This window comes from Pleurodeles waltl, chromosome 8 (genome assembly GCF_031143425.1).
Source record: "Pleurodeles waltl isolate 20211129_DDA chromosome 8, aPleWal1.hap1.20221129, whole genome shotgun sequence".
Classification (NCBI taxonomy): Eukaryota; Metazoa; Chordata; class Amphibia; order Caudata; family Salamandridae; genus Pleurodeles; species Pleurodeles waltl.
In genome coordinates, this window is record NC_090447.1 from 169617200 (window position 1) to 169761378 (window position 144179).

Consider the following 144179-nt stretch of genomic DNA (forward strand, 5'->3'; position numbering starts at 1 on the left):
AGTTTCTTACCACCCCTAAACCTTTTTCTGTATTCCTCAGGGGAAAAACCATACTTCACAATCAGTGCGTTCTTCACAGCGGAGTACCCCTCCCTGTCACTCTCTTCTAGAGTCAGTAGGGCATCCCTCCCCTCCTCAGGAATAAAACTCCCTAGGCCAGTTCCCCAATCCTTCTCAGGGATCCTGCGCTCTACCAGAGCCCTCTCATATTCCTTTAACCACTGACGTATGTCACCCCCCTCTTGGAACCTAGGTACCAGATCTATGGGTATGTGAGGAACATCTTTGCTACAGCACTGTACATTGCTGCCACCACTGGACTCCACCTGCAGCGCTGGTGAGTCCAGAACCTTCAGACTGCGCTCTAGAGCGAGTCTTTCTCTGGCAAAGGCCCTCTCTGCCTCTGCCATTCTCTCCTGTACTAAGGCCTTCTCTACCTCAGCCCTTCTCTCCTCAACAGCTAGGCGCGCTAACTGCAACTTCAGGTCCCTCTCTTCCCGCCTATCTCTTAGCTCATCAGGCGTCAAGGAATGAGAGGTAGCCCTGCTTCTTACACTGGACCCAGCAAGGGACTCCCTATCACTGGGGCCTTCCCTGTCAACTGGCGTCCCCAACCGGTCATTCTCACCCTCCTGATCAGTCTCTCTACCACTCTCTAGGGATGAGGTCTGGGAGCCCTCCCATTGGGAACCCTCGCTACACTCAGGATCCTCTGGGTACCCCCTACGCACACTCCCTCCCTGGGTAAATGTCACAAACCTTTCAAAGAAATTCAGAGATCTCCTGAGGTCCCCTTCTACAGGCAGCCCTCTCTCTCTACAGAACCCCTGTAATTCCCCCTGCGTGTAAAACGGCAGGTCCTCTAAATCAAAGGTAAGCCCCATCTTGAAAAGGTACAAATAACTCAACTGTGACAACCACAATACCCAAGCGTGAGAACTGAAAACAGGTAAAATGACCAAAGAGAGAAAGTTAAGAGAAGCCAAACATGTGATGGTCTAAACGCAATCCTTGTAGTGAAATAATGAGTCACAATGGTATTGTGCAAGCGCAAGTCCTATCCTCACCGCTGACTTCCAATGTTAGAAATGGGGTTTCTGGTTGGCTAGGGTATGCACCTCAGCCAGGCAGAACTTACCCACTCTAGTCAGGGCAAGGGAGTTACACGTCCAAGATAACCCCTGCTCACCCCCTTGGTAGCTTGGCACGAGCAGTCAGGCTTAACCCGGAGGCAATGCGTAAAGCGTTTGCACAACACACACATACATGTGACGCAATATCCCCACCACAAAGGAAACACAACACCAGATTATATGAAAATACACTGTATTGTACACAACGTAATTATTAGACCAACATCACATAACAGTACTATCCTGCTACCTTAGCAGTTGTCAGAACACGTTACACATTAATTACTCTGCAAACTAGCAGTAGTCACACATAACACACAGGTTACTCAGTATTCTGCAACATAAGCAGTAGTCAGGAAACACGTTATCACATTGGAACACTTGTCATAAGCATATCATAAAACGCCCATAGTAGGAACATTAGAAAACCTATGGCAAGTTAAGCAAACATATTAGCAAGTCATGCCCATAAAAGGAACATGTGCACACATATGTAAACACATCATAGGACAGGCAGGCAATATAACATAATTACAAAGTCTGTAAAAAGAACTTTAAATCAACGTTACATTAGTCCGTTTTAAAGTACCTGAAAAATGATGAAAAGGCACCTCCAGTGCCCAAAACGAATAATGGGGCCCCCGGCGCTCTTCTGCGCAAAACGGGGGCCTCCCTAGACTCCTGGGGTTAGGGGAGGGCGGCACGCACCTCCTCTGTGACAAAAATGGGCCCCTCTGGGGACCGTGAACACTGGGGGCCCTCCCAGGCCTCCACCGGCCCTCTCGAGGGGGGGCCCAGGTCTGGGAAACCTTTAAAGGGGGAGGGGGGTGCCTCGCACCCCCTCCTAATTGAAACACGGGCCCCTCCGGGGACCCGCTAACTCCCTGGGCCTCTGGGGGCCCTGCCACTATGGGAGACCCCGAAATGACATACTCCTGGCCCGCGAGGGGGCCAACAAGAGAGCTGGGGGCCAGGGCGAGCCTCCGGTGAGGCTGCCGCCCGGCCTGGGATAGCAGGAGAGTCCTCCGGGACTCCTGCACGCGAGGGAGAGGCGTCCTCCTCTTCCTCTACTTCCAGATGACGTCGCGGCCCAAGGTGGGGCCTGCTGGTGCCCCGGGGGCGCTCTGAAAAGCGCGCGTCCCCCAGGAGCACGCTAGGAGCGTGCTAGCTCCTTCCTTGACTTCTGAAAGTGCCCCGGGGGCACTAGAGACAGCGCGGACCTCGCGCTGGAATGCAAATGCTCTGCCCGGGCTGCGGCGGTGATTCCAGCAAAGAAAAGGCGCTGTAGAGAGCGCGAGGGCACATTTATGCGCCCGGGTTGCGGCGGTGATCTCCTTTAGTAGAAACGCGCTCCAGGAAGCGCGAGGGCACAATTAAAAGCCCGGGCTGCGGCGGTGATTTCCTTTTTAGTCAAAGAAAAGCGCTTTCAAAGCGCGAGGGCACATCAGCAGCCTCAGCAATTTAAAAGAATGCCTTGTTCCTGGTGGACGCATTCTGTGCAAAGGTCTAAAGGATCGTTACAGGGGTCAGGGGCCACAGCACCCTGCCCCTGGGAACAACTCAACAAGAAGGAGCACAGGGCTGGTGGGCCCAGCTACAGGCCAGCACAAGGGGTGCAGTTGGTGGCAGTTCCTCCTAGTGACCAGGCAGGTCACAGGTCAGCACAGCAGCAGCAGTCCAAGGCGGTTTCCTGGTGAGTCCATTCATCAGCGTTCTGTGTCCAGTTTCAAGTTCCAAGAATGTTCAAATTGTGGGGAAAATTCCCCTGTACTTATAGTCAGTTCTTACAGTGTTTTACAGTGGTAGGGAGAGGAGGTTCCAGCCAGTTACAACTGGTTCTGGGAGTGCCCCCTCTCTCCTTTCAGCACAGGCTCCAAACATCAGTGGGGGGTTAACGACCCTATTGTGTGAGGCCAGGGCACAGCCTTTACAAATGTAGGTGTGCCCCGCCTCTCCCTTCTCTCAGCCCAGGAAGACTATTCAGTATGTAGATGCACCTCAGTGACACCTCCACCCTCCCTGTGTACAGGCTGTCTGAAAAGTATGCACAAAGCCCCAACTGTCACTCTGCCCAGACGTGGATTGGAGTCAAGCTGCAAAACACCAGAATCATAAGCACAGATAAATGCGCACTTTCTAGAAGTGGCATTTCTGTGATAGTAATAAAAAATACACCCACACCAGTAAGCAGTATTTATTATCACCATCACAACCATACCAAACACGCCTACGCTAGCCCTCATAAATCAGACAATACCCCTACACATAAGGCAGGGCATTTCTAATGCAATCCTATGAGAAGGCAGCACTCACAGCAGTGAGACACCAAGTTAGGCTGTTTGTCACTACCAGGACAGGCCATGCAATATGGCACATGTCCTGCCTTTCTACATACATGGCACCCTGCCCACAGGGCGTACTTTAGGGGTGACTTACATGTAGTAAAAGGGGAGTTCTGGGCCTGGCAAGTAAATTTAGATGCCAGGTCCCTGTGGCAGAAAACTGCGCACACAGGCCCTGCGCTAGCAGGCCTGAGACAGGTTTGAAAGTCTACTTCAGTGGGTGGCGCAAGCAGCGCTGCAGGCCCACTAGTAGTATTTAATTTACAGGCCCTGGGTATAGAGATACCACTGTACAAGGGACTTATAGGTAAATTAAATATGCCAATCAGGTATAAGCCAATCATACCAACTTTAGATGGGAGAGCACCTGCACTTTAACACTGGTCAGCAGTGATAAAGTGCTCAGAGTCCTAGAGCCAACAGCGAAAGGTCAGAAAAACCAGGAGGAAGGAGGCAAAAAGACTAGGGATGACCATGCGTATGGCCAAAAGTCCAACACACCCTCATTTGAAAAGAAGTTATTGCAGCAACAGAAGCCCTTGCGACTACAGATTTGGCAGCTTCATCATCTAATGAGTTTCCTACGACATGTATTCTAACACATTGGTGGTCCAATGTGTGTATGATATGAGCCTGTGGCAATTTGTCCTCGAGATTTGCCACTTTCCCCCACAAAAATTTCTGTTTTATGGTGTTTCTTTTGGAATCTCTGAACCCATTGAGGTGCCTGTAGTGTAACTTTTCATTAAAAGAATTAAAACAATAATACATGTCCCACACAATATGTGTAGGGAGTTCAGAATCTGTATGTTCCAGTGCCAAGAGCAATGGTTTAAGCTCAGTACATTGCACTGCACAATTCCCTAGGTGCTCCATGTAGGTTTGTATAGAGTGGAAATTACAGTCCCTCATAACTTCTCTGAGTATTAGTGTTTGGTACCTACAGCTGGTTGAGCTGAACCATCCATGTAATTGATGATTCTGTAATGGTCAAGAGGCATGACATTATTGGGTGTTAGAAATTGGGTCTCTAGTTGGGAGAGGTAAGCACCCAGTCCAATTAGGGACCACAACCCTTGACAGGGTAAGTCAGATACACAACCTAAATTAACCTGTGCTCAATCTCTGATAGCTTGGTATGGAGCAGTCCGATTTAACTTAAGAAGCAAGGTGTAAAGTATTTGTGCAACACTTAAATTACAGTAGCATGTGAAAGACACCACAAAAAACTCCACATCAGTTTACAAAAATAGAGAATATTTATCGGGGCAACGCAAGACCAAAATTACAAAAACCCAATAAGTAGAAGTTAAAATATGAATTTTTAAATACTAAGGGCCTCATTATGAGTTTGGTGGTTGGACAAGCTGACTGCCAAACCCATGGGGAGGATGCCACTGCCATGGCAGTGGTGTCCCCACGGCCATATTGCAATTTTCCTGCCGGGTTGACAGGGGGGAACATTGTATTCCAAAAGCCAAGCTGGACTGCTCGGTGGGAACAGTGCTACTGTATTGGTCTCAGCTCTCTTAAGGGAGCCAAGGCCAATACTGCAGCTCCCCAGTACCATCTGAATATACACTATCTGCAAAGCAGACAGTGTGCATTCTGATGGTGCTGGGCAGGGGGTCCCATGCACTGTCCATGCCATGGCGGTGCAGAGGCATGGGCAGTGTAGAGGCCCTACTGTAGCCCCCAGCACTGGCTTTCTACCAGCCTTTCCACGGCAGGGTGACCACCATGGTCACCCTACAGTGGAAAGAGGGGTTGTAATCAGCATGGCAGCACTGAGTTCAGTGTCGCTATGGCTGAGTACAACTCCAGCCGCCGTCAATATATTGGGCACCATGATCCCACAGAGACAGCGGTTCCCTGACGTGTCTGCCCACCGGGGTTGTATTGTGGTGGTCTGTCCTTCGACCTCCAGCTTAGAAATGAGGCCTTAAATGTGAAAACAGTGCTTAGAAGTCATTAGCATTCAAAAGGTTACTTGAGGTCACGAGGGATCAAAATTCACGCTGACTGTGATGGAGAGAAGGCCAGCTACAGAATCTACACAGGGTCTGCTGAAAAGTTACCTTTGATAGAGCAAAGTGTCAACATTCAGGGCGTGATGCATCATTTTTTTCAGAGATCAGTTGTAGGACCCACTTCTGAGGCCCAAGACTAGAAGTGGCTTCTCAGTGAAGGGTAGGAGTCAGATGGCAGAGTCCAGCAGCACCAGGAGAGTTGCAGGCAGTCTTTGATGTCCCTGTGACTTTGGAGAACAGGGGGCAAGCTAAGAAGCCCTTCGAGAATCTTGTGTTTAAGGATGTAGAGAACATGACCAGTCCTCTTCAGTCCAGGCAACAAGCAGCAGGTAGCAGGCCAACACATCAAAGCAAGTAGCAAAGTAGAAGTTCTCCTAAAAGCACAGCACACACAGCAAGCAGTAGGTCAACACAGCAATGCAGTTGCAGAGTAGCAGTCCTGCCTGACAGCACAGCAGTCTTTCTTCCTGAAAGAGTGTTCTTGTTTCCAATAGAGTTCTGATTTGGTGGGGTCTGTGGTCCAGTACCCAAATGTACTTTTGAAGTGGGGGAGTATTCAAAGAGGCCTTTACAGATCATAAGGTCCCTGTCTTTCCTTTCCTCGCTCCAAACACTATACAGGGTGTCATCCAGCCCTTTGTGTGAGGAAAGGCACAGTGCTATTCAGGTCTAGGTGAGGCAGTGCTAAGCTCCGCCCCATCAAGACAGTTAGTGACCCATTAAGGACCATTAAGTCACACCTAAGCTCCTATTGCATGTGATTGTCTAGAGGGAATTCACGAAGCTCAGCTGTCACCAACCCCAGATGTTTATTCAGAGACAGGCTAAGACACATTATGGTTAAAGTAATAAAGTAAAAAGTGGCATTTTCAGACTTACTATTTAAAATCCAAATTCACCACAAGTTGTGATTTTTTAAACTCTGTTTATGGGTTAAAGGTATGGGTAAAAGGTATACAAGGGTGGCATATAGGGTAGAGTACTTTGCAATTAGGAATTAAGACAGCATCATGCTTACAACATTACATAATAGATAATGATATTCAGAGGAATGATGCTCTGCAAAACACATCTGTAATGGAGCGAGTGACGCCCCTTCGGACTGTATAAGCAATTCAATGTTGCAAGTAAAGCTGTGTCAAATGGGAGAAGAGGGCGGGGAAGGGGCAGGGGGTAGGGCAGTAGAGGGGAGAAGCAATCAGAATAGTAAAACAAAACAGAACAATAACAGTTTTCAGGTGCGTGCAATACACAAGCAGTTCAAATAGGTCATCAATACATATTGGTTCTTCTGTTCAAAACTAGTGAGCTCCTAGAGGGAGGTGTAGAATAGTGCTTTGGGCGGGGTGTTAGGAAGTGGGAGTCAGAGGAAGAGTTCTAGCACTTTCAGTTTTAGTGGGATGAAGCAGATGAATCTCATTCTTACGAGATAGGTAAGAGGAGGCTGCCATATTTTACGTAATTTAGCGTCTGTGCCTGATCATTTGTGGCTGAGTTGCTCCATTACCATGATATGCCAGAGGTGGATGAACCATTGAGCCAGAGAGGAAGGGGCTTGCTGTTTCCACACTTGCGCAATCAGCTGACGCGCTGCATGTAGCATGTAACTGGTAAGTGTCCAGTCTGCTTTGGTCAGGCCTGAGGGCCAGAGAACCAAGATTAATGTGAGCACTATAGCAGGGAGAAGGTATCCCAGTACGTCCTTAATGTGGCTAAGGATCTCTTTCCAGAATATTTAAATGTGGGGGCAAGTCCACCATGTGTGCATAAGGTCACCCACCTCGAGATTGCACCTCCAGCATAGCGGGGATGTACCCCAGTAAATAGTTGACAAGCGAGAGGGAGTGTGATACCATTGGTACATTAGTTTGTAGGCAGTCTCTTGTAGGGATAAGCTGTGATATGTTTTAGGGATATCATGCCAGAGGGCTTCCCACTGTTTGGAAGTGATTTTGTCAGTGATCCCCCTGGACCATTGAGTTTGAAAGGGGTGTGTGGTTAACTCAGTGGAATATTGGAGGGTTCAACGTGTGTTAGAGATGAAATCCTTTGACCCGCCACAAGATCAAACCAATGTTTCAAATGGGGTGTATGGGCATGTGGCCCATGGGGTAGACTGCATGGTGAAGTGGCCAATAGTGAAGCTGAAGGTATTCTAGTCTAGCTGTGTCTCGGAGACAGTATTTCTCCTGACACTGTTCAAAATTATTTAGCTTGGGCCCCTGAAATAGGTACCTTAGCATCATAGGAGTGAAGTCTGGATTTCGGGTGATTAGGGTATTTGGTGAGAGAAAGGTATTCAAATCATGAGATGTTGCCAGTTTGTTCCAGATCTCCAGAACTGTCTTGGTCGGAGTCACTAAAACTGCACTGCGAGGACAAGTATGTCTAGAGAGCCTAGCCAAGTCCCATAAAGACCGGCAGACCACTGCTCTGTCCATATGGAACTAATGACACTTGCTTTCACGTGTCACCCAGGCTGATTCAAAGCACAGGTGTGATGCCCAATAATACTCTAACAGGTCAGGGCATGCTAGTCCTCCCCTTTCTCTGGGTTGTGCTAAAAGCTTTGAGGATATTCGGGGTGCCTTCCTGACCCAGATGAAAGTATGCTGTTCATGCTGGAGCTGTGTGGTATTGTCTTGAGGTCTTGGAGTGGGTAGTGTTTAAAAAAGGTACAAAATACAGGGCAGAATGTTAATTTTGATCACATTGATTCTGCCCAACCATGAGATGGTTGAGTGCTTCCAACACCTAAGGTCTTCCATTATTGCTTGATGTAATGGTGACCAGTTTGCTGCCGACCTGGTTTGCAATGGAGGTACTAGGTGAGGCCCAAATATTTGAGGGCAGTGCGGGGCCAGGTGAAGGGTGCTAATCGTTGCAGTTTAGGCACATCCGGCTCGGGATAGTCAAATTTAGGATGCTAGATTTTGACATATTGACTTTAAAGCTAGAGACTGTCTCAAAGGCCTGAAGGCAAGTCATCACCACCAGGAGCGATGTTACAGGATGTGTAAAAGTAAGGAGCAAGTTGTTGTCAAAGCGGTTGTGCGTTAGACCCCCAAGGGTATTACAACGATCTGCAAGGTGCAGCCTATCATGACAGCAATGGGCTCCACCACCAGCGCAAACAGAAGGGGTGACAGTGGGCATCCCAGTCATTTCCCTCTGCTGATGGCTATAGAGTATGTGGTGCACCCATTGACCCGAATTGATGCATCGGTGCAGCATAAGAGGCCATAATCCTATTGATCATGGTTGGTCCCAGGCTGATTTTTCGCAACACAGAGTGGAGAAAGATCCAATTGACTCTATCAAATGCCTTCTTGGTGTCCAGCGATAGAAGGCATGTGGGAATTTAATGATGATGGGTCTTCTCCATGAGATGGACCACTCTGTGCACATTCTCTGTTCCCTCGTGGTTGAGGATGAACCCCACCTGATCCAGGTCGATAAGGCTCGGCAGGTGGCGCTCTAGTCTAGAGGAGCAGACCCTACTAAAAATTTGTGCATTGGTTTAGAAGGGCTATAGAATGGTACGAGGAAAAGAGATTTGGGCTTTGCCTGGCTTGAGTATTAGTGAAATCGCTGGGGCTGCTATTGTGGGGGTGAGGCCTGCGGTAGATGTGAAGGGGTTGTATAGCTGTAGCAGGTGGTCCCCTATGTCAGGGTGGAAAACCTTGTAAAAGCTGACTGGGAGGCCATCCGGTCCAGGCAATTTGCCCAATGGAAAAGCCTTAAGTGTCGACCAGACTTCCTCTAGTGTAATCAGTGCATCTAGTTCCTCCGCATGTCCCGAATGAAGAGGGGCCCATTTGCAATTAGCTAAGTAGAAGTCAATGAGTTTGGTAGGTAATAAGTTGTGATTTTAAATTTTGAGTCCAGAGACAACAAACTTCAAAGTTTTATCTTTTCTCAATTGTAAATTACACTTAAAAGCTGCTTCAAGGTAATCCCAGTGTTAACCTATGGGAGGGATAGGCCTTGAAGTAGTGAACAACAAATTCAACAGTTTTTCACTACCAGGACATGTTAAACTTAAAATTACATGTCCAAATTTTTATATACACTGGACCCTGCCCTTGGGGCTAAATAGGACCTACCTTAAGGGTGACTTAAATGTAATATAAAGGAAGGTTTGGGCCTGGTAAGTTTAAAATAGCACACACAGGCTCTGTATTGGCAGGCCTGAGATACGTTTGAAAGGCTACTCTAGTGGGTGACACTATCAGTGCTGCAGGCCCACTAACAGCAATTAATTTACAGGCCTTGGGCAGATATAATACACTTTGCTAGGGATTTATAAGTATATTCAGTATACCTATTGTGGACACACCAATGTTGCAATGTTTTATGCAGAGAACACATGCACTTTAGCACTGGTGAGCAAAAGCCAATAAAAACAAGGTCAGAAAATGATGGGGAAGGCAAAAAGTATGGCGGTGACCCTGCAGAAAGGGCCATTTCCAACAGTTGGCATGAGGTACTCAAGCTAATAGTGGAAAATTTCTTGGGTATGTAGTTTTGGATCAAAAACATAATCAACATCAGTGGCAGTCAAGGTAATAGCGCACTGTATCCAACATGGATGTAATGATTTGGCATTTGAAACACTAGCTTTGATAACAGCTTCAAGGGCTGGGATTGGGGTAACAATGATAATGCACTTACCCTGTGCTAGTGCTCTCTCCTTTATGACCGTCAACTGAACTACAGTCTGCATTTTTTTCTGTCGGTGTATAACGCATTTCAGCATTGGAGTATGAGTGTGATTTGTACACTATGGGTACTGTATCACCTTCACTAAATGCAACTTAAGTGAATCCTATGGCATCAGGAATGACCCGGATTACCAAATTTGTTTTGTTTTCACATGTGTGTAAGTGGTTTGCTTCAAGCATGTCAGTCTGTAATGATCTGAGAATTTGTGTATGTTGTGGTGTCCAAGATTTTTTGAGAAATCAGGACAGATCAAATCATAAAGTGTTTTTATGCCCTCAGCATAATCTGGAATACATGCTCTGCCAAAATGAAAGAATCCCAACAAGAATTGCAGTTTTCAATATTGTTGTTTTTTAATATTGTTTGGTGGCAGACTTTTACCCTCATTTGATAGCACATACACCAGAAACAGGACACTGAGGAAAGCAATTTTATAATGTATTTATAGAAGCACTTACATCCTACTATAGAAAGCCTGGGCTGCGATAAGGCAGATGAAACATAGTACGGTAATCATCATTACAATCAGTGTAAAGAGAATTAACAACCCCACCAATTTGTATGATTCTAGAAGGTAGAGATTCCTGCCTACACTCTCTGTCTAGATCTGAGAGCATAGTGATTGTTATCCTTTCGCCTGTCCTGATGTAAGGGAGTAACCCCCAACCCTGTACCTGAATAGGATGAAAAGGGTGTGCCTGTTGTCTGGATGACAATCCTCTGGGAACACTGAAGAATCAGCCCCAGGATCAGCAAAGCTGAATGTGGTATCATGTATGTCCCTGGATGGCCATGATTTTAATGCTCTCTGCCTCCCTCAGGCCTATGTCATGTTGATTTAATAACTCATACAGGGTTCTAGGAACAGGCCTGATGTACTGATGTGTCTAGAAAATAGGGACTAACTCCTGAGCTCCAGGAGAGCCAATATAAGTTAGCATATCATGTACCATACATGACATCCTTGATCAGGTGCAAAGTGCACTGTGTACGAATGGCTGATAAAATGTATGCGTGAACAACTGTCTTCTTGGAAAGAAGCAGCTGATTAAAATATAAAAACAACTAACTAAAAGTTGTCTGTGCTAAAAATACATGAAAATAAATAAAACACATCTGAATGTAAAAGGCACATGCTAATGGCCTAATTGTAAAATAAGGATGGTCACACTAGGTGCTAAAAGGGACATAGAACAACTATAAAGTACCCCAAAGAAATATCACAGGGGCAACTAACCTAATACACCGAGTTGTTACTTATATCATTGTGGTACTGGGCAACAACTCACACTCCAACAGCTCTACCCCATAAAATCAGCAATGCCCCTAGACTGGCCTTCTGCAACAAATAAAGCTTTTCACAATTAGTAAGGTAAGATCTGCAGGCTTTGTCAAGTCATTCACAATGTAGGAAGGGAGGCCTACTGTTTTTCATCATATTTAAAAATCAATGAAAAAGCCTGTTGGCTTTAACATGAACAGTTACTGTGGCCAGAGCTTAAACAGGCCCTATGTTCTAAACCCCTTCTTATTGTATTTGTCTGTGAGTTCAGAATGTAAGACCCTATTCCTTTTGTACTTGCCAAATAGCTCAACAAGTAAAGCCACTTCAAATGATGTTGGTTAATGTGTTCACAATGTACCTTCCGTCCTATTTTATAGAGAGTTCACTGTTAAAACATCACGCTATTGCTTATTTTGCAAAGAGTCCATAATGCAAAACGACATCTTAGTGCATTTGCTGGAGGGTTTACGTTTTAAAACACCTTCCTATTGTGTTTGACAGGGAGCACACAATGTAAAACTCTTCCTAATATATTTATTTAGAAAATTCAAAATCTAAAACTACTATTGTATTTGAAAATTCTAGTTCATGAGGACCCAGGGCAGTCAGAAGTTGCCATCCCCAGCTGTGCCAATGACGGTCTGTTGCCTCTGTTGTCCTGGAGCCACCGAAGCATAGACCCTCAAACAGGGGACCTCCTATCGGACCTAGGCAGACCATTCCAAGGGATTTGCTCACATCAAAGAGATGCTCTACATTGGAAACCCAGTACAAAACTACAAATAAGATTGATACTTAGTAAGGGATGTGCCAGCCAGTGCGTTTCCTTTATACTGGAAAACCATTTAATGCTCACAAAGCTAAATACTATACTCATGAAAACAAATATTTACCGTATTTCAGGTGAAATTACAAATAGGACTACCTCCTAAAGGGTCTTGTAGATTTACCAGGGTGCAAATCATGTATCTTAAAAAAATACAGTTGCAATCAGCACCTCAGAAACCTCTCCTCTCATTATTTGCTAGGTATCATGTGACAATTTGTGCACCAGCAGGTTCAGTTCATAAAAACAAACAATTGTGCAATAAGAAAACACAAGAATTTTCAAAATCGAAAAATGTGGATGCACTGGGGTTCTCATGTTTTTCACAATGCAAAATGAGATAGCTACTGTCTTGGTCACTATGTTTAAAAAGCTTAGGATAAATTGACTTTAATGGGAACATAAACCACATAGCATTCGCTAAAATATATCCATCCAACATTTTCAGCTTGCCCAAAGTACACATTGACATGAGCATTAACCCACCATTTAAATTCCAAGCATTTACTGTTGTTAGACCAAATAAAGGACCTCTGTACTAAACCCCTTCATATTGCCTTTGTTAGAGATTAACAGCCTAAACTTTCTTCCTCTTGTATTTGTCATGTAGTTCAGAACATAAAGCCCCTTTCTATTCTGTTAGTCATGGCATTTACAATGTAAAACCCTTCCTATTGTATTTGATAGACGGTTAACAATGTAAAACCCCTTTACCATTGTATTTGAGAAATCCATTTCTCAATGCAGTTAGGACCTGGAAATTACTAACCTCATTTGTGTCAATGTGGGACTTTCATCCCTGGTGTCCTGGGGCTCCTATATGCCAGACCCTTAACATGGGATGAACACTTGTCTCCGAGGGAACTAGAACAGTCCGAGGCTGACTCAGGGAGGTACGGTAGGCTAGAAACTCAGAACACAGTAATGTAGAGCATTAAACATTCAATAAACACATTACCTGTCAGTACCTTTTTCTTTCAAATGGAAAAGTTTGTTTTGCACACACATCTAAATAATAAAAAGAGAGGCCAACTGCCTTTATCACCACATTTAAAATTCAACAAAATAAGCCAATTGGCTTTAACATTAATATAGCCATTATCATGTGGCCATTGCCTAAAGTGCTATGTCTAACTTTTTAGTCAGGCTCAAAGTTTACATTGACGTCAACATTGAGTCTTTACTTTTACACCAAACTTTTACTCTGGCCAGACCTTAAAAGGGGCCGCTGTAGTCTGTATTACACCCCCTCCTCTTGCATTTGTAAGAGTTCACACTGTAAATCTCTTTACTTTTCTGTTTGCCAATTTTTCAGCTTTTCTCTGTTGTGTTTGTCATGTAGTTCATAATGGAAAACCCCTTGTCAATGCATCTATCAAAGAGTGTACTGTGTAAATCAGTTCTTATTACATTTGTCAGAGAGTTCATAGTGCTAAAACCCCTACATATCTTGTAGGAGGCACAATTTAAAAACACTTTCATAGTGTAGTTGCCAAAGAGCTGACTGTGAAAAAACATTTTGTGTCGTTTTTGTCCAGCAGTTCAATGTAAAACCCTTCCAATAATATTTGTCACAGAATTTACAATGCAAAAATACTTCCTACTGTATTAGTCATGGTATTGCATCATGCAAAATCCCTTCTTAATGGATTGAACCAGGAGTCTGTGCTAACCATGCCCCTCTTGGTTATGAGTAATAGATATTCTTCCTTGTTGGACAACACAATTTGTTTCAATAAAATGCGTTGATAACAGAAGATCACTGTGTGGGGAGAGCCACTGCCCTTCTCCTATTCTTGTTTCCTACAAAAGTATAGCTGGTGATTAAGTAAACACTCCCAGACAGCTGTGCTGTCAAGCCAGGATTGCCGACCAACAAAATTTAAAAAAAAACAGAGTTTGTAAGAAGAGGAAAACAAAACCTTTGCCTAATATAGAAATCTGTGAGAATCCAAATTAGAAGATATTTGCCTATAGATTTTAAATTACATATAATAATAATTCGCCGATAAAGTCCTATTGGCTTTAAAATATGCTTTTCACAATAAATAACTCTGGCATATTGCTTTTGTCGTAACTTTTCATAATAAAACTATAGCCTTGATCACTGGCTTTTCACCATAAGTAATGAAAGCCTACTGTATTGTGCATAACGTATGCTGTATAAATGCTCTTTTTCAGTGAAAACACACAACTTCTGCTCATTCAAATCTAGCAGGGAAGTTCAACATCTGGGTAGAGCAATGGTCCCATTCTCAGTTGTGCTTCTTAAAGTTCTTTTTCTGTTTATCACATAAGGTCAGTGATAGATTCATTGTCAAACAAAGCATACAAATGAGTACCAACACATGCAGTTGTGTGGCATTCTGTACATAGAATCTTCATGGAGAATGTACGTCACAGGAACCTGGTGACAGTAACTAAGGGGATCTGACAGTTGAAAGGAAAGAGCGAGAGAGAAGACATCTGTTGGCTGGGGTGTTTCATGGATTTCATATCTTAAATAAACCAATAAGGAGATTTGAACCTAAGAAGAAAGTATCTCCCACCTTCATTTCATTGGCGAGGAGGAGAAGAATTCACCTTTTTACTTCGAGTAAAGCATGAACACCCCAACACTACTTCTAGAAATCTGAAACTGCGTAATGCCTCACCTGGTTTCAGAGTTTTCAGCGATCAGCTGAGTTTCGGAGCTCCTGAGGTCATCTTTGTTGACAGCACTTCGGTCAGGACGCCGCAACGAAGAGAAGGCCCTTAGTATCCAGGCACGGAGTGTCGAAGCCGCCCTGCCTCGGAGCAGTCACGGCTGTCAGCTGTTTGCCGAAGCGTGTAGCGGCGAACAGAGATATAATCTCAGCTTTCTTGAGAGGGAGCGCCGTGATCGTCCTGAGCCGATCCAGCTCGTCAGCTGTTTACCACAAGGTGTAGCAGTGAACGGCGATCTATTCTCAGCCCTTTCAGCCGAAGTTGGAGCCGCAGTGTTCACCTTGCGGCACGGAACAGCAGAGCCGCACTTCATAGTGGAAATTGAATTTCACAACTGCTCCACCCCTCCGCAGTGCATCAGAGTCGCAGAGCTGTGTTTCTTTTGACGGCCGTTCTGGCTGTAGTGTGTAACGGCGAGCAGTCACTTAATCTTGGATACTGTAACCGCAGTGTTACAGTGCAGTGGAGCAGTGCTCCTATGCTCCTCTGCAATACAACGGAGCCACGGAATCACTCGTGAAGTCCTGAGGAAGTTGTTCCGGGTACCAGATGGTGGCGCTGAGGTGCACAGGAAGCTCTGGGGTCGTAAAAATATGCTTCCTAGAGCTGGAGCTATAATTCTTTAGTTTTGGACCTGTTTTGAACTAGCAGTGATGTACTTTTATGACTGAAAATTGTCTGAAGCAAAGGAAGGCTTTTACAATTTTAAAGTTTTAGTTCTTCCATCACAATTTTCCATAATATTTATATAGATCCTTTGGGTTAAAATACTGTATTGTTTTGAATAGATCTATTTCTCCCCAAAAAAAAGGGTAATACTTTATGCAAGATTCATTATCTGAGGGTATTTTACACGGTAATTAGGAAGTTTTTTTAGACTTTTACAATAGTTGAAAGGAGACCTTAGTATTTTATTTGCTTTTACCATTCGCAATGCAGAACGTAACGTGCCCCCGTTCTTCTTATCTTCTCCTGGTGAGCCACAGATTCCGCGGAAAAAATGGAAGTGCGTATTTTCACATTATGCAAGGGTCTGTGGCACTTCGTTGAGTGCCGAGCGCAAGATGTCACTTTTGTTACACTGCTTAGGGGCTGAAGGTCAGGAGGTTTTCGAGAATCTCCCTGAGCTTTCTGCTGAAGATGCGAGTGAGCTCAATGACTTTGAGATTTGTATCAAGAAACTTGATTTACATTATTTACCTAAAGTTTCCACGGTTTTAGAAAGGTATCACTTTGGGAAAAGGGTTCAACACCCATGTGAATCTGTAAAGGAGCATATCATAGTCCTAAGGAAGTTAGCATCTTCATGTAGCTTTGGAAGTAATAAAGAAGAATGGTTAAGAGATCAGTTCATGTTGGGCTGTAGCATTGAGAAAGCAAGGGAATCCTTTTGGAACAAAGATAACCCTTCTCTTAGTGAAGTAATTGTAATTGCTAAAATGCATGAACACAGTTCAGCCTGCGTTGAAGAAATTAAGAGGACTAATTTAACTGAAAGAGAATATGATGTACATCTTGCTAGTCAGAGGAAGAATAAAGAAGAGAGGGTGAAGATGGTGAAAGAGAATTTGAAAGTCAATAAGGAGAAGGAAAATTTCCAAGGAAGGTGTCATAGGTGTGGAGAGTTTGGTCATTATGCTAACTTCAAAGGCTGTGTTGGATGGAAAGCATCTTGTAAGAAGTGTGGTAAGAAAGGACATGTTACTTCTTGCTGCAGGAGTGCAGACATAAAAAAAAAAAGGTTCAGGAAATAAGTTTAGTGGATGAAGATCCTGCAGATTAATTTGTTTTACAAGCCAAAAATGGTATCAGTGGTCCAATGGAAACTGTACAGGTGGAGGGGGTACATATTCCCATGATGTTTGACTCTGGAGCAAAGATTACACTTATTCCTAGAGTTCTATTTAAAAAACATCTCAGAACTTCGGTGAAACTTTCCAAACCAGACATTTCACTCAAAGGGTATGGTGGAAAACCAATTAAGTTATAAGGTTACTTTGTTGGCTCAATTCAATTCAAAAATAGATTTACAGTTGGGAAAATGTATGTTTCTATGAGAGGAGATTCCCTTATTAGCTGGTTTCACCAGAGAGATTTGAGAGTGTATCTTGACCCTAATGAATATCCATCTGTAAGATTGAAAGATGATGTGTGTGCTGATACTGTGAAAGATCATGAGGGTGTCAAGATTAACAGTCCGAGACCATCATATGAGCAAGAATTCCCAAATCTTTACCAAAACAAACTCGGGTGTATGAAAGGTTATGTGCATAAAATTAAGATGAAGAAAGATGTCATACCTGTGGTCAGTAAAGTAAGAGGTGTACCTTTAATGGTCAAGGAAAAAATGAGGGCAGAATTAGATAAGCTAAAACAGAATGGCATTATTAAAGAAGTAGAACCCACTGAATGGTTGGCCCCAGTGGTAATGGCTGTGAAGGCCAATGGCGAACCAAGGCTTTGTATTGACTTGAGAGAACTAAATAAATGTATAGTAGTGGATCATTATCCTTTGCCCAACATTAATGAAATGTTATCTTTATTAGGAAATGCAAATTGCTTCTCTTCTATAGATTTAATGTCTGCTTACCACCAAATTACTTTACATAAAGACTCTCAAAATTTAACAGCATTAATCACTCCTTTTGGTATCTACAAATGTATCTGTATGCCTTTTGGCCTGACTTCAGCTGCAGCTGTATTTCAACATGCCATGGAGAGACTGCTAGAAGGACTGCAAGGAATCAAGATATATCAGGATGATATTCTTGTATATGGTAGGGATGGAGATGAACACAATGAAAGAGTACGCCGAGTTCTTCAGAAACTGGAAGAGAGTGGTTTGGCCTTAAAGGCAGAAAAATGTAAATTTGATCTTCATGAAATTGACTATCTTGGCCACAAAATTTCTTCCAAGGGTATTGAACCCAAGAAAGAGTTGGTAGATACTATTGTTAATTTTTCTAGTCTTTCTTCAAAAGATGAGTGGTAAAATTTCTTGGTATGGCAGAGTTTTACAGTAAATTTGTGGATCATTTTGCTGACAAAACTATGGGGGTCATTCTGACCCTGGCGCTGTCTTGATACAAACACATAATGGAGTTGAAAGAACAATACTCTTTTTATCCAGGTCCTTGAAGGGGGCAGAATTAAACTATTCTGTTATTGAAAAGGAAGCGTTAGCTGTGTTCTGGGCGGTGAATAAGCTAAGAAAGTTTGTATGGGGTAGCACATTTTTGATAAGAACGGACCATTAAACCGTTAAAAGAGGTCTTTGAAAAAAAAGGTTTGGATGCTGTATCTGGTAGAATCAAAAAATGGGTGGTAGCTTTGCAGGAATTTACATTTGGTGTTCAGTACATACCCGGAGTTGAAAACAATCTCACAGATTGTTGTTCAAGGTTACTATGTGACAGTTTGGAGACTGAAGATGTTTCCATGTATGGTAGTGATGATTTTGATGTTTGTGTGATCAGAGATGGTATAATCAAGGAGAGTGAATGGATGTTGGAGTTATTCGGTGATGAGGTTTTACAGAAAGTTTTTAAAAAAAATCTGAAGTGGATGGGATGGTACTGAAAAGAATGATAAACAATTATGTGGATTCTGGAGAGTTAGAGATGAATTGTCAACTCATGGTGATTTCATATTGAGAGGAACTAGGCTTGTTACTCCAGAGAAGTTGAGAGATGAGCTAATCTCTATTGCTCATGAGAGCCATCCTGGCGTTTCTAAAACAAAAGAAAGGTTGAGACTTATGTATTGGTGGCCAGGTATGGATGTATTAATAGAAGATGTGTTAGGGAGTGTGCGGAATGTTCCAAGGCTGACAAGACTCTAACTTGTAGAACCCAGCCCATGAAAGTGAGGGAGCTACCGAAAGAACCTTGGCAAGAAATTTCATTAGACATTTTGGGTCCGATTAGATACTCCGGCTCTGATAAATATGTAATTGTATTATTGGATATGTATTCAAGGTGGCCTGAATTTAAATCACTACTTCCGTGGAAACATGTGATGTAATAGGTTTTCTCAATTATATTTTTGACAGAGAAGGGTTTCCTTCCTCTATACTCACAGATAATGGTGTACAATTGGTTTCACAGGACATGGAACGCTTCTTGAGTGAAAGGGGCATTGTACATAAGAAAACCTCTCTTTACCATCCTGAAACCAATGGTATGGTGGAGAGGCTAAATAGAGTATTAAAGGAAACTATCCAAATGGCGTTAGATAATAATGTTCGGAAGGAGGAAGTGTCACGTAAGATCAAGATCTATTGGTTGAATCCTCATTCTGTTACGGGCTTTCACCTTTTGAGTTATTCAGAAGGAGAAAACCTAACACGTTGGTGTGTCCCTCATGGGTAAATGACAAGGTTGGTCCAACATCTGAAACTTTATGTAATGATAAGCAGAAGTGTTTGAAAGAACTTAAGAAGGTTTCTGAAAGAAAGATCAGATTTGATAAGCGGAGAGCAGTGAAGAGAGTAGTGATTCGAGTAGATGATTTTGTCAGAGAGTAAAGAATCCTCGCTTTGTCCTTTCAAAAGAATATTCGAAATTCTCTATGCCTCTCAACGTTAAAAAAAGTTCTGGGAAATACTGTAAGAACTGAAGATCACAAAGTGTGGAATATTGGGAGAGTAGTCAAAGTGAAAACTGCTTGTGGGGAAAATAATTCTGAGGGTGATGGCATAGAGGGAAAACATGGTAATGTTGATAATCAATTTTTACCGAGAAAGTCTTCAAGAGTTATCAAACACCCTAAAATTTTAGATGACTTTGTACTTATGTTGTTATTCTTACTTAGATTCCCTTGACTGTTGTTAAGTTACATTTCTTCTTTTGTTTATGAAGGGAGGGAGATGTGTGGCATTCTGTACATAGAATCTTCATGGAGAATGTACGTCACAGGAACCTGGTGACAGTAACTAAAGGGATCTGATAGTTGAAAGGAAAGAGCGAGAGAGAAGACATCTGTTGGCTGGGGTGTTTCATGGATTTCATATCTTAAATAAACCAATAAGGAGATTTGAACCTAAGAAGAAAGTGTCTCCCACCTTCATTTCAAGTCACCTGCACAGATTATGCACTAGGATGAAGTTGACATCAATTAGACATGCACCATACAAGCCTCTGTTGTGTAGGGCAGGAAAGGTTGTGTGGAAAGAACACAGTTACTTTTCATGAATGAGTTTCTGATATAGCAGTCTTTTTCAACTGAGGCAACAGTTACTTATCCATGTAACATTTTGCTAAGTACAACCAGATCACATAAAACAAGCACACAGTGCTTTTTGAATCACTCATCGACATAGCACATCAAAGTTCTAGATCAACGAACATGACTGTGTTTCAACAAATGTATAAGCAAGCGCCTGCCAATTTAGGCAAATCCATTTTCCTAAAGGCAACTTTGGAAATTCTAAGTTAAGCCACCCATGGGCAACAGATCCTCTGCTGTTTTCAGGAGCAACCATGGGCTTCATCTCTCACTGGTTCCAATACTCTACAATGGGCATGCCCATCTCCGATTACGGCAGTCATGGATCCTCTGCCACTGTTAAGTTCTGGGCTCTGTCTCTTTTAGCTACTAATGAAAGTTGTTTTGCATCTTTCGGCCTCAACTTCTTCAAGTATATTCAGAAGTGTAATTTGAGAGATTGTAACTATTGGTTGCTCTAGGACTTCTGATAGGGTTTTAACTACTGTGCCCCAGAAATTCAGAATGTTCCTGAAACCCATCACTTATGGATGAATTCTCCGTCTCCATTCTGACAGAGAAGCCAAAGCAGGGATGGGCCTAATTTTAAGCAATATAATTGTGTTCAGGTGAAATGCACAATACAAAGCAGGTTAATGGGATAAGCCTAATAAATCAAGTAGGTGTTAATGTCTTAGGTGTGATAATTTCCATAATTCTGTGTTCCCTCAATATTTTCCTGTCAGGGAGATCCCCCTCATGGGTTTACCTTCCATTGGGTTACACTAAGTAGCTAGAAGGAGGGTCACCAAACTGAGAGGTGTGCCATCAAAGCAACAGAGAAGCTTCTTATATGCACAGAACTGTGAGGAAAGCAGTCAATATTCTTCCAGCCACATGGGATTTATGAGTTTGTAAAACTAGTGATCCTAGAATCAAGATACTCAATGTGCCTGACCCCTCTAATCACTCCTAAACTATCACCTGGAACTGGCAACTGTTGATCCATAGTGGCGTTTTGCCATTCAGCCTTTCCTGCTGCCTGCCTTCAGGGAATATTTTTGGACCTGGAAAGCTACACCCATAGCAGAGGAGTAGGTTTCTATGCATTTGTCCTTTTATAAGCTGTGGAGGAGTTAACATTCATCCCTGCCCAGAATTGACTTCTGCAGGATGAGTCCTGAACAGCCATTTGTTCAAAACCATTAGCTGCATCTTAAAAGGAGAGCATATCCACCTTCCACATCTGTATATCAAATCTGGATTGTAGCACCTGTTTGCGGTCATACCAGACGACTTCTCGTTCCAAATGAAGAACCATAGCAATGATATTACTGTTCATGGGGATACTATATGGAGAGTTTTGTGTAATATGGAGTGATCTAGTCAATGTAATCATCTTGAACATGGTGACTTGTCCCATTAATAACAACAATGGCAGTCCCCATTTCAACAATTTCTATTTCAGTATTCGGTGCATCTAGCACAAGTTTCATACTACCAGAATAGACTTGCGCTTCAGATCCAGCAACAAACATTTTAAAATAGTGGAACCTGCCTCTCTGTTTAATTAGAGCACACCACAGAATCCTCTTCCTAACTGTCCCAGGCTCTCAAACTGGGACCACATCAGATTTTCTTAATTCATTTGGACATCAGAATAACTTGTGAATATGTTGAATATCTGCTCTGCATGTAAACCAGACTGACTAAGGGAATCTCAGGTATAGAAGGTTGTATCTGCACATAGTACATACAGAACCTCTATTCCAATGGAACATTTATCTTTTAGACTGAGTTAGGCAGTTATACTAGTAATTCCACTGTGGGTGCAAAAAAAGGTCTAGAATCAGTCCAATAGGGAACTCACCAGGTTGAACATTTTGCATATCTGTTTATCTTGCTTTATTTGCCCATCAAAAGGCACCATCTCCAGACAGAAGCCTGCATTTTTTCTTCAATGTTCTTAGCTATGGTGACTTGATTTATGTATATCACTTATTATAACACAAAAAAAACCTTAGTGATCTTCTGCATTTGAGAATTGTGAACTCTATAAACACAATGGCCCTCATTATGACATTGGTGTTAAGTGCTGCTTACCACCATGCTGACTGCTGCCAACATACCGCTACTGTGGCAGTATAGCGCTACACGTATTATGACCCACACATAGAAATCTGCCACTATACAGACACACACACAAGTCCGCCAGACCAAAGGTCAGTGATAAAATGGCAGGACCAAAACCCACACCATTATGCCAACAGAAATGCGCCCACAGCATCATGACCCACGAATCACCGCGGCGGACATTCAACCGCGGTAAACCATTGATGGTACAGACCGCCATGCTCAAAATACACACACACTAACAAAACAACACCACATTGGACAATTAAAACTACACACACTTGACACACATACACACACCACACCGACACCAATATAAAACACACACACACACACTACCCACAACCCTTCACGAAAAAATAAATTGACAACTGAGAGAGAGACAAGCCAGGAGCACCCACTGAATCAGAGCCACAAAACACCCATACACCATCCAGATACCTCACTGCACACACCCCAACACATCACCCCACACACCCTCACACACACTACTCACACTACACCCATGGCACCACAAAGACACCCCAGGTTCTCAGAGGAGGAGCTAAGGGTCATGGTGGAGGAAATCATCCGGGTAGAGCCACAGCTATTCGGATCATAGGTGCAGCAGACGTCCATTGCTAGAAAGATGGAGCTATGGCGGAGAGTCGTGGACAGGGTCAATGCCGTGGGACAGCACCCCAGAACAGGGGATGACATTAGGAAGAGGTGGAACGACCTACGGGGGAAGGTGCGTTCAGTGGTGGCAAGACACCAGATAGGTGTACAGACGACTGTCGGTGAACCCCCACCTCCTCCCCCACCACTAACAACGTGGGAGGAGCAAGTCTTGGTGATCATGCATCCTGAGGGCCTGGCAGAAGTAGCAGGAGGACTAGACTCTGGTAAGTCAAATCTTTACTACTTTCTCCCCCCACTACCTGCATGCCATCACAAACTCCAACCCCTACCCTCAGCCACATCACTCAACTACCTCACATATACCCCACTATCACAACCCACTCATCCCAATACCAAGCCCTGCATGCTGCACCCATGCATGGACCCCCATCACAGACCTGCATGGACACCCATCACCACAGCATGCACACTAGTGACAATCGCTTAGCCAACCAAATCACAACTCACACACGCCAAAGCTGCCTTGATAATAACAACCATAGAGGGGAACATACCCATGCACAAGATGTCACAAGCAGAAACAATGACACTGCATTTACAACCCCACAGGACCCCCACACAACGTCACCGGAGAGGAGGTGCGAGCAATATCCAGTCGTCCCCCCCAGAAGAGGCCCACAGTGATGACAGAAGATCTGCATGCCTGGATCAGGATAACCAACTTGGCCCATCAGGGATCTCTGGACAGTCGGTGACCCAGCTACATTCCAAAACCACCACAGAGCCTCCCCCTCAGAAAACACCACCACAGCACCCACCCAGCGGGCCCATCCCTCTGTCCCCAGGACACGTCAATCAGCAGTGTGTCCACCACTACAGGGACCCCAGGCAACCCCATAAACACAGGACGATCAGGGACCTGGGGTCAGTGGCAATGGGCACATGGTTCAGGGGACAGAGTCACAGGACAACAGGGAAGCTGGGATGACTGCTGTGCGATGGGGGGGACAGGCCCAGGGAACCGACTCTCCAAGAGGCACTCACCAACATCCTGGGAGCATACCACCAGTCCCAGGAGACCATGGGCCAGATACTGGCCAAGCTGCAGGAGACCCAGCGGCTGCAGGAGGGATAGTACCTGGGGATCAGGGAGGACCTGAGAGACATCCACACCACCCTGGTCACCATTGGAGGGGTGCTGGCAGACATGGCCAACACCATGAGGGAGGCAGTGGCACACCAACGGGCCCCTGACACTAGCCACACCGATGAACAGCCCTCCACCTACGCTGACGCTAGTGGACAAGAAGCCCGCCACTGGAACAACAGGCCACCAGCACCCCACCGCTGCAGAAGGAGAACCACCATGCAAAAGGTCCCTGCGATCCAGGAAGAAGCCAGAGAACATTGCCAAGACCCCCACCAGGAAATAACACTCCCCTGATTGTCACCCTTGTGTCCCACTCTGTCACCCTGACCACCTTGAACTGCCATTGCTCCACATCCTATGCCCCCTTGGACAATGCACCTATGATACAAATAGACTGGAACGTTTCCCTGGACATTCCTCCACCAACAACCCAGCCCATTGCAATACCCCGTACTCTTATTATCACAGAAATAAACACCCTTGGAACTAATACAAGTATGGAGTCTGTCAATTGATTGAAATATGTATTAGTTTAACAAGCTGTAAACATTGCAATTCAAATGTACAGTTACACATACAGAGGTATGACCTGTAGTGGGCAGCAGTAAACACGCCAGAGTGCGGCACAGAGATCTGAAAATAGAGATGCCAAAGGGTTCAGTAAGTGGCCATAGAAATCTGAAATTCAGGCTGCCATGTACAATGTCTAACACAAAACTGCAATGAAAGATGAAGTTACAGTGTCTTACCTGTGTGTCACTGGAAGTACTGTTGAATTATAGTAGTTCTGTTGTCCACATCCTCTTCCTCTGCCTCCTCTTCGTCACTGTCCACAGGCTCCACCACTGCCACACGACCATCTCCATCCTCATCCTTTTGCAGAAAAGGCACCTGGTGTCTTAAGGCCAGTTTGTGCAACATGCAACGATGATCTGGCACACCTTCTTGGGTGAATAGTACAGGGATCCACCTGTCAGATGGAGGCACCTGAATCTGACCTTCAGGAGGCCAAAGGTTCGCTCAGTGATCCTCCTTGTTCACCCATGTGCCTCATTGTGATGATCCTCTGCTCTTGTCCTGGCATTCCTCACTGGGGTCAGTAGCCATGAAAGGTTGGGATAACCAGAGTCACATGAAAATATCGAGGGAAACCTGTTACACAGACACTCACCCTTAGGGCCAACCCCAAACCCATATACCTACATCAACTGGGTGGGTGGGGACCATCGGCTCACCTATTGGCCATACCCTGTGCCCCTGGAGTTGAGACATCACATATGGGATGCTGCTATTCCTCAAGATAAAGGCATCATGCACAGAGCCAGGATACTTTGCATTGACATGGGAGATGTACTGGTCCGCCAAACACACCATCTGCACATTCAGAGAGTGAAAGCTCTTTCAATTTCTGAACACCTGTTCATTTCTCCAGGGGGAGACAAAGGCAATATGTGTACCATCAATAGCACCAATGATGTTGGGGATATGTCCCATTGCATAGAAGTCAGCCTTCACTGTGGCCAAACCCACATTGTGTGCATCATCATCATCTGGCGGAGGAGCTGAGGCACCGGCGACTGAGGGAGCTGAATCCACTGACAGTGAGGGCACCAGTGGGACGGAGGGCGAGGGGAGCACCACAACAGAGACAGGAGGGGATAGTACCGACAGCGACTCATCCTCCGATGGAAGCTCCCTGGCGGTGGTGGACACCTCTGTGCCCACCCCAACTACAGGTACAGCCACCCCCTGTACCAGCACTGCCCTCCCAGCAGCCCCTCAGCGTGTTTCCTGTGCCCTCTCACCCAGGGGGGTGGACATCTCCTTTGCCCCAGGCACCTCAGGCCCTGCCCCAGTCAGCCCTGCTGCCCTCAAAGAGGAGGCTATTGACCTCCTGAGATCCCTCTCTGTTGGGCAGTCAACCATACTGAATGCCATCGAGGTTCTAGCTGGTCAACTTCCTCTACCCATTCCCAATCCCCTCAACCCCAGCCTATCCCAGGCACACCTTCAGACCTTCATGCACCCAAATCAACACACAGAAGTGGCTCAAGCAAACACAAGCACCACACTTCATCCCACAGGCACTCACACAAGCACCATCCAGATGCAGACACACCAAAATCCACTGCCTCCATTGTGTCCCCCTCCTTCTCGTCGTCCCCCTCCCTCCCAGTAGCATCTCCACTCACACCTGCATGCACTATATCCTCATCCACTACCTCCATCACCAGCACACCTATCACAACACGCCCCTCACTGGCAGTCATCACCCCCACATCCATGCACTCGTCCACTGTGTCCTCTCCGACTGTGTCTGTGACCCCTCCTCCCAAAGTACACAAACACAAGCACCCAGACACCCAACAGCCATCCACCTCACAACAGCATCCAGCCAATGCACCTGCACCCAAATACAGCAGACAGGCACCTCCTACAACCACCCCCTCTTCCTTCACTCCCAAACCTTCACCCTCTTCCAACCCCAGTGTCCCTAAGAAGCTTTTCCTCGCCACCCTTGACCTATTCCCTGCCCCTCCCTCATCCCATCCTTCACTTCGGGCCAGGGTGGCCAGAACCAAGCCCAGCACCTCAGCCACCCAGTCCACTGCCACTGTAGTTTCTGCAGCTACTGCAGGTGTGAAAGGCTCCAAGGAGGTACCCATCAGCACAGCCAGTGTGTCTGCACAACCTGCCAAGGGCAAGAAGGGGCTGCCACCTAGCAAGGGCAAGAAGGGGACACCAGCCAGCAAAGGGAAGGAGGCACCACCAGCCAGCAAGGTGAAGGAGGCACCACCAGGCAGCAAGGGCAGGAAGGGAACACCAGCTGGCAGGAGCAAAGAGGCACTACCATCTGCCAAGGGCAGGCAGGGGCAAACAACACCAGCCATGACACTTCAGCCATCCGAGGCTGCAGGGGAAGAGATGGCGCTTCCCCCCCACAACTGACAGCACTGCCACCAGCACCGCGGCCATCACTGCCATCTGCACCAGCACCACTGGCAGCAGCCCCAGTGGGCAACCGTCTGAGGCTGTAGAGGAAGGGCTGGAGCTTCCTCCCTCCACTGACAGCACCGCCACCTGCACAGTGGCCAGCACCTCCACCCGCACCGTGGCCAGCACTGCCACCTGCACCCCCACCAGCACCACTGGCAGCAGGCCCAGTGGGCAGCCGTCTGAGGCTGTAGAGGAAGGGCTGGAGCCTCCTCCCATCACTGACAGCACCGCCACCTGCACAGTGGCCAGCACCGCCACCTGCACCGCGGCCAGCACCGCCACCTGCACTGCTGCCAGCACCACCATCTGCACCGCGACCAGCACCACTGGAAGCAGCCCCAGTGGGCAGCCGTCCGAGACTGCAAGGGAAGGTCTGGAGTCTCCCCCCACCACTGACATCACAGCCACCTGCACCACAACTGCCACCCACTGAGCAGCCATCGCAGCCGGCGAGCAGTGTGTAGTCATGACTACATGGGCTGCAGTACGTCCTGGCCCCTGCAACACCTGTAGGTATGACACCCAGGTGAGAGACTGTGACCTTGCACCATCCAGGATGAAGCACATTGGGCACAAATCCCCCTCCAGAACCAGTGGAAGAAGGCATCCACTCACCCACTCCGTGCCAGGATGAAGCACACTGGGCACAAATCCTCCTCCAGATCCAGTGGAAGAAGGCATCCACTCACCCCCTCCTTGCCAGGATGAAGCACACAGGGCACAAAGCCCCCTCCAGAACCAGTGGAAGAAGGCATCCACTAGAGAGACTGTGGCTTTACACTCCCCAGGACCAGGCAGTGGGCAAACACCCACTTGAGAGACTGTGGTTTTGCACTCCCCAGGACTAAGCAGTGGGAAAACCATCCACTTGAGAGACTGTGGCTTTGCACTCCCCAGGACCAAGCAGTGGGCAAACCACCCACTAGAGAGACTGTGGCTTAGCCCTCCCAGGACCAAGCAGTGGGCAAACCACCCACTTGAGAGACTGTGGCTTTGCACTCCCCAGGACATCGCAGTGGACATGTAGCCTCCTCCAGGAGCAGTGGCTTTGTACCATCTTCCGGCTGAGGTGCCCCCCCATTCCCCATCCCCCTGAGGTGCCTGTGTGTTTTCGACCTGATGCCCCTGCAGTGTTCTCTCCGTATTGAGGCAAGAGTCAAGTGTGGCCTTGGCCTATATGTCATGGCCCCGTGGACCACGGACATTTTGGAGTGGGCATTGTCCCTCCATTTGTATATATTGTACATACTGTTTATTGCTACAAGGATGTATTTATCTAAAATTATACTATTACACTCAATGTAATCAATGTGGGTGTGGGGTTCGCTGCGTGTTGCATGTGTGTGTCACTCTCTTTTTCCTCCCCCCTCCCTTGTGTGCTAGGCGCGGTACTCACCGTGGTCGTCTTCACCGCTGTTCACGTTCCTGGTGTATGAGGAGGCAAACCAGCATTGAAAAAATGTGCAGCACAGGCTCCATGGCGTCGTGGTTCTTCCCTGAGTGTCGAGAGGTGAGTCGTTTCCCTTCTGTGTACTGTTTCCGCAGTGCTTTTGATGGCATTAGTACCTCCCCGGAAAAGCTGGCGGATTGGCCTCTCATTGTACTGTGGGCGGTACATTGTCTTCCGCCTTGCTGTTGGCGGTTACCGCTGCGGTGCTTGTTGCTACTGCCGCGGTGGTTGGAGTGTTAAAGTGGCTGTCTGTGTTCGAGGTTTCCGCCATGGTCATAATTCCATGTTTTTTACTGCCAGCCTGTTGCCGCTTTATCACGACTGCCAGGGTTGTAATGAGGGCCAATATCTTTTGTTGACAAGAATAAACCTCATATCTCACTAAGTACACCTGTGTGTGAGATTGCCATTATCCCCCGTTCCAATAAAGAATCATACAGCAGCAATGCATTATGGGTCTGACTTCTTAACCATTCCCCTTACTATAACCATGGCTACAAAAAGTTGCATGCCATCCGCTGGTCAAGTTACCTTCCACTGAAATTGTTAAAGCTACCTTTAAGCATTTTTTTCCATGTTAGTATTTTTACAGCACGATATCTTCTTCCATTATATAAACTTGGGCCCATATTTATACTTTTTTCGCGCTGCATTTGCGTTGTTTTTTTTTACGCAAAATCAGCACAAACTTACAAAATACAGTTGTATTTTGTAAGTTTGTGCTGCTTTTGCATCAAAAAATGACGCAAATGCGGTGCTAAAAAAGTATAAATATGGGCCTAGGTGTTTGCCTTATATTCATTGCTTTTTGAGTTGTTCTAACTTTAAATTCACAGTACATCCTCACAATGAGTTGTGTGCTCCTCTGACAGTACCGAACGGTAAGATAAGAATAGAGTTTTGGGTTTATATCATACAAATGTGTTGTAGGCTTTTAACAAACCTTCTCTGCCTTTCTCCCTCAGCCTCTCAAATAGGCATTTTACAGTCTTAAAACCAGCAACATATTGACATAGGTGGTAAAGAACAGCAGTGTTTGCGATCTATGAGGGAGAAGTAACTGTTTTTGATCCGCCCTTTATTGATAAGGTTTTGAAGACTGCATAGAATAGGTTATTCAGGAGTATAATGGGGCAGTTTTTGAGCCATGTCAATATTGTAGTGGGCAGATGCATTATTTACTGGGACCTGTCAGTTATTAACCTTATTTCACTTCGCTGTGTTGTGTTGCTAACCTGTTGGTTTTCATGCTGCTAGAGCCGGTGCACAATCCTAGAATGAAAGGGCTAATGTGCAGAGATCTGTTCTCACAGATTTATACTTCATAGGTTGGTGAGGACATTCTTAGCAGGGATTCTAGGAAAATAAGCCAGGTGCTCACACCATGGAATATGTATTCACTTTTATCAATTTGCCAAGAATACAGGTATGAAAGTTCATTGTGTGTGTGTGTGTTTTTTTTAATTTTAGCAAGGTTAATGATACCCCTACGATCACTGTGTGTGTTTCAAGTTGGGGATCTTAAATAAAATAGCTGTAAGTGGGAGAAAAATACATTTTGTCATTTCGGGAAATAGAATATCCTTTATGAGGCACCTATTACAAAATCCCAGCACTGTATAGTTTAATATTCTGCTGGTGCATTTATTATCAGATGATAAATGGCTCTCTTAATTAGGGAATCATTTCAAACCTTAAATATTATGATTTCACATCTTTATAAAAATAATTATATGACCCTGGTACTTTACACTCTTATCATTCATTTGCAAGTTTACTAGTTTACAAAGATCACTATATACACTGTCGAAAGTGGTGACAAATTAATTGCATACTTTTTTTACACATGTGAGGAATTCACAAAGGAATTCCTGGCAGGCAAAGGCATATTTAAGTGTAAAGAGATCACTGCCACCAGTGTGGAGTTTACTACTTTCAAGGATTCTCTGAATTTTCTGTGAATCCCGTAAAATAATAAATTTATACTCTCACATAAATCTAGAAATGTAGAATCTCCACTTTCTTTGTGAATCGGGTGCCTGCCACTTTTCTACCGTGGTGAACAGTACACCTTAGCTTCATGAGTAGTGTGACAGGAGACACCTACACATCAATGAGGTTCTGCTTCTCTATAGCCAAACCATCTACACCATAGTGCAACTACCAGCAAGTGTATCATCAGATGACAAGAAGACGAGTGAAGAAGAATGCATGTGCCAGACAGCTTCAGTGCTCTGAAATAGTTCTGCTCCTTGCACAAGTTGTTCATCACAGAGACTAGAAGCCTGATTTAGATATTGGTGGATGAGTTACTCCAGCACAACAGTGGCGTATATTCTGTAAGTCAATATCTAAATCCTGTTATATCTAAATCAGACCCTTAGGCCCAGATTTATGTTAAAGTGGCAGAGCGCAGTGCTTCGCGAAAAAAAGCAGCTCAGCACTGCGCCACTTTAGAAATGCAGAGGTGTGCTGTAATTAGAGGAGTAAGGCGCACCCCTGCATTTCCCCCTGCTATGGCGCTAAATTAAGCTGCCTATTATCAATGCAGGCATCGCTGCACCATAGTGCAAGAGTATCTGCATTGAGGGAATAGATTGTTTATGTGCAGGAAGGTGTCTCTCCCTGCACATGAACAATCTATAATGCGATTTGGCAATTCCATGTGGGCTGCAAAATGCAGCACACATAGAAGTACCAAAGCGTCATTTTGAATGATTGTTTATGTGCCGGAAGGGACACCTTCTTGCATGTAAACAATCATCCATGGCATTTTGCTTCTTCTATGTGTGCTGCAGAATGCAGCACACATAGAAGAAGCAAAAAACGAGGAGAAATAAAAGCATTCCTCCCTGTTTTGCCATGCTAACGCCACTCCTGAAGTGATGTCAGTTTTTGGTGCTGCCTTAGGTTTACAACTACTCGTAAATCTGAGATGCATCAAAATCCATCAGTGTTGTGCTGGAACGCCCACGACAGCACCCAGTGCACGCCCCTCTGACGCAGAAAACCAAGTCATAGGGGTCCGTATTTACAAGGAGGCATAATGCCACAAAAAAGTGGCGTTACACCTCCCTGTAAATATGGTGCAGTGCTTATCCCTACCAGAGCGTCACAAAACGTGATGCTCCGGCGACAGTGGGGGCTCTTAAATATGCCCTGAAATGTGCTCAATTTACAGATGGCATCAGAAAACCAACAAAAGCAGAGCTTTCTAAATGATCAACTACTGTGTGAAACATATGTCAGTCTGTAAATTCACCTATTCCAAGATGCTTGCAGCCAGCAACATGTTCTTGAAGGCAAAATAGCTACAATGCAACATCACATTATTTCACACTAACACCTGTGATAAACACGGTACTTAGATACAATTTTGAGTTTTAAATATTGAGTTACAGAATTATTGGAAAAAACAATTGTGATACAGAAATATCGTTGTCAAGAATATTGTTGTTGTTAATATTGTTTTCAATAATATAGTTGTAAAAATTTGTTTTTTAATGATCTTTACGTGTTTCATTCACATATATTAATTGTATGTGTTTTAATATTTGTAAATAATGTTTTTCAATTTAGTTTTTAAATGTAAGTGATTTATAATGTTTAATTTAATTGCTAATAAGCATTTATTTTGTAGTAGTGGGTATAGGGTGGGAAGTTAATGAAGTATAATCAATTAACAATTAATAATTCATTTATTGTTAATTATTTAATTGATTCATAATTATGTAAATTGTGTAATAAATATATGTTTTAATTACTTGGATTTTTTATAAATATATTAAGTGCAGGCTGCTGGTTTTCTAGGGGTTTACAGTGGTAAGTTAATTAAGTAATATTTAGTTAACAACTAATTATTAATTATGCAATTATTACTAATTATGTCATTGATTATTAATTATATAAAATGTGAATGATTATATTTTTTTATTGTATATGAGTTGAGGGATGCTGGGCATAGGGTGGATATTATTTAAATATTAATTATTAACCTCAGGGATCATACTTGGGGGACAGATATGGGAGGTGGTTGGTCTTGGGTTCGGGAGTGGCAGGCTTCTTCTTGGGGGGTATAGGTATGGGTGCTTTCAATAGGGCCAGGGCTGTCCTTGGAGGCGGAAAGGAGGGGATGGAAGGTGGCTGGGTACCTCTTGGGTTTGGGATAGGGTGGAAGAAACAGCGGAAAGGTTAAGGTCAAACAAAAAAACTTTCTTAGGGACAGGGGGATGTTCACCAGAAGCGGGTGGGGATACGGAGGTCAAGGGAGCAATTGTCTGCTGTGTTGGTGTGGATGTTATACCTGCATGCTTCTGGGAGGTATGCTTGTGTTTGGGTGGTGTCAGTTGGGTGGGTGAGTGAGTGTGTTTGTGTGTCTTGGGTGTGTGGGAGGTGAAGGTGCTGGGGGATGGAGTAGTGTATTTGTATCAGTTGGAGTGGTGACTGTGGGTATGGTAGAAGTGGTATAGGTCTGTGTGTCTGTCCCGGTGGTGTCTGTGGGTATGGTGATTGTGGTGGATGTCTGGGTGTCTGTTGGTGTGGTGTCTGTGGGTATGCTGAGCGTTGTAATTGTGTCAATGACTGTTGTGGTGGTGCCTGCGGGTATGCTAGATGTTGTGTGTGTAATACTGGAGTGGCGGGGTGTCTGGGGAATTGGTGAATATCGTTGTGTCAGTGGGTGTCTGTTGCATGCTTACCTGCCAGCGTGTTTTGTGGTGCTTGTGTCTGTGGGTAGAGCTCTTGCTTGTTTTGGTGGATGTGTGAAGATCTGTCTTTGTACTTGGGTAGGATGGGGGAGGGGGGACCTAGATTGGGAAGAGGAGAGTCTAGGGGGGACAGAAGGTGGGGGGTGACTGGCTGCCATCAGACGGGATGCCAGAGCCTGAAAAGATCTCTGTAGGCCAGCCATTGCACCATGAATGCCTTACAGAAACGCATTTGTTTGTTGTAGTTGGGTTGTCAATCCCTGAATGGCATTCACAATGGCTGACTGACCCACAGAGATACTTCACAGGAAGTCAATATCTTCCTCACTGAGGCCAGCAGGGGTAACAGGAGCTGGGGCAGGGGTGCCTGCAACAAAGGAGACGCCAACCCTCTTGTATGAGTGGACACAGCCATCTGGGTGGGGAGCTACTATGAGGGAGGTGATAGGATAGGGTTGACAGACAAGAATGGCACGTGGGTGTGCCCCAATGGGTCTGTTACCACTACGGAGTATTCACTGGAGGAAGAATCCGATGATGAAGCGGATGTTTCAGTCTCCTTTGTGGCCACCTCCTTGGCCTCTAGGCCACTGGGCCCCCCTGTGTCAGTGGTGTCTTGAACCAAGATCTCATGGCCAGATGCTTCCACACTCAGCTGTGACTTGGCTCCTTTGCTTGCTGGTGCTGATGCTGCAAATGCAAAGAGAAATAGGGTCACCACATGTCCATGATCATACTTGAAAAACAGCTCAGATTAGCAAACATTACATTGATATCAAGTAGGCCCCAGCAACAAATTCTACCTAAGTGGCCCATACATATGACATACCATAAGCATGCATGTCATTGAAACGGTCAAAAGTTACCCACAGGAAAATTAGGATCTCAGACACCTACAATTGCCTGACAGTATTTGTGCAATCACAATACCCATTCAACAAATAGGAAATCTGATCACCCTCAAAGCTTTGCCCCCTGGAGCAGTCAGTTACCTGTTGTTATACAATAGTAGGACAATGCTAACTGCATTCCCACAGATCCCACACAAGGTCATGTACACATCTATTTGCCACATACATGATAACCCAACAATAAGAAATGATGCTCCAAAACCTTGCTGTGTTGCTGACAAAAGTACAATAACCTGGAGAAGGTGACATGGAAGTGCTCATGTCACACTGGAAGCAGTTCCACCATGTACACTTCACCAAGTGATATTTGTCCCAGTAGTGTCACGGAGGTAGTATTAATGTTGCTCAGATAAGCCACACATGTGGCATGTATATGGGCACTGTAGACATCATGTGCAGTATGTCAGGGAGAGATGCCTCTCATTGGTACTAACGTTGTACATGCCAAATGGCATACCCTGACTCATGAGGGAATGTGTCAGCCAATAAACAGTGGTGACCCCTGCGGTCTGTGGCACAACATGAAATGAGTACCCATTGTAAATGTCTCATTCTACACACAGTTTTCCATGCACATATATGTGAGGTAATACAGACATCATCCCATCAACATAGGAAGACCATGCATGAAACAGAAGTGTAACAAATGGGGTCTGTGGTTTGCAGTCAGTTTGTACTCTTTCAAAACAGGGACCCTCACTCTAGCTAGGATAAGGGAGATACACACCTAGGATAACCCCTGCTCACTCCCTTGGTAGCTTGGCACAAGAAGTCAGACATATCTCACAGAAAATGTGTGAAGTATGTGTACAAACACACACAGTAACACAGTGAAAACACCATGAAATCACTCAACACCAGTTTAGAAAATTAGCCAATTTATCTGATTAAAATAAGACCAAAGCGACAAAAATCCAACATACACAAGCAAAGTGATGACTTTTTGAAGATTAAACCTGACTATAGCGCTTAGAAACACCAATGCTGCAATGTGGTGTTATCACAACATGATGGCGGAGTCGTTCCCAACAATACGATGCCAATGCGTCACGGAGTTACACGGACCCCCAGGTATAGTACCTTGTCAAAGTAAGGAAACATGCCGGTGCACAGAGTCAGGGAGCTAGGCTTTGCTGGATCTGGTGTGGCGTTGATTCCAGTGCAGTGGAGCAGAGGAGCAGAGGAGCAGAGGCATTGGCCCTAATTGTAGAGCAGAAGAGATGAGGTGACGTTGGTGCAAAGCGTCGGTTCCTTAAGCTTTAGACAGGGTCAATGTCTGGTGGGTGAAGACGCAGTGGAGCAACCTCACTGGATCGTGGACACACCATGGGGCTACAGATGCCGCAGCGGATGTAGGTGTCACAAATTTCGGTGACACAGCACTCCAGACTCACAAAGTCAAGGGACATCAGCAGCTGCTGTGGCGTCAGGCCTGCGATGTCGGTCAGGGTCACCACACTCCAATGGTGACCACGACTTCAGTTGCAGGCGTCGTCGCAGGGTCAGGCAGCGTGATCAGTCTGGGCATAATCCAAAGTCGGTGCACTTGGTTTTTCTTGATTTTTCAAAATTTTTCACTCACAGGGGCCCAGAAACTGGAGTAGGCACCACCTGACGAGTTAGGGTCCACAGCAAGTAAACCCAGAGGTTCATATGTGAAGTATTTGCAATCCCCAAGACTTCTTAGCAGGACGCAGGCTTAGCCCAAGCCCTTGGAGAAACTTCACAAGCAGGATACACAACAAAGTCCAGTCTGTGCTCTCTGTAAGGGAGAAGTAGCAACTGCAGGCCAACCCAGTAAAGCAAACACAGCAAAGGGGCAGTACACCTCCTCCAACTCTTCAACTCTTCTTCTTGGCAAAGGTTCCTCCAGATCCAGAAGTGTTCTAACATTCTGGGGTTTTGGGTCCACTAGTTATACCTATTTCTGCCTTTGAAGTAGGCAAACTTCAAAGGAAAGTCTCTGTTTGTTTACAAGATCCTGCCTTGCCCAGGCCTGGCCTCAGACACACTAGAGGATACTGCATTGTGTGAGGACAGGTACAGCCCATTTAGGTGCAGCTGTCAGCTCTTCCCTTCCCACTGTAGCCTAGGGCCCGTATTTATACTTTTTTTGCGCCAAATTTGCATCGTTTTTTTACGCAAAAACGGCGCAAACTTGCAAAATGCCATTGTATTTTGTAGGTTTGCGCCATTTTGCGTCAAAAAGCGGCGCAAATGCGGCGCTAAAAAAAGTATAAATACGGGCCTAGAAGACTTATCAGGATATGCAGGACACTCCCCAGCCCCATATTGTGTCACTGTCTAGTAGGAATTCACAAACAGCCCAACTATCAGTCTGACCTAGACATGGAATCCAGAAGTAGGCACAGGCACACAATGGTTAAGCAAGAAAATGCCCACCTTATAAAAGTGTCATTTTGATATTAACAATCTAAAAACCAACTTTAGCAAAATATGTTTTTTTAAATTGTGAGTTCAGAGACCCCAAACTCCAAATCTCGATCTGCTCCCAAAGGGAAACTGCACTACAAAAAGATATTTAAAGACAGTTCCCATGTTAACCTGTGGGAGAAATAGGCCTTGCAACAGTGAAAAACAAATTTAGCAGTATTTCACCTGTCAGGACATGTAAAACACACCAGTACATGTCGTACCTTATAAATACACTGCACTCTCCCCATGGGGCTACCTGGGGCCTACAATAGGGGTGACCTACATGTAGCCAAAGGGAAGATTTGGGTCTGGCAAGTAGGGACATTTGCCAGGTCAAATTGGCAGTTTAAACCTGCACACTCAGACACTGCAGTGGCAGGTTTGAAACATATTTACAAGCTACAGACATTTTTGTGGGTGGCACAATCAATGCTGCAGGCCGTCTAGAAGCATTTGATTTACTGGCCCTGGGCACTTCTATCACACTTTACTAGGGACTTACTAGTAAATCAAATATGTCAATCATGTATAGACCAATCACCAATGCAATTTAGACAGAGAGCATAAGCAATTTAGCACTGGTTAGCAGTGGTAAAATATTCAGAGTCCAAAAACCAACAAAAATTGGTCAGAAAAAATAGGAGGAAGGAGGTGAAACATTTGGGAGTGACCTTGCAAAAAGGGACAGGTTCAGTAAGCAGCTTACAAATGTTTCTCAAAAAGGAAAGGTACACATGCTGACATGTAGGCACAAGGAATGCTGAGAACAGTGATGGCACATAAATCATGTCAGTGTGCATTCCCCACTTATCAAGGAACAGTATTGATCTATGGCTGAACCAAAGAATACTGTAAACCCTGTCACATGTATGTTGGCTATCTTCAAATTACAGACTGCAGAGAGAAACCAGCACTTGTCATACGCTGAAGACATGTGGACTTTGGGTGACAGATGCCTACATACTCATTTACCCAGACACATGGCTGAGGACAGTGATCCATCACTTACTTACCTTGGCCTGTAACATTATAGAGTAGTGGTCTCTTGCATAGAAATTATACTCACTACAACAGCAAACAGTACTTGATTGATCACTGTACACAGACATATGTTGTATTTGGAGACCAAGTGGTTTGTGGAGCCCAGCCAATTGTGTCCTAGGTCCCTGGGCCAATAGGCAAGGCACATCAGAATGCAACACATGACATGTCTACACAAACAATCACTCATCTCCTGTGTGACACATGGCTCGTCCCCAATTGTCAGGGGGAGCTCTCAGAACCTAAACCATCACTTGGGAAATGTGACAGGCAGCACTATGCCCTGTACTCATCTCCTTGTGGCTGCTGTGCTAACCTCAAACCCCCAGCAAGCTCCGGATAGGTCACTTCCAGAATGCGGGCCATTGGGGGAGTCATGGTCCAATGGGGGCCCTCCCACGTTGAGAGGACATCTCCAGCTTGGACCTCAGCGACCTTCTAGGCCCAGCAACTCAGGTCCTCCCATCTTTTCCTGCAGTGGGTGCCTTGCCAGCTGTGGACCCCCAGAGTTTGCACCTTCCGGACGATGGCACTCCATAATCCCTTCTTTTGATGGATGCAAAAGACAAATCAAGAGATCAGGATCACAAGTTTCATCACAAATGGCTGAGCCACATACATGTCAGTACCATCAAGCTAGGACTTTCCTATTTGTCAATACTTCCCAAGTGTGACACACACAGGCTAATTAGTACAGAAACATGACTACAGACATAGATTTTTCCATCTGCAGACTAACCCACTACTCTGCTCATGGCCTACATTGACTAAGCAAGCTTACTGACATCAGGTAGCCCATGCTCTAGCAACCTGTACTGTACTGTGAGCCACTATGAAACACATCAAACATTTGTGGTTTCTAAAGGGAAAACTCCTAAAGCATGGATGGACCAACACATTCATACTCTGTTAGAATGACTCACTGCATGCAGTCGCTACACAGAACTGACAGAGTACAAACTCAAACATTACACCTGAGTAACAATGAAGGGACAGGCATGGTGGTTACAAAAAGTATCATCCCTGTCCATGTGTGGACGTGGGCAATAATAAATGCAGAATCATGCCATTTCAGGGGGTGGGGTTCTATGCCATGCACCTGTATGACTGAACACTCTTTTAAACGTATGTGGCCATTCTACAGAGATGGCATCCAACAAAAAAAAGCATGAGTTGTACAGTTTCTACTATGTGGCCAAGCTACTGAGTCACATATCATGGCCTCCCAGGAATCAACACACTGTCTGCACTGTGGTACTGTCATTAGTGCAATAATCCAGTAAAGGACAAATATGATCCGTGGGAAGGTGACAACAGAACAGTGGGATTAAGGGACCTGCCATGAGTCAAACACACACATAGACAATGATGCTAAATGCACATAGGCCTTAGATTAATGACTTGGCTCTGCACCCATTCCTAATCTACTAAAAGGAACGAGGCTTTCTGGGACGGATTTGCCACCACAGCCTCATATTTGCCACATGACAGGATCTGCTGGGGTACAGCGAGTGGGCACAGTGCCACAGTTGCACAGCCACATTGACTCTACCCCAGCATAGACTAGGTCCCATACTTGGAGATAAATGTGCCGGACCCTGGTCTCTGCAGGCTGAGCTGACAGAACCTACATGACACTCCATTTCTGTCACTTCCATGCATGACAGTGAATCGTGTAGCTAACATCAATTTGACATGTGATGTGTGTGGCAACATGAAGGGCAGGGTGAGTCATGAAATATCTTCCACACAATAGTTTAGCAAATGTGTTCAGAAATCTGTGGCGCCATACACATTGCTCACATTACTCTCAACTGAGTCATACAACATGCATACTCAGCTAATACTGTCATGCCCATACATGTTGTTGGACATTTGGAACAATCATGAGGAAAGAGATTTCAGTGGATGGCAGTAATGTGTTCTTTCCTAGTTATATGCATCCAACACAAGGAGGATATAGTAGCCCAAAAACCACACACAACACAATGTGACTGAACTTAATATATGGCACTGGCCACCAATACCTGCACATTGTCCCTCCCATTGATGCCTCACAGACTACAACAACAGGCACATGTGTAGTCAAACTGGCACACATGGCCACTTTCTAACCTGAGGAGGGAAAGGATGGTTAAGTTCAGGGAGAATTGCGCACATGAGGCACTTACCTGCTCTTCTGGTGAACCATAGAGCTGTCCAAACAGAAGTAGGACCTCATTAACCAGCCTCTCCAGCTCCTCTGGAGAGAAGGCAGAACCCCTATCACCTGCTGGACATGGCATGATAGTTCCCAGAGGTGGTACACAGCAGTTTAGGTCATGGAGGTCTTACTGCCAGCAGTGGCTGGAAGCAAGTGAATTAATCTACAGACTGGCGGTCATGTCTGCCACATATGTGTTCCACACTGCTGGTGGACACAGCTACTGGCCCGTGACCGCAATTGGCAACAACATTAGCTTATGGCTGTGTTGGCTGCGGTTGCAACTGCCTATCACCATGACTTGCACCAGCGGTCACAGGCAATTTCTAATGTCCAGTGGAGTAGGTAAGGCAGTGACCATTTTTGACGGTATGAAACGCTATATTTGGCTTTAAAAACTATGTCACATCCCCGAAAATGTATGTTTGAGCACACAGATGTGCTTATCCTGACTTGTCATGTAGGTCCTATTACTCAAATACCATTGTAGTATGTTGCTGGGCACAAATGGCATTTAACAGTGGGGCTGAGTCCACCACTGCCGACAGTAATTTTGGTTGTAGCGATATAAAGTCACATTTTGAGGGGCAATTGTGTTGCACATCTTTGAGTTTTGTCCACATACATGTTGTGGGCACATGGGTGGAAATCCATGGGGGTTATTTGCAGTTGTGATTTGTACTGTTTGCCATGTCTTACCATTCAGAAGTCCCTTGACACATGATTTCATTGACATGCATCATGAATGGTGCTGTGGACACACTGGCTAATGTTAGAAATCATGTTTTGTCATACATAGGTATCCAGGGAGAGGGAGGATGCAACAACCTCCTGTCTACCATCCACTGACAGACCTTTGGCCCATAGAAGAATGTCACATAATCCTTCTTTTCCATCTGAATAGGCAAACAATAGTGGACTTATGTTGTCAGCTGGAGCCAGATCCGATGCCAGCTATTAGTTTTCCAACCAGCATACCACCCATTGTACAAGACATGTCAGTATTGCACTTTCTGGCCACATGGTCCTTCCAACATACAGTGGTCCTATCAGCCAACATGTCCCAATCAATGTTCAGTCTCGTATTGAAGGATGTCATCTCACCAATGTTGAAACACCTGGACATCTATATCCAGTTTCCCTGATGTTAGGATTTAGCTCATGTGAAGGCTGACTTTTGTGGTTTTGATGGCATACATGTTGGTTTTATCCCACTGCAGGCAAATGAACAAGTATACCACAACAGAAAGAACGTCCATTTCATCAATGTGCAAGCTGTATGTTTGGTGAATTTCTATATTTCACAGGTCTGTGCCTGTTATCTGGGTTCAGTCCCATGAATCTTTCATAATTCAGAACAGCTCCATACCCCAGCTGATGTCACAACTGTGCGGAGAGAGGTCTTGACTGGTCGGTAAGTCATATCTGTCCTGAGTGTGTGTGTTCAATTTCTTGTTGCACATATGTCCCATGCCTTAACAGGAGACTGCACATATCCAAGCCATCCTTGGTTGCTGACAATAATAAGGAATCCAACTACACAAGGGGAAGTCCGCTTCAATGAGGTCCATGGAAGAACAAGGCAGGTAGTGGAGCAGGCTGTTGGGGGCCCTGAAGGCTAGATTCCAGAGTTTTGACTGGACTGGTGGAGCCCTCCTCTACTCACCCAGAAATGTGTTACAGATCCCTGTGGCATTCTGCATGCTCCACAACATTGCCCTCTGGAGGAATATCCTGTACATCCCAGAGGAGGGGCAGCCTGCAGAGCCACAGGGTGAGAATACTGAAATGCCAAGTGAGGATGACAGTGGTAAAGTGGAAGGAGCTGACTTACAGGAAGATCTCATCAATAGCTACTTTTCATGAGGGTATGTCATATGATGTCATGACTGTGACAGTACAATATACTGCAGGTCTGAGAATGTGTGTAGTTGAGTGTTTTGGCAACAACTAGTGAGCTGATACTCTGCAATATACAGCCAAAGGATGCTTGATGAGTTAGCCTTTGACATATCTCCACCCTGGTGATGCTGCTTTGTCTGTGACCGTCTCATTGCAATGTTACTCCATTTCCAGATGCTTGCTATGTGATTTGTGTAATAGGTATGTTTTAGGTATACTCCTTATTCTATCTTTGTACAAGTACCTTCACCATGACATCCTCATATGAGCATTTCGGAGTTGTGATATTGGCAGGTATCTGATGCTGTTCTGACATAGGAAGTGGACATGGATTGCCCAAGGTAATGTAGGTCATAGATTTGGCGTGTATGAGACCTGTGTTAAAGCAGCTTGAACAGTGTTTGGGTGGAAGGTCTGAAGTGCACATTGTACTTGTTTAGTGTGCTGTATTGGGCCAATTGCATCATGTGTCATCATATGGACATGAAATCTGTAGTCATCAATTTCGAGCAAGGCATTCACCATTCACATTGGCTAAACACTCTTCTTGTATGGCCTATATGTAGCTGTAGATGTGTTTCATCATTGCAGGCCACAGTGCCTTTGCCACAACACTGCCAGATGTTGGTGTCATACCACCAGATGCATGGTCATTGTAAAATGACGGGCCTGTGGTCAGGGACTGTCCTACTGCCCTCTGTCTGCATCTTGGTTTAAGAGATGGTGGATTGCTCTGGTGTGGTGTGTAATAAAGCTGAAGCTGCTGACACAATCCACTTTTCTGATTCCCTATTCTACAGGACAATGCCTGACAGGGCCCTTCCTTCCATGGTCTAGGGGCTGTGCGTTGGTATGTGCACCTTAACTCAATATGATTCTGCCATTCTTGACTATGACAGTCCAGACATTTCAACAGCCTATGTGTTGTACAATAGAATAAAACGCTTAGTGTGACCAGACACTTCTAGCAATGTTTTTGTGTATGTTGGTAGTAATCCTTAGCAGGACACTGTACCTGTAACATATCCCTCCCTGCATTAGTATCTTGTGTCTTCTTCATTTGCTTCACATGGTCTTACATCTCTACATAGCAAAATGTGGAACAGAAGCAAGCAGTCAATTACTTTGTAGTAGGTGAATTTATTGGACAATTGTACAGAATGTAAATTGGGGCATGATGGAACAGAAATGTGAAGGGGTCAGTCATGGTGGTTGAAATCAATTGAGTAGATGGCACACTATTGGAAGTCCAAAGTCCAGTGCACTCCACCTATTAGAAATGGAAGGTGGTTTAAGAACAGTCAACAGAGTGAATATGTGGCACACAAAGAAGGTCATTTTGGAAGAGGTCACTTGCTGGCAGTGGAGGGTGTCTTGCCAACCACACCTCCTGGGTTCTTAGCTGGACATCCCTGCTTGTGTGGGGTGAGGGGGATCTGCTGCTACAGACACAGGGGTGTCTGGGGTGTTCGTCCCCTGACAGGGCCTCCTTTCCAGTGGCTGGCACTGTTTGAAAGGCCTGGTGTAGACGTGCCAAAAGAAGGGGTAGGGTGTTGTTGTGGATTCCTGCTCAAGGTGGTGTTAATGTCCCTCAGGACCCCTGTTATGGAGGCTATGTTGGTATTGTGAGCCTCCACTGTTCACGCATTTCCTGATGGAAGTCCCTCTGCAGCTGATTCATTTTCTGGAGTTCAGCAAGTACCTGGCCCATAACGCCTTGGGACTCCTGATAGACCCCCAAGATGTGGCTGATTGTGTACTGGCCAATAGCAGCCCCTGTGGCCTTACAGGCTACCCCACAGCATCCCTCCCACACACCCTACACCCACAGCCCTGTCCCCTTGCCAGAAAGTGTCCTCTCCAACTGGTCCCTGGACCATCATTGTCAGTGGTGTTGTGATGCGGCTCAGGATCCAGGATTATGGGGCTTGAGGTGATTAAGACTGTACTAGCAACACAGATTGGGGGGCACATGGTTGCCCGTTATGTAAAGACAACCAGGCTGGGAGGTGTTGATGTGGCCACAGTGAGGCTCACTGCTGATGTTTGACCAGGTTGCCCAGATGGGCCAGATCCATCCTCTGCAACCAGATGTACAGGAGTGTCTTTATCACTGAGGGCTTCATTCAAGGGGATAGTGGTAGTCTCTTCAGTGGCCTCTGTGTACCCAGTGGCAACTCGACCTGTTGATGTGAAAGATACAATGTCACTGGTTGTATTGTGACATCTTCCTCCAAAACTTTACAGTGACATTTTGCAAAGGCCTTGTACATATGTGATTTGCAGGTAATCCTATTGTGACAGGTACACAGGGTATTGGATTCGTGGCGCATGCCAGATCTCCATACCTGAAACGGCTGCTGAAACGAGAAAAACATTGTCCCTTGGGGGATGGCCTGAGACTGTCACCTTGGCACCAGTGCAGGCTAAACTGTGGCTAGGAAAGCTAGGTTTTTGGCTCATTATGAGGCCTAGTAGAATGTGATGCAGGTGACAGGAGACATTAGGTGGTTACTGCAGTGATAATGTGTTTGCTGCCAATACTATTCTGCTGATGCATCTTGAGGCTTTTGGGATCATTGTTTTGCACACTGTGTAAGCTGTCCTTCCTGTCCACAATAGTTACATCTTGGGTTAGCAGGTCAAGATGGAACTAGGTAGCCAGATACATCTCAGAGAAGGGCATGATCTTTATCCTGGTCACTCCCAGATAAATAAATCTTAAATCTGATTTAGCAGGCACATGTATTTTATCAAGTACTGGTGTGGTGTTTTGAGTTGAGGAACAATGCCTATTGGAGGTTACAGTCAGGTAGCTGTCTCTACTGCACACACACACTTGACATTTTTCCTTCTCCCAGGTCTGTGGAGCTCATTCGGGAGTTCACTAGATGGATTTGAGTAAGTGAAACAGGTTTTGTTGTTGGAGTTAGGTAAGCAGGGCCAATTGGGATTTGCATTCTGATCACTGCCTATTCCCACCATTTTCGATATGGTATCCTTCTAGGGGAGAGAACTTCAATTGGGATTTGACAAAAATGGGTATACGGGCATATGGACCCTGGTTTTGTGTATGGAGTGAGAGATACAGAGCCTCCTGGCCTTAGCAGTCAGGTCACTCCCTCTACTATATACACTTAACAAAAGGTATCCTCATATCTGATTAAACTTACATTGTGATTTGCCAAACTTGGCTCTTTGATTGAATGCACACTATTCTGGTGTTTGGAGTCACAAAATAGTGCTTCCTATAAGTTGCAGTCACATTATTATATCTACTTCACTCATTTGACCATTGTTATCCCCCCTAGGTGACTACAAGTTTGTGAGTTGAGAAGCAGGGGTATTTAGATAAGGGAACAGTATGCTGGTGTTTGGGGTTATGGATATAGTGCCTCCTTGGATTTGCAGTCAGGGCACTCCCTCTACTACACACACTATACAAATGCTATCCCCTTAAGTGAGTAAACTTCATTTAGGAGTTAACAAACCAGGGTATTTTGAGAGGAGAACACTGTACTGGTGGTTGGGATTACATTATCTTAGCCTCCCGGGGTTTGCATTCATGTCAGTCTCTTTACTACACACACTATCCATGTGTTGTCCCCCCGGGTGAGGACAATTCATTTGTGAGTTGGCAAACAAGGGTATATGGGCAAATGGACACTGTGCTGGTGTTTGGAGTTCGGAATACAGTGCCTATTGGACTTTACAGTCATGTCACTTTCTTCACTACACACACTTGACAAATATAATAATCCCAGGTGAGTAAACATCATTTGAGAGTTCACTAACAGGTGTATTTGGACAAGGAAACACTGGGCTGGTGTTTGATTTTGAGGGAATAGGTACTATTGGGCTTTACAGTCATGTCACTCACTTTACTTCCCAATAGTTCGCCCATAGTATCCTCCCATGTGAGTACACTTCTATTGTGAGTTCACAAACAGGAGTAATTGGAGAAAAGGGCACTGTGATGGTAGTTGGAGTCATTATAACAGTGGCTCCTGGGGGTTGTAGTCATGTCAATCCTTTTACTATACACACTTGACAAATGTCATCCTCCCAGGTGAGTACACTTCAATTGGGAGTTAACAAACGAGGGTTTTTGGTGAAGGAAGAACTGGGCTGGTGGTTTAGGTAACAGTAACATTGCGTCCTGGGAGTTGTAGTCATGTAGGTCCCTGTATTACACATACTATACAAATGTTTTCCCCCCACATGAGTACAGTTCAAGTGGGAGTTGCCAAACAGGGGTCTTTGGACAGGTGACCAATAGGCTGGTAAGTGGAATGATAGTAAAAGTGGCAAAAGGTGGGCTATGGGCATTCATGACATAGCATTTTGGTAATATTTTTTATGTTGTGATTTACCAGACCCCACTCCCCCAGGTATTCCTGTCAAACCCTCAGAATGCAGAATGGCCAAGACCATCTCCTCCCAATTAAATAGATGTAAAGGGGAACTGGGAAGGGTACCACCAGTCTTCTTGGCCTGGATCTGGTGCCTGGAGACCAAGGAACGGAGCTTGCCCCTGAGGTCATTCCACCTCTTCCTGATGTCCTCCCTTGTGCCCAAGATGGTGCCTATAGCCTTGAATCTCTCAACTATCCAGTCCCACATTTCCATTTTCCTACTGAGAAGAGTGTTCTGGATTTGTGCTCCAAACAATTGTTTCTCTATTCTTATGATTTCATCCACCATAACTCTCAACTCATCCTCAGAAAAATGTGGATTTAAAGAGTGTGACATTATGGAAAGAAAACAAATGTGGCAGTGACTTAGTAAAGAGGGGAGGTGCAAAAAGGTGTGACTGAAAAAAAAGTGGGTGCTGGGTGTAGAAAGAGTTGGTGAGAAAAAAGTGGTGCCCAGTATCTGTGCTGTATGATAAATGATTTGCTCTGGCTTCAGTGCTTTGCATTGGAGATGCAAAGGATTATGGTATGTGAAGGGTTGATTTTTATACTGTCCTTTGCAGGTGTGTCCAGTGTGGCAACGTGTCAGCTGTGTTGTTTTGAAATCCATCCTATGTGCCGTTGTGTATGACTTTGCTGTCCGCAAACCACTATTGTTCAGACTGCCATTTTCTGACCTCCATGGGTGTCCGCCAGTGTGACTTTGGACTTGTAATATGGTCTGTGGTTAGTCGATGTGTTGTTGGTGCTGGAGGTCAGACCGCCTATTTCCGGGCCACCGCAGAGCTGCCAGTCTGCCTTTTTTGGGGGGCGGTCGGCAGTCCTGCCTGCGTAACTCATAATAGGGCAGTCTGTAAGACCACCAACATGGTGGGTTTTTTTGGACCGCCAACATGGTGGTCTGGTGGTCTGACCGCCAAACTCGTAATGAGGCCCATAGTCTTAATGTCAAACAGATAGTATTTCCTGAAACTGATAAAGCATTCATGATAAGTAAACATCTAACCTGTAATTCAGACTTTTGGGTCTATAGGCTGAGGTGTAGCTTATCAAGTATTATATTGGAAATACTACCCATAAAGCAAAAAAGAGGGTGCAACAACACATTAGAGCAATTGCACACAAAGACAGACAATATCCTGTCACTCTGCATTTTCAACAGTGTCACTCTATTGTTCGCACACAATTACAAATGATGGTCATTGATGCTATGGCACCAAATGTTAGAAGCGGTAACAGAGTTCTAAACCTATGTAAACTGAGTCAAGGTACCTTATTCAACTGAACAACAAGAGCCCAGTTGGCTTAAATTTCGATGAGAAACAAACCATTCATTTGGGATGAACAATTGAATTGGTTAATGGAATATTGTTCTCCTTTTTCTGTATCCACATATATGTGATTGAAATGAATGAGCTGGTTTGGGAAGAAAAGAAGTAGGAACACTTTATGTATTATTCCTATCTGCACATAATTTACTAAGTGATGTTTAAAGAGTAGCAATGAATATGTATTTACTTACAGTGTCAATATTTCATTGATTCAATAAGCATAATTGGGCTCAATCATAAATTTTATGTCACACTAAAATCATTAGTTTTTTACATTTGCATATGACCACCACTTCACTGATTCAATTTCATTGGAGAAATGTGAAAGTCTACTTGGGTATGTCTCTGTTCATCGTGGACTTGGTGACTTTTAAATACTGGGCATTTTACAACAGGAGACCATGAATTATGCCACATCGACATCAGCCAAAGAAGTCAGGTGAATGGCTTCAGGAAACATGTGCTCCATTATTATTTTATTTCAATGTGGACTTTTGTAAATTATATTAACTGATTGAAATTATTAAGATGATATTGGGCCTCATTATGAGTCTAGCGGTCCAAAACCCAGACTGCCCTATTACAAGTTTTCCACTGTGGAAATCTCTGTAATAAGACAGACTGTATAGTACCTTTGACAGACTTTGATCATCATTCTATCAAAACATTTGCAGTATTAGTGTCTACCTTGTTTTTATTTCCTTTGATCCACATACAAACATATCCCCATTGTAAAGGAGGGATGAAACATCTCACCCTGTTAGGTGGATTTGAGGAGGGACAAAGGGATGATGGGTGAAATTGCAAATTATGTGATGACCAATCAGCTGTTGCATCAAAGGCAGGATTGTACCCACCCACTAGGCATTGAAATGGAGTATCATTCTCTAATGTGACACAAAAAGGGAGGAAAGAATTGCAGAAAAAACATCGGGACCTCTGTCATGAGGACCAGATTTGATGGTCTTTGAGCGTTCTGTGTGGATGTGGAGGACAGCCCATTGTTGTGCACATGTCAACTAGTGCCAGACTGGAAAAGCATCTGTGAGATTGTCTGTGGGAATTTCGGGTCTGTGATAGAGTTGTCAACATTGTTATTATTGCAGAATCACTACTACCGAGACCCAAGTGTGTGAAGCATATTTTACCACGGTTATAAATGTTCTTCACTGCCCAGCTGGGGTTAGATAGGCTAATTTTCATGCTCAGCTTGGAGCCCAATATACCCTCTCTGTACCACTGTCCTGGAGAGTAGGTACAGTAGCTGCAAAAGTATAGAACCTCTACTAAGAAATTCTGGGTCCCTCCCTTCAAAATGAAGGACGTGCAGGCATTCAATCTCTGACGGTGGTGGAACTTATAAACCACTCAGAGGTATTATATTAGGGGTGATGAGAATTGGAAAGGAGAGGGTTTTTTCAGTACGATAAACTCAAAGTTTATTGGGTCCTGAGTCCATTAAATCAAAATTTATCAATACGTGCATCAGCTCTCACAATCAATATTTCTTTACTAACAATTATTGATTAATATACATATAGTTCACGCGCAGAATACTAGAAAGTACTATTGTGAAAAGATAAAAATCTGAGTGCAACTATAAATAAAAATGGTCATAAAGTACATTTGCGATAGCCACTCAAATACACGTAAGAATAACCAGGTTAAAATTCTCATTCATGTGGGGAGTCTCCCCTCCTGCTTTTTCCACTTACAGCTGCTAAAAAATCTACCTATTGCACAGGCAACATCTAAAAGTCCGATATTGTACAATATTTGTATAGCTTCTAAGGTCGATCTTATACCTTATTTATTTAAAATAAAACTTGTAAATTGCTGCCTAAAGTTAACAAAATATAGGCAATCTATTAAAACCTGCATACCGAAGTTTTTTATATTTCACCCACAATCACAGACGCATTCCCAGCCCATCATTCTCCCATTATCAAAGGAACAGAAAAACCGATGATTTAGCTCCACCCGCAATATAAACATTTCTGTGCACCAAGTTGGATTCAGAAGTTCAGAGATATAAGAGACGTTTGTGGCTTCCTGCTAAGAATTTCGCAAGCAAAGTGTTGAACTCTTTATGTTAAGGTAGTTTAGATCCTTATCCCTGGACTATATTGATGCCTTTTCCTTTAGATTCTTTTTACTGAAGTTTAATAAAACCTCACTACTAAAATTCTCTAAATGTAATAATAGAGCCAAGCCCTTTAGCAATCGCTTAGTATCTTTTAACCAGCCTAATTCACTGGCAGATTTCTTTTGTACAAAGCAAGGACATTTTGGGTCAGATTTGAAAGGCCTTTGTGCCTCCTTGCACCACATTAGCTTCATTTTTTTATGCTAATGTGGCGCTAGGTAGGCATTTCTGATGTGCCATATTTATAAAGTGGAGCAGTGCTAGCATTGCACCACTGTGTAACCCCTTGCGTCTCATTATGCCTGTGGCAGGCATAATGTATGCAAGGGGGGGGGGCGTTCTTCTGCAGGGAGGCCCCAAAATATGGTGCAGTGAAATCTACAAAATTTCACCGCATCTTTTTTCATCATTTTTAATGCCTGCACATTGCAGGAGTGAGGGTCCATAATAACCTATGGGCCTTCCTAGTGCTTTGCTGGACTAGCACCATAATTAATGGTGCTAATCCAGCAAAGCACCACAATAGCATCATAAATTCTGATGCTATTGTGCAAACGAGTACCATGGTGTGCTGTATTGCAAATACAGAGCTACCATGGTGATGGTAGAGGGACTAAGGGCGGCGCTACAAAAGTGGCGCATCAGGACTGATGCAGCACTTTCTTGTAGATCTGGCCCTTTATCTTTTAAGTATGCTTGCAATCTACGGCACAATCCTATAATTAAATTGGTGGAGCTATTACTCCAAGAGGTTAAGTACATTTTTATACAGATAAATTGTATCATGGAAGACAGGGAAGACTTAAGCGATTTTTTACAATCTGTCCTCCGTTTTTTCCAATCATGTCGAAAAGCTTAGGTTTATGATTTCAGTGCCATGCAGCATTTGAAGACTTAAACCAAAATCACCAGGACTAACAAAGGACAAGCAAATTCTTTTTTTTTTTTTTTAAGTACCCTACAGATGGACAAGCAATTTATCTGAAAATATCATGCCCAAGTACTTGTATGTGATGGATTCCTCCATTGACATATCCCCGATAAGCTGCTTGTGTGATTTAGTTTTCCTCCAAATTGTTAAAACATATTTTTATTTAATCATTTGCCGTACAGTAATTATTAAAAGCTTGCAGTTTTCTTTGCAGACCCATCTGTGTCACAACCAGAATAACAAAGTCATTAGCATATAGTAGACAGGGCATGTGCCGACTGCCCGTCATTGGAGAAAAGGAGCATGATGTATTTAAACAAGTGGGTAGATTTGATCAAATATAGGGCAAACAATGTAAGAGTCAAAACACACCCCTGCCAAAGGCCATTTTATATAGGGATTTTCCAGGAAAGGGTCCCATTGGTATCCAACTCCACCGTTGCCCAATTGTCATGATATAATTATTACAAAACTGCACGGAAGATTTGGGAATATCCATCCTTGCCAATTTTTGCCAAAGGAAGCTCCTATTAGCTAAGTTGAAAGCGGAACGAAAATCAACAAAACAGCAAAGCAAGTTTCCTGTCATTTCTATTGCTTTTTGTCACATAGTCCAGAGACTAAAACAATGGTCTACAGCAGTGCTTAATTTGTAGATAAAAAGGTGTTGGTGCCCAAAGCTCTTTTCTTAAACATGCGGCTGCTGCAATTAAATGTGAGAACACGGAATACTGAGATGACACAATCATGAAGCCATTTCGGGCCTCTTTAACCCACATAAAGCCACCCCCTGCCCCTTCAAGTCATTCTTGCAGCCTTCTGCTTTCTACCTTTGTGACGCTTTTTCATTTTTCCCTTCCTCTGTCTTTCACATATGTGTCCTTTGCTCGCAGCAAATGCTTGAGGCAGAAGAAGAAGCTCCGGCCCTCAGAAATAAGTGCCGGTGCTCAGCACCGGAAACAAGCACAAATTAAGCACTGGTCTACAGTGGAATGTTTGTCCTCAAGTACACCTTGCTCACTTGGAAATAAGCTGTTATCCTCAATTCAATTCTTCAGGTACAAGAGGATTTGTTTGGCAAACACTTAAGCCCAACAGGTCAGACAGGCCCGGGCACCAAAATAAAAGTGACCCATTTTACTGCATCAGATGGCTAAAAGTGGTTAATTAGCAAAATGGTGCAGTTTAGGACTTCTAAAGACACGCTGTAGAAGGGTTTTGCAAGGTATTGAAGTGCATGGATTTAGAGTTGCTGCAGGCAATGTTTGTTTTAATATCAGGGGATTCAACAGTAAAACAAATTGCTCAGCAGATCATAAAACCGGCCCACAAGCAGCCAAAAAACAGGCCCAAATACTGACTTGTCAGATCAGCTCTACGGGCACTGCCTGATTGCCCAATAGGTCAATTTACAGGGGCAGCTCCTTCTCAATGGCGAAGGAGCATCGTCCCACTGGCTGAGCCAGCAGCTGAAAAATAAAACAACAGTAAAATGCAGAAGTGGAGTGCACTAAGTGCACGTCTGTTTGCCCATCCGTCTTTGGCCTGCCAAACTGACATGCACACTTAGGTTTCCCCAACCCAGCTGTGTTGCACAGCCAGGTTGGAGAAACTGCACAGACCACAGTGCACTGTCTGAGAGGCAGACCAAGACGTTCAGACAATCCTGATGATGCTCTCATGCTAGGCATTGCATGAGAGCAGCACCAGGATTGCACGGGGAGATTGTGCTGGTGTCCCAGGGACTGCTGGGACACCAGGAGAGCAGAGGAGCGAGGCGGCAGGCAGCGGGACAGGTGATTTTATCTTTTATGTTTTAATTATTATTTTATTTCCCCCACCAATACCCCCTCCTCACCCCACCCCTCCCCTTGAGATTCCCGGCGACTGATGCAGTCAATTCGATCTTGCTTTGTATGCCTGCAGGCAGCACGTCTATGAGTTCATGTTCTGTTAATTTAAAGGAATCATATATTTACATTCATGCCGACATTTATGAATGCATAGATATAAATTGCTAATTATATTTTTGAGAATTGAGAACTGTGTTGCCATTTCTTGGTCATTAAATTGAAATTCACGCTTGGATCTTCTCTTCGTCATTGTATTCCGTTCTGCAGTATTTTCAATTACTCTGGAGTATACAAGAAGATGTCCATCCAATCGCGACCCTCCGATCCTTGGTATGCCTGCGTTTAAACAAGGTGTATACGTGCACAGAAACTGAAGAAAGGCTAATTGGAAATAAATGGGAAATGTAGCTTATTAGTTTTGAAAGTGTTTATCTAATTTGATTTACTGGCTTTGTACGAACAGGTTTAGCTCATAAGAACAAAGATATCTAACCAGGAATTTTAACAGTCATGACACGAGTTATGATAAGCATTCTTCACATGCACTAGCATCAATGTGGTTTTAAATAAGACTCATTTATTATTCAGCTCTCCGCATGCATATGCTGATTACTTATCTTTTTTAATTAGCCAGAAATATAAGAAGCGATCACTGTCATGCCACTACGTGTATTCACTTCAAATTTGCATTCTCTTTGTTTTTTCTTCAATTCTGTACATTTTTTTTTCTTTTCTGGTAATGTGCAGAAATTAATTTCTTTCACACAGTGGTTGGCAGGTCTTTTGTCTTGCTTAGGTATCGGGAACTTCGGGAAGCCTTTTTGTTGTTTGTAAGAACTGTTTTCTCGAATGCTGGCTGATAAAATGCAGCGCGCCTACCGGAAGCTGCGCTGCCTCATTGCATGCTATTAAAAGCGCCCAGCGCACAAAGCATGCCAGCGGCTTTGCGATAGTCCTTCTATTCGTTTTAGAACATTTAAACGGGATCTAGAAACAGACGTGCGATTTCTAGTGTACTTAAAAAGTTAAGAAAAAAACATGGCGGATAAATACATTAGCGGTCAAATGCTTGATGTTGTAGAGCATACCTCTATCTTTTGTAGCATGTTGGTGGATGAGTCTCTCACTTTCTGTGGGAAATTGTTAGCGGTTTACTTACAAGCCCCGTGGCACAGGGCAGTGAAGCAAGTGACCCTGATGCGTTACCCTGCGCCTCAAGGAAAGGGTAGAAATGCGCCATATCTACAAGATACAGCACATTTCTGTCCTCCCCGTGTGCGATGGCACACAATGGGCTGCCTAGCACCGACGCAGGCACCCTTGAACCAAGGTGCAAGGATGCCTCCATCACTGACAAGATTGTTTCTGTGCAGGAAGGAATGCCTTCCTGCACAAAACAAATCCATGGAGGTTTTTTCCCCTTTCCACCTGTGCTGCAGAATGCAGCACACATAGAGGAAAAAAAGAAGGAGAAATAAAAATATTTTTCTTCTTTTCGCATCCCCTTGGGAGGGGTAAGATTTTGACACATTCCCAGGTTTAGAATGCATTGTAAAACTGGGAATGCACCAAAACCCATGAGTGTTGCGTGGAAAAACCCACTGCAACGCCCATGGAACTCCTCTCTGACTCAGTGTAAGGCAATGCAATGACTTGCGCTACATTACCTCACACAATTTCTGCAAGGTCAAGAAAAGCCATGCAAAGTGGATTTCCATAGCCTTGCAGATATGGGCCTGCACTGTGTGCTGCCAGTGACGCACCGGAGGCTCAGGGGGCTTGTAAATAAGCCTTTGTTTTTATAACCAAGCATGAAATTATTTTACAGTTCAGCTGTATATCTAAATTCATAAGTTGTACACATCCTGGATCAACATTGATTCAAGTGTATCGGCATATTTAATACATACCTCTCAACCCTTGGATAAATCATGCAGAAGGTGCCCTCAAGTTCAAGAGTCAAGTATCCATGTAATTTCCATCTGCCCTGTACTACTTGCTGAGAGAAGATTCCTGCTGTGCCCCCTGTTTAATCAAATGAAGGTGCGCATTAAGCCATCATTGAATGTAGTTGCTGGCTCAACGTTCTCCTTAATATTCAAATCATTACATTTTTGGACAATGCGTTGAAGAAGACTGACAAGCCATACATAGATGCCTTTGTGCCCATAATGTCAGGACACAACAGAATGGTGCATCCCAAAGACTGGTAAAGCCTTACATAGGTTCTCACCATTCTCTTTAAGCCTGGACTCAACAGAACAATGAATCTCAATTTGTCCACCTGCCCTTTGGCACTTCAACACTTTATTTGAAAGATAGAAGTTTTATTGCAAAAAAGTACTTTTTCAACTCTTACGCTGCTGGTATGTTTTTAAATTTCTAGATATTTATTCTTCTTCCCATTGTATTAAAATGACAGGCAAATCCTACAAAGGAGTCTGTTGCAGCCTTTTAGTCAGGGCAAAGCTTCAACATGCATAAAAATGAATTTCTCTTTCAACACATTGGCACAATGGTTTTAGTTAAAAGAGCACTTTATATTCTATGTAGTTGGTATGTTTTTAAATTCTTATTTTGAAGCAGTTTTGCAAAGGTTTTAACCTACTACGCAATAAAATACATTTTACTCAACCCTTTGAAGCAGCTTGGTGGGGGACACTGCTGAATTCTACAGGTGTATTTTAGTCAAAATTGAAAGGGGGGTTGTAACTTTTCACAACAAGAATCGTAGTGTACCCAGCTCAGGGACATGGGAGGGCATGCAACAGGAGTTCATGCTGGAAAAGAGTAGGTTTCAGTATTATTATTGTTGCAACAGGCAACAAGGTAATAGAAGACATATTTGAATTAATCTCAGCCACTGGCATTTGCTCAGGGCACATTTCAGCAAGATGTATCTGTGTGCATGAGTAATGACAAAAACAATAATTAAAAAATCGCCTACTAAGTTACTTTTTATTTAACTCTTTTAAAGTGCTACTCATCCCAGTATAGGGTGTCACAGTGTTTTTCATCACACACAGTAAATCATACAAGTGTCTAAATGAATGCAAAGGAAATGTTACTTAAGAAAATGAGGGTTAAAAAGTGAAATCATTATATATTATTCATAGTTGTAGACAGTATAAGTTAAGAGTGAAAGATCAGGAGAAACACAAAGTCTGGATTTAAAATGTATTGCCGTGATTGGGGTTGTCTGCACTAATACATTTTATTATTTCATAGCGAAGTTCTTCATTGCAAATTTAGAATACAACACATTGAGAAAAAACAACAAGGATCTAAACCCATGACTTACAGTTTGCATGCTGCTCCTTAATGCTGGCAATAATGTTTTTGTTCTATACTAGGATTGCAATTTATGAACTGGAAGTAAAAAAATGTTCTCAGTGCCAAAAGCAGCAGTAGCACACTTACTTATATATAAAAAATAAAAATCTGTGATCTGAATTTCACACAGAGTGCTCTGCAGCAGGCACGTTAACACCCTAAGTTATTTTACAAGTGAAAACTGTGATTGGACACCACTAATCTAAATGACCAATGAGGGAAGAATTGTCATTGGCAGAGTCCCTACACCATTAGTTATAATGTTTTTATTTATGTGTGGATCCTTCCAGTTCAGGCTGAGTGCGGGCACTGGAAGGATACACACATAAATAATATTATAACTAATGGTGTATGGATTTTGCCAATGACAGATCTTCCCTGATTGTGTAATGATGCAAGTGGTCATTTAGTGCAGTTATTTGGAAAAGTGGAAACAAGATGGTAAATAATTTAACAAATATAGTAATATTATCATGTTTTCTCCAAAAATTGGTCTGTTACACTCTAAAGAATGTTTAATGTTGTTTTATCTCATTGTATTTATGTTTAATTTGCTACATGTCCCAGAATGCTTCATTGTTGGCAAGGTGGATAATCAGTATAAATAATGTAAAAGAAGAAGGACTCGCTGACTGTGATCATGACTCACATGAGTTGAAATGCGTTGGTGTTTGCTCGCAAGTAATAAAGTATGGCTGGGCGAAAAACTCCACTCCGCTGACGAAGTTTGTGGAATTCGACAACTCCGCGTTCCGGCGAGAACGCTGAGTACCTGATAGACTCCGCACTCCGCAACGTAGCAGAGATTTTTTCTGATTTTCCCACGTTGGCATGTGCTATCTGTTCTTTTGAGCGTGCAAAATGTGAGACTAAAGACTTCCGCTCTCTCACGATCACATTTACCTGCCAGCGAGAGTTAGCACCACACTAGTGACTTCCGGAGCGTCTCTTTTGACACAAACGAGCACGAGTAAGCATGGTCGACTGCTGCTGCAACCTGACGAAGCTGAAGCAGCTAAAATCTACGACTTCAAGTAAAAAATCTTCTCTAATTGATCGATCCCATTGATGTTGTTGTGCGAGGAGTACCATTTTTTTTTTTTCCCCAACGACAGGATGCGCCCCAGAGACCCCAACTTCCTGTTCCTGTTCAGCAGGCTCCTCCCACTGCTTTGTCCATCTTGTGGTCACTTTTCACTTGGATTTTGAGCTGGAAGGATCACTTTTTTGTCTCCTGGATATATCACTGGATTTAAGGACAGTGTTGTATTTGAGTTTTCACAAGTAAGTTCAGCAACACTTGCATACAGGTGTTGTACAACTTGTTTGTTTGATAGGGGGCATTCCCCAGGATTTCTCTGTACTTTTTTTTTTTTTTAATTTATGTTGGTGGGTGGCCTGCATTTGTGGGCTAGTTATTTTATTTACTTGTAATTTTTGTTCTATGAAGGAAAAATGTTTAACAGTGCACTAAATTTGCTCCATGTTCTGTTTTGTAAATTTGCAATATTCATTACATTGAATGGCTTAGCCTGCTAATGTAATAGGCCTTCCAGCTGTAGGCCCAGTACTAGTCATGGGTGCATGATGAAAAACAATTGTTTGTGGTGTCTATGGAACTGAAACACCATGGACGGCATTGGATTAAGGATAACAAAATATTGTTTGGTGCTATTTCACATTTATTTCTGCAAACAGTGTATGGAGGGGTTATATAGTACTTGATGTCTTTGTATGACATGTGTTGTAAAATTTTGTAGCCCCTTTAATTTAAGTTTTTGGAATTACTAATACTGACTTAATGCTGTTTTTTTTCTGTACCAATGACTTCTTCGTCTGGCCAATGTGTGAGAGTGTTGTTATGGGCCACCATGTGTTTTATTCATCCTGCTTGTTATTTGATGTGGCTGTTGGCCATTTTGTATAGGTAGCCAGTAGCCTGCATGTGTTCTTCTTTGTTGTGGTGACCATGCCTTCTTGCTGGTTGTTGTTTGACCATATGGCTGGTGACCATTTTGTGTAGGCAGTCAGTGTGCTTTAGGCATGCATGTGTTCTTCTTTGTTGTGGTGGCCATGCCTCCTTGCTGGTTGTTTTTGAACATGTGACTGGTGGCCATTTTGTATGTTGTTTATTCAGGCCTAGGAGGTCAATGATGCTTATTACTAAATGTAGTGTATGCACAGTTTTTCATACTCATATACTTGTTTTGATTTTTTCACCTATACCATTCCTTTCCTGTAGTTTTTCATGCTAGTACCCTGTCCCTAGTACATAAACAATTGCAATCTATTTTAAAAAATGTTTACCCTTTTCTTCTATTTTTAATAATATTAGAATTTTTTCTCTATCCTTTTTTATAAACCACAAGACACCCCCTGGGGAAGAGTCAAACTAAAACAAAGATCTCCAGTACTACAGTCCCCTCGGTTTGACCCATCTAATCATGTACCTAGACCCGATTCAGGCCCAACGACTTCCACCACACAACCCATGCAGGTTATGGTCACAACACCAACCCCTGTGCCCTTAGCTCCTCCAGAAAGGTTATTTAGAGATAGTGCCAAGTTCAACATTTTTCGTAACCAGTGCCAGCTACAGTTTTTGTGTCGAGCAGCTGCATTCCCCAACGATGCTGTGAAGGTAGCTTTTATTATCTCTTATTTTGGAGGCAATGCAGCTAATTGGTCTATTCCGCTGGTGGAGCGCAATTACCCTATGTTGTATGATTTCAACCGGTTCAAGGAAGCCTTGGGGAAACTGTTCACCAAACATCTTTTCGTGCAAGCCAGTGACAATGAGTTGCTGAATTTGCGCAAGGGAAACAAGGATCTACTGTCCTATAGCACCTCTTTCAATTGGTTGGTAGCAGAGACTGAGTGGCCCGAGGAGAAGAGGACCTCCCTCTTCTATCGTGGCCTTCGGGATGATGTCAAGGATGTTCTAGCCCAAATTGTGGAAACTCCTACGGAATGTTCCGAGTTCAGTGACCTGGTGGTATGATTGGATCACCGCTTGAGTGAATGTAAGAGAGAAAAATTCTGGGGTGACACACGCTTAGTGGTGCTCAAAACTGAGAAAAAGGAGTCCACCATTCTCACTCATGATACACCTGAGCCCATGCAAATTGGCAGTGTGCGGGCCCACTATCTAAGGAAGAGAAAGAACGTAGGAAAAAAGTGAAACTCTGTTTATACTGTGGTAAGGCAGGGCATTTTGCTCTGGAATGTCCTAATAAGCCTACTGCCCCAAAGAATGCCATCGGAGAGGTAACAGGGCCTGAATTCTCTCTTCCTGACCATGCGGAAAACTAACTGGCTCGATAACTTCTGAGACCATTTTATCGAGCGCTTCTTTCAATATGGTCTCACAACTTCTGGCTAATACCACCAGTCAAGTACCTCGACATCTAACTCTTATTGTGACGTTAATGTTGTCCCCTCAGGTTCGTAAGGTCATTCCCATATTGCGTGACTCTAGGGCTACTGGAAACTTTTTAGACTTGGGTTTGGCTAAAACCCTAAATATTACGACTGTCAGAAAAGACGTCCCGAACCAGTCAGAGCCGTGGATGGCTCCGAATTGTCCTCCGGGCTTATCGGTTATCAAACAACACCCTTGTCCATGCTTTGTGCAAACAACCATACAGAACAAATTCAGTTTGACCTCATAGATACCCCAGTATTTGGAGCAATTTTGGGGATACCCTGGCTTCAGTTACACAATCCCAAAGTTGACTGGGCAGCAAGGACAGTGACATTAGACTCTAAACTTTGCTGTCACTCCTGTTACCAAGACAAACCATTACTAGTGACACCCTTGCATTGTGGGTCCACACATAGTACGGCTATCAAGCCGGATGACACACTGACCATTCCTGCACCATATAAAGACTTCCATGATGTCTTTAGTGAAGAGAAGGTCACTCAGCTGCCGCCACATAGGTCATACGATTGTCGTATAGACTTGATTCCAGGGGCAACGCTATCATGTAGTAGGGTTTATGCTCTTTCTGAGAATCAATACCTGCGAGACTACCCGGATGATCTATTGGCTAAGGGTTTCATTTGTCATTCAACGTCATCAGTATCGTCGTCTTTCTTCTTCGTGCCCAAGAAGCATCACAAGCTGCACACCTATAGAGATTATTGCGCAGTGAACAAAGTGACCATAAAAAATCGGTATCCACTTCCGTTGATCCCGGTACTTTTAGATCAGGTACGTCAGTTGACCATTTATACTAAACTCGACCTCCTGGGTGCCTAACACTTGATCCGAGTGATGAAGGGGGATGAGTGGAAGACGGCATTCCGAACTAAATTCGGACTCCTCGAGTACACAGTGATTCCCTTCGGGTTGTGTAATGCACCTGCAGCGTTTCAATTTTTCATCAATGAAGTGCTGCAGGAGTTTCTGGATATCTATGTAGTGGTATACATAGATGACATTTTGATCTATTCGTCTTCCACTGAGGAACCTATAGGGCATGTAAGAGGGGTTTTACAACGGCTTCGTGAGCATCATCTCTTCGCCAAGCTGGAAAAATTTGTTTTTCACGCTACAACTGTAGAATTCCTGGGACATGTGATCACTCCCGATGGAATTTCCATGGATAGGTCCAAGGTACAGGCCATCCTGGATTGGTTAGCCCCAAGATCCATCCAGGAAGTGCAACAGTTTTTGGGCTTCACAATTTTTTATCGGAGATTTATACCCCACTTTTCTACGTGGTATCTCCCATAATTCGTCTCCTACGAAAGGGGGTTAAGTTCCTCTGGGATGCAGAAGCTGAGAAAGCCTTCCAACATCTTAAAAACACATTCACTGAAGCACCCATTCTTCATCATCCCGACCCGGCTCAGCCATTTTTCGTGGAAGGAGATGCTTCCCAAATGGCAGTGGGTGGTGTCTTGCCCCAATGAGATCCTGAGTCTGGGCATTTTCATCCAATAGCTTACTTCTCAAATAAATTGCTACCCGTAGAGGAAAATTATACGGTGGCGGAGCAGGAACTTCTGGCCATCAAGCTTGCCTTCCAGGAATGGTGTCACCACCTACTAGGAGCTAGACACACCGTAACTATTTACACATATCACCGTAATTTACCGTTTTTTCAAGCGACCAAGGCCCGGACACTTTGTCAATTACTCTGGCTTCTATTCTTAAATGAGTTCAACTTCGTAATCACCTATAGGCCCGGTACTACACAACAAAAGGCAGACACGTTGTCTAGGATAGGTTTGTCCTCTGATGTTGCGCTAGAACAGGTCAGAAGGATTACATCACCAGAAAAAATCGTGGCTGTGTGCACTTCCCAAGTGTTCCTTGAGAAAATACGGGTAGCCCAACACAAGGTTCCCTGTTCAACTGTTGTGTGTGAAAAAGAGGGTTTACTATACCATGCTTATCAGTTGTACGTCCCTACCAAAGAATTACGGGAGACAGTGTTACATTGGGGACATGATTCTGTCCTCGCAGGTCACCCGGGTGAGAAAAAGATGTTAGATCTCTGTCAAAGATGGTTTTGGGGACGCGTCTGGAACTTTGAAATGGACTACATATCCCAGACTGCTTTGTGGCCCCAGGAGGCGGCCATCTTACCAGCACCTGCATCCACTTGACCAGACCAACGATCGCTATATAGTGTGTGGGGGCACTTCCCGGGGCGGGACGCTGGCAGGCCGTGCCCAAGAGAAGCCCGGACCAAGGGCGGGCCCGTCCACACCCATCGTAGCCCGGAGGAGGCTGGGTTGGGCCACCACCCTAACATTTTTTCTAAGCAGGCACCGTTGACTCTTGCCACTATTGTATCTTCTTGTAGGTGTATCATTGAACTAACTTTTTATAGAACACTTATCAATCAATTATAGTTCAATGGGCAAAAGGAAAGCAATAAAGGGTGGGGCAGGGGCGGTGTTAAAAACTAAGCAGAAGAGACATAAGCATGTAGCCAATAACTGTGTTATGGACAGAATCAACAACCTTCTTGACTAATGTGAAGGAATCTTAACTTCCTTCGCGGACAGCGGCCCCAATGGAACTGGGGGAGAGTGCTCCCCTGTCAGGAAGGGCGCTGGTCACAAGAAAATTGCTGACATATTCGAAAAATGCAGCCAACAGGCTATAGCCTCCACAGGGCAGGGGGAGGGTAGGGATGTCATCACCCACGCTCTCCCATTATCAGTGGATAAGCCTCCAACTGATCCCAGCGACCCTATTCGGTGTATCAACCGCTTTACCCCTTTAATAAATATCTCGTACTCACAGGACAACCCTGACCCATGCATCAGGGTGGGGGGGGGTCAGTAGATGTAGATGTAAATGAGCACTCAGCCCAGTCAAATGCACAGCATATGTTATGCATACAAGATTTAAAGAGGGAGGTGTCAGAACTTAAGTCCATAGTTAATTCCTTAATTGCAATAGTCAAGCAGCTAATTTCTCCAGACACAACGACTTCCATAAATCATTACGGCATTCCAATGCCAAACCATTCAGGTATCATGACGAACAAAATTGCCCACAACGCTAGCAAATAGTTGTGCTGACCAATCTCTAGCTGATGCTAATATCAAGAAATCCGTTCAGCCCCCCCACACAATAGCTTAGGTGCAGGGAAGGCATTTGATGCCTGCTATCAAACTACAAAATCCACATGCAATACTGTCCCTAAATGCACTGCACAACCCATCATTGACCGATTCTAATCTACAATGACTGTTCTAATGGTCAATGTTCCTAAGCTACACCCACTGGCACAAAGAGAAGGGGGAGATTCCATTAGAAATAAGGCAATTCATTGGATTCGCCATGTAAGAGACTGTTACTCTGTAATACGTGAGGATATAATTGAGGCAGTAAGAAGGCCCGACGTAGGCACACACTTTGACATTCTACAGTTGACAGTTAGGGATAGGAGTATGGTGGACAACCTGGTGGCCCTAGGTGCAAGGACAAGTGCTCCAGGGCAATCCTGTATCCAGTTCAAATATCCTAGTCCACCTGTATACTGTAGGGCTCATCCCATCCACTGCCCAACAGGTAATCCATCTGCTCTTAGAGAGAATGACTGACTTAAAGCATCATCTGAAATACATGTTGACCCTCCCCCTGACTTACATGATACAACTGTCTCTGATCTGGCTGTAGCCCCCAATATTGCCTCCGCAAGCACTCACGTTTCTTCTCCTTACAGATCCCACCAGACCACCCGTGATCCATTGCATAGCTGTGATAACATTGTACATTCTTTCCCCTGTGAATCTCACTTATTACAGACAGCAAAGCATGAGAATACTGCACCTACGACCAGGTCAGGTCCCCCAGATGGTTATCATTACTCGATACAGGATTCGCTGGACAATAGTGATGACGACCCCTCTCCTCCCAAGCAACCTCACCTGTTAAACCACCCTCTGGTAACCAAACTCTCAAATATGTCAGTGGACAAGGCTGTCCATTCAACCACCGGGGTACGACTTGTCTAATGGAATGTGGCAGGTCTGAGATCTATCCTCCCCCTTCCGTCCTTCACCTCCTTTATTGAGGAACATGACATATGTCTTCTTCAAGAGACATGGTCGACCGACCCACTCTTTCGAACTGGCTATTCCAACTTTTATATTCCTGCTCTGCCCAGTACCAGGGGCAGGCCTTCTGGGGGTCTAGCCATTTGGACTAGAACATTAATAAACTGCTGTATATCACAGCTATCCATTGATTCCCCCGACCTGCTAGGTCTTCGCCTATCATTTGGGGCTGATGCAGTTGTGATTATTTTTAACATCTATACCACAGGAGTTGGGGGGGGTCAGGTTTCCAAAACCCTCTGCACTCTGGAGGCATTTTTGCAAAACTGTCCCCGGCATTACAAAATTATTGTGGCAGGTGACTTTAATGTCACATTTGAACCTCTTGACTGGGATGATCTTCGGTCCACCCACGAGGAGGATCAGGTATGGTCTATCCCTGCCCTGGATATCCTGCCCATTAAAAGGTGGTCACAAGTTGCTGTTCAAGTAAAATCTTTAACTATGGAATTTGGACTTACGGCACTCAATGGCCGGACCAAATCAGACGTAAAGGGTTGTCACACGTATAACAAAGTTAACCACACCAGTAGAATTGATTATTGCAAGTCGACATGAGATTATGGCCTTTAGTAATTGACATGATGGTTATTGAGAGATCTGAAAGTGACTATAATCCTCTCTCAGTCCACTTGTCAGCTTTGAGCAACCACCTGTCTATGATCAACACCTCAGTCAAAGCATCAAAGGGAATCAGTCTGGTGAATGACAAATGCCATCTAAAGTGGAACCAGGTTCTGGCTCAACCTACACTCATCTAAGCTGCTAACAACACCTTGAGGATCACATTGATGGGCTTAAAGGTGGGCTCCGCAATCCCCAACAAGGAAATAACTCACACCTCACGTTTCAAGGGTATTGCAGCCCTCTTCTCAGCTGGCATAGCCTCTGATAGTAAGAGGCTCAAGGGTAGGCATCGCTGGTTTAACAAAGAGCGTAGCTCCTCAAGCAAGTATTTAATCCAAGCTATCAAATCTAAGGATTTAATTGCAATTAGCTCAGCCAGAAAGTCTTACAAATCAGCCAAAGCTAAACGTGAACAAGATGACAAGTGGTGGGCTGCACTTAGTGACGCTGCGCAAGAGAGGAATTGCAGCACATTTTGGTTCCTGGCAGCGCGCGGTCCTGCAAACAGCGAATCGAACATTACAACTAATATTGCACCAAAGGACTGGGTAGACCACTTTAGTGGGTTGTATTCTTAGAACCATGACAGTTCTTCCTCTCGACATAAGGACACTTGCCCAAGTATTACCCTAACAGCTACCCCTCCAGTGTTGCAATATTTTCTCAGGCGGACATAGCATACTCTTTAAGCTCTCTAAAGCGTGGTAGGGCACCTGGTGCAGATGGTGTTCCAGCAGACCTATTTTTAACCGATATAGCAATCTGGTCAAGATATATCACCATCATAGCAAATGCAATAGCATCTGGGGCGCCAATCCCTGAGTCTTGGGAGGGGGCCATTGTTGTATCAATTTTCAAAAAGGGCGACAGAAGCCTCCCCAGTAATTATAGGCCAATTCGCTAAATAGACTGTGTGCAGAAAGTGTTCTGTTATTGCCTTCTGGGCAAGATTCAAGATCGGATGACTTAACGCAACATCCTTAGTCTCCTCCAGGCAGGTTTTTGCAAAAAAAATTCTACCATTGAGCAAGCCCTTAGGTTTCTGCTCTTATACTGGAAAAACGTTTTTATTGGTAACGGGAACCTGTATGTTGCTTTTGTGAACTTGTGAACTTGAAATCCGCATTTGATTTAGTACCCCGAAACAAGCTGTGGGAAGTTCTTTCCCTAATGGGAATCCCCAAGCACATTCTTGTATTACTAACTCGGCTCCATGAGGGTAACTATGCACGTGTCTGGTGGGACGATAGGGCGCAGCTAACTGACAGGATTCAGGTGTCAAGGGGTGTGCGGCAAGGGTGTGTCCTTGCCCCTATCGTGTTCATAAATGATATTGTCCCCTTTTTACTCAGACTGGAGGCTGACGCACCATCGCTAGGTACACAGAAAATTCTGGTCCTGCTCTTTGCAGACGATACACTGCTGATATCCAAGACCCCAAGTGGATTACGTAAACTCCTCGTGTGTTTTGAGGAATTTTGCTCTACACGGGGACTTGAAATCAATGCCTCTAAAATGAAACTGATGACACTTAATCCACACAGATCATTTAGAGGAAAGTTCACTGTTGAGGGAACTTAACTTGAAAAGGTTGGTACTGTTAGTTATCTGGGTATAATATTAACTGAAAAAAGTTCTTGGAAATCACATATTGCAAAGCAAGCACTGAATTTAAAGCAAACAACTGGGGTCTTAATAAAAGACTTTAACCACTCACATACTAAACCAATACGCCCCGAAATCCAGATATATGAAACCAAGGCAGTAAGTTCAGCCCTCTACGGGGCTGAACTTTGGGGCTATGCCAAAGCCCAAGAAATAAAGGTTTCTGAAAATACTTTCTTAAGAAATCTAGTGTACTCCACTGTTTCCCCTTATTAGAGACCTAGGCATGAAACGCATTGACCACAAAGCCCGCCTACGTCCCCTCTTGTGTTGGTGGTGTCTTTGGACCACCCCGGAGCTTGCCTCCTACTACAGCCCTGCAGGTCATCTTAGAAGCTGACCACTCTCATAGTATCCCCTGGTGCAGACACATTAAGGGGCTACTTTACTCTCTTGGGCTTAGAGAACTTTGGGATTTCCCAACCACTACTTCCTTCCCTTCAAAAAGTGATCTTAAAAAATTGTACTGGCATATAGTAGACTTTGAAGACATGAAGGTTGCTCTTCACTCTACACTATCATGTGACTTCACCAACCTAACAGAGATGTGCAAATATGAGGCTTTCAGGGACATAATCACGGTGCTAAGAGAAAGGAAGTTGTACTTCCAATTCCGTATTGGCACCCTGCTATTAAGACTATTTACTAGTCCCTGGTCACATGACGAAACAACCATCTGCCCAGCTTGTAAATCACCCATTGAAAACCTCCCTCACGTCCTTTTTGTCTGCCCTGCATACACTGCCTCACGCAGGAAATAGCTGGCCCGGCTTGGAGGCTGCTGGGAGTTCGAAGGTCTGACTTAGCTCTCTGAATTCTTAGATCAGACACTACCCTATGCTAGTGATTGCTGTTGCCAAATTCCTTGGGGCAAGTTGGATTGTCAGAGAGAAACTTCTATCTGTATAATGGTTTTAGCAGGAATGTATGAACTTACTCTGGGAGTGTATTTAATTTTATTTAATTTTATTATTTTATCTAATCACATGTACTGTATATATTTTATTTAATTCTGTGTAATTATTTATTGTTGCTGTGCTTTTGTGGCTCCTTGTAGCCGAAATAAAGTTCTTTGACTGATGGTTTTGGTGGCCCACACTTATGCAGGATGTCAGAAGCTAAGTTCAGACTTGTTCCACCTGTGTTCGGGCTAAAACCCCACATATTCCAGCCACAGGATTGTTACTTCCCATGCCAATTCTGGTGGCCCCATGGCATACCATAAGTATGGATTTTATTTCTGATCTCCCAGCTTCCAATGGACACACTGTCATATGGGTGGATGTAGATTACCTAACTAAAATGGCTTATTTTGTTCCATTAAAATGCCTCCCTATGGCTTCCAAGCTCTCTGATTTGTTTGTCCAACAAATTGTACGGCTTTGTGGGTCGTGCACCACAATTGTTTCTGATCGTGACCCCCAATTTATTTCACAGTTTTTGCGTAGCTTCTGTTCCTCTGTCGGTATGGACGTCCGCTTGTCCTCTGCATATCATTCACAAACGGATGAGCAGACGGAACGTGCCAACCAATCGTTGGAGCAAATCCTGAGATGTTACATTGACATATGGTCTACTGAGTGGGATAAGGCTATACCTCTTGTTGAATTTGTATATAACAACAGTGTCCACATGGCTACGGGAGTATCCCCATTTTACGATTTGTTTGGTCTGCACCCAAGAATGCTACCTATAACTGGGTCCCAAACATCCACAAGAGTCCCATCAGTACAGAAACACCATAAAGAGTTACAGGAGATTAAAAAACAAGTACAACACCATTTAAAACTCTACCAAGCTCAAGTAAAAAAACAAGCAGACAAAAGAAGGAGGCCTGCTCCCTCTTATCAGATAGGAGATCAGGTGTGGCTCTCATCAAAAAATCTCCATCTTGCAGGATCCAGAAAATTAAACCCCCAGTTTCTAGGCCCCTTTCCTATTGCCAAAATTATCAATCCTGTGGTAGTAGAACTGACATTGCTAGATGATGTCAAGGTACACCCCGGGTTTTATGTGTCGTTACTCCGTCCCTATTCCCCTGATACCCGCGATGCCCCACCACCTCCCCCGGTAAAAGTTAACATGCAATGGGAATTTGAAGTGGCCAAAAGTCTTGACTCCAGGCGCGTCCGTGGTGTTCTACACTATTTATTGGCTTGGAAAGGCTATGGGCCTGAGGACAATTCCTGGGAACCCGCGTCCACAGTTCGTGTTCCACGTCTTACTAAAAAATTCCATCTCCTGCACCCTTCCAAGCCCCGTCCTTTGAGAGGGTCCTCGGAGGGGAGGACTGTCAGGAATACCCAAGGTGCCTCCTGCATTATCTGTCAGCATCCACAGGGATTAGGGTTAAATCGTATCTCTGTTCTTGGTTAAACCTTCATGTTTCCAAGTAAACATAATGTGCTGTGTTACACAATTGGTTTTATCAATGCTTCTTTTACCAATGCTTGTTTGCTAATGTGAGCAGGTGTAGACATGTGCTTCTAATTGGGTGTGGTGTAGACATGTGCTTCTAATTGGGTGTGGTGACTCATCCACATGTGGAAACTCAACTGCTTTCCTGATTGGCTATAAATAGCAGAGTAAAGCATGCCTCCTTGCTTGGCTTTGTTTTGCTTCCTGATCTCAGCATCTGATTTGGCAGTCCAGCCCTTGCTGTCATCTTCGTATTCAGGACTTTTGAGACAATTCTTTCTTTCGTTCCTGTACCAGCTGACACCAGGCATTCCTTCAGCACTCCGGAAAAGACTGCAGCTAAGTGACTAGTATTCTCCAGGGAGTTTGTTCTTTGAGCTCCGTGCTTTCCTAGAACATCTGGTGTATTTCAGACCTTGTATTTTGGCAGAGTGCTTATCTTGAAGAGACCAATGCATTTCTGAACATTCTACATTATTATTGTAGTTACTTGCCTAAATGTGCTTCAGGAAATCTGCCTGAGCTCAAGTGCTACAAAAAGTGACTGTGCAATTTTAAAAGAGCATTTACGTGACTTTTCTTTTTCTAATAGCATAACTCTTGGATCTAAATTGTGTCATTTATGTCTGTGTTTCAGGTTTGAGGAATTTGCTTTTGAAGGGTTTTTCACACACACAGTGAAACCAAACCAGACTGTGCCACCCTAACTGTTGAAACCCAGAGTGGACATTTGTATTTCTTGAATTGTTTTTGTTCCTTTTAGTTTAACCCTATGCATGCAAGAAAGTTATATGTGATAAAATGAATGCCCTTGCTTGTCTTTCTTGTGCATGATAAGTGCAACCACAGTTCTAACTGTAGTGTGCAACAGTAAATCTCTGTGAAGCCAGCCCTAGTGTCGCAGTACTTATTGTTATGGTACTCAGTTTGGGTTTTTGGTTCTGCAGTGTTAGTAATTGTGCCAACAGTTATTATTATCCAAGAAAAGTGCTGGAGCATCCCGGTATTCTTCTACCATTCCCGTGCCCATATCAGAAAGAGAGATTCAGTTTCAAGGAAGTTGAGTGCACTAATTCTACTATCACTCTGTCAACAACGACCTGCCCCCCCCCAAAGATACAGGGTGCCTGGCTGAACCGGCAAGACGTGGCTGTGTTTTGTCTCTTTCTCTTCCACTCTCCCTTTCCTTTTGGGACACCTGCTGGGGTTTCTGTGTCCATCAGGAAGTGCCGAGAGGTGTTCCAGGAGGTCAGGGGGCATGCCTTCGCCCCTGCAGATATACTGCTTTTCAGGTGAGTGGCCCGTCTCAACACTCAGGGCCTGTAAATCAAATGTTACTAGTGGGCCTGCAGCACTGGTTGTGCCACCCACATGAGTAGCCCTGTAAACATGGCTCAGACTTGCCACTGCAGTTTCTGTGTGTGCAGTTTTAAACTGCCAATTCAACTTGGCAAGTATACCCACTTGCCTTGCCTAAACCTTCCCTTTTCTTACATGTAAGGTACTCCTAAGTTAGGCCCTAGGTAGCCCCATGGGCAGGGTGCTGTATATGTTAAAGGTGGACATGTACTGATCTGTGTTACATGTCCTAACAGTGAAATACTGCTAAATTCAGTCTTCACTGTTGCAAGGCCTATCTCTCTCATAGGTTAACATGGGGGATGACTTTAAATGTTATTAAAGTGCAGATTCCCTCAGGGAGCAGGTAAAAATATGGATTTTGAGGTCTTTGAACTCACAATTTAAAAATACATCTTTTAGTGAAATTGTTTTTTAGACTGTTAGTTTGAAAATGCCACTTTTAGAAAGTAGGCATTTTCTTGCATAAACTGTGACTCTGCCTGTTTTGGATTCCCTGTCTGGGTCAGTTTGACAGTTGGGCTCTTTGCACCTCTCCTCTGGACAGTGACACAAAGGGGCATATTTATACTTTAATTGTGTCATTTTTTTATGCAAATTCAGCGCAAACCTAACTCTATATTCGGAGTTTGCACCATTTTTTAGATGTGTGAACCTACGTTGCATCAAGATGCAAGGTAGGCGTTTCCATCTAAAAATTGGTACTAGCTTCATAGCCCCTTATTTATCCCCCTGTGCTAAAATGAAGCACGGGTGGGAGGAGGGGCTTAATAATGGTGCAAAGCTTGCTTTGCACCATTATTTAATGCCTGGGTCAGACCAGGCATTAGGGGACCTGTGGACCCATTTCCATGGTTGAATACCATAGAATGGGTCCACAGGTGCCGTCCTCAAGCCCCAGGAACACCCCCACCCACACCAGAGGGACACCGGAGGATGGGCAACCCCATCTCAGGTAAGTAGAGTAAGTATAGGTAAGTATTTATTTTTAAAAATTAAAGTGCCATCGGGGGCCCAACTTGGGGCCCCCTGAATGGCACAGGGTGTAATGGCCATTCCAAGGGGACAATGGTCTCCTGTGCTGGCCACTGGGATGGTGGGCATGGCTCCTGTCTTTTTTAAGACAGGAGCCATGTGATATGGATGGTTTTGCATCAGGAAATGATGATTGGCTTGTTAGAGACATTTTTCTTTTTCTCTAACCAGCCTAACATAATTTTTTGATGCAAAACCCCTTTCCCCCATACCGCCACCTCCACCCGGCTAACGTCATTTTCCCATACGCCAGCCCACCCTTTGAACCGGTTTGCGGGATTCCATAAATTTGGCACCCGGCTGGCTCCCTGGAATCACGCAAGCCGGTGCTATACATTTTTACGCAAAACTGCGTTTACACAGTTTTGCATCAAAAAGTATAAATATGGGCCAAAGGGAGCTGGGGTGGAGCCTGCATATCCTAATGGGCCATCTGTGCTGGGGAGGGGAGGGAGGAGTGGTCACTTACACGTGAATGGGCCTTGCCTGCCCTCTCACAATGCAGCTTTCAACCCCGTGGTGTGTGTCTGGGGCCTGGCCTTTGCAAGGCAGGGTCTTATGAACAACAGAGACTCTCCTTTGAAGTATGCCTACTTCAAAGGCAGAAATGGGTATAAGTATTGGACCCAAAACCCCTGAAAATTAGACCACTTTTGGATTCAAGAGGAACCTCTGCCTAGGAGAAGAGCTGAGGAGACGTGCTGCCCCTGCCTGTGACTGTGCTTTGTTGGGCTGTCCTGCAGTTGCTGCTTCTGCCTGTGAAAGGAGACAAAGACTGGACTTTGTTGTGTATTCGTGCTTGTGAAGAATCTCCAAGGGCTTGACCTGAGCTTGCCTCCTGTTTTGAAGTCTCAGGGCCATCAAAGACTTCCTCTGCTAACAAATGGACTCTCTGCTGATACTCCTGCCCTGACAAGTGGTGCCCTATCCAGTCCCTGAGCCCTTGAAAGGTGAAGTTGGAAGACAAGAGCTGAAAATCCATGCACAGAATGCAGTGTGGGGAATTTTTTGATGCGCCATCTGCAACGTGGCTGATAAGCAACACGCCGCAAGCTTCACTGCTAAAATCGATGCTCCACCTGCATCACGGCATGGAGATAGACACATAGCAGCTGGAGAAACGATGCACAACACTCGCTTGTGGCAGCTGATAATGATGCAAACCCCACCCAGCGCAGTTTTCTAACACCGTGTGACAGGATTTTCCATGCATCGTCCCTGGGCATCAAAGTCAACCCAACTCTGCGTGGATCTGAGGTGCCCCATCCAGAAATCAATGCATCGCTCTCTTGCGAGGGAGAAAAATGACGAATTGCCAACCCGACCGGAGAAGAAACAATGCACAGCCTCCCTTGTGAGGAAGAAATAGATGCATCACTGCTTCTTCCAATGCACGCTCACCCGTGCAGCTTTTTCTTTACACTAACGAGGTACTTTGTGCAAAATCAATGGTTCCATTGTTTTCTTTGGATTAAAAACTCCTATTCTTTTGAAAATTCATATTTTAACTTGTGTATGTTAGATTTTTTTTGTTTTGGTATTCTTTGATTTCGATAAATATTACCTATTTTCCTAAATTGGTGTGGTGTTCATTTTGTTGTATTTTCACTGTATTACTGTGTGCATTGGTACACATACTTTGCACATTGTTTCTGAGATAAGCCTGACAGCTTGTGCCAAGCTACCAAGGTGGTAAGCAGGGGTAAGTGTGTTTCTCCATTACCTTGACTAGAGTGAGGGTCCTTGCTTGGAAGATGGTAACCTGACTGCCAGCCAAAGACCCCATTTCTAAAACCATCCAAACCTTTGCATCAAACCTTTGCTAAAAAAACATTCTGAGCAAGTAAAGTCGGTGAGCAGAATGCCCCTATCTAGAAGAGCTCCCTTGTTTCTTCATTCCAATAATTTATCTATTCATCATCATTGCAAATGTCTTCTTCTAGTACTCTTATTCTTCGTCACTCTTGGCTTTGATACACACCATTTCAGCTAAGCTTTACATTCTCTCATCCAGTCCTTCGCCATTTTACAAATTCCAAACACGGCTCTCTACTAAACCTTTACCAACATACATTTAGCCAATAACCACCCATTCATCATTTTACCCATACACCTATCCAAGAGATCTAACCCACATGAGGAGTCTGTTCATCCATCCAGACATGGAATCCTTTCACCCATACCCTTTCATCCTCCTGTCCTGTCATCATTCCCCCATATTCCTTTTCATCGATCCTTCACCCACACATGCATCCTATCATCTGCCTCATCACCTACCTACATGATTATTATTATGCACCCTTTCATCCACATACACATCCTTTCACTCATATTATATTTTACCCATCATTCTACTTCCATCCTTTTTTCAATTTTCCAAAACAGAGTTCAAGGTTATTTTTAAACCTTAGTTTGCTGAGTTGCAGATAGAAGAGCCCAATACTTACCTAACTCCCGCTGCATCTGCAGAAGCAGGGTGTTATTGACTAGTGGGTCAACAACCCTAGTAAACCCTTGTAGTGACTATGGGCCAGATGTAGAAAGCATTTTGCATGGCGCAAACTGCGAAAATCGCAGTTTGCGCCATGCAAAATGCCGTTTGCAATGCACATTCATAATTTGCGAGTCGGTACCGACTCGCAAATTGTGAATGCGACACGCAAATAGGGAGGGGTGTTCCCTTCCTATTTGCGACTCGCATCGCTATGCTAAATTGCTTTGTGACCGCGAATGCGGTCGCAAAGCAATTCGCAGTTACCACCAGTGTCACACTGGTGGTAACCCATTTGCAAAAGGGAAGGGGTCCCCATGGGACCCCTTTCCCTTTGTGAATGTTGCCAATAAGGGTCTACTCTGAAAAACCGAAACCAAAAGGTTTCATTATTTTTTTTATTTTGCAACTCGTTTTCCTTTAAGGAAAACAGGATGCAAAAAAAAACAAAAAAAAACTGCTTTATTTAAAAAGCAGTCACAGACATGGAGGCCTGCTGACTTCAGCAGGCCACCATCTCTGTGAGTGCAGGGACTCGCTATGGGGTCGCAAAATGCGACCCACCTCAATAATATTAATGAGGTGGGTCTTTGCGACCCCATAACGACTTGCAGTCGGTTGAGACACCGTACTGCATCCAATTTTGCGAATTGGAAATTGCGAGCCGCACCGACTCGCAATTTCCGATTCGCAAAATCGGAAATTGCTACGTCTGGCCCTATATCTTACTAATTGTCAATAAAGAAGCAATAAGAGTTACCACCGCCGACCACTGCCGCTGCAGAGACTCCCCCATATCTGCTCCCACAGCCGCGTCTGAGCTGGCGCTTCTGTTCCTGGCACTGGTGCTGGGTGTGGCTAGATAAAAAAATTACACAATTTAGATGCCACATACACCTACCCCCATTGGTTTTTTTCTAATAGCATAATACAACCAAAAATACAGTACTATATTTTGGGTCCAGATTCTCTTAGATCAAAATATCAGGTGGGCATTTTGTTGTTTGGAAATTTGTTAAAAGTCGGGGTGTGCGGGAAGCTCCGCTCCTATGGAGGAGCTAACAGAGTTTTTGGAACTCCGCACTCTGCTTGGAGCATGGAGTTGTCCAAAAAACTCTGCTAGCCCTGCCAGTGGAGCAGAGCTCACATAGGTCACACTGCAGCCCAGTACGGGCTGCACAGCATGAGCGCAGACAGTCTGCGCTGGAGCTGTGCAGCCCAAAATGGGCTGCAGCACACTACTGAGCAGAGGAGGGAGGCAGCCAAGCTGAGAGGAGGAATTTTCATAGAGGAGGACCCCCAGGTAAGTCCTCTTCTCCTTTTTTATCCTTGTTTGTGCACACTGGTGCACAAACAAGGACTGAAACAGCAGCTTTCACTGCCTACAGCCCTGGCCTGAATTCAGGCCAGGGCTGTAAGCAGTGAAAGCTGCAGTTTCAGGCCTTTTGTGCACTGGCCTGTCCCGTGTGCAATGCACACAGGGCAGGCTGGGGCATAGCAGGCCTGGCAGCTTTTGCTGCCTACAGCCCTGGCCTGAGTTCAGGCCAGAGCCATAGGCAGTGAAAGAAAGGTGCTGTTTCAGGCCTCTTGTGCACCGGCCTGTCCCGTGTGCGCTGCACAAGAGCCCTGGAAAGGCACCTTTCACTGCCTACGGCCATCCTGAATGCACCCATCTTGGAGGCGTTAAGCAGGGTCGGGCCTAGATGACCACGCCCGACCCTGCTTAGCACTTCCGAGATGGGTGCATTCAGGAGGACTCCGCGGGGCACGGAACTCCGGCTTGGCAGAATCACAGAGAGGTTTTTTTTTCAACTCCGTAGAATTCCGCTAAGCTGGACTCTGTTCTCTCCACCCAGGCCTACTGTTCTCATGAAACATGTGTAATATACCTTACATGGGCATGCAGTCTTCAGTACATTTGTTCTCTGAGCCTTACCACCACTCCATAAAGATAAGATACATAAAGGGAGAGGGAAGCAGAATAAGGAAGCTACAGACAGACTATCATAGCCAGACAGTCTGAAGTAAAGAAACTCAAAGTATGGAAAATAAGTGTTGCAAAATGGAATATTGGTAAGGGCAGGTAAGTACCTAGACTTAGCAATAGGCCACTAACCTCCACTTAGGTCCAGTCAGGTCTCAGTAAATTAAACCTAGCTCAACCCTTGGTAGCTTCGCAACGAGCGACAAGGCGTAAAGCATTCAAATATCACAAAACAGTAATTAAATGAAACACAGGAAACTGTTTAAAAATCCAAAATCTATTTATAAAAATAGGAAATATTTTAGATTTAAATTAACACCAAAACTAATAAAATCTGATAAGGGGAACCTGAGATATGAATTTTTAAAGAATTATTGTTTTCTAGCGCATAAAAACAAAAAGTGCCAATCTGGTCATCTGGTTGCACCTCGACCGGGGCAAAGTCAAAGTTTAAGGCTGACAGCGATGGAGCCAGGCTCGGCTACAGCCCGCAGGAGGCCTCGGTCAAAAGTTTACCTTAGGACTTAGTCGTTTTTCTGAAGATTTTCTTCAGCGGGACGAACCTGCCATTCCAATCCGGCTTCCTGAAACTCTTTCTTGGATATGCGTCGCGGGAGCCCTCATGAAGATTTTTACCTTAGGACTTAGTCATTTTTTCGAGGTTGAAAATCCTTTGACCCTGGCAAACCTGAATCTTCATCCGACGTCCTTGGAGCCTTCCTTGGATACGCTGGCTGGGAGGTTCCGGTCAACTTCCTACGTTCGGACTTAATCTCTTTTTTTGGAGATTTTCTTCACTGGGACAAACCTGCAAGTCAGGCCGGGTCGCAGTTGAGGCAAGCCGGCTAGAGTTGCTGCGGTGAGTCGGTCCCTCTATTGAGCTTTTTTCAAAAAGTGCTTGAAAGTTCTCCAAATTTCTGGATCTTCCTCCAGATGTTCTTTTAAGGTTCTTTTGAGGTCCACAGTTCACCCTAAGGTTAGAGGAGCTCTGTGATGCTCCTTTGTGGTGTGGACTACAACTCCAAGAATGCACCTGGCGCAAACTCCTTTTTGGTCCAGCAGGGCAGTCCTTCTTCTCCTGTAGTCCTTCCTTGTTGGAATCTGATGGAGATCTGAGGTGTGGGTGCAGATCTGCCAGTTTTATTCTTGCTCCTGGGTGAAAAACAGGGGGGTCAATCAATTAATCAATCAAGAAATTTGTAAAGCGCGCTACTCACCCGGAGGGTCTCAAGGCGCTGGGGGAGGGGGAACCGCTACTGCTCGAACAGCCAGGTCTTGAGTTGCTTCCTGAAGGAGAGGTGGTCTTGGGTCAGACGGAGGTGGATGGGGAGGGAGTTCCAAGTCTTGGCTGCCAGGTAGGAGAAGGATCTTCCTCCCATGGTGGCTTTTCTAATGCGTGGCACGGCGGTGAGGGCGTGGCTGGTCGATCGTAGCTGGCGGGTGGGAGTGTAGAAGGTCAGGCGGTTGTTGAGGTACCTGGGGCCCAGGTCGTGGAGGGCCTTGTGTGCGTGGGTGAGGAGACGGAACGTGATTCTCTTGCTGACGGGGAGCCAGTGAAGGTCTCTCAGGTGTCCGGAGATGTGGCTGTGTCGGGGGATGTCAAGGATGAGGCATGCGGAGGCGTTCTGGATGCGTTGGAGTCTTTTCTGTAGTTTGGCCGTGGTTCCGGTGTAGAGGGTGTTACCGTAGTCCAGTCGGCTGGTGACGAGTGCCTGGGTGACCGTCTTCCTGGTTTCGGTGGGGATCCATCGGAATATCTTTCGGAGCATGCGTAAGATGTTGAAGCATGATGATGAGACGGCGTTGACTTGTCTGGTCATCGAGAGGGAGGAGTCCAGGATGAAGCCCAGGTTGCGTGCATGGTCCGTTGGTTTGGGTGCGCTGCCCAGGGCAGGGGGCCACCAGGAGTCCTCCCAGGCAGAGGGTGATAATCCAAGGATGAGGACTTCCGTCTTGTCTGAGTTCAGTTTCAGGCGGCTGTTCATCATCCACTCGGCTACGTCTTTCATCCCTTCGTGCAGGTTGGTTCTGGTGGTGGCTGGGTCGTTGGTGAGGGAGAGGATCAGCTGGGTGTCGTCGGCGTAGGAGATGATGTTGAGGTTGTGTTGGCGTGCAATGGCTGCGAGGGGGCTCATGTAGACGTTGAAGAGGGTGGGGCTGAGTGATGATCCCTGTGGTACGCCGCAGATGACTTCGGTGGCCTCGGATCTGAACGGGGGGAGGCGGACTCTCTGGGTTCTTCCGGCGAGGAACGAGATGATCCACTCTAGTGCCTTCTCTTGGATTCCGATGTTGCTGAGGCGCTGCACTAGGGTGTGATGGCAGACAGTGTTGAACGCTGCGGAGAGGTCCAGGAGGATGAGGGCCGCTGTTTCCCCGTTGTCGAGCAGGGCTCGGATGTCGTCAGTGGCTGTGATGAGGGCGGTCTCTGTGCTGTGGTTGGCTCGGAAGCCGGACTGCGAGTGGTCGAGGGATCCATTAGTCTCGAGGAAGGCGGCTAGCTGTCTGTTGACGTCTTCTCAATGACTTTTGGCCGGAAACGGGAGGAACGAGATGGGGCGGTAGTTCTTGAGGTCGGTGGGGTCTGCTGATGGTTTCTTCAGGAGGGCGCTGAGTTCGGCATGCTTCCAGCTCTCCAGGAAGGTGGCGGTGTTGAAGGAGCAGTTGATGATGTCCCGGAGATGGGGTGCGATGACGGAGTCGGCCTTGTTGAAGACGTGGTGGGGGCATGGGTCGGTTGGTGATCCGGAATGGATGGTGTTCATCGTATGGATGTTGTCTTTGGTGCTGACCGGGGTCCAGGTGCGGAGGGTGGTGTTGGGGGGCGTCGGTTTGGTGGTTGGGTGCATGGTCTGTGCGCCGAAGCTGTTGTGTATGTCGGCGATCTTGCGGTGAAAGAACAAGGCGAGTGAGTCGCAGAGGTCTTGTGAGGGAGTGATGTCGTTGTTTCCGGCGCTGGGGTTGGAGAGCTCTTTAACGATGCTGAAGAGTTCCTTGCTGTTGTGTGCGTTGTTGTCTAGTCGTTCTTTGAATGCTGTCTTCGGCTGAAGTTGGCAACTTTTCAGGTAAAGTTTAAAACTCTCTACCTGAACTGGAAATTGTGGGATTTATTATAACAATTCATTTGATACCAACCTTGTAGTATCTGTTACTTAAGAGGAATTTTAAAATTAAAATAAAGTTTCTCCATTTTAGCCTATGGAGGCCATTCACTACAATGAGGGAAAAACTAATTTGGCTGTTTTATCTCACCAGGGCTTATAAAACTATTTTTATAAGGTCCCTGCTTATAGTTACATGGCACCCAGCCCTAGGGGCACATAGTGCACACCTTAGGGGTGACTTATCTGTAAAAATAAGGTAGTTTCAGACTTTGGAACTACTTTTAATTCCAAAGTAAAATTTGCATGTAACTTTAATTTAAAAGCAGCCAGCAAGACAGGCCTGCCTTTAAAATGACACTGGGCACCTCAGCAGTGCACCTATGGGGGCACTACCTATGCTGGGGTCCCTAAACCTCCATGCCCTACCATATACTAGGGACTTATAGGTGGGTTAATTTTGCCAATTATAAATAGCCTAATTTGCATATCCACTTTACACAGAGCACTGGGACTGGAAAGCAGTACCCAGGGCACATCCAAGTCAGTAGCCACTAGTACCTGTCCAAAATGTTTGGGGGTGACCAGGGCAAAAAGGAGGACTTTTCTACAATAAGTAAATAGGATAATGCAGGGATAAGAAGATTTTACAAAACAGATAAATCAAAGTGGAGCTGAAAAAAGTTGGAGAAAAAATATTAATATTAACAACAACAGGAGAACTTAATTAGGGCCAGCAGACCCATCTTCCCCGGCACTTGTGGATAGGCCACCCTTAGCTGCCTCATCCACCTCAACAGTCCTCATCCTGCCCCTGGATGCTGGATGATGTTAAAAAGATTAGAAAATATTAGTAGTAATGTTAATAAATAATCTCTCGAAGAACATTTTTTTTTTTTTTAGGAAAAGGCAAACGCAGTGACATTTCTACATCAGAGGTTCGGGGGCTTAGATAATATAATATTAGCATCAAGGACCATCCTCCTATTTCATTATTCCTAGCCCTATTCCTAATATCCTAAACTACATTTTGGAATTACTAATAACTTGCAAAGAATGATTTTTACAGTTCTCATCTTATTGTCAATCTCTCAATGCATTAGATTGGATGCACGCAAAACTACTACACATCACTGGGAAATTGCTTGCCAATTGGCACTGTACGAGCTACAAAAAAGAATGGCACAGAGAAGTGAGAGAACATGCAAAATCACTAATACTAATCTATTAACAATGACTATCTTTGACAGGACTCAGGAGGAGTCTCTGCATTACTTCCTAATCAGCCCAAGCAAGCTCCAAAAAGAAGTACAATTAGTTAGTGCTGAGCATTTGTTTAGATGACGATCACACAATATTATATTTGTAACATAAAGTTAACTTACCTGTGTGTTACTGAGAAGCACGCTTGCTATTTTGGAGAAAAACATTCACCATAGAGCACAGCTACTAATAATTGATTTTTACTCACCGAGCCCTGCAACCTCGGTGCCTAGCAGGTTGAGCGGGTCTGCCTCGCGATCCAGGATGTTGTCCCATCAGTGCATCAGCTGTTGCTGGGTGCGCTGCAACCCAGAGCTTCGGCGCACAGCCTGGCGCAACCTCTCCCAGCACTGCTGGCACTCCCAAAGGCAGTACCCAGAACAAGGCCTGCTGCCAAGGTGGAGGTGAGGTGGGACTGCACATAAAAGACCAAGGCAGCCACCTCCAACTCCACCTCCAAAAATATTGCGTGGGGCTGCCCCACCTGCCATCCCCAGCTTTCGTAAACAAGGACGCTGATAGATAAGGCCCTGGTGCTCCCCTGCCATGCAATGGTGCTTGGGACATGCGGGGGAGAGATAAGGAAGAAAGGATTAGGAAAAGGGAAGGAAAAAAGTAAAGAAAAAAAAGAAAAAGTTAAAAAGTCGCAAAAAACAGAAATAAATTAGTAGAAAAGTTGAAATATAAAACGAGAAAGAGAAAAGGTAATACAATAAAAAAGAAAGTAGCTGAAAAAATGTTTTAATAGTGGGGGATGGGAGAGATATAGAGAGGATAAAAGTAGGCCCCAGCACCATAACAAGCAAAAAAACAAGATGGCCGTGCCCATGTGAACCGCATGGTGCAGTTTGCGCACGAATTTCAGCGCGAGATACAACTTCGCATTGCCAGTGACGTTTGAAACTCCATGAAACTCCACCCGCTAGCGGAGCTCCGCATAGCACTGTTACGTGAACTCCACCCAAGCCTATATTAAGAATGCTTGGATAATGAAGGTTAGAGTGTGGCTGTGACATTCTATCTACCTTGAAAATAATATATTGGGGATATCGGTCTTTCCCCTCTACCTGCACCAATAGCAGAGTGCGCTGCAAATATTACTGTGAAGACTGCTTTGTGTGTGTGTGTGTGTGTATATATATATATATGTGTGTGTATACTTCAAAAACAGTATTAACACTTACAAAAATATGACATTTAAACCCATATAGTAATAAAGAATATACTGTATACAATAAATGTGATTACTATAAAAAATAATCTCACATAAAATATATATATATATATATATATATATATATCTTAAAGATAAAAGAAACATTTAAAAAAACGACATTTTTAACAAAAGTTGACATTTAACCCCTAGGGTGCCCGGTACGAGTTGGTCTCGTCCTCGCACACGGTTCCCATGTGCCGGAGATGTGACCAGCTCGTCCTGCACCCCGCCCATGGGGAGAGCGATAGCGCTACCCCCATGAGCCTCCATCCCAAACCCCCCCGGTCGGGGGGAATCATTTCCCCTTCCACCCGACCCCCGTGACGATATTTTTAATTTACTTTATGTTTTTATGTATGGGGAGTGACCCCTTAGACAAGGGTTGCTCCCCTGGGTGGAAAATTGTATTTAGGCCATTTCTGCCCCATTTGGGGGCAGATCGGCCTATTTTTATTAGACCTATCTGTCCCCAAGGGGAGCAGAAACTACTAGACACCAGGATTTTAAAAAAAATGTTTGTACTTATGCATAAGGGGAGTGTCCCCTTGGGCAAGACCCACTCCCCAGGTGGGCAAAATATATGTAGGCCCTTTCTTCCCCCCCTGGGGGCAGATTGGCCTATTACAATTAGGCCAATCTGCCCCCGGGGGGCAGAAACCCATAGACACCAGGGATATTTTTTGTGTGTTTACTTTATGTTTTTATGTATGGGGAGCGACCCCTTTAGGCACAATTCGCACCCCTGGGGGGCAAATTGTATCTAGGCCATTTCTGCCGCCCTTGCGGGCAGAGCGGCCTATTTTTATTAGGCCCATCTGCCCCCAAGGGGGGCAGAAACTACTAGACACCAGGGAATATCTTTTTTTATACTTGTGCAGAAAGGGAGTGGCCCCTTGGACAAGGGCCGCTCCCCAGGGGGACAAAATATGTTTAGGCCTTTTATGCCCTCCCTGGGGGCAGATCGGTCTATTATAATTAGCCCAATCTGCCCCCAAGGGGGGCAGAAACCACAAGACATGAGGGATTTCTTTTTTTTATATTTGCGCATAAGGGGAGCGGCCCCTTGGGCAAGAGCCGCTCCCCAGGGGGGCAAAAGATAGTTAGGCCTTTTCTGCCCCCCATGGGGGCAGATCCGCTGATTGTAATTAGGCCTATCTGCCCCCGTGGGGGCAGAAACCCCTAGACACCAGGAATATTTATTTTTGTTTACTTTATGTTTTTAAGTATGGGGAGCAACCCCTTAGGCAATGGTCTCTCCCGTGGGGGGGGGGGCACATTTATTTTAGACCATTTCTGCTCCCCTTGGGGGCAGATCGACCTATTTTTATTAGGCCAATCTGCCCCTGGGGCGGCAGAAACCACTTAGGCACCAGGGATTGGTGTGTGTGTATGTGTGTGTTTTGTTTGGGGGGGCAGCCCCTTGGGCAAGGCCCGCTCCCCATGCAGGCACATTACTGTTGGCCATATCTGCCCCACTTGGGGGCAGATCAACCTATTTTTGGCAGCCCATCTGCCCCCAAGCCCACCAGAGACTAGGGAAGATTTTTGTTTTCAAAAGAAGAGGGTGGGGGTATGGCCATACCCCCACCCCAAATAAATGGGGCCAAAGTTGTTCTGTCTACCAGTGGGCAGATGGGGCAATTACCCCCGATCCACACCCGGGGGGGCAGAAAGTCTACTAGATGCCAGGAAATTAAAAAAATAAATAAACATAGTGTGGTGGTGGCTATCAACCAGTATGGGCATGGTTATACCCCCAACCCCAACTAAAGTGGGTAACACTAAAACATTTAATCCCACGGCAAACAAGAGGGCATTTGATTATTTTGGGTTTTGGTTTTACATTTGGGCCATGAGAGCTTGACTAACTCTCAAAATCGTCCCACTTGGAATGGTGAGGGCTGCACTTTTTGGACTTTGGGGCGCTGCCATGTAGAAAAATCCACAAGACCTAGACACATCTGAAAACTAAACATCTGGGTGTGTCCAGGGTGATGTGCTTCACATGCATCCCGCACCATTTTCTTACTAACAATGCCCTGCATATCTCTAACTTTGCTGGAAATCACACATTTTTTCCACATTTTACTGACGGAACCTTCCGGAATCTACAGGAATCCACAAAATTCCTTCCAACCAGCATTGTCTCATCCATACCGATAAAAAAAATTCAAAACTTGTCAGCCTAAAAATGTTTTTTATTCAAACTGCCCTTTTGGACCCACTTTGGTTCCCCCTTAATTTCAACATGTTTTTGGCTCTTCCCTGTCGCAGGCACTTGGCCCACCTACACAAGTGAGGTATCATTTTTACCGGGAGACTGAGGGGAACGTTGGGTGGTAGGAAGTTTGTCCCGGTGCAGTGATCCCACACAGAAATGTGGGAAAAATTAGATTTTTGTGCTAAATTTGAGATTTGCTGAGGATTCTGTGAAAGAAAACATTGGGGGATCCACGCAAGTCACACCTCCCTGGATTCCCTCGGGTGTCTAGTTTTCAGAAATGTTTGGGTTTGGTAGATTTCCCTATATGTCTGCTGAGCCAAAAACGCAGGTCCTGCCACCACAAAAACAGGTAGTTTAATATTTGATAATTTGTATGTGTCCACATAGGGGGTGATTACAACTTTGGCGGGCGGCGGAGGCCGCCCGCCAAAGTTCCCCCAACAGAATACTGCTACGCGGTCAGAAGACCGCAGCGTTTATTCTGTGTTTCCCGCTGGGCTGGCGGGCGACCGCCAGAAGGCCGCCCGCCAGCCCAGCGGGAAACCCCTTCCCACGAGGAAGCCGGCTCCGAATGGAGCCGGCGGAGTGGGAAGGGTGCGACGGGTGCAGTTGCACCCATCGCGATTTTCAGTGTCTGCATGGCAGACACTGAAAATCTTTTTGGGGCCCTCTTACGGGGGCCCCTGCAGTGCCCATGCCTCACCGCCATCCTGTTCATGGCGGTCAAAACCGCCAGGAACAGGATGGCGGTGAGGGGGTCGGAATCCCCATGGCGGCGCAGCAAGCTGCGCCGCCATGGAGGATTCCTCAGGGCAGGGCCGTTTCTGACCGCGGCCATACCGCCGCGGTCAGAATGCCCTTGGGAGCACCGCCAGCCTGTTGGCGGTGCTCCCGCGGTCGTTGACCCTGGCGGTCAATGACCGCCAGGGTCAGAATGACCCCCATAGTGTTTTGGGGCATTTCCGTTCACGGGCACTTACCCTACCCACACAAGTGAGGTACCATTTTTATCTGGAGACTTGGGGGAATGCTGTGTGGAAGGAACTTTGTGGCTTCTCTCAGATTCCAGAACTTTCTGGCACTGAAATGTGAGGAAAAATGTTTTTTGGCCAAATGTTGAGGTTTGCAAAGGATTCTGGGTAACAGAACCTGGTACAAGTCACCCTATCCTGGATTCCCCTAGGTGTGTAGTTTTAAAAAATGCACAGGTTTGGTAGGTTTTCCTAGGTGCCGGCTGAGCTAGAGATTAAAATCCACAGCTAGGCACTTTCCAAAAAACACGTCAGTTTTCAATGTAAAAATGTGATGTGTCCATGTTGGGTTTCCTGTCGCGGGCATTAGGGCTACCCATGCAAGTGAGGTACCATTTTTATCGGGAGACTTGGGGGAACACAGAATGGCAGAACAAATGTTATTTCCCCTTGTCTGTCTCTACATTTTTTCCTTCCAAATGTAAGACAGTGTGTAAAAAAGACGTCTATTTGAGAAATGGTCTGTAATTCACTTGCTAGTATGGGCACCCCAGAATTCAGAGATGTCCAAAGGTTTCCTTGATACCTATTTTTCACTCTTTACATTTCAGCAAATGAATTGCTGTATACCCAGTATAGAATGAAAACCCATTGCAAGGTGCAGCTCATTTATTGGCTCTGGGTACCTAGGATTCTTGATGAACCTATAAGCCCTATACAACCCCTCAACCAGAAGAGTCCAGCAGACGTAACAGTATATTGCTTTCAAAAATCTGACATCGCAGTAAAAAGTTACGGAGTAAAAAGTGAAGAAAAATGGCTGGTTTTTTTCACCTCAATTTCTATATTGTTTTATTTCAGCAGGAAAACTTTGTATTATCTGCACAAATGACCCCTTGCTGAATTCAGAATATGGTCTACCTTTCAGAAATGTTTAGCTTTCGGGGATCCAGCATTGGTTTCACACCCATTTCTGTCACTAACTGGAAGGAGGCTAAATGCACAACAAATAGTAAAAATGGGGTATGTCGCAGTAAAATGACAAAATTGTGTTGCAAATGTTTTATCTGATTCAAGTCTGCCTGTTCCTGAAAGCTGGCAAGCTTGTGATTTTAGCCCCGCAAACCCTTTGTTGATGCCATTTTCAGGGAAAAAACCACAAGGCTTCTTCTGCAGCCCCTTTTCCCATTTTTAAAAAAAAATGTTTTTTTTTGCTGTATTTTGGATAATTTCTTGGACTCCTTCAGGGAAACCCAGAAACTCTGGGTACCTCTAGAATCCCTAGGATGTTGTAAAAAAAAAAAAGACGCAAATTTGGTGTGGGTAGCTTATGTGGACGGAAAGTTATGAGGGCCTAAGCACAAAGTGCCCCAAACAGCCAAAAAAAGACCTGGCACCTAAGGGGAAAAGGCCTGGCAGCGAAGGGGTTAAACAACAAAAGGAAAACAACTAATATAATGCCAATAAAGAAAATTAGAAGTGTTACACGTTGCACAGAAAACATTTACTAATATGACACCAACATACACAAAACCAGGGAAAGTGTTGGACCTCAGAGAACTTACATTTACTTTTCTGACTCCAATCTAAACATAAGGAATACATTTACTACTCCTACTCCAATTGGGAAACTGTTGTACTACCGATGAGTTAAAATTACTTTTTTCACTCCAGTTTAAGGAACAGTAGGGGAAGTGTTAGACTTCAGCGGGGTTACATATTCCATTGCAACTGATCATCATTTTGATGAAAACATTTCAACACCTAAAAATGTAAAATCATTAAAACAAATTTTAAAAATATATAAAATAAATTAGAAAATGTGAATCTTAATTACTAAATAAATCCATATCAACTAAATTAATCGTTAAAATTAATTTAATTAAAATTGACTTATTTCTGTACTACCCAAATAAACACCAACATCATATTTTAAATAATTGGTAAAAGAAAATTAAAATAGAACTCAAATAAAATAAATACAATTAAAATGAATGATACATATAAAATATATTTTACATTGTATTATTTAATTTACAATTACAAAATGATTAACAATAAAAATAAATACATTATTATTGTATTAACTTCCCACCCAGTACCACTACAAACCCAACAACCTGCTAATACATTTTAAATTACCAATTATAATACAAATAAATTAGAGTTTTTAAGTTAAAAGACTATGGGGGTTATTCTAACTTTGGAGGAGGTGTTAATCCGTCCCAAAAGTGACGGAAAAGTGACGGATTTACCACCAGCCGTATTACGAGTCCATTATATCCTATGGAACTCGTAACACGGCTGGTGGTATATCCGTCACTTTACCGTCACTTTTGGGATGGATTAACACTCCTCCAAAGTTAGAATAACCCCCTATGTTTAAAATAACCTATTATACTTAGAGCAATAAACTAACATAAAATGTACAAATTAACCAAAATATATTGTTAGTTAAAAATTTATATTTAATAAAGCTATATTATAGTAAACATTATTAAATGCAGTGATATTCTAAAAATCAACATTATATGAAAAAAGTTAGTTTTAATTTCTACATTGTGCTTCACAATACTTTGTAGTGACAATATTCTTGACACCATATTCATGTCACATAATATAATCAAACTGATATTTGTGTTATGCACCCTCTTTCCACACTGACCTCGTCAGTGCACTGCTCTGCCTCCCGTGGCTCCACCCTGTAAGTAGAGCCCTTTCCCCGGCTCCTCTGAACTCCTGACCCCTGTAAGGAGTTCAAGGCCCTCCTCCACCCACAGGCTTCTGCCTGTGCCTCATTCCTGGTGTCTAGTGGGAGAGCTCTGCTTTCCTACTAGGCTACCTTCTGCCTCTCTCCTTTTGCTTTGCTCTCAGCTTTGCTTCACTACTGTCCCTTAGTGGTCCTTTTCCTCATTTCTCTCTCTGCTCTCTCTCTCTCACTTTCACTCTCCCCCTTTCTCTCTCCCCTCCGCTGCTGCCCCCACGGCCCACCCCCTTTTTTCAGCCCCACCCCCTTTTTTGTGCCGTTTTTCATCCCCCTCCCACCTCCCAGCTGTCCTCTCCACCCCACCACCTCCCTACTTAATGGCGGTCTGGCACCCAGTGCCAGAACCCCAGGATCCCGTCCCCGCCACCGCCGCCACGCATGTCTTCACTAGGATGCCACCACCCTCTGTGCCCTCAAAACCGGCCGCTTTCCCACCTGCCTTCAAGCCTCCCCGCAGACCACCCACAGACCCTTCTCCTGCCGGAACTGCACCTTCAGCAGTCTCCACGCCAATGACCTACCCACCAAGGCAGGACGCAACCATCTCAGATGTATCCTCCTCAACACCCGCTCCGTCCACAAGCACGCAGTAGAAAAATCTACTCGACTCAGCCTCCCCAGACATCGTCTTCCTGACCGAGACCCGGATGAACCCCTCCTCAGCTCCTGACATCGCCATAGCCATCCCGGACGGCTGCAAGATCACCCGCAGGGACCGCTCCAACAAACCAGGAGGAGGCATCGCCATCATCCACAAGAACACCCTCAGGATCATGACCAACACCGAAGACACACTGAACACTGCAGAACACCTGCACTTCCAAATCCACACTGACCCAAACACCACCTTCTGAGGGACCCTCGTCTGCAGGCCCCCTGGCCCACGACAGCAGTTCAGCGGCTCTATTACCGACATCATCAGCACTTATGCTCTCGCATCTACTGACTACATACTCCTCGGGGACTTAAACTTCCACCTCGAGAACATCAACAACACTGCCACCCTGCTCGATAACCTCTCAAACCTCGGCCTCAAACAGCTCATCACAACACCAACCCACTCCGCAGGACACACACTCAACCCGATTTTCTCTGCCAGCAATCACGTCTCTTTCAGCCACACCACTTTACTCCAGTGGACAGACCACCACTGCATCCACTTTTCCTTCAAGAAACCCACAACACATCACCACCCACAACAGATCCCCCACTGCAGTTGGAATAAGGTCACCGAAGACCAACTTATCATGACCCTCTCCCAGAACCCACCCATTGACACCACCGACACTGATGCAGCTTCCCTCAACTTCAGGCAGTGGGTTAACACCTGTGCCAATACTCTCGCCCCAATCAAGAATCCCTCCAACAGATGCACCGACAGAAAGGCCTTCTGGTTTACCACCGACCTCCATGAATCTAAGCAAAGCTGCCGAAGACTCAAAAGAAAGTGGCGCCATGATCAGACTCTGGACAACCTCACAGCCTTCAAAAATGCCATCCGGAGGCACCACCAACTCATCTAAGCCGCCAAGAGAACCACCTTTAAAGACCGAATCAACAACAACCCACACAGCCTCAAGGAGCTGTTCAACGTTGTGAAGGAGCTCTCCAACCCCAGCTCCAACGCCAACGACATCCGCCACCCCAAGACCTCTGCGACTCCCTAGCCTCCTACTTCTACCGCAAGATTGCAGACATCCACGACAGCTTCAGCACCCAGATCCCCCCAGGCAAACACTAGCACCACAGATTCACCTCCGACCAACCTCCTGCTCTCCTGGACCCCCATCAATGACAACAACACCATCAAAATCATGAACATCATCCACTCCGGCTCTCCATCTGACCCCTGCCTTCACCACATCCTCAACAAAGCAAGCTCCGTCATCGCATCACAACTACGGAAGATCATCAGCAGCTCCTTCGAGTCTGCCACCTTCCCTGAGGGCTGGAAACACGCTGAGATCAACGCACTCCTCAAAAAACCCAAGGCAGACCCAAAGGACCTCAAGAACTTCTAGCCTATCTCCCTGCTCCCCTTCCCGGCAAAAGTAATCGAGAAAGCTGTCAACAGACAACTAACCCGCTTCCTTGAGGAGAACCTCACCCTGGACGCTTCCCAATCCGGATTCCGCAGCAACCACAGCAACGAAACCGCCCTCATCTCCACCACCGACGACATCAGAACTATACTGGACAGCAGAGAAACCGTGGCCCTCATCCTCCTAGACCTCTCGGCCGTGTTCAGCACTGTCTGCCACCACACCCTACGCTCATGCCTCAGCAATGCTGGAATTTGCAACAGAGCCCTGGACTGGGTCACCTCCTTTCTCACCGGCAAAACCCACAAAGTCCGCCTCCCCCCATTCCGCTCGGAGACCACTGAAATCATCTGCGGCGTACCCCAGGGTTCGTCCCTCAGCACGACCCTCTTCAACGTCTACATGGCCCCGCTCGCTAACATCGCCCGATTCCACAAGCTCAACATCATTTCATACGCCGACTACACCTAGCTGATCCTCTCTATCACCAAGGACTCCGCCAAGACCTACCTCCATGAAGGAATGAAGGCCATCACCGAATGGATGAAGAGCAGCTGCCTCAAACTCAATTCAACGGAATCGAAAAGACGGAATTCCTCATCTTCGGCTCCACCCCCTCTGCATGGGATGACTCCTGGTGGCCTGTCACTCTCGGAACCACTCCGACTACCACTGACCACGCACGCAACCTAGGATACATCTTGGACCCCTCACTATCCATGACCCAGCAAACCAACGCCATCTACTCCTCCTGCTTCAAAACCCTCTGCATGCTCCGAAAGATCAAAAAATGGATACCCACCGAAACCAGAAGAACAGTCACCCAAGCCCTCGTAAGCAGCAAGGTGGACTATGGCAATGCCCTCTACGCAGGAACCATGGCCAAATTCCAGAAGAGGTTGCAACGCATCCAGTACGCCTCTGCACGCCTCATCCTGGACATCCCCCGCCACTGCCACATCACAGACCACCCGAAAAACCTGCACTGGCTCCCAGTCAAGAAGAGAATCACCTTCAAACTCCTCACCAACGCTCACAAAGCACTGCACAACACCGGACCAGAATACCTCAACAGAAGACTCTCCTTCTACACCCTGACCCGGCATCTCCGCTCCACCGCCCTCGCCCTCGCAACCGTCCCACGTGTCCGCAGAACTACAACTGGCGGTAGATCATTCTCGCACCTCGCCGCCAAAACGTGGAGCACTCTTCCCACCCACCTGCGCCAGACCAAAGACCTCCTTACCTTCAGGAAACTTCTCAAGACCTGGTTGTTCGAGCAGTAGCAGCAACTCTCCCCTCTTCTCCTCCTCCCCTCCTCAGTGCCTTGAGACCTTCACGGGTGAGTATTGTGCTTTACAAATCCCTGATTGATTGATTGATTGAAGGGCTTAGACCTAAAGTATCAGAATCAACATCCCATCAGGAAAAATATTATGACAGAACGTTACTGTTTGCCTTCCTTACTGATCACACAAACTCCAATCAGGAACTATGATTGTTTTATTTTCCGTTGACAACAATGCCTATTTTCGAGTAGAACTGTCCAATAGGCCTTCAGAACCAGCACATGAATGTGCTAACCTAAATTTCATAACTAGTTAGTGGAGTAAAGCGTATGGAGACTAGTAAGTAAAACTTCTGGGCTAAAAGTTTAAAAAGTTTGATAAGTGTTAAGCAGCTTCCATTGAGATTTTCTTTATAGTGTTATGTAGACCCGTGAGCCAGGAAGCACCGCCAGCCTGTTGGCGGTGCTTCTGTCATTTTAGCCCTGGCGGTCCCGTACCGCCAGGGTCAAAATGACCCCCATAGTCTCCAGTGACAAATACATGATGTACCATGTCAACAGCCAATGTAATCCAAAATTGATATTACACTGTCTTATTGCAGAAGATGATGGCTTACCTACTGTCAACCTGCCTGTCCTGGACGTTGAAGATGACATGCTAGAGACTAGCCCAGGGTAAAGTGGAAGGAATTTTCTAATAGATGTTGTGGAGGGGTGAGAGGTAAAGTGTTTTGGGGAATTTATGCCAATTGTTTATTGAATTTTATTGGACACTTGTCTACTTTTATTATTTTAGTGGTCTGGGCCTGTGGTCAGTGGCCAGCAAGTTCCAATTTACATTTTTACACCCTCGGGGCCTCCCTGGTTGTTCCTCCATTGGTGAGAGTGGGTGGCTTTATTGGCTTTATTGGTGATGTCAATCAGGCTAACGTGTCTTCCATTTTTTCCCCTAATTGGTGGCAAGTTTTTAGGCCGCAATTTTGGGAGGATGCGGGTCCAGTTGTTCGGCATCAGGATTTTCTTATTGACGGATGATGCAGTCGCGCCTAAGGCAAGCCAGTCTGCGCCCGTCCGTGCCAGACCGGTCCCAGGGGCCACCCCCTAATTCTCTGAGGAATATGGTAGGTTCCTATACCTCGGAGAAGTTGAAGGATCTCAGAAGAGGCTTGACTGACACCTGCCAGGTAGTCAAGACTTAGGGGACATTTTATGGGCCTGTCCTTCATGTAAATAGACACCACAGGACTTAGGATCTTTGGGTCCTATGCACTCCAAGCCTCATTTGGACTTTCAGCTGGTAAATTGTCGTTCTTTACCGGCACATAAGCTTGATATAAATCTCCTATTAAGCGATGCAGCCCCGCCGCCCTTTTTCTCACTGAGACGTGGTTACACAAGGGGTCGGGTCCTGACCTAGCCCTAGCCCTTCCCACAGGGTATGCTATAACAAAGTTAGACAGAGCTACTTCAAGAGGAGGAGGAATTGCGGTGATTTACAAACAGGAACTTCCATTTAGCTCATGTCCGCTTCAGTGGGTGGGATGCGAGGGTATGTGTTTTTCTTTAACTCTGAATCCTACCTTTACATTTTTGTCTCAACACTCTACTTTCCCATAAGATTCTATCAGGGCACTTGAGAAGAGCCAAAGCCCAGTGGTTTACTCCGCACTTGGCAACTCTGAAGAGGAAGTGTAGATGTTTAGAGAGGAAATGAAGGAATTCCCTAAAATCTGGAGCTAGGGATGAGTATAGACCTACGATTAGGCACTCTCATGCTGAAATAAGGCAAGACCAGTCCTTATACTATGCTGACAAGATAGAACAGGCAGCGGGATCCCCCAAGGAGATTTTTCGGGTGCTGAAGGAAGTACTCCATTCTCCCACAGCCCCAGACCAAACGGAAGCTTCGGAAGAGCATAAGAATAATTTGGCTAGGTTCCTCCTACAGAAGATTGACTGCATTTATCTAAATCTCCCTGAGGTTGAGAATGGTTTTCAAGACCAGGCCATACCTCGCACCACAAATCTATTATCTTGCTTCTCCCTTAATTTACACGAACTTACTTTATCTCTCCTTTGCAAGCTTAAATCAGGATCCCTTTGGACTCAGCTCCACCGTACGTACTAGCCCTGGGTGCCCCTGTTACGGTACCTGTCATAATGGAACTCTTAAACTCTTCCTTGCAAAGTGGCTGTGTTCCTGAACAATGGAAGCATGCAGTAGTCAAGCCCCTGTTGAAGAAAAACAATTTAGATGCCAGCGAGTTTAAGAACTACAGGCCCATATCCTTACTCCCGGTCATGGCTAAAATTCTGGACAAACATGTTAATTCCCAAATCTCTACATTCTTGGAAGAGAACAACATTCTTCACCCCACTCAGATGGGCTTTAGACCTTCTCACAGTACGGAACCGGCTATGATAGCGGTCACAGAAGAGGCCATAAAATCTATGGATTAGGGCCAGGTGACCGCAACTATAATGCTGGATTTAAGTGCTGCCTTTGACACTGTGGATCATGGCCTCTTAATCCAAAGAATGGGGACAGCAGGAATTAAAGGTTTAGCACTTAGATGGATGACCTCATTTCTTCAAAACAGAACCTTCCAGGTTCTGGATCGTTCCTTTCTCTCAGAACAGTATAAGCTGCAATGTGGGGTCCCACAGGGCTCATCATTGAGCCCGACTCTTTTTAATATATATATGGCCCCGTTGGCATACCTAGTGGAACCTTTTGGTTTATCCCTGGTTTTGTATGCTGATGATACGCAGCTGGTGGTATCCTTTTCTACGACGGAGGGGTCAGATAGCTCGGTAGTGCTGTTATGTTTACAGGCAGTATCGAGCTGGATGACTAATAGTAGGCTCCAGCTGATTGGGGAAAAGACAGAAATAATGATTCTGGGAGACCATTCCAATCTTGTTAATACATTTCTGCCTGTGCTCCCCTTGGAGTCTCTACCACCACCAATGGACTATATTAAGAGCCTAGGAATTTGGTTAGATACTAATCTGACTCTAGAATACCAGGCCAGGAGGGTCTCAGCAACCTGTTTTGGTTTACTAAGACTCCTAAGAAAAGTACTTGGTCAACTTCCGCCTTTGGCAAGAAGGCTGACAGTACAAGCACTAATTTTGGCCAGACTCGACTACGGCAATAGTCTTTTCTTAGGTTCACCCAAATACATTGTCAATAAACTACAGACAGTACAGAACGCGGCCGCTCGCTTTCTACTTAATATTCCTAGGTACACATCTGCCAAGCGGACGCTGGTTACTCTGCATTGGCTCCCGGTAGAACAGCGAGTGAAGTTTAAATCCCTATGTATCAATCACTGAGCCTTACATAACAGGGGCCCACACCAGTTGAAAATGCTGGCATCTTTCTATGAGTCACCTAGAGCCCTTAGATCGGCTTCCAAAGCCTTAGTAGCTCTCCCTAGAGTTAAGAAAGCAAGATGGGGTGGCTACATGTTGAGGTATCAGGGAGCTAAACTTTGGAATTCCCTTCCACACTACATTTGGTCCTTCAGTCAGGAGTGCAAATTTCGTAAAGCCAATCAAACCTGGCTTTTCTAATATCTCATGATTCGGCTCTGGCTTGTTTGTCTCTGGGTGGTATGTCTCTGTCAGCGCTACGAGGCCTCCGGGTAGTTGGTGCTCTATAAAACCAGATAACATAATATAACATAACATAGCATAACATAACATGGATGACCACCTGGCAAACATCAGTCAACAGACTCTCCAGGAAGTCCTATGATCCCTCCAGACACCACCTCCAGAATCAGGGGGGACAGACAGTGTTGCAGGGCCTCCATGTGATCAGCTTTCAGAGAACAGTGGCGTGAACTGGCAAAGCAGGTTTGGGTGGGTTTGGAGACCATGGAATGCAGCCTAAAGGGAGGGTCAAGGTACCGCAGTCCAAATAAGGACAACTCAGCTGCCATTAGAGGCACCCACTACATGAACTCCAACAGTCCCTGGCAGACATAGCTGATGTGATGAACCAAGTGCTACAACAGATGGCCTTCCAAAATGCCAGCAGCATGCAGAATAACCTGGAGTCCACACTGTGGGAAGTGGCCTCCTTCAGGGAAAACTTGGATTCCTACCACTGTGACGTTGTAGTGGTCTTGAAGAATCAGCAGTTCCTCCTTGCAGCAGAGGTGGCATATGTGTTGCCACAAATGGCAACACATATGGCATTGACTCCACATCTCTAACCCCTGAAGTGTGTGTGCCCCCCTCTACCTCTGCAACTGCATCAGCCATGGCACAGGAGGCACCACACACATCAAGGCGGAAGATGTGGAAGGACTAATAATCAAAAGGAAAAGCTTCCGGTAGCACCAGTCTGTGCACCATGGACAGCTTCTCCTTAGTTCTGGTCTTAAGATCATGTCATTGTTGAGACAGTAGGAAATGTGCCCTCTTCACCTAACCACTGTTGAAATATCTACTATTTGCTGTCAATGTCTCTACCATACTAATTGGCAATGTCATGCACTCCTCACTTATGCACTCTACTCCTAACCATGTCTGATGACATGTCCCTTAACCCTGGATTCCAAATGACCTATGTTTGGCAAACATTCACTCATGGGACCAGTAATCACAAAATCAATTGTACCTGTAAATAAAGCACCCTGTACACATGTAGCATGTCTATGTTTACTGTGATCCGTCTACTCAGCAATAAATCACCATTGTGTCAATCCATGTCAATGTGTGCAGGATATCAGTACATGAGCGCATGACTGTCAGACATTAAGCCACACACCAGGATTCAAACAAGAGGAAGCTGAATGATGGTGTTGTTGGCTACAACCAATTTACTGTGCAGATCAAATGATCCTGAACACATAGCCTTTGAAGTAGACATATGGCATGTATTGCTTGTTGCCCAATCAAATTTGAGTTACCCAGATCAGAGTACAAGTACAACTGATATGTGTGGAACAGGAAAATCTAACCTAATTAGTGATTGCCACCTGTCAATGTTGCAAGACACAGTTCCAAAAGTGGGAGTTGTCAGATGTACCATACTTGCTAACAATGAATTACCAGGACCACACCAATGACAGTTGAAGTACCATATTCACCTCTCCAAGAGGAAAATTAGAAACACATTGGCCCATATTTATGGGAAAATGATGGAGCGTGACGCTGCGCCAAAATTGGCAGCGCTACACTCCGTCATTTTCACAACACAGGGATGCGCCAAATTTAATTGAATACGGCCCACCTGTGTTGTCCCCTGCGCTAGTGCTAAATTTAGCTACCAGCACCAACCATTGTATACGGATGTCTGCGTTGAGGGGTGGGATTGTTTATGTGCAGGAAGGTGTTCCTTTCTTCACATAACCAATCACTAATGGCGCTTTGGCACTTCTGTGTGTGCTGCAGAATGAAGCACACACAGAACTGCCGAAGTGTCATTTTCAAACAATTGTTTATGTGCAGGAAGGGACACAAGGGACACCTTCCCGCACACAACAATAATTTCTGGCATTTTGCTCTTTTTATGCATGTTGCAGAATGCAGCACACATAGAAAAAGCAAAAAATGAGGAGGAATAAAAGTATTCCTCCTCGTTGCGCTTTGCCAATGCCACCCCTAGGGTGGTGTTAGATTTTGGTACTGCCTCAGGTTATGGAATCTCGTGAATCTGAGTCAGCATCAAAATGCAATGGGTTTTGCTGTGGCACACCCACAGCAACACCCATTGCATGCCCCTCTGATGCAGAAAACTATGAGGGGCCCATATTTACAAGGAGGCATAACACCACAAAAAGTGGAATTACACCTCCTTGTAAATATGGAGCAGAGGTTAGCGCCACCGGAGCATCACGTAAAGTGACGCTCCAGTGGCGCTTGGGGCTCTTAAATATGCCTCATTGTCACTGGCTGGAACACAGGATATCAGATATGTGCACAAGTAGACAGAATGGAATGTAGCAGCCATTCTGACAGCTCCTTGGTCATGAGAATGCCTGGCGGTGGAGGATGGCCGCCACAGGCGGCCCTCCCAGTGATCATTATATGAAGGTTCAGACTGCCATGCTGGTGGCGGTCTTTGCCCCCACTGCCGGATAGCCGTCTGAACCGCCAGGGTTCATAATGAGTCCCAAAGTGTCTTCAGTCTTTTAAAAGCAATAAATGTCTCTTTCAAGCACAAAGTACCTGGTTTGCGTTCAAAATCTCTGCAGAAAACCGCAGAGGAGGAGATGCGTGGAAAACAGGGAGGTGTGTGTCGATTTCTCGGGCCACACATGGTGATGCATCATTTAGTTTTCACGCAGGGAAGGCTTTGCGTCGATTTCCGGTGATCGGTCTTGGATCCTCTTTGGGTTTCGGGTTTTTGGATGCCCTGGGGACGATGCGTAGATTTCCGGCACTGACAGGACGAAGTTACAGGGGCTGCGTCGATCCGGTGGACGTTGCATGGAAATTTCTACCGCATGGCAGGCGCTGAGTCGATTCCTCTCTGGAAGTCGGGCTGCGTTGTTCCGGCTCAGTTGTGCGTCGATCCAGTGGGCCATGTGTCGACTTTCCATTTGCTATGCTGGTGCTGCGTCAAACTTCTCATTGCGAAGTCGGGCTGCGTCTTTCCAGTTCAGCATGCGGTGATTTTTTCACAGCGATGCAGGCTGTGCGTCATTTCTAGCAGGTTGTGCATCGATTTTCGCCACACAGGGAGGACTTCTTGCAGAGATGAAGTCTTTTTGGTCCTGACACTTCAAGGAACAGGAGTCAAGCTCTATCCAAGCCCTTGGAGAGCACTTCTGAGCACAGCCAAAGAGCAGCAAAGCAGCAGTCCTTCACAGAAAGCAGTCAGGTGAGTCCTTTGGGCAGCCAGGTAGTTCTTCTTGGCAGGTTGCAGGTTTTAGTTCAATTTCTCTTCTCCAGGAAGTGACTGAGTTGGTAGGGGCAGAGGCCTTGTTTAAATACCCAAATGTGCCTTTGAAGTGGGGGGACTTCAAAGAGTGGTTTGGAAGTGCACAAGGTCCCCTTTCAGTTCAATCCTGTCTGCCTGGGTCCCAGTAGGGGTCTGTGGCAGTCCATTGTGTGAGGGCAGGCTACTGTCCTTTGGCATGTAATTGTCAAGCCCTCCACCCTCCCTGCCTAGGAAGACCCATTCAAAATGCAGATGTATGCAAGTGAGGCTAAGTATCCTGTGTTTGGGGTGTGTCTGAGTAAATGCACAAGGGAGCTGTCAACTAAACCCAGCCAAACATGGCTTATAAGGCACAGAAGGATTTAAGTACAAAGAAATGCTCACTTTCTAAAAGTGGCATTTCTGAAATAGTAATGTTAAATCCAACTTCACCAGTCAGCAGGATTTTGTATCACCATTCTGGCCATACTAAATATGACCTTCCTACTCTGTTCAGATCAGCAGCTACCACTCAAACAGTATATGAGGGTAGCCCCAATGTTAGCCTACGAAAGGAGCAGGTCTCACAGCAATGTAAAAACAAATGTAGGAGTTTTACACTACCAAGACATGCAAACTACACAGGTACATGTCCTGCCTTTTTCCTACACAGTACCCTGCCCAAGGCGTTACCTAGGGCATACCTTAGGGGTGACTAATATGTAGAAGAAGGGGAGGTTTAGTTTTGGCAAGTACTTTTAAATGCCAAGTCGAATTGGCAGTGAAACTGCACACACAGGATCTGCAATGGCAGGCCTGAGACATGGTTAAGGGGCTACTTAGGTGGGTGCCACAAACAGTGCTGCAGGCCCACTAGTAGCATTTAATCTACAGGCCCTGGGCACATATTGTGCACTTTACTAGGGACTTATAAGTAAATTAATTAATCCAATTGGGTATGATCCAATGTCACCATGTTTAAAGGGAGAGAGCATATGCACTTTAGCACTGGTTAGCAGTGGTAAAGTGCACAGAGTCTAAAAACCAGCAAAAATAGTATCACAAAAGTGGAGGGAGGCAGGCAAAATGTTAGGGGTGACCACCCTAAGGCTGTCAGGTCTAACAAACAAGATTTATTTAAAACCGTCAAACATATGATAATCTAACACTTACCCTATTTTAAACTAACGGAAACTAACTATCCTATAACTTAAACTTCACCAATCTAATCTATAATAAACTTCTCTTACACAGGTAACACCATACTCTAAACATTGGCCTCCCAACCCCCTTATGAGACGTGATACAAGTATGACAACATAATCTATAACTACACATGTACTACCTAACCCATGGCCTAAACAAATATATTTGTTTTGTTTTTTTATAAAAAAAATGTATTTTGTACTTAAAAAAATATATATATATGCACAAATACCCCATTACCCCCACCCAACTCCTAACAATAAAATGAAATAGTAAAATCCACCCCCACTATACTTAACCTAATCTACGTCTACCCTACACTAACCTAACACTACATATCTAATGCCCCCATTAAAACAATACAACATGGTAGAAGGGAGGAGTAAGAACTGGAAGGTTGCATGATGCTACTGTAGTTCACTTGTGAGTCTTCTTCAACTACTTCTTGACATAGCGCAACATCTTGCGACTTGCTGCAACTTCCTCCTCCAATTTTGTCAGTCTTGACAATATCAGCCCAATGTCCCTCCTCATGTCCATCTCAAATTGACTTCAGCCCGCTGCTGCAGGTGGCTGCACTGGGGTTGCATTGATAGTGGTGCTGGCGTTGATGGCCCTGCTCCAGAAGTGGCCCCCTGCACCCCTGATGGCTTGTTGCCTGTGTCCTGCTGTGGCTGTTTTTGAGGTCCCCCATATGGAAAGGCACGCCATTCCCCTGATGTTTTTTTCCATTCGGAACGTCCTGCCCATTTGCCGGTAGGCATTATCAACTTCCACTATGTGGAGGTAGCGTTCGGACCTCTTGTGAAACTCTCACATCTGTGCCTCAGTCATGTTGGCAGCTGAAACATGAGGAGAAGCAAGCATCAGTAACAGCATTGGGTGGAAATTGTACAGACATTTTGGGGGTCATTCTGACCCTGGCGGCCGGTGACCGCCAGGGTCACCGACCACGGGAGCACCGCCAACAGGCTGGCGGTGCTCCCAAGGGCATTCTGACCGCGGCGGTTCAGCCGCGGCCAGAATGGGTAAACCGGCGGTCTCCCGCCGGTTTACCACTGCCCTGCAGAATCCTCCATGGCGGCGGAGCGCGCTCCGCCGCCATGGGGATTCTGACACCCCCTACCGCCATACTGTTCCTGGCGGGTCTCCCGCCAGGAACAGGATGGCGGTAGGGGGTGCCGCGGGGCCCCTGGGGGCCCCTGCAGTGCCCAAGCCAATGGCATGGGCACTGCAGGGGCCCCCGTAAGAGGGCCCCACAAAGTATTTCAGTGTCTGCAAAGCAGACACTGAAATACGCGACAGGTGCAACTGCACCCGTCGCACCTTCCCACTACGCCGGCTCAATTCTGAGCCGGCGTCCTCGTGGGAAGGTAGATTTGCCCTGGGCTGGCGGGCGGCCTTTTGGCGGCCGCCCGCCAGCCCAGGGTAAATCTCAAAATACCCTCAGCGGTCTTGCGACCGCGGAGCGGTATTTTGACGGGGGAACATTGGCGGGCGGCCTCCGCCGCCCGCCAATGTTAGAATCACCCCCATTATGTACACTGCACTGCAGATAACACATACAGTCCAACACATATTCTTCCAAGATAACTTACTCCTCATCTCTGAATATTTCCAACCAGTCATCATCAGTATCATGTACATGTCACTGGGATGAAGGAAATGTGTTTAAAGACAACTGGGCCCAGAGCTGAGAGTACAAAACTGTCCATGGTCAACCTTTGTGTTGTCTACCTTGTGAGCCTCACGTGCCCTAACAAGTCTGGATTTCTTGTGTCCCTGTGCATTAGGGGGCGTGTGCATGCAATCCATCACTTCGACACACCTGGTGGAACATCACGGCTTGCCCAGTCAGCAAGGAGGCAAGGTGTGGCCCATATGATAGAGGGTCAGGTAACTTCACACCTGCTATTCCATGGTTAGGTAAATCAACATGGTAGTGTCCTGTTGTGACACCTGCCCGGAGCATACATAACAAGGAGGAATGCCATTGCCCATGATGTGCCCACATGTACAACTGATTGAAACTTCCCAGCAAGTTAGGCTTGAAGCCTGTGCTGCACATCAGAGTTGTCAACACATAACTGAACTGAAGCCCCTTACCCTGTGCAATGTAGTGCTATATGTGTTAAACGGCACACACATGGTAGCTGTATGGGTGCCCTTAGGCCCACGGTGAGTGTGGCACTGCAGTGGGTGCTGCAACAGTTTCCAGAAACATTGAACATAATTTGCAAAAGCATATCAGATGTAATCACAGTACCAGATACGCACACACCATTCACATCATATGCATATGTCTTGTGACCTACATCACTCACAAATAGCATGGTGGCAAGACCATGTTGTGAAAACTGCCTGAAAGCTGGTGTCAGAGATTCATTGACTTTTCACACAACCATCTGGAGGTTAGTTGTCGACTACATGTGTACACTACTGATCGTTGCACAGCACAATATGGCTCCTTGCAGTGCTACAGACACATGGGCCCATATTGATAGGAAATTTCTGAGCACGTTGCTGCGGCAAAATTGGCAGCACCACACTCTGTCATAACCACAACGCAGGGATGCCCCATATTCAATTGAATACGTGATACCCCTGTGTTGTCCCCTGTGCTGGCACTAAATTTAGCTGCCAGCACCAACACAGCCATCGTTGCACCATTGTGTAAGGATATCTGCATTGAGGGGTGTGATTGTGTGTGGGTGGGAAGGTGTCCCTTCCTGCACATAAACAATCACTAATGGAGATTTGGCACTTCTGTGTGCAGCAGAATGCAGCACACACAAAAGTGCCAAAGCATATTTGACAAATTATTGTTTATGTACAGGAGGGGACAACTTCCTGCACATAAACAATCATTTATGGCAACAGGCTGGCGGTGCTCCCAAGGGCATTCTGACCGCGGCGGTTCAGCCGCGGCCAGAATGGGTAAACCGGCGGTCTCCCGCCGGTTTACCACTGCCCTGCAGAATCCTCCATGGCGGCGGAGCGCGCTCCGCCGCCATGGGGATTCTGACACCCCCTACCGCCATACTGTTCCTGGCGGGTCTCCCGCCAGGAACAGGATGGCGGTAGGGGGTGCCGCGGGGCCCCTGGGGGCCCCTGCAGTGCCCAAGCCAATGGCATGGGCACTGCAGGGGCCCCCGTAAGAGGGCCCCACAAAGTATTTCAGTGTCTGCAAAGCAGACACTGAAATACGCGACAGGTGCAACTGCACCCGTCGCACCTTCCCACTACGCCGGCTCAATTCTGAGCCGGCGTCCTCGTGGGAAGGTAGATTTGCCCTGGGCTGGCGGGCGGCCTTTTGGCGGCCGCCCGCCAGCCCAGGGTAAATCTCAAAATACCCTCAGCGGTCTTGCGACCGCGGAGCGGTATTTTGACGGGGGAACATTGGCGGGCGGCCTCCGCCGCCCGCCAATGTTAGAATCACCCCCATTATGTACACTGCACTGCAGATAACACATACAGTCCAACACATATTCTTCCAAGATAACTTACTCCTCATCTCTGAATATTTCCAACCAGTCATCATCAGTATCATGTACATGTCACTGGGATGAAGGAAATGTGTTTAAAGACAACTGGGCCCAGAGCTGAGAGTACAAAACTGTCCATGGTCAACCTTTGTGTTGTCTACCTTGTGAGCCTCACGTGCCCTAACAAGTCTGGATTTCTTGTGTCCCTGTGCATTAGGGGGCGTGTGCATGCAATCCATCACTTCGACACACCTGGTGGAACATCACGGCTTGCCCAGTCAGCAAGGAGGCAAGGTGTGGCCCATATGATAGAGGGTCAGGTAACTTCACACCTGCTATTCCATGGTTAGGTAAATCAACATGGTAGTGTCCTGTTGTGACACCTGCCCGGAGAATACATAACAAGGAGGAATGCCATTGCCCATGATGTGCCCACATGTACAACTGATTGAAACTTCCCAGCAAGTTAGGCTTGAAGCCTGTGCTGCACATCAGAGTTGTCAACACATAACTGAACTGAAGCCCCTTACCCTGTGCAATGTAGTGCTATATGTGTTAAACGGCACACACATGGTAGCTGTATGGGTGCCCTTAGGCCCACGGTGAGTGTGGCACTGCAGTGGGTGCTGCAACAGTTTCCAGAAACATTGAACATAATTTGCAAAAGCATATCAGATGTAATCACAGTACCAGATACGCACACACCATTCACATCATATGCATATGTCTTGTGAGCTACATCACTCACAAATAGCATGGTGGCAAGACCATGTTGTGAAAACTGCCTGAAAGCTGGTGTCAGAGATTCATTGACTTTTCACACAACCATCTGGAGGTTAGTTGTCGACTACATGTGTACACTACTGATCGTTGCACAGCACAATATGGCTCCTTGCAGTGCTACAGACACATGGGCCCATATTGATAGGAAATTTCTGAGCACGTTGCTGCGGCAAAATTGGCAGCACCACACTCTGTCATAACCACAACGCAGGGATGCCCCATATTCAATTGAATACGTGATACCCCTGTGTTGTCCCCTGTGCTGGCACTAAATTTAGCTGCCAGCACCAACACAGCCATCGTTGCACCATTGTGTAAGGATATCTGCATTGAGGGGTGTGATTGTGTGTGGGTGGGAAGGTGTCCCTTCCTGCACATAAACAATCACTAATGGAGATTTGGCACTTCTGTGTGCAGCAGAATGCAGCACACACAAAAGTGCCAAAGCATATTTGACAAATTATTGTTTATGTACAGGAGGGGACAACTTCCTGCACATAAACAATCATTTATGGCATTTTGCTCTTTCTATGTGTGCTGCAGAGTGCAGCACACATAGAAAAAGCTACAAATTAAGAGGAATAAAAGTATTCCTTCTCGTTGTTGCTTGCTAGTGGCCCCTGGGGTGGCGTTAGATCTTGGTGCTTACTAAAACTCGTAAATCTGAGGCAGCGTAAAGCTGCAATGGGTCTTGCTGTGGCATGCCCATAGCAACAGCCATTGCACGCCGCTTACACGCAAATGTCTGCATGTGAAGGGGTTGTATGTGCAAGGTGGGGTTGATCCACAAATAGTGTCTTGACGCCACCTTGTGAATATGGCGCAGGGCATTGCGTCACTGGAGCGTTGCGAAAAGTTATGCTCCGGTGGCTCTAGGGGCTCTTATATATACTGCATGATATCTGAAGGGTACTGAGTCACCTGTGATGTATGTGTCTCCTACATAAGCCCTCTAGAGACCTCTGCAGTTGTCACCCACTTCTGTACTGTCTTGTCAGTAAGTCTAAGCTATGTGTGGCACACTGTGGTGACACTGGTTTTATGAACACAGCAGGATTCCCCGCAGTGTTCATTCTGGCGGTCTAAACATAGACCTCCAGCCCCTTTGAGACCCAACATTTCACTGGGCCGGTGGGTAGAAACATTGAGCCTTCCTCAATGGCGCAGTGCGGCAGGTTCAGCAGCACCCGTTGCGCAAATCACTGCATCTGCATGACGGGGCTGTGCACAGGGGCCCCTGCACTGCCCATACCAAGTGCATGGGCAGTTCAGGGGCCCCCAGGGGGGCCACGGAGCACCCCTTCTGCCAGTCTTTTCCTAGTGAGTGAAACCGCCAGGGAATGGCTGGGGGAACACGGGTTCTTTATCCGGGCAGGCCTGTCAGATGAAGAATTCCGCCATCGTCAGGCTGTCTGTCGGTGGTAGCCTGGCGGTGGTGGAGGGCCGCCTGTGGTGGACCTCCCTGTGTTCATTATGTGGTGGATGAGACCACCATGCCGGTGGCGGTAATTTCCGCTGCCGCCGGCATGGCAGTCTCGACCGCTGTGTTCATAATGAGCCCCAGAGTCTTTGTAAACGTGAAACGTCACAAACAACGGGTTAGGAGCAATGCGAACATTCCCCGTGCACGTGTAACCACGCTTACAGGAACAAGAAATGCCTTTATCTCTGTCTTAACCACGCATGAGCTGACCTACGCAAATGCGTGGTGAAGGCACAGAAAATGGCATAGTGGTTTGGGAGTGGACGTGGAAAGGTAAGTGGGGCTGGGGCAGGCTTGAGGGGGTAGTTGGTACGGGGGCAGTTGGTAGGGGTGGGGGTAGGTTGAGGGCTTGGGTTGGGTGGGTGATTGGGCATGTTAGGGTAAGGTGGTTCTGCTGTTATTGTTTTAGGTGTCAGAGTTGGGGGTGCTGTAAGGGCTTGGGGTGGGTGGAGGTTGGTCTGAATGTTATTTTTTAGGACTTGGGGCGTGGGGCCTTGGGTATTTTAGGGTAGGGTGTTGTGCTATTTTTATTTTTGAGGTTTGAGGGGTGGGGTGGGATGAGGGCTTGGGATGGTTGGGGGAGTGGTTTGATAGAACAACAAATGCTATTCCCACACATGCCTTCACTAGCCATGCTTTTGCAATGTAAAATCATTGTAAAGACATGTGTGGTGAAGGCATGCGTGGTAACAATGTGGTAGTTGTTCTGACCACATTGTTAAGGCATGCGTGGTTCCAGCATGCGTGGTTCCAACATGTATTCTTTGTAAACAGGCATGCTATCTACATGAACAGCTGCACTGAGACCTGTCATAGTAGACACCAATGGATTACTGGCCACCCATATCAATTCCCATGTCACACAATTTCATTCCAGCACACGTTGCCCCTTGAACTACATGAAGCCTTTCTCATTGCACAACATTCTAACACACAAGGGCCCATATTTATACTTTTTTAGCGCCTCATTTGCGTCATTTTTTGACACAAAAGCAGTGCAAACTTGCAAAATACAATTGTATTTTGTGAGTTTGCACAGTTTTTGCGTCAAAAAGTGGTGTAAATGTGGCGCTAAAAAAGTATAAATATGGGCCAAGATGTCACCATCCATTCTTCAATGATGTCAGGGCATTGGTCAGGCAAAACCATCCTACATTGCATTCCACACTTCAGACTGACACACCACACACGCACAAGATGATTCTTACTGGATACATCATGGTATTCAAAATTGTCGACCTCTCTGACAGTGTAGGGAGCAGGTCGACATGCAAAACATGGATTTAAAACATTTGTTAGTTTAATTTGTTAATGTAACATTGTTTACTGTTAACTAGTTATGCTGAGTGAGCATGTCATCCTAGTGGTAGAGCAGAGCAACTAACAAACACATGTGATCAGTCACTTGCACATGCTCTCAGATAATGTAGACCCACATTCCTACAAACCATCACTGTCCCTGACACTCCTGTGGTGCTTCTCAGTGCTCCATTGCTACATGGCATTGTCATGCAGGTGTCTGTTATCTCAACACCTCCATGACCATATGGGACTGCTTGACACTGTATATTGCATCTGAGGGGCATGCAATGTTTTTTTGCAGTGGTTGTCCCATTGTGACACCCGTAGCATTTGTGCCTACTCAGATGTTGTTGTCATCTACCTCATTGTCATAGCACACTGACAAACTACTACCCATGGGTTGTTTAGGCATGTCAAGGTGTTGATGAGTGACGTCATACATCCTTCAGTGACCTAAGTAATGTGTGTGTGCCATCACAAGGCACACACATAAGCAGTAATACAATAGGAGCATACTAATGTGAAGATAGTGTTAACTATCTGGATTTTGACTGATTGTATTCTTGGATGTATTGGCAATATTGCGTGGCCAGGCATTGCTGTCATGTTATACCATCATGTGTCCAGGGAGGGATCTGAAAATAGACATAATACATGCCTCAACAGTGAAACACTTGCTCCCTGGTCCAAGGATGCATTTGTTGGTGGAGGTAACTGAGTGATGTGCCAGTGAATGTGCAGATGCAGGCAGCCCCATACTTTCAGTGAGAAGTGGCCGGCCTGTGGAACTAGTAATATACATTGTATTAGGTGTCTGTGATACAAAAGGAATTTGAACAGGGAAGTGCTAGTAGTCTAGGCCCAGTGCATGATCAAGCTCCCTTACATGGCCTTGGCTAATGACACAAAGGGGCCAATAGAACAACAGGGGCGCTGTAGTGATTACATCAATACAGTCCCTGTGGCCCTCAGTACAACTCTTACTCCTGCCATGTGTGCACACCATGAGAATTGAGGCACAGCATGATGCAGGTAGGGCCCAAATGCATATATTTATGTATAGGTAAATGATGTACTTAGCAGGAGTTGCAAAAGATCCTCACCACTTCTGCTGAGTACATTGGGGGCCCATCTCATACATTTCCATCCCCCCAAATTACACCTGCTCCCAGCAGGCATTCAGAGTGTGGCTAATATTGTCCTAAGGGATTTCTCACCTTACTCAGTGGTACATACATATGCCACCTAAATAGGTTTTGGGACCCCCTTCCATACATGAAACATGGTGCTGGCCTCATTTGTTCCTTCTCATTACCAAGTTGCCCTATGCATGCATCACAATACTTTCTAATGATTGAGCTGGGAAAAAGGTACTTGTGCCCAGCAAAGGCTACATTTTTGTACACCTCACTTGCAGGCCTAAGGTGGGGCTGGGACTAATCATACAGGCAGCATACGATATGTCCACATCCACAAGCAATACATGCAGCACTCAACCACATCATGCTAAACTGCGAACTTTGCATGGTAATGTGAGACTTACCAACTGGTCTTCCAATCTGAATTCCCAGATGATCCTGCTCCCTTGTCACTAGATCTGCCCATCAGTGTTTAAGCTGGTGGCCGTTCCTGCCACTGCTGAAAATTCTGTTGATGTTGGAGCACCTTGCCGCACCACAGCTGCCGTGCCTCTGTGGGGTAGCTGAGGATCACACGGCCACCCAGTTCCAGCATAAATAGGAAGTAGATCCGTACCAAACAGATTACCCCCCCCCCAGCTCATCTGCAGACATATGGGGCATCCTCCATCCCTTTATCACTCATAGTGCTAGTGCAGTTCACCCAATTAACTATTTTGAAAACACCTAACCCCAACCTAAGTACTCCGAAAAACCCCAACAACTATTCTACCCCAAACACCACACAATACAGAGACAGAAACAATACTAAAACACTACAAAAGACAATTTTAAAGACAAGCAAAGACAAAAACTACAAGAAACAGCACAAAAGACCATACTAACACTCCAGAAATCAGCAATCCAACCATCACATCAGCACCACACACTGGCAGTCACAGACAAATAGACTGTAAAGTGAAAGTGAAACTCACTGAACACTGTTTGGAGGCAGGATGTCCTGTTACATCACTTACTGGGCCTGTGCATCACATTTCCAGTCATGCGTTGTTTTTTTATGCATTACGGTCAAGCGTTGTATTTTTTCACCTTTAACGTGAAAAGGCCTGTGGACATTCAATAGACGCACAGGGGCTATGTGTCTATTAGCTTAGGGGTATGCATATGCGTGAAAAGGTTTTCACACATGACGACATTGCATGGATTTTTGCATTGTGTGCCTTGAGTGAACCCTGGATGACTTCACATGTTACATGGAGTGTGCAACAATGGTCTATATGTAGTATGGCAATATGTGGGTGAATGTCCAGTACTGTAATTATGGTGACAATGGTATGTTGGACCTATGTGTTTGTTTATGAGTCTGCTTCATGCAATTACTTAATACCTCACACAGATGTGCCTGTGTAGCTACACTGTGTCCACAGACATGTTGGCACATGTGTGCTATGTGTGGATCCCTGTGTATATGAACCAATTTGGGGGTGGACTACATTGTTATGTCTGAGATACAGATGTACACATACCTACAACACTAAAAGTGTTTGGTGGCTATGTCCAACACATGGTAATGCATGTGACAACCAGGAAAGTTTCTACACTTGGACTTGGACTGCATTGACATCACGCCAACCCTGCCAATTTACCTGTGTATGTGTGGCCACTCTGTGGTGTGTCGTTGGATTTCCCTTCATGTTGTGCCATTTTTGCACCCATGTAGCGTAGTTGCAAGAGATGTCAGTTACACATGTGTTGGGGAAGATTGGTATCTGACATGTGTGTGTATGGACATGTGACGGCAGTGGTGTGTTCGTGGGATGTGAAACCTCACATAACAATCTTCCTACATGGACACATGTTGCCATTTGACAAATGGATGTGCTGTCACATCAGTGCCACCTAAGTTTCCGTATGTTGGAACACATTGGAAGCTCATTTCTGAAGTCACTGATCTGGTGATATTTATGCCCTTACTTTCATGGTAGATTGCCTTTTGCTCTCAATCCTTACACATTTCTATGCCTGAGCCAATACAGTGCTACATGTGTCCTGACATGTGTGGCATATGTGTGCGTGCCATCAACTAGGCACCCATATTTGTCCACTTTATGTTTGTATTGCCTGTCACAAACAATGGCATACCACTGTGTTACAGTGTTGCAGTCTGGCATAGCTGCCAGCCTACTCATCATCACAACAGTGTGAGATTCTAAAGCAACACAAACCCATGGTTGCATGTGAAAGGGAAAGTCAATGGAGCCCCAGTTTAATCACCCCATGTGCACATGCATCAGATCCCTGACAATGTGATATGTTCATGTAGCTAGAGCAGTAGTGTGTGGGTTCATTGAGCAGGGACCTAGCCTCTTCATGTTTGCCACTCAGCAGTACTATGCATACTCCCCAGCAGACAGACACATGTACAATTGTGGTCATACAGTCCAGGATCTCACATTTACCTCTGCCGTACTTGATATCAGCTTTCCCTCTCATGTACAACACTCAGGTCTTGCACATTTGGGGCATGCAACATGGTTTGATGTCCTTAGCAGTTTCCCTGGGCAACTTTTTGGGCTTGTATCTCTATTGTGACTTCAGTATTGGAAATGTGCCTGGTTACAGAATGTGTTGTCTGTCACAGCTTCCTGTCATGGTGGCATGTGATGGGCAAATATCATAGTATGCTTGTGGCCAACATGACTGTGTGATGTACTAACCTGGCCACCCTCTCTGTATAATATGTAAAATGTTGATATGTAGAAATTGATGAGTTGTACAGTCAGTGTTTTTCTATATGTGTCCCTTCTCCATGTATTCCTGCACTACTGGTGAATCATGTATTGTCACCTACATTGCTCCCATTCTTTAGTGTGTTTGCACTTTGTGCACATCTTCTACTGCAACATTGTATATTCATCCATGGACATAATGCAATATGTGATTTGTGTATATGGAAGATGTTTACATCTCCTTCTCCTGCCTACTGGATAGGTACGGTTCCATTGACGGTATTCGTGAGTTGTCATGAGTTACACAAACACATGATATCAGTCCTGCCACACCACTTGTGTTTTTCTCCATTTCACCTCCCGTGTTGTATTTGTATGTATCTGTGGGTGTCTGGAAGCAGTCTATCCAGAATGTCCATGTTTACATTTCTTCCAGCATGGCACAACCTAGGTATCTCTTACCATGACTGACATTGGGGTGTCACATCATCTCAGTGCTGGAGAGTTCATTTGTCAATTGCAACATATATGGGTAGGTTTACTACCACTCAGTTTGGCGTTGTGTCTCAGACATATTTCAACAATTCTGGACACATTCCACACCTGATTGCGATGTTGGAGGCCACAACATGTATGGTACTATTTGTTAATGTTGCTATCATGCACTTGTTCTGTCATGTGGGTGACAAGGGGTGGAGTGTATTGCTTTGTGCTGTGTGATATAGTTGTACACAGCATACTAGATAAACATACTGACACGTCAAGCATTGTTGATTCTGGCAGACCAGTTGCTACCTAGAACATACACCCATACATCAGTCTGCACATTTGCCTAGATTTGATCTAGCCATGTGTCAAGGCAGTAGATTTGTGGGATAAGAGTGCATCTTATGTACATAGTGAAGATTTGCAACTCAGCCTACATTCAATCCAGTTGAATATGTAGTGGTGCATTGCCCCAAAAAAACCATAGATGGTGACTATGGGTCATGTGTTTGGATAGTGATTCTGCAACCATAGCTGAATATATAGTCAAGGCAACCCATTGTGCACTCCACAGCCAACGTGTATGTGTGCCCTACGTGAGGTACAGTCCACCATGTGCCAGGGTTGTGCACATTGGCAGTGCCGGGACACAATCCCATGGATACACTGTGCAGGCTCAGCATCGAACATTGGTTACAATCCCTGGACATTTACTGAGGGATCACAGTTCACAATGATGTTCCACCCTTGTCACACATGTACCATGCAGGCAATGCTACTGTCACCATGAGCTGTGACAGTATTGATATCCATTTGTTGACAGCCCCTACCTCATGTGTGCCCTTCTTCCCTTCTTACATTCATCCTGTTATGCATGGTGTTGTTGTGGTGGATGGGCTAGGTATTAGCACCTTGCCCACTTGAGGGGGCAACATATGTGGTGGTGCATGGATCTAGATCTTCAGGGGTCACATGCCTGCAAATTGTGTGTCATTGATATTTGAGATGGTGGCAGTAAACCCATTTATGTCACAAACATTGTTGCTACCATACTGGTCACCTTTGTGTTACCTACCTGCTCACTGAGGGTTGAGTCACATTCCAATGGTGTATGTAGTGGAGAATGAGTAGACCAAGGAGATTCAGGTGCAAAGTGATTTATTTGTACTATTTTTAATGTGATGTTTAAAGTATAGTGATTATGCGTAGACGTTCTGCACAATGTGGAGTCTCCTACGAACTCCTGCAGCAGTGTTAATTTATTCTCCCTCCACATTATTTGCTCTGTCGTCATCCTCATCCTCTTCCTCGCTGGCTGCATCATCCTGTTCATACCAGGGGATATTTGGCCTGACACAAATGTTGAAGAGGATTGGACATGCCAGGATGATCTTTCAAACAAGTGTGGAGCATACAAAAGGCTTCCCGCTGTCAGGGCCAGGCACCTGAACCTGGATTTCAGGAGGCCAAATGTCATCTCCACCACACTACGAGTTTTCCTGTGTCCCTTATTGTATGCCTGATGTACCACCATTATGGGATTGGCAAATGGGGTCATCATCCACAGCTGTATGCCATACCATTGGTCAGCTGCAAAGGAAAGAGAAGAGAGATGTGTTGGTAAGTGTTGATAGTGGTTTGGAACATCCCACCGCAGTTGTACTTTTTAGTTGGAGTGGTGACACAGACTTGCTTGTGGTGTAGTGTATGTTTCTGTTCTTGTGAAATGGTTTCGTTGTACTGTGTTGATGGACATGACAAACTTAGGTAGTGGCTCAAGGGCCTGGGGAGTTTTTATGTTGTTCCCAAAAATGATGGTTATGATTTAGGTACATGTGTTGTGTTCTCCATATTTGAAGCAGTATTCTATTTTTTCATGGCACATCCCACTTCCTCGCAGCACAATGGTCTCAGATGTTAATACAGCATAGTTGCCCCGTGGTCTGACCAGGTGTTAAAATCTGGCACTAATCGGATTTTGCGCCATTTTCTTGACTCTGCTTTCTTAGTGCTTTTTTTTGCATTGGGTAATAAATATGGTGCAAGGGTGTTAGCGTCGTGTTTCGGATGAAAACGCCTACCTTGCATCTTATTGATGCAAGGTGGTTTCGCGCATCCTAACCATGGAGCTAACTCCAATATTTTGATGCTAGGCGGGTCTAGCGTCAAAATATAAATATGGAGTTGGGTTAGTGCTGTTTTACCATCAAAATTAATGAAGCTAAAATGGCGCAAGCCAAGTATAGATATGCACCTTAGAGTGGTGTTCCAATACGAACAAACTCTAAATGCCCCTGTTAGTCTATATTTACAGATTGTTTAAACAACTTTTGTCTGTCCACAATTCATCAGCCAATGAAACAGGTTTAGCCACTCTACACTAGGCAACCGATATACACTCTGTTGGACTCAGCCCTTTTTACAGGGTCATCCCCAATCTTTTTGCCTCCTTCATCCTATATTTTCTAACCAGGTTCTGTTGGCTTTAGGACTTTGGGCAGTTTATCACAGCTAACCAGTGCTAACGTGCACATGTTCTCTGTGAAAATTGCATTGTTAATTGGTTTATCCATGATTGGCCCACTTGATTTACTAGTAAGTCCCCAGTTAAGTGCCTAGAGGTGCCCAGTGCCTGTAAATCAAACGCTACCAGTGGGCCTGCAGCACTGATTGTGCCATTAGTAGCCCTGTCAACATGTCTCAGACTTGCCACTGCAGTGTCTGTGTGTGCAGTCTTGCACTGCCAAGTCAACTTTTCCCCTTTTATACATGTAAGGCACCCCTAAAGTAGGCACTAGGTAGCCCCATGGGCAGGGTGCAGTGTATTTTAAAGGTGGGACATGTACTGATGTGTTTTCACATGTCCTAACAGTGAAATACTGCTAAATGCGGCTTTCACTGTTGCAAGGCATATCTCTCTCATAGGTTAACATGGGGGGGGCTGCCTTTAAATAGTTTTAAAGTGGGGATTCCCTTTGAGAGCAGATAGAAATGGGGAGTTTGGTGTCTCGGAACTCACAATTGAAAAATACATCTTTTGGTAAAGTTGGTTTTCAAATTGTCAGTTTGAAAATGCCACTTTTAGAAAATGGGCATTTTCTTGATTAAGCCATTCTGTGACTCTGCCTGTCTGTGGATTCTCTGTCTGGGTCAGACTGACAGTTGGGCTGTTTGTGAATCTTTTCTAGACAGTGACACAAAGGGAGCTGGGGTATAGCCTGCGTATCCTGAAGAGCCATCTGTGCTGGAGTGGAGGGAGGAGAGGTCACTTACACCTGAATGGGCTGTTCCTGCCCTCTCACAATGCAGTCTACAACCCCCCTGGTGTGTGTCTGGGGCCTGGTCTGGACAAGGCAAGATGTTGTGAAGAACAGAGATTTTCCTTTGACGTCTGCCTACTTAAAAGGCAGAAAGGGATATAAGTATTGGACCCAAAACCCCAGACTTTGGATTTCTTCAGGATCACTTTTTGATTCAAGTGGAAACTCTGCCAAGGAGAAGAGCTGAAAAGCTGAGGAGAAGTGCTGCCCCTGCCTGTGACCGTGCTTTGTTGGGATATCCTGCATTTGCTGATTCTGCCTGTGAAAGGGGACAAAGACTGGACCTTGTTGTGCATTCCTGCTTGAGAAGGGCATGAACTGAGCTTGCCTTCTATATTGAAGTCTCAGGGCCATCAAAGACTTCCTCTGCAGACACCTGGACTCTCTGCTGAGACTCCTGCCCTGCCACGCTGTGTCCTATCCAGTTCCCGGGCCCTTGAAAGGTGAAGTTGGGAGAACAAGAGCTGAAAATTCATGCACCTAACGCCGTGCGGGGAAATTGTTGGCTCACCATCTGCAACGCGGCTGATAAACAACATGCTGCCAACTTTGCGGGTAAAATAGACACTCCACCTGCATTGCGGCTGGGAGATTGATGCATCGTTGCTTGAGAAACGACACACAACACCAGCTTGCGGCTGCTGATAACGACTCAAACCCCACGCAGTGCGTTTTTCTAACACCGTGTGACTGGATCCTCCACGCATCGTCCCCAGGAGTCAAAGTCACTATGAACCTGCGTGGATTCGAGGTGCCGCATCTGGAAATCGATGCATCGGTCTCTTGTGAGGGAGAAAAATGACACATCGTCGACCCGACCAGAGAAGAAACGACGCATGGCCTCCCTTGCGAGAAAGGAATCAATGCATCGCTGCATTTTCCGACACACGCTCGCCTGTGCGGCTTTATTTTTTATGCTAACCAGGTACTTTGTGCAAAATCAGCGTTTACATTGTTTTCTATGGAGTAAGATTTATTCTTTTGAAAATTCATATTTTAACTTGTGTGTGTTGGATTTTGGTCTTGTTTGATTTAGATAAAGATTGCCTATTTTTCCAAACTTGTGTGGTGTCCATTTTGTAGTGTTACTGTGGGTGTTGATACAAATACTTTACACATTGCTACTCGTGCCATGCTACCCAGGGGCTTAAACCAAGTGTGTTTCTACTTTGCCCTGATTAGAGTGAGGGTCCTTGCTTGGACAGGGTGTAACCAGTCTGCCAACCATAGACCCCATTTATAACACACCCCACAACGGGTTCACTACCTATTGAGCTTTTAACTACAGAAAGAAGAGAATTTACTCAAGACAGGAGAGCCTGAATGGGATGAAAATCACAAAAGTCCAGGTCTAATTCCAATGTTAAAAAATGCAGCTCCACGCCTACAGATGTACCATGTAAGTAACAATGGTGCAATGTTATTGATACACAATAGTCTTTGATTTTGTTTTCTTTCTTTTTCATTTCTCATTCTGTTTCCTGGGCAGTCGACACATTTTGTCTACTTCAGCATTTTCAGGACAGCAATATTCATATGTCATCAATTCAGTATATATGACTATTAAATGACCTCACAATGTATCATGACTGACTAAACCCAGTGCCATATTCCAAAGTTTACACTAAATTTTGGCCTATGCAGCAAATGTGGATGACCTAAGCTATTAAAAACAAACATCCAAGTTCAGCATTGAATATTTTGTGTTCTCTCAGAGTGCAGAGATGACATCTCCCACTTGTGGTCTTTCCACTGCAATTAGTTATCAAGCAGCTCGCTTGACTATCCGTAACTCTCCAGAGAAGTCTAATAATCTCTACCCCAGAATCAGTCAAACCTCTTGTAATACTTAGTAGGCTTGCAAAAGCATTCTCAGAATCTGTTCAAAAATCGCTCGTGTAATTTGTGAACCACCCCATTGTTTTAACCCCCTCAGGTCTCTGACTTTTTACCACTGACCATACGCTACTTACAGGGCTTCCACTTTCAATTAATGAAAATGAGGGTTAAAGACACAATTATATTCACAGAATAAAAATGTTATATGTAATTCTCTATTATTCTATTTTGCCAGCAGTACATATATTTTTAGAATAAGAACAAATCCAGCAGTCTGAAACGTTCAATAAAAAGCACAAAAATTATTATGTTTTTTACAACATTGTGATTCAAAGCTGATATGAGCTGCTTTTATGCTTCAAACTGAGGAGCATATTTATACTCTGTTTGCACCGGATTTGCGTCATTTTGTTTAATGCAAATCCAGTGCAAACTTATCTCTATATTTATATGGAGTTAACGTCATTTTAAGGATGTTCGAAACCGCCTTGCGTCAATGAGATGCAAAGTAGGTATTCCTGTCCAAAAAATGACTCAAACACCTTAGCGCCATATTTATCCAACAGGGCAAAAATGACGCACGGTTGGAAGGCGGACCCGAGAAATGACGCTAAACTCGATTTGTGTCAAAATTTAACGCCTGGGTCAGGGCAGGCATTAAAATGAGGCAAACACACCACTACTTAAGGAAAACACACACAAGCAACATCACAAACCAATAGGACAACATGGAGGTGCTACTGATGCAGCTTGCAAGATGACGCCGAGCACAAGACCAACAGCAGCAGCCACCACCACCCCAACGTGGCCCTCAAAGGCAATGCAGAAGGCAGTAGAGGGTATTCAGGAACAGGACAACCCTCCATGGCCTCAGGGAACAGGTCATTATCTGGAGATATCGACTGAACTAGGAAGAGATACAGCAGCTGCTGTGCCAAATTGAGCCACAACTAACAGCTAACCAGCAGACACCACACAACATACCACCGGTGACCAAGCTGTTAGCTGTCCTGCTTATGTTGGCAAGTGGCTCCTTCCAGACAATGGGTGTCCTGGTCGCTGGGGTATCACTGCCCTCATTCTCGGCTTTCCTGCCCAAAGTCTTAGATGCCATAATCTCCCTCACACCCCGCCACATCAGCTTCCCCAAAACCCAGCAGAAGAAGCAGGAGATAAAACAGGGCTTCTACCAAATCCATGGCTTCCCGCATGTGCTCAGTTCAATTGACTGCACCCATGTCCGGATCGCACCACCTGCAGCAACAGAGCACCTATTCCGGAACAGAAAGCACACGCATTCTATCAATGTGCAGGCCATAGTTTACCACCAGGGATTGTTCACTAACATCTTGGCCAAGTATCCTCGGAGTGTCCATGATTCATTCCTTTTCAGCCACAGCACGATCAATCAGCACTTCCAGGACAGACAATATGGCAATGGCCTTCTTGTCGGTAAGTCCATAAACCTAGCAATATACACACAGCACAACAACCCTTTAGGACACACAAAACATACACCACTCCATTGACACATGGGCAGGATGAAACTAAGGTGTGACACTGGTATAGTGTACACCCTGACACAATGGGATACATACCTCTGAACAAATGACGGCTGCCACAAACATTAGCTGCCACTCTAGAGCAACAAGGGACCAATGTCAAAGCCCACGCTGTCAATGACATGGCCTGCACTGGAAGTACAACTTGGAAGATGAACCCTTTACAATTACAATAGGCCACATAGTCAATCCGACACCCTCCCAAGCAGTATGTGGTGTGGAAGGGGTGTGCAATGTGTGTTGCAGCAGGTCTAACACCATGAGACACATAGCATGATGATACTGACTCACATGTAGGTGACACAAAAATACTGAGGCAGTCCCAACATCATACATCACTCCTTGGGGGCCATTACCAGGTAGCAGTAAGGAAGTGGACTGTGCTATGAACACATATTGATGTGGCATTAATGCAACTGCACACTGATGCACACACTGAAAGAGCCAATTGTCCATCAAAATAGCATTTGTATAGGGAGATGGCCCTTCCTGCACAGATACATCCTCCGCCACAAGGCAGGTTATTCAGGTTACCTGGAGCAAGTTTCGTAGTGTAGATGCATGGTTGCACATGAGCCACTGGCAGAGGGAACAACATAGGTTTGCCTTGAACCAAGTCACACCTGGGACAACTGTGCATTGTCAGTACTAAACAACTCAGTGCTACCAACTTATGGAGATGTGTTGTGCATTGTCACATAGCCAAATCAAAGGGCCTCACTGTTGCATTTCATCTGCAATGACATATGTCTAAATGGATGGGATGTCCAGGCCATGTAGTGCAACCATGTTGCCACTATTGGAATCTATTGTGTGTGTGGAAGTATCATGTCCCCCCCAGTGAAAACACACTAAAACATGTTGGACAGAACACAACACATGGTACATACATACTGACCAACAGTTTGGAAACAGAATCATAGATCCCAGGTCAATGAGGCAAACATATGTTGTCAAGTCAAACAACCCACTGCAGAAAAAACCTCACAGAAGCCCAGGATCTCACACAATACCACAAACACATATGAGTCACAGACAACACAAGATATCAACTGCCATGCTACATGACGTTCCTGTCACAAGTACTGACAAAATACTCACTCCTATTTTCTTTTGCAGCGGATCAGGGTTACGGGATCCAGCCATGGATCATGAACCCATTCCCCAACCTAAGCACAGCAGCAGAGCGTGCCTATAATGAGGCACATCGGAAGACACACACCCTAGTGGAATGGACCTTTGGCATCCTGAAGTCAGTTTCAAGTGCCTGGACATCACAGGAGGCAGCCTCCTATATGCCCCACACATTGTGTGCAAAAGTATACTTACCTTTGCTATCCTGCACAACATTTCTGTGAGGAGGAACATCCCTCTACATGAGCCAGAGCAAGAACTGCCTGACGAGGAGGAAGATGGTGCCAGGGAAAATAAGGGGGAACAGCAAAACACAGCTGCAGGAATGCGCCACAGACAGCTAATTGTACAAAACCTTTTCAACTAATAGTCACTCTACGCACCTTGTTAAGATATGTAGATAAACACCTTACTTGATTACACAATCCTGCTCTGGTTTCTTCTTTCTCCATCACATGTTCCTTAGGAATGTGAGTAGTCCACCAGGGAGCATGTTACAAAGACAAATCTGAATACTTCTGATGCAACATCACATGTGATGTGTATGATTGTACAGCAAACATCACACACATATAAAAAATACTCATCTTTTGAATTTCACATATGAAGGACAAAATTAATGGACCACAGCTTATGACTCACATCCACGTTGCCAACATGGTCTACTGTAGCACATGACACACAACTATGACATCTCCAATCATAAGGTAAATAAGCGCCCCGTATATGGGGCAGTGGATGTGAAATATCAGTAGAAACTGGAATGTATGAAGTGACCCCTGGCATTAGTAAGTGTGACATTTGAAATCTCTGCAAGTCACTTGTGTGACAAGGGGGGCATCATTTGTGAAAATGGATAGCATGAGTGTCCCAGGTATGACAAGCAATGTTTACAACACAAGCCCTACGCAGTCCATACCTGGAAATAAGTCCTGCCACTCCCATGTGTTACGTCTCTGCCCTCCCATCTCTAGGAGGCACTGTAAACGGACTATCTGTAGCCTGGGAATCATCATTAACACTCACCCAGAGTCCCTTTCTGACTCCTGTTTGCTTCCCTTTTCCATATGGCATGCTATAGAAGAACTGCATTAGCTTGCATAGACATCAGGTCCCATAATGCACTGCCCGGTAGTCGGTAGGACCTGTAATCTTCTGTCCATTGCTTCCTATGGGAATAGTCCTGTTGTCCCTTTATACTGGATTCTCTCCTCCAGGACTTGTGAGAGACTGGAGCTGCAAACACCTGTGACCTCTCTTGTGGAGCCCAGCCATGTGACTCTGCCCAGGCATTGCATTTGCCTGGAACTGCTTATAAGGTAACATTCCCTGAAGCTCCTCGTCGTGCATTGGAGTACGATTCCTTTGTGTTCCAGACCCTTTGTTGGATTGTGTTACAGTCCTGATTCAGCCTGAACCTGCCCTCTGTTTACCCAGACCTGTTCCTGCTTGTTCCAGTCAGAGCCTGCTCCCTGTTTCTCAACCTTACTCATGGTTGTTTCTGCCAGAACCTGCTTTCAGTCTGAGCCTGTTCCCTGTGCCTGGCTGTGCCTCCTCGGTTATCGTGTCTGGTAAGTGCCCTATCAGTCCTCACCTGTATAGAAGTGTTTTCCTTTGTACTTGGGTTGGCACCTGGTTTCCTGGAGGCAAATCCAGCCCCCATCCTTTGTCTAGTGTTGCACGTAGTCTTTAGTGCCTAACAGTGACAGTGAGCTATGGCTGTATTCCAGGAATTGTCACTGTGTCTCCAGCCGGACCCACAAGGGCTAGTCTTGTGTATGTTAGTACAATACTTGTTTGTGCCCTAAGGGTTCAGGCACAGAATCACTTCTGCTGACTCCTTTCTGTGGGACTTGCATGGTGACTATCTGTAAGATTAATCTGCACAGAGGCACTGAAGTTCCCTGCAGCTGTGGAAAGTTCTAAGCCCTACCCTGTGTACAACCTTAGTGATAACCCTAGCATGTTTGTCCATTACTGACCTGTTCCATATTTGTTCACACTAAGGTTGCTCTGCCTTCCCCCATTTCTGTTTTCTCTGCCTTACCATAGCTGGCCTTTCCCCTTGTATGCCTTTAGCTGCTCTTCTTCACTGGTAAACTACCTCCTCACAAGATACTCTGTGAACTCAAGGGGTGCCCCTAACAGAGTCCTGACCAGAGCCGCCCGAAACCGTAACACCATGGAGCCCAATCCTGACTCAGGGTACACATGCCCACACACTTGATCTGGACACTTCTGTGTGGAATGCACATCTGAAAATATGTGAACACATGCAGTCAGGGCAGCAGGTCCACCACAGCAACATAAGTAACATAGGTAATTGGTATGAGTCAAACTGACGTGTACCAAACATTTTATGGGTGGAATTAAGGCACAGTGTCTCAAACACAATACGTACCAAACATGTACACATGTCCAACATTTGTGTAGTTCACACACAAGTCACCATGAAGTCGTAACCAACAATTAATGACATAAGAGGGGAACATATCCTAAATAGCACTCATCAGCCATCCTCAATCATCCCTGAGTTGTGTTTGTCGTGTGAAATGTAATGTCCCCAAAGTGAAACAACTACACACATCACATGAGTCAACACTTATTTCAAACACTTATCATGACTGTTGTAGATCACTGATTGCCATCAGATGTAGATACCCATTTGGAACACATTCATACATTAGCAATACGTCAAATGTATTGCATACTGTTCCTTCGGAAACACACATATTGTTGTTACAGATCATTCACGCCCAAAACACACAGTTGCATGTTCTACCACATGTGGCCACCCACTATACCACACACTGCAGGCTATACCATCCTAGCTTCATGTTGGTACAGGGTGTATGCATATTAAATATTTGAAAATCACGCAATCACAGATTGAGTCAAAAATGTTGACGCAAATGTGTAGAAAAATCACGCAAATGCTAACTAACCATACATTGGCCCTTAGCGTGAATTCTACCTGTGCACCACATGCATCCGAATATCCTTTGGAATTAAGGTCTACAGTTAATGCGTGGTATATTGCTGCACATATAGGATATGCATCAAAAATATTCACACAAACATAGTATACCTAAAAAAAATATATGCATGACGGAAAACGGCCCGCAAAGGGGACAGGAAGTGATGTAATAGGAAATCCTGTTTACGGGCATGGTACAGTGGGTGTACTTTCCCTTTCACTTTACAGTCTGTACTTTTTCTTGACTGTGTGGCTGTGTCTCGATTGTGTTTCTTGTATCTTGTGGTGTCTCTCTTGTATCTTTTGTGAATTCTGTTTGTTTATTGTACCTGTGTATGTGCTTTTGTGTATTTTAGTGTCTTTCAGATTATATTTGTACTGTCAGGTGTCTGTCTGGAGTTAAATTAGTTGGGTTAGTTGAGGTTCTTAGGTTTGGGCTGTAAGTTTCCTTTTTTTACATTTATTTTCCTTCTTTCCTACACTTTTTCAGTTTTGATTTGTTGTGCAAGGACATGTCGGGAAGGGCGAGGCTGACCTGGATGGGGGAGGAGGAGCTTGGGGGCTTTGTGTGGCTGGTGTGCCACTTCCTACCCATGATGCTTGAGAGGGGCGGCAGGGTGATACAGGGATATCACACAGAGGCGAGTAAGCTGTGGTGGGCCAGGTGCTCCACCACCTGAACAGGGTGTACCATACCAGCCGGATTGAGCACCATCTTAAGCATCATTGGGCTGACCTGGTGGCCAGAGAGCAGGATCTGCTGGACCACCTGGGTGTGGTGATTGGAGGCCCTGTTGGTGAGCATCACATTGACAAATGTGTACAGTAGAATGCTCCTGAGTGACAGTAGCAGATGTCTTGACGTACTGCATGCAATGTTTGTGGCCATGTTGAATGAAAGCAGAACAAAGTGTTAGTGTCCCCAGTACTGAGATGAAGTTCACATGTCTATACATGTTAACAATGCAGTCCAGAGGTTTGTTGAGTCATGTACGACTATCACTTAGGGCCACATGTACCAAGCTATTTTTAAGTGTCACAAATGGCCTAGTTTTCAAAATGTGTGTGTTTACGTCAAGCAAAAATGTTTATTCCAATGCACAAACCTAATTTTGCCATTCTGCAATCACATTGGCGAATCACAAAACAGGGTTTTCTAGTGGCATTTAGGAAGGGGCGTTCCCTACCTATTTGCAAGTCGCAGTCTGCTGATTGATTGTTTGGTGTCCGCGAATGCTGTCACAAAACAATTGCGGTTACCACCGGTTTCAAGTTGGTGCTAACCCATTCGCAAAAGGGAAGGGGTCCCACGGACCACTGTCTGCTTTAAAAAATATATTAAAGTTATAATATTTGTTTTTGACATGCTTTCTGTTCACCAATAATGAAATAAGGCTGCATTTTTAAAAATAAAATACATCTTTATTTGAAAGCAGTCACAGACATGATGGTCTGCTGAGCCCAGCAGGCCAGCATCCCTGTGATGCCGCCATTCCCCAGGGGTTTGCAAAATGAGACCTACCTCATTAAAATTCATGTGGTAGGTCATTTGCTACCATATTTGTGATTTGCAAATAGTATCATTGACAATGTTGTACATCAGATTATCCTGCTCACAAATTGTAAGTTGCAAAGTCTCGCAATGTATAACTCACAAAACCTGATCTTCATACATGTGGCCCTTAGTAACACATTTCAGGTGCAATGGCAACACCTGTGCCCATGCATTCTGTCAATGATGATCAGGTAAGACATTGTCAGCATACCACATTTCAGTGTATCAGGACAGCAAAGTGGCCAATCCATGTATAGCGCTACATTCTTATCATTACACACACATGATCCCTGCCATTATGTTGGCAAAGGGGGCATACACGGCTTACGGGACACTGCCAATGGGGCATTTGTTACCTACATACAACTGTGCCACATCTGTCATGGACCACTGAATGCATGATAATTGCAAACTGAAAATTGAGCCACATGTCCATCACACAGAGACTCAGGGGGTCATTCTAACCCTGGCGGTCGGCGACCGCCAGGGCTAAAATGACGGAAGCACCGCCAACAGGCTGGCGGTGCTTCCTTAGCCATTCTGACCGTGGCGGAAAAGCCGCGGTCATAAAAAGGGCAACCGGCGGTTTCCCGCTGGTTTACCCCTGGCCCAGGGAATCCTCCATGGCGGCGCTGCTTGCAGCGCCGCCATGGGGATTCCGACCCCCTTACCGCCATCCTGTTCCTGGCGGTTTTCACCGCCAGGAACAGGATGGCGGTAACGGGTGTAATGGGGCCCTGTTAGGGGGCCCCTGCAGTGCCCATGCCAGTGCAAAGCAGACACTGAAAATCGCGACGGGTGCCACAGCACCCGTCGCACCCCTTCGACTCCGCCGGCTCCATTTGGAGCCAGCATACTCGTAGAAGGGGGTTTCCCGCTGGGCCGGCGGGCGGCCTTCTGGCAGTCGCCCGCCGGCCCCGCGGGAAAGCCAGAATGGCCGCCGCAGTCTTTTGACCGCGGTGCGGTCATTCGGCGGTTCCCGCTTGGCGGGCGGCAATGTAGGAATGACCCCCTCAGTGTCCCTTGATGCACACACCACAATACCTGAGTCATTTGTATTGCAGTGCACTAGGTAAGTGCCATTGAAATTGTCACCAAAATACAAATCATGACATGGAGTATCTGAAATGGATTAGCCACAAATGGTTGTAGTCGGGTTTAGCACCACATGATTGTTAGGCCCAGTGCATGTGTGCAGATGTGTAGTTATCACTCACTGGAGTGTCAGTGTCAAAGTGAGTTTGCAGTGGTATGTCTGTTGGGCTGTCTACATGCAGGATCACCAGCTCACTCATGTAAAATGTTACACACTGTGATATGTTGTCCAAATGTTTGTACAGTGATCTGACATTGAGCATGTATTTCCTTTCCATGTCTTACAGGTGTACCTGCCCCCTATGCCATCGGGGAAGTGGCTCGATTTCAGGACCCAGGCGTATCCAGTAAGTGTGATAATGTCTGTCCTGTGTAGTGATTGCAGCTGTTGTGTGAGTGACTCTTGTGTGTTGCACTCATTGCAAGATATGATGAGCTGGCACATGATCTGATATATTACTAGACAGGATGTTGATATAGTGTTCCGTGCAAGGGTTAGACATTCACAGGCAGAAAGTCATATCTTGGGAGTCTTGTGCTGTGCAATAGGCAGCAGCATGTGAACAAGGTGAATACTGGCCACATGTAGGCCCACATGTGACTTGGGAGTGCTCAGTGTCAGTATATTGGCACTGGGTCATACCCTCATTCTCACATCACAGTGATGCATTCGTTTTCCACACAAAATTGTGGATCCCTGTATTGTAATGTACATGTTGAACTGTATGGGTAACTGTCCCCCAGCATCTAGCCCTATAAGTTGTACTCCATTTACGTGACACTTATGTGGTATACAATAGGCGTGCATGCAGGTCAAAGCCAGACGTGTGCTGGCATCAATGTGGGTGATTTGTGAATTGTGTTGGCAGATCAAGTGTTGATGGTTGTCCACAACTGGACACATGAATATAGATGTGAATGACCTATGGATACCTTATTCCTAGGTGGCAGCCCTCCTCACATGTGTTCCACTCACTAAGTCCATGTACAAGTGGACATGCCTTCGTGGTTGTCCTCGACAGTTGTGATGATGTATTGCATGCCCATCCCCTGAGGCACAGGGGTAGGGGGAACAACATATATGTAGGTAGATGTGATGGTCACAGTGTAGATGACAGTCATCTCATTCAAGCATGCATGTGTCCCAAACAGCACTGGACCCTTATGATTAGCAACTTCATACCATCCTGCCAATTAAATCTACAAGTCAATGGTCTTGTGTGCTTTGAAGTTGACTCAGATGATAAAGATTAGTCGGCCTGGCCCACGTGAAGTAGTTGCTGCCTTTGCATTGTGACACATTGCACTACATCAATGCACAGATCACTTTATTTAGTCCAACTCTTGTTGTGCTTTGCTGTGGTGTAAAAGACATGATAGGTAGGCAGTGTTGCCATTATGTTCATCAGGGACATTGTATTATCTGGACTGTGACTTGGAATGCATGTGCAAATTGAGGCAAAGTGTTAGATTATCATCTGTACATACATCACACAATGATGACACTGATGGTTGCCTGTCTCATTTTTACAGCTGCCAACATGGATGTAGCAGAAATCAGGGCTTTCCAGAAGCAGGCAGTGAGATACTGACACATCTTGGAAGTGGATTCTGGGTACCGAAAGATGGCAAGATGCTATCAAAGACAGCAAGCCACAGGGGAATGGTGGGCTTTCAGCCAAGGGGGACCAGCATTGGCCACAAAGGTTGTAGCCACCACCACAACTACACTCAGTATCACAGCGGCCACCATCACATCTGCCCTACCTGCTGCACCATCAACCTCTGTACCACAGACCACCACACCTGCTGCACCATCAACCTCTGCAACACAGACCACCACACCTGCTGCAATGGACATGGCCGCAATTCATGGCCTGAGCTCCAGAGGGGCATGAAGAAGTTGTTAAAAAAGCTTGACACCATTCAGAAGGATGTGCGCAAAAACACACGGAGACTGAAGGCAATTAAAAAGACACTGTGGAGGGCCAACCTGTGAACTCTTGCCTCCCCTCACCCGTAATTCAGTCCCCTCCCTCCTCATTCCTCATCCTGTTTTGTAGTGGGTTTAAGGGATTTAGTGATAGGTTAGTGTAGGGTAGTTGTTTAGATAGGATAAGTAGGTTTGGGGGTGGGTTTTTCATATTATTACATGTTAGTTTGTGGTTGGGTGGGTGGGTGTTAATGTTGGGGCTTTTGTGTATTAAAAAAATACATACGATATGATATATATATATATATATATATATATATATACACACACATACATATATATTTGTTTAGTATTAGGTAGTATATGTTTAGGTTAGTATATGTTGTCCTGCATGTGTCTCGTCAAATAAGGGGGGTGGGAGAATTTTTTTTTAGAGTATGTTGTTAAATGTGGTAAGTAAGGTAGCATAGGGTAGTTAGGGCCAGTTGTGGGTAATGTATAGTTAGGATAGATTAGGTTAGTATAGGTGTGTTACATAGTTTTAAGTTCTGTTCTATACTTAGTTATTACAAATTTAAGTAGTCCCTTCCTGCATGTGTCATATGCTTGGGCTCAGGGTCTTTGCACGAGTGTACAGTGCCAATTGTCTGTTGGCCTGTGAATTCCATCCTCCATCCACACCCTTCTCTTGACATGTTAATTTCCACTTCCAACTGAGCTGTCACATTGGCAGCTACAACAAATCTAAATCTCAATGTATCTGCCATCCATTGTACCCACCACTCAATGTGACTATCTTTCCCGTGTATTGGACAGATAAGTGTGCTTTTTAAGCTGTAATTGTTTTGATCCTGTGTTGTGATGTTAGGCACTGTGGGACGTCTGCCTGCAGCCTGAAGTTCATGTGAACACTGCAAAACTGAGTGGTGGCAATTTCAGATGAGGTCAAGTATACAAATTTCACGCATATGTGTTTTACTTGTGCTCCCAGCTGACGCTATTGGCCGAGCACTCTTACACAGCCATTCCTGCTGTATGTTGTGGGTGAGGCATGTATGTTTTAAAGCAAATGTCACATAAACAGTGATTTGCCTGTAGGGGATGTGGCCAGCATTGACATTCATCTTGTAAATACCTTGTGCCTAGATATCTGCCCACATTATTTCTGCACTCTGGTATTGACACTCTGTGACCATAGACATGTTATACGCCTCACAAATCTGCAGCAAAGTAGATGTGCCACATTACACAGAGACAAAGTGGGTGTGTAGGTGCTGTTTATTTTAAAGTGCTGTAGTGCAATATTTACATAGTCCAGGTCTGTGACCCCATTAGTGTAAAGCATTCTATTGTGACACAACACAAGTGCAAAGTTAAGGGACATGTCATTGGATATGCTAAGGTAAAGTGTTGTTCCGTGCAGAGGAACATGAATTGCCAATTGAGTAGTGAGAGACAATTGCAGTTGATAGCGGAAAGGTTAACAGTGTGTTGGTGAAGAGTGCATGTCACCAACTGTAGCAACACTGGCATGTTGTCAAGCACAGGACAAAGGAAAATCAGTGCCCATGTGGCATGGGCTGGTGCTACCAGGATGAAGATGATCTGTTCCACATCTTTATCCTCTGATGTGTGTGTCATATCCTCTGCCCTTGATGGTGGTGCTGGTGGGGTTGAGGGGGCAACACACACTTCAGTGGTTGAAGACGTGGACACCAAATTCCCGGCAGCTGCCATCTGTGGAACTACATAAGGCATCACTGCAGCAAGGAGGAGCTGCTGATTATTGAGTATGGCGGCAACATCCATGTGGTAGGCATCCATGTCTGCCCTAACGGCGGCCAGTTCCTAGTGCATTGAGTCCAGCTTGTTGTCATGCATGCAGGAGCAAGATTGGGAGGGCAGGTGTTGTGGCAACTCCCTCACAGCAGTGGTTAGGTCCCTCACACACTATTGGACTCCATGCAGTAGGGATTGTGTGACTTGTTTGGCTGCTGTCTGTTCTGTGGACGTCATCATGCACATGCGCATTCCCTCAAGGCTGGCTGCCATAGTTTGCATCCCCACCCACACCTCCTTGGCCAGCTCCCACTGTACTCCCACTACTGTCCTCTCAAAGGTGGTCCCTGTGTCATCAGAGTCCTCAGCTGTGTTTGAGCTGGCAGGTCGTACTATTGGGGTGGTGCGTGGGTCCTCTAGGATGGCTGCTACATTAATGCTCCTACTTGCGACTGGAGGTGGTGTCTGAAGGGTTCCCAGGACATCTTGGAGGATTTCCTGGCTGATGGTTGTCAGCTGGTCATCCAGGTCATCAGGGTAGTCCAGGATAGGCAGATCCACAGGAGAGCCATAGTCCTCTGCAATAAGATATTGTACAATTAGTGTGTCTGTGTTGTGCCAGTTGTAATGTGATGTCACTGACTTCCTAATGGTGGTACATTGTCATCTTGGTCCTCATGCATTGTTCCTGTCATTAATGTTTGCAGTAACTCAGCCCTATGCCCCATCTGCATGTCACATGTAGTGTGGGCAGTTTGGGCAATTGTCTGCGTCACATCTTCTACTTGTGGGTTCTGTCCAAATTGTGGATTGCCACCTTCTTGTCCTCATCAACCCTCCCTCTGCTTCCATTTGCATGGTGAGGCCTTGCAATGATTACTCGTGTGCTGATGCCACAGCACCACACATAACAATATGGCCCAGTCCCAGTCTATCATTTTTCACATACACCTATGCGGTGCTGAGACCTAGCACCACACCATGCATGGCATTTCAATGAGACAATACAGGTGTTACCATTGGTAGTATGTGTGCTACATTGCATTGCACTGATGGACCTGGCATAGTTCCATTTCCTCATGTGACTGTGCAGGTGTTTTTGCCTTCCTACACACATATGTCCTCCCCCTCAATGCAGTTGTCTTAGCACTATGATACCTGAGATGTTGTATGGTGGCATTGCAGCTATTGTAACACAGGCAGAGGGGTAAACCCAGGGATGGGCAGCATGGGTATGAGATTACTGCTGTGTACATCATTATGTATGTGACAGTGCCTGATGGTTTTTGAGTCTATGGACATGACCAGTTGACAGGAGTTGCACTTGGATAGGGATCGATGGGGATTGATCACGTAGTCATACTGAACCCTCATTTCGAGTGTGTTTGTTCAATGGGCACCCAACTTCCATTTCCTAACTGACCAGCGCACACAGCACAGGTAGTTGTGGCAAATGTTGTCAATGGTGAATGCCGCTTGAGCCAATGGCCTGAGACTGGGCGTTGTCCTCTAGTTTACATTCTGACAGTACCACCTGTCCTGTGACACCAGACCAGTTTTACATTCTACCCTACCCTACCCTCCTGGTCTGCTTCAGCATTTCCACCAGCCTTGGCATGGCGGTGTACCCCATGCAAAGGTTGTTAGTGTTGTGGTGTGCTGTGCCCCTGGATGCCCCTGCTCAGCCCATGCACCTGGCATGGGCAGTGAAGGGTGTCCGTGCCGTGCCCCTTTGCCCTTTCCACTGCCTGATTTGCAGGGCTGACATGGATTGTGTAGTAGGTATGTGCCACCCCCTTCTTGCACTTGACATTTAAGCATTTTGGTCCCCCTTGCAACTTACCCTGCATATGTGTTGTTTCCTGGTAGTCTGCGCTGTCCTGCAATACCAGTGACGATTTCCTCAGGGATGACGGCTACAACCATCTCCTCCATCTCGTCCAAGTCCTCTTGCGGTGCTGGACAGTTTTTTGCCATTTTTTCCTTTGTCCTCCGCTTGTAGTCATACCAGCATTTCTTGCACTCAGTGACAGTTCTCCTGACCTCTGCAACACTGGTAATCTTGTCCACAATCTGTTGCCAAATTGCCTCTCTCCTGCCAATTGGCAATTTAGAGGTGATGAAGAGTTGATGCTGGTGCTCCGTCAGTCCTCTCACCAGTATTTCATGCTCCTCTGTGCTGAAGCAACACTTCCTCTTCTTCTTGTCTCTCTACTGGGTCTTGTCTGTGTCCCGCTGGCTGGTTCCTGGTTGTATGGGGTCTCCCTGGGGTATCTCCTGGCTTCTGGGATCCATTTTGGGGCTCTTTAGCACTGTTTGCTCAGTTTGAGTTGCTTTTTGACACTATTGCGGTGAAAAATGGTGCATATCCGTTTTGCAATATGTCTCCATGTTGTAAACTGGATTAGAGTAATTTTTCCTGCATTAACGTCATTTTCCCTTACGACAAGGCGCAATGGTTAGCGTCAGGAAAAATGACTCTAACCTATTGTTAGCTCCACCCAGCATCAAAGTATAAATATGACGCACAGGTGGCGTTAAGAAATGGCGCTAGCCAGCGCTAAACCTTTTCACGCAAAACTGCGTTAGCGCAGTTTTGCATCAAAAAGTATAACTGTGGCCCTGACTTTCTTTACTTTGCGACAGTTTGAGAAGTGTCATACCTATTTCAGAGTCAGAATCCAGGAATTAATGTATCCCTTTATATTTTAAATCATGTGGTATTCCCTGCCATGCATTCATTCTGACAAATAGTATTTCTTTATAACTAATAATTGCATGAAGCAATTACCCATTCATGCATTTAGTATGCTGGACCTAGGGAGGATTTGCTGAGAGGGGTTCTGTGAAGTTGTTATCTTTGTGTGAAAAGAGAGAAATGCGCGCTTGCCTACACATGGCCAGGGAGTAAAGGGAATGATCTGTAGGGGCTTCTGGAATGCATTTGAAGACGAAGTGCTAATGGAAAAGAGAAGCTCAGTGGCGCAGAAGCTAACTGCAAACTGTGAATTTCCCTATCCTGGGGATCTCACAAATAGGTGCAATATTACAAGCAATGAGAGAAAAGTGCGGGTGACTCCCTGTTGAGTTGAGGAGTGTGTGTTGTAAATAAAGTGTTTGATTTATTCTCGGTTATAGGAAAGAGAACTTTAGTTCCAATTTGGAAATTGTGTATATTAACTTCGTAAAATGTGTTCTCTTGTATTACTCATGGACCCCTGGAAACAAATCAGTGGCAGATTATAATACATGATTAATGTTTCCAGGATTCCAGAATAGTCCGTATTTGTGGCCAAAAGGACTTAATGCTCGTGTCTGTTTCAAAAAGTCAATTTCGTTTTCCGTTTGCACTCCAATTTGAAGCTATGGACCCATGTTTTTACCTGATGGGATGAAATTATTAGTCCATTTTTCTTTGCTGTGATGCTTTCAATTCTACAGAAGACAACAAGCGTACTTGTGAAAACGTGAAGTTTATGGACTTATTTTTTACTGTGTGGCACACATCCTGAGTTGAACCAAAAATACATATCCATTTCGCACCCATTTTGTACCCCTATGAACTATTTCACTTGCACTGAAAACTGCAATGAACATACACACAGTGAGGTGCTCTGTGAAGAACCATTTCCAGTCTCCAGGGTATGTAAATGTATGAGTCTGGTTCACTTGCCAAAGCAGCAGCCTTTTATTGTTTTGTATGCTTTCTCTTTTGGTTATTGAAGGACTAGACCACACCCCAAGCTAAAGAGCAGCAGGGAGGGCGTTGACAGGCACACGTTTTTATGTGAAGATGAAGCTCAAAACACTCGAAAGGCCACATTCTTGATCTTGACTTCTCAACATTACAGTCTCAAAGTGGATTGGCTGACTGCTTTGCCATCACTTTCTCCCTGCTCAGCTTATTACCATTAAACCTAGGTCAAAGAAAGGAGAGGACCAAATCTTTATATCCTTCATACACTTCTCAATAGACAATCTCAGTATTTGAATTAATTTCTTACCCCATAAACTCCACGCCCAATGCCAACATCCTTCTAAACAACTTCAAAAAAAATTTGGAAAGCTCTATGGACATCTACGCCCCAAATACAATAGGCAAGTGCAAAACAAAGCCTTCAGCACCATGGTACTCTAGAGACCTTGCTGAAAATAAATGATTCATCACCAGACAGGAAAGAAAACGGAAGAACAACATAACTTTTTAGAACCTCTTGATAATAAATCACATCTGCAAAGATCTATGTCATCACCTTGAATGAAGCCACCAACAGAAACAGAAGGGTGTTGAAGACAGTAAAGCTTTACATCTGCTTTCTGCCACACCCATCTATTGCTCACTCCACAGAAAAGTGCAAAACCATCAACCTTTTCTTCAGTGACAAAACACATGAGATCTCACAGTACATCAGGGATACCAAGCTTGATCCATTCCTTACACCTTCCCCTTCCTGTAGAATCCCACAGTGGTGAGCATTCTGAGCCTATCTCTTGCACTCTTAGTCATCATCGTCATTGCCTCCCTCACTCAAAGCATCTTTCCAGAAGATTTTAAGATAGGCCAGATCCTCTCACTCCTAATGAAACATACACTAGACCCTGATGAAATTTCAACTACCAGGCCAGGAGTGACCTACACTTCTTCAGCAAGATCATTTAAAATGCAGTCTAAGTTCAAATCCAAATTAACATCAATGCTAATCATATTCTGCATGACTACCAATCTGGCTTCAGATCACACTGCAGCATTTAGTCCACCACCTTACATATTGTTGATGAAGCCACAGATGAAGATGACCCCTGCCTTCTAATATTGCTTGACCTCTCAGCTGTCTTCGACCTAGTTGACCATCCCACCCTCATATGCACCCTTGTGTGGGGAATTCATTGGCAGTGCCCTTCACTGGTTCTCATCCTACCTTTCCAACTGAAACTAGTTTGTTCACAAGTGCACCTCCAGGTCACAAATAATCCCTATCACATGTGAAGCCTCCTAAGGTTCCATACTGTCTCCTGTCATGGACCAAACATTCAATGTTTACATGGACCAATTGGTACTCTGCTTGTAACTAACAGCATCAAGAGTAATGAATATGCCACTTATAAACACCTCTAGTTGAAAGTCTCCTCTGTTTCAGAAAAGGCAGTGTTTCAAATACTGCTTATACATATCCAGACCTGGATGTACAGAGCTTGCCTGAAGCTCAAGCCAACCAAGGTAGAATTCCTGATATTTGCTAAGTACAATAAATAAGATAAAGTACAAACCTGGTTTAATGACACGACCAGTGACTTCACTATGCTGTTCCTTAGAGGCCTCATGCACACCGCAGTTTGTCTCATCCAGGGCCTGAAGATATACGATCACATCACTGCCATCCTGATGGATCTCCGTTGGTTCCTCTTTCTGGCCCTCATCATCTCCAACACCAACTACTGCATTTACCAAGCCATGAGACCAGCACCACCGCTTATCTTACAGACAAGCTCGACATTTTTGATGATTCTTGGCTCACTACAGCCAGGACACCACAGACTACAGACTAAAAGGTTTGAAAAAGTTAGAAAAAAATCAACATGCATTTTCCATCTATGCACCAGGCTCTGGAACAATATCCCTGTATCTATTAGAGCCACTGCCATGCTGCTCCAATGTGGGACAAAATTAAAGACTTGACCTGCTTCCTCTTCTGTAGCTCATTGACTTAGGCTTGCCTTTGAACATGTACACTGGTCTGCTGCCCTTTGCCTGGCTATTGATATCAAATACCATGTACGTACATACATACTCCCTAGAATATTCTTTATGGTACCACTACTATCTCTCTAACAACAGGGGATGTCATTAGGCAATGGAAGGTTGTTGTTCCAGGCTACCAACTGGGCTGCTGAGGATCTAGAAATACATTGTCTGCAACAACTACCACATCCACTCTCATAAGCAACCTGACTGACACACATGGCTGATAACAATATCTCAGGAGGTTAAAGGGCACTCTGCAAAGATCAATGCATCATATGAAACACTGGCAGTTCTAGTAGGGCAACTCCAGCAACCTATTTTGTACACTTTCAGGGGAAGATCAGTCTCACTGTTCTGCAATAGGTTTAGTATGTGAAAGCTTGATAAATCATAGCCTCGCCTTAGGAAAAGCTGTGTCTGAAGTTAATTTTATTTTCTGAGTTATTGTAAGGCAGTTTGAGATAATGCTGCTTCAAAGACTAATCAAAGAAGGGACGACATATGTAGGCTGCGCAATATACACTGACACAAATCCAGTGTTAGCTGTTATTGTTCTTTTCTAGCATGCCTTTTTGTTTTAGAGCAGTCTCAATGCTTGATCTTTTACAGTGGTATACATATATCAGTACATAAAGTCCACCCTTCCAAATTTTAATATTTAGCATCTGATTGCTGGTCTGCTCAGAACCTTTGGAGTCCTACTAAAGCAGTGTCCATAATGCCTTCCTGGGCTCATAGTACAGATAGGTGCACTTTCCATGTTTGCACGATAATGTACCTGTGAGCATGTGCCCTGGGTGCAAACATGGAAAGTGCACCATATCAGAAATAATGTGCTGCTCTTGCTACAGCAGCACATTGGCACTGCGCCAACGGCAGTGCATTTAAGAGAAAGTTGAAACTGCCGTTTAAAAGCTGCTCCATGTTTCTCTGTGCAGGCCGCAACCTGTCTGCACTTTTAAAAGAGATTAGAGATCCCCTTGCCGGCGGGTGCAGTGAGTGACTGTACCTGCCTGAAAGGCGATGTCTGGCAATTTAACCCCCTTTCAACCCTTTAGAGGGCTGCATTTGGAAGGCACACTAAATGTGCGGCACCTTTTTGTGGTGTCAATTATGCTTCCATAATATCTCCTGCTAAAATCTGTCTCAATTCACAGGACCTTGGTATAACCTCTGCTTTCATATCCTAAAGTCCTGCCGCTGTCTCTCTGAGTTCACCAGACCTTGCTGTACCTTTTGTCATAGAATGCAGTCCTGCAGAGTCCTGATAGTAATGACTCCACTTCCCAAGATCACCCACAATCACTTATTCACGTTACCTCGACAATTATTGTTTCAGCAGCCAAACACATATAAACAAACTCACTAGTGAATTTCCAAAAATGTTTAGGTACAAAACCTAAATCTGTTGGCTTTACCACGGCTTGCTTTTAAATGATAACTCATGAAGACTGAGTTGAGGCAGCTCAATTGCCACATTTTCCTTTATATTTAAATGGCTTGAATGAAAATTCACAAAATTAATGAAATGTACCAATTTTACACAAATCTGGGGCACTTTTTTTCTGCCAATATATGTTTATCCTAGCTACCTTCTGGGTTCTCCATGTTAAATTAGCACATCAAAGTGATTTGCAGCTGCGATGTGTGTGTGTGGGCTGAGAGGCCATGCCCCCACCTTTTTCCTGACAAGGAGAGTGTCTGACAGGCTGAACAAAGGGCAGCCTGATAGACACTCTTCTTGTTCAGATCAGTCATCCAGGAGCTAGACATGCATTAAATGCAGAGGCTCCTGGCTGCCTGAGCTGAGGATTTCCCAGTCCTGTGTGTGTGATTTCCCTCAGTGTGGCTAAAGTGCCTCGACGCCCCCCTCATGATGAGGGAGGAACTCACTGATTGCCTCAGACATGAGCACTTCAGTTATGAGCCCTGAATTGCTCAGGTCCGAGTATCAATCAGTGACACCTGATCACAGAATGGGATGGGGTTAGCAGTCTCACTGACCCCATCCTGCTCAGTGACAAGTGAGGGACCTAAGGTCAGCCAATGAGAGATGGCAGCAGTCCCAACCCTCCTGAGATCTCTGAGACATCCCTCCCTGAGAGCTACAGTGAAGGTAAGTTTTTTTTGTTTTTTTGTTTAGTGAGTGCATGCATGTATGTGTGAATGTATTTGTGTATTTGGAAGTGTGTGTTGTGAATGGATGTGGGTGTGTCTCTGTGCAAATGCATGGGTGTGAGTGAGAGTGTATGTGTGCCTCTTCCCTTGCCTGATAAAATTACCAGCCGCCACTGGTAATTTGGGATTGACTTTCCTTGACCAATTTTCACAAACTTTAGCAAGATGAAAGTCTGTGTTCTACATTATGTATTTACAAAGCCTGGTGAAATTTGTTAAGTGTTTTTTACAAAGTCTTGTTGTTAGAAATTGGGTCTCTACTTCACATAGGTATGCATCCTGCCCAAGTAGGGACCACAATCCTAGTCCTAGTAAGTCAGATACACTTCCTAAATTAACCTGTTAACACCCTTTGGTACCTTGGAACAGATCAGTCAGGCTTACCTTAAGAGGCAATTTGTAAAGTATTTGTGCAACACATTTAAAGTACAGTAGCTCAATGAAAACACTGCAAACAGAAACAAACTCCATGCAGGCTTAGAAAAATGCAGAATACCTATATGATTAAAAGACAACCTTAATGACAAAAATCAAATAAGTAAAAGTTGAGATATGAACTTTTAAAGATTACATGTTAAAACAGTGCTTAGAAGTCACCAACGGTCAAAATGTTACATGAGGTTTCGAGGAACCAGTGCAAAGTCAAAATCCAGGCCAACATGGATGGAGGGTAGGCTGGCTACAGAACCCATGCAGGGTCCACTGAAACAGTACAATTGGAGGAGCAAAGCGTCGTCTACTAGGGAAGATGCGTCGGGTTTCCTCCTGCACTCGGGGCACTGCGTCACCATCAGGCTCTGTAACTATGGATGAGATGCGTCATCGGCAGTTAATGCACAGCACTGACGTCAGTTCACTCAGTATTTGAATCCTCTTTTGTCAGGCAACCGCTGTGTGGCCGATAGCAATGCAATGCATCGATTTATCTGCCGCACTCTGGACGATGCACCTCTTTTTGGAAATTATAACTGCAAAACCCACTTCTGAGAACATGGTTTGGAGGGGTCACCTCAGGCAAGGGATGGACTCAAAGGTGGCAGAGTCCAGCAGCAGTAAGAGAGTTGCAAGTAGTCTTTGATGTCCATGAGAATACAGAAGGACAGGGGCAAGCCAGCAAGCCCTTGGAGACACACTGGTTCAGTAGGATGGGCATAGTCCTTGTCCTCAGCAGGGCAGAGATTAGCAGGCAGCTGGGCAGTTCAGCAATGCAGAGAAGCAGTTCCTTGGAATAGACAGTCCAGGCAGAGTGGCACCATTTACAGCACAGAAGTCTTTACTCCAGCAGAGTTCTTTCCAAGTCCAGAGGTGATCTGATTTCAGGGGGTCAGAGACCCAGTAGTTAGAACAAAAAGTACCTTTAATGCTTTAATGCGGGGGATAACTTCAAAGGATTTCTCTCAAGTGCACATGTACCCCTTTCAGCCCAGTCCTGGCTCCATCCTATCCGTGGGGTAATCAGCCTCTTTGTGTGGCCTCAGGCCACTTCTCTTTGAAGTTAAGTGTAAGCCCTTCCCAACTTCCTCCCCAGTAAGTCCCATCAGTATGCAGATGAATACAGATGCAGTTGAGCATCCCGTGTTGTGGGTGTCTGAAGGGAATGCACAAATGTAGCTGTCACCCAGGCCATGCTAGGCACCTATTGGAGACAGGCTGTCAGGCCCACAGGGCAGTGAGGACAGAGAAATCCCACTTTCTAAAAGTGGCATTTCTAAAATAGTAATAATAAAAATGAGTTTACAAGTAAAGAGGATGTATCAGTACCATTCTAATGATATGAAGCATGATGCAGCTACTCCTTACTGATCAGGAATCACAGCTTAAAAAGTATATTAAGGAGTTCCCAATGCTGGCCCATGAGAGAATCAGGCCTCACAGTAATGAAAAACTACTCTGGAAGTTTTTCATTACCAGGACACGCAAAGTTTAAAAGTACATGTCCTGCCTTATCACGTACATGGCACCACGTCCTATGGGTGACCTAGGGTCTACCTTAGGGGTGACATATGCAACAAAAGGGGAGTTTAATGCTTAGCAAGAGGTTTTCAATACCAAGTCAAATTGGCAGTGAAACTGCTCACACAGGCTCTGCAGTGGCAGTCCAGAGACATGTTTGCAGGGCTACTGAAGTAGGTGGTGCAATCAGTGCTGCAGGCCCACTAGTACCATTTAATTTACACGCCCTGAGAATATGGTATACTGCTGTACAAGGAACCTTTAAGTAAATTAAATATGACAATTGTGGATACATCAATGTTACCATGTTTAGTGGAGAAACACATTCACTTTAGCACTGGTTAGAAGTGGTAAGGTACTCAGAGTCCTAAACCCAACAAAAAGATACAGTTAAAAACAGCAGTTGAAAGGCAAAAGGTTTGGGGTATGACCACACTGAAGATTTTAGGTTTAACACTTGTGCAAAGTGGTCAAGTGGAGAGGGCACAGATACTGGATAAATGGGCTTCAAGCATTCCTTTTCTTTTCACTTTCAGACTTAGCTACAGGCCTGTGCACAACTGGATTTACGGTTCTTTCTCATTGCCCACAGTGTATGGTGATGGCTTCCCCAGTCATCTAAGACTTGGGTCCCAATTACGCTTTGTTATACGTAGTGTATGAGTTCCTCTGATGAGGCTAAGTCATAGCTGTACACTATTTATTCCCCAGCTGTCACTGATGTGGACCACTGGCATTTCCAATGCCTTGATGCCTGTTTTCTCTTTAGGCAGCACACCAAAATTAGGAGTGACTGCTGTTTCATTAGACATTATAAGCAGGCTGATGGATGAGGACTAGCAAGTATGGTGAGCATGTTAGTTGGGTGTTCAAGAAGTGCTTTTGCAACAGAGTTTACATATGGTTAGCTGCATTCCTACTCCTCTGCAAGATATATGGTGACTGGCAGAATAAAGGCTAATTGGACAACCAAATAAAGTCACACAATAGTCGCAGCCAAGATGATGTGGGAGACATGAGGCAGCTCACTCATATTCATGGTCTTCTGGATCGTGTAGCTTTTCTGAGCACCTCTGGAGATATACAACGGGATGCCAGTGAGAGTGTTAGAAATTGAGTCTGTAGTTGGCAGAAGTATGCACCCTGTCCAAGTATGGACCACAATCCTAGTCAGAGTTAGTCAGCTGCACACCATGGGTAAAGACCGGGGTAAATTCAAATGTTCAGGTTACCAGGGATGGAACACCTGCCAGCTACTGGAACCAACTTTGTCCAGCTTAGACAGAACCTTCTGTGGAGGGTGGCGTCAACGTTGAGAACCCGATGTGAGGAGCAGAGACAATGATGCATTGGTGATGCATGGGTTCTGATCCGTGCACTCAGGGATGTGTCGTTGCTGACCCACGCAGTTGTCAATGCAATGTCCTCGTGGTGTGACATCAAACCCTTTGCAATGACAGTGAAGTATCATCATTGAGCCACACAGTTGGAAATGCAAAAGTGATGCGTTGGGCTGATAGTGATGTGTCAAATTTGTGCCATGTAATCAGTGTAGCGATGTCTTCATCCTCAGCGGCAGTGGCGATGCCTCAGCGTCGATGTGAGATGTAGCAGTTCTGATCAGTGCAGTGACGGCTAGATCAGCACAGGGAAACTCACTTCCCAGGGCCCAGGACTGGATTAGCACCATTTGGTAGGCCAGGACTCACAGCTGGTGGAGTCCAGCAGCTGTAGCAAAGGTGAGTAAAGTCTTTGATGTCACTGAGACTTCAGAGCAGAAGGCAGTCCAGCAAGCCCTTGGTGTCACTTCAGTTCTGGGGATGTAGAGATGCATGTCCAGTCCTTCTCATTCCCAGACAAGGAGGGCAGCATGCAGCAGGGCATGCACAGCAAAGCAGGAGTCCAGCAAAGTCCAGCAGAGCTTCAGCAGAATGACAGTCCCTTCAGCAGCCCAGCAGTCCTTCTTCCTGGAAAAATGTCCTCTGATCCCAAACTGTACTGATTTGGTAGGGTCAGAAGTCCATGTCTTATTCCCTGTGGTGATTTTGAAGTGGGGGAGACTTCAAAGAGAGGCTTTTGAAGTGTACAATGTCCCTGCCCTTTCTGCCCTGGCTCCAAACACAGGACCCAACCCATTCAGGTGTATGTTTCAGCTCCTCCCTCCCATCCTGCCCAGAATGGGCCTTCAACATGCAGATAGCCACTCAGTCAAACCTAAGCTCCTCTTGTGTGTGGCTGTCTAGATGGAAATGCACAAGAGCCCAGCTGTCATCCACAAAGATGTGTATTCAGAGACAGGCAGAAGGCACTAGAGGATTTAAAGTAAGAAAATGCCAACTTTCTAAACGTGGCAGTTTCAGAATTAGAATTTAAAATCCAACTTCACCATAAGTTGTGATTTTAAATTGCGATTCCAGAGACACCTAACTTTGGGGTCCCATCTCTTCCCAATTAGAAATTGCACATAAGAAATGTAATAAGACAATCCAGTGTTATTCTATGGGGGAGGGAGGCCTTGCTGTAGTGAAATATGAATTTAAGAATTTTTCACTACCTGGAAATGTAAAACTTAAAAATACATGTCCAACTTTTTAAATACACTGTACCCTGCTCTTGGGAATGTCCAGGGCCTACCTTAGGAGTTACTTATATGTATTAAAAAGGAAGGTTTCGGCCTGGGAAGAGAGTTAACTTGCAAGGTCGACATGTCAGTTTAAAACTGCACAGAAAGGCTCTGCAATGGCAGGCCTGAGGCATGTTTAAAGGTCTAGTTAAGGCAGTCTTGCTAACTGCAGAGAGAGTTCCCAGAGGAGCCCCTCCTTTGGGCCTTGTCCTGATGATGATTTTGACCCCTGGGACGTTCAACCCCCACACCATTGCCTGCATGGCCCTGTTAGTGGGTCCCAAATTGCTCTGCAGTTACCTGCCAGCTATTGCCTCTTCAGCTTGGCTGAGCATGCAACTTCAAAATGGCGGCGTGCTCCGGCATATCTTAGGAGCAGCCCGTGCTGGAGGCAGATTCAGGTGTGCTGCAGAGGTGGAGGCCTGGTGGATGACCCCAGATTCCCTTGGCGCAGTCTCACGCACACAGGGGGTACTCTCTGAACAGGGAATCCCATGCTGCCCGCATGAGGAATGGCATGTGACTCCCCCACTCTTTGAGAGAGAACAGCAGAGGAGCAGCTTGCTGATGCTATGGTCCGTGCCCAGCAGCGGTGATCAGGAGTGCTGAGACGCCCCCAGGAAGTTCCTGCTGTTGTGTTCGAGGCCGCTTGGGCGGGATCACGGCCCATGCAATAGTTGAGCTAGGCCCACCATTGACTCCCTTTCGTCGTGGCGGCTGGGTGTGCAGACCACCCCACCAAGAGCTACACTGATGGTAAAGAATTCCACTGCCTGCTTGTGGGGCCTGACTGAGGGGGACCCCGACCAGCCTCTCTACATATCCAGGGCTCCCGTTTCATCTCCTTGTGTGACTTCACCTGATAGAGCTTCTTAGAGGTGTAAAGGCATTTTGGGACCCCTGAGGTGGAGGTGAGGATTGCCCCCCCCCTACCGTGGACCCTAGGCTGTGATTGACTGTGGCTGGCCAACTGGGGGTTGGATGTGCCCCCCCCCATGTCACCTGGGGATCCTGGGCTCCTGCCACGAGCCACACTGCTTTACCCACTGTTTTCAACTCTCCCAGTGGAACTGGCAGGGCCACTGTCTTTCCCCTCACTATTGTTCATGGCCCTTGCTGTGGGGGATCATTTCTACTGACACTTGACCCCTGTGAAGTGCTATGATTGAACCTTCACCGTGCTCACTGGTTGAAGACCCACTGATCTGGCTGAGTGCCTGCTCTCCGCCCTGTGACTTTTGTGGCCTTCCCCTCCCCCCTGGTATGGAGCATGACCTGGAGGTGCACGGAAGGTGCTGATTTCAACTCTCCCTGACCCCCTTTGGAAGTTGGGCCATATCCTTGGTATTTGTTGGATCCTCTGCTTCGCCCTTTCCACCTCGCCTGCTGTTATGCCACACCCTGGTTGTGGGAAGGAGACTCAGAGTCCTGGGTCCTTCTCTCTACAACACCCCCACTGTTTGCTTGTCTCAGAAATTTGGGTCTTGGAAGAAGCACTAGTGTCCTTTCCACCCACCAGATCAAGATTGCTCCTTCCACTCAACCTTACACGCGCTGCATGTATGACTTGACCCTTTTTGTGTTCTTCTGACCTTCTGGGGGCCATGTCATCTATTGACTATTTAGCCCACACCATTTCTAAACATAATCCTTTATTAATGATGGTGCACTGGGGTGACCATGCACTTGCATTCCCAGCTAACACTTGGGGACGGACAGCCTGGAAGACTCCATGTTCTGGGACACTATTTGGGAGAGTATTCAGCATTATTTCAACTAAAATGCCTGCTCACTTGTAGAGTTTGAAGCCTTTAAAGTAGTGATTAGGGGTACAACCTGTTGGAATCAGCAGGGGTCTGGAGGACATTGGTTTGGGACATCGTCACCATGAGCACACCTCCTGAGACTTGGAACAGCTATGCCCAGAACAGCCAGACGTACAGCAGGAGTTACTTGTTGCAAAGGAAAGGGTGGCAGAATATGTGGAGTGACTTCGCTCTTCATAAGGCTTACATGGTTGAGGCACACTCAGAGGGGACAGGTCTGGCCTTCTATTGGTCTGGTTGGCTAATTCTTCACACTGCGGATCCCCAGTCCTTGAACTTGAGGCCCTGGATTGCGGATGGCAATTCACCGAAGGAAAAATCCATCGCTCCTTTGCAGACTATTACTTGTGTCTCTATGAGGCCCTGGACATGCCTGGAGCCTCCATTACTGATGAATGGCTAACTGTCCCACTGCCTAACAACATGACCTGGGAGGACATTGATGCTCTCGGGTAGGATATTATGGAAGAGTAGATGAGGTTTGGCCCATGGCCTGTTGGAAAGTCCTGGGAACTGACAGCCTCCCCATTGAATTCTACATTGCCTACCCTGATATTCTCACTCCATGCTTAGTTACATTATACCAAGGTGCACTTACTGCCAAGCTGTTGCCCCCACTATGTGAGAGGCACTTGTAGTCCCCTTACTTAAGCTTGGTAAACATGAATTAGACACAATCACATATAGACCCCTGTCGACGTTAAACGCTGATAACAAAATTCTCAGTGGAATATTGGCACATCGTTTTCTCCCTCACTTGCCTAGATTAATCCATGCTGATCTGTGTTTATACCGGGCAGGACCATGGCACTGAATGCCTGCCATTTCCTGCCACTAATAGGAGAAGGCCACTCTTTGCCGTGCTTGTTCATGGACATTGAAAATGCATTTGACAGCCTGGATTGGAACTTCCTCTGCACTGCCGTGCTCTGAATGTGGCTAGGGCTCCACTTTGCCTCCTAAACTTTTCTGTTATACAATAGCCCTCTTGCCAGGATTCGCACTGGTTTCATGATCTCAGAGCTACAGGATTGCCAATTTCCCCGCTGCTTTTTGCTTTTACAGTGGAACTACTGGCTTGCACAGCATGTACAGGCCAGTCAAACAAAGGCATCCAAGCTTGATTTGTGTCCCATTTTGTTTCTCTGTATGCAGATGACATGACGCTTTACTTGCACGGCCTACAAACAAAACCTAAGAGAGCGGTGGACTTCATCGCAGCCTTTGGTGAGGACTCCGGTTTCAAGGTGAACTGGTGGAAAACTAGCCTGTTATCCTTTCAAGGTGAATGGGATGAGCCCTCGGATTTTGGAGACATGCGTTGGGAGTCAACAGTGGTGCAATACCTCAGAGTCTGAATTTACCAGACAGTGTCTGATCAACTTGAAGGCAATATAGGAACAGCAGCGGCTGCTATGCATGCAACTGTGGCATTTTGGAAGCCCCTGCTCCTATCACTGGCAGGCAGTCTAGCCATGGCAAAAATGATGGTGCTGCCTGCCTGTTGTACTTCATTGTGGTGATGCTATTGGTGATATGTTCTATTTTCCGAGACCTTGATTCCATACTCATAGCTCCCATTTGGAATACAGGGCAGCAACGTATTGCTTTGATCAAGTTGCAGCGAGCAACAACTGATGATGGGATGAATGCACCTGATTTCTATTCCTACTCCCTGGCGGTGCAGCTGCAGCGGTGTATGGTCTGGTTTCTAGAGAAGGTGGCCCAGGGACTGATGCGTTTGGGCCCTTTTACTTAATCCAAGGCAGGCTGGCACTTGTGATCGGACGTACTGGATAAATGTCATTAAACAGGTGAGGGTGGTATCTTAGAACTACCCGGGGATTTCCGTACAGGCACTTTTTTCACAGCTATCTCAAGTAGAAGAAAGACAGTTACTGAACTGGGTGGAGGCAGCGATAGAGATGGTAGCCGTGTTGTTTTCAGAGGTCATATTGAGGCACTTTGCCTTTTTTTGTGTGAGCAGTTCAATATTCATGCAAGTCAATTTCTCTTGTATTGCACCCTGACTGCGGCTGCAGATGACCTTTGGGGTGGACGCAGGGTTGAACTTCAGCTCTTTTACAGCTCCCGCTATATATGTGACATGGATCAATTCTGGCAACTAGTCTCGGAATTGTATGTGACATTGCGGGCCAACATCTCAGCCCCTCTTGCTGGGTTGCAAGACCATTGGGAAGCTGAGTTGGAATCTCTTGTCAGATGGGAACTGGACCGAAATGTGGGAGTTGGCACCCAAGGTATCCCAAAATGAATGCTTCAGATTGATACACTTCTATTTCCTCCATAGGGCTTACCTCACAGCACTGAAACTAAACATCTACTTCCCCACAAACCCTCCTCATTGTCCGTGTTGCTATGTTGCAGAGAGGGACCTTCTACATATGCTGTGGAGCTGCCCCCAGCTGACCAGGTACTGTACTGAATTGATGGGCCCATGACTGTGAACTTACGCCCATGCCCGCTTCTGCCTACTGGGCCTCTTCCCTTGTTGTATAGCTATTTTAGCCATATTTTAGACACGTTATTTTAGCAAACTAGGCCTGCCATTGTACAATTTAGCCCAGATAAATTGTATTGAGCATTGCTTTATTTTTCTAGAAAAAGCCACATTTGTGTTGTTGTTTTTTTTCTCTCTATGTAATTGTTCTTTCATCCAGGAAAGTACTTAATTCTCAGTACAGCATTAATTTCACTTTGTGCTTTTTTCAAGGCAACAGTCAGATAGGGTTGCCAGCAAAAATGGTACACTGTGCCTCAAACATTCACAGAAACACAAACAGTCATACGTGGTACAATTTCTTAGAATGTCAACTGTTTTATTATTAAAACACTCCTTTGTCCCATACATGTTAGAGGGAGATTCCAGCCAGAGGACCACGACTGCATGCTGCTTGCTGATTGCCTCGCTACAGCTGCTTGCCTAGACTGCCGAACCCCTGGCCTACATGGGGACGGTGTCTTTCTAAACTACAGGCTTCCTTACTCAGGTATGAGGGATGATATTTTCCAAGGGGGAACCTGAAGGGCGGATTAGGCTTATTATGCTGTGCTCGAACATAGCGTAGGTCGGAGAATTATATATCACTCCTAGTGACAGTATGATGGGACTGTTTTTGTGTTTCACTCTCCTTGTCTCACTCTTGCTTTTATTGTGTTTTATCATCCTAGTTATTGTAATACATGTCATTTTATCTACGATGCAGTTACTTCAATAAACCTTTATTGAACTATATTCTGCCTCTGTTTGTCCTTGCCTGTGTGAGATTAATGTAACTGAGAGAAAGAGAGGAGATCTG